Source organism: Amblyomma maculatum, chromosome 1 (assembly GCF_055883805.1).
Source record: "Amblyomma maculatum isolate TAMU_Amacu chromosome 1, ASM5588380v1, whole genome shotgun sequence".
Lineage (NCBI taxonomy): Eukaryota > Metazoa > Arthropoda > Arachnida > Ixodida > Ixodidae > Amblyomma > Amblyomma maculatum.
Window position 1 is genome coordinate 93,624,540 of NC_139344.1, and position 144,179 is coordinate 93,768,718.

The 144,179-nt window shown below is 46.7% G+C and overlaps 2 protein-coding genes, 1 long non-coding RNA gene and 3 pseudogenes across 4 annotated transcripts; 4 read left to right on the forward strand and 2 right to left on the reverse strand.

The window, feature by feature from the left end:
- Window positions 1-12,374: 12,374 nt before the first annotated feature.
- Window positions 12,375-55,256, forward strand: LOC146203204 (kelch-like protein 10; annotated as a pseudogene). The gene is made up of 14 exons (XR_014706898.1): window positions 12,375-12,477; window positions 12,790-12,865; window positions 26,195-26,338; window positions 28,462-28,684; window positions 31,609-31,758; window positions 33,721-33,917; window positions 37,489-37,567; window positions 38,521-38,718; window positions 39,618-39,786; window positions 41,955-42,076; window positions 43,046-43,221; window positions 44,242-44,361; window positions 46,499-46,624; window positions 54,635-55,256. The product of XR_014706898.1 is annotated as a kelch-like protein 10 (transcript).
- A 13,690-nt stretch (window positions 55,257-68,946) lies between these two features.
- LOC146203205 (protein brain tumor pseudogene) lies at window positions 68,947-71,427 on the forward strand (annotated as a pseudogene).
- A 14,120-nt stretch (window positions 71,428-85,547) lies between these two features.
- On the reverse strand, window positions 85,548-91,657 carry LOC146203206 (uncharacterized). Its single transcript, XR_014703825.1, has 3 exons — window positions 91,163-91,657; window positions 90,460-90,554; window positions 85,548-87,980 (listed from the first exon to the last, which is right to left on the reverse strand). It is a non-coding gene; the product is annotated as an uncharacterized LOC146203206 (long non-coding RNA).
- Window positions 91,658-95,530: 3,873 nt separating this feature from the next.
- Window positions 95,531-96,039, forward strand: LOC146203207 (protein brain tumor-like). The gene is made up of 2 exons (XM_084602961.1): window positions 95,531-95,807; window positions 95,864-96,039. The coding sequence occupies exons 1-2, from the start codon at window positions 95,531-95,533 to the stop codon at window positions 96,037-96,039; spliced, it is 453 nt and encodes a 150-aa protein (XP_084459087.1).
- A 21,206-nt stretch (window positions 96,040-117,245) lies between these two features.
- LOC146203208 (kelch-like protein 7) lies at window positions 117,246-127,297 on the forward strand. Its single transcript, XM_084602972.1, has 4 exons — window positions 117,246-117,430; window positions 119,946-120,123; window positions 125,731-125,880; window positions 127,205-127,297. Exons 1-4 carry the CDS (start codon window positions 117,246-117,248, stop codon window positions 127,295-127,297), a joined length of 606 nt encoding a protein of 201 aa, XP_084459098.1.
- Window positions 127,298-128,067: 770 nt separating this feature from the next.
- LOC146203209 (uncharacterized) lies at window positions 128,068-129,038 on the reverse strand (annotated as a pseudogene).
- Between the last annotated feature and the right edge of the window lie 15,141 nt (window positions 129,039-144,179).

Here is a 144,179-nt window from a genome sequence, read left to right on the forward strand (position 1 = left end):
TGTTCTATACAGAACAACCCACTCGTCAGAATTATCGAAAGTAGCGCAATGTCAAAAGTCAAGCACGCTTTACCTTTTCCTAACTAAGCGTCTCTGCATATGGCAACATTTTGTTCTGTCCGCCTCTTGTGATAAGTCCCACGTCAGAAGTCCATTTGATAAAAGAATGTTATGGTACTACAACTTCCATATATACGTAAGTGGTCGATCTACTTTTTTTTTTGTAACAGAGACGTGAAACTGAAGAAACATTAGATTGCTTGTGATTTTGTCATCCGATTCGATTTCAAATCGCAGGACAATGTCTTCACCTAGAAATTATGACTTGCTTGTCATGAGGAAACACTATTTGACGGTCACAGATATGTGCGACGTTTCACTGCAGACCTTCGGGGGTTCGCATCCAGCAGCGCCAAGGACACATAAGCATTACAGTGGGAATTAGGTCAAAAGTCACCATATCAAATCAAATAAAAATAAAATTTGAAGAGTTGAAACTGACCAATTATATTGCCGTTATTTGGTCAGCCTGCTATGAATCAGTAGCCCGCTGGCAAATGTTCATTTCAATTTTTTTTACTTTACAAGTAAGCCTCGTCATATTCAATGTTGTTTAAAATTTATGTCGTCATTCTGGCGTATCACCGCACAGCACTTTGCCATGACGTTTTATAGTTAGTGTTCTCAAGTGAAAAACCTTTTCTTTTTTTTCTTTTTTTGAGGTCGAGCGACCGACCTCAAACTCACAGTTTGAGTTTGAGGTGAGGTTGAGTGAGGTCGGTGGTGGCATCAGAAAAATTGAGGTGAGGTCACCTGGTCAAACCTCAACCTCAAAACGTGAGGTTGAGGTTGAGTGAGGTCAGGAAATTTTTATTGAGGTTGAGGTGAGGTTGCACTTTTTGAGGTCAAATGCCCACCTCTGCTGCTGGGTAGCCTACCCGCTCTAGAATCTGCCTTCCAGTGTCTGTGCGAAGTGGCGTGCGCATTGCGAGAGGAGGACGGCCTCCTGAATCCTGAATGAGTTGTGCACTCCAAGAGCCTCTAGTTTGGCGTCTGAAGTATAGGTAAGAAGGCCAAGTGCATGTTTGTATGCAGTACGTAAGATGATCGTTTACTTTGGTGAGTTCTTGTCGAATTAATGTTAGATATGGTAGGCCATACGAAATGCGGCGCTTACCACGAGTGCTCGGATGAGGCGTAGTGTGACCTCCCGCATGCCTGTCCAGTTGCTTGCCACTCTGACGCAACTTGCTGCGTTGCGGTGGATAGCAACTTGATGGCATGGGCAGCTTTTCTGTTACTCTGGAGTCATAAGCCGAGGATGCGGGTTTGTCGGACTTCTCGGACGGGGACGCCGTGTAGGAGAACCTGAATATCTCCTGGTGACCTGTAGCTACGTCCTTCTATGCGAATGATCTGACTTTTCAGGTGCACAGCGGAGTCCACACTGAGCGACCACCTCCTCGACGCAGATGGCAGCTGCTGCAGAGCTTTTCTATGGCCGCCAGAGAGCCTTTGGTAGTCCATATAGTTATATCATCGGCATACAGTGTAAGTCCAATGTTTGGAACTGTTTGAAGGCTTCGGGCGACACCAATCATGGCTATATTGAAAAGGAAGGAGATTATCGAGCCCTGAGCTGTACCTTTGTGCGGCATATCCTGGGTGTCCGAGCGTGTCGCCCATACCGATTCTAGCCGTTCTTTTCGATAGGAAATTTTGGACGTAGTTGAAAACACGTTCCCCATAATTAAGGTTGCTTAGTTTTTCTTAGGATGGCATCGTGACACACGTCAAATGCGCCCTTGAGATCCATCACAATGTGCTCCCCTCCGCTGGGAACGTGCGCCAGGACTTCCTCCTCGAGTAGAAGGAAGGCGTCTTGGGTTGATAGCCCGGATCGGAAGCCGATCATGGAAAAAGGGAAGAGGTTGTCTTCAGTATAGTTTTGAAGACTGGTTTGAATCATCCGCTCGTATAGCTTGCCCAGACAGGACGTGAGCGAGATCGGGCGAAGCGCCACGATTGTGGGCAGCTTCCCTGGCTTCAGAATGACGATAATTTGGGAGTGTTTCCACTCTTGAGCGATGACGTTTTTTTCCCAGAGCTCATCGTTAATGTACTTAGTGAGATCCTTAATTTGGTCCTTGCTGAGGTTTCGTATTATGGCGTTCGTGATTTTGTCCGCGCCAGCCGGCATATTACGAACGCAGAATCGCGCCGCAGAGTATATTTTTGCCGTCGTTATGGGGGCGTCCAAAGCTCGATTCGGGGTGCCGTGATAGTTAATCTCGCTGGGATTTGTAGTCGCAGCTCCTTTGTATCTGCCGCGAAGCGCTGTGAGAAGATCTGTATCGTCGCCCGGGAACCGGTGGGAAATTCGCTTGAGAGAGCGTGTCGCCTGATGCAGACTTAGACTTGGTCGGATCTATTAGGTTTCTGAGAATTTCCCAGGTCCGAGACGTGCCCAGAGTGCCTCGCAGGGACTCGCAGAACTGTTGCTAATTCTGGTGAGAAAGTTGTGCGGCGTATGTTTGAGCCTCTTCCGTGAGCTCGGCTTTACGGACTCGGAGTTGTCGATTCAACTTTTGGTTTTTCCAACGGCGAACGAGCTTCGCGCGCTGATCCCATAATTTGAGAAGGTGTCTGTCTATTTCATGTGTCTCGTTTGTGCACTGTACCACTTCGGTTGCGGTGTTGTGTGCCTGGCGAAGGGCCAAACTCCAGTTCTGGATAGATGCTATGTGTCCCGAGGAGAATTCTGAGTTGCGAAAATTTGGCCAGTCCATTGTTCTGACTGGTCCGATGCTTCTCCGGATTTTGGACGAAGTGATAGAGGTGCTTAGGATGCAGTGGTCGCTCCTTAGTGTTTCAGATTGGTTGGTCCACTTCGAGTGGCTTACATTCTTTGCCAGGGTGAGGTCAGGACAGGAGTCTGTTCACACTATTTCCCTCTCATGTCGGAAAAGCAGGGTTGGTGAGGAGCTCCAGTCCGAGCGTGTGTATCGCTTTCACTATCGACTGGCCTCTTGCAGTGTTATCGTGATACCCCCACTCTCAGTGGGGCACGTTAAAATCTCCCACGATCACGAGCTGATTACGCTGCGCTTTGCGAGCAGCAGCCAATAGTAGACCTGCAAAGTCACCTTTCCTAGGCTTGGGTGGCTTGTAGATGTTTACGACAAAGGTGCTTGCTCGGCCGCGCTTGTTGGGCACAGCCTCGACCGTCAGGTGTTCGGCGTCCGTTGCCTGTTCAACGACAGTAATTTCTTTTGCCACTAATATTGCGACCGACGGCATCAGGGGCTGACTAATCGTGTAGTATCCTGCAAGCGTCGGGGCTTTGCCAGCTCCCACTTCCTGCAGGCATAAAAGATCTGGACAGATTGGATCGGTGGAGTGAATTGTTTGAGCTTTGCGCTTGTAACCTCTACAATTCCACTGCCAGATTTCTCTGTGTTCTGCATTTTGGTCGCTTTTAGGGTGCTTGGCCATCTTCCGTGTGTCGGAATGTGGCGCGACCCCCATCACTGCTGACTGAGCTAGTGCGACTACGTGTGTGCGAGGGGCCCTGCCCATGTTCTGCCGGTGAGGCTCGTTTACGGCATTGAGTTAGAAGTGCATGAATGATGGTTGTATATTTGTTTAGTGAAGTCTCGTGTCGCGCGAGTGTCTGGTGAATGGCTTCTATTTTCTCCTATAGTGTTTGGAGAATTGTGGACATTGAGACTTGCAGGCAATGCATAATCCGTTCTTCGGTGTCGCGGAGTATCTGAACGGTTACGCATTCTGTTCATTTTGGGGGGTGGCTCTTTATCTTTAGGTGGGGGCGGAGGCGCCTGCTTCTGTTGAAGGACTTGTTCTAGTTTGGCCATTAGGGCTGTAATTTTCGTGTTTTGTTCGGCTATTTTGGCGCTTTTGAACGCAAGTGTAGCCTGCATCTGTTGGAAACGGGGGTCATGTGAAAGAGCTTGAGGACCCTGTCCTCTCTCTGCCCAGCTCACCTGCTTTTGGCCCTGTGGAGCTTGTTTTCCCCCGTGCTTGGCTGGAGGGCTGGCGGCGGGACGGGTGTCTTCGTCCGGGATGTGGAGCTGGATAGGCTCTGCGTGCGGTTGTTCCTCCGACCCGGATCCTCGTCTCCCGATGAGAACCATCTGTTGTTGTAGATCTTGGGTCCCATGTCTTTCCGCAACTGGTCAGATGTCTTGACGCTGTGGTCAGTGGCGGGTCGTGATGTTTTAGCAGGCTTGAGACGTTTCGGGCACTGCCGGACTCCCGTCTCGTGTGCGTGTGGGGTGGATCCTGGACCCTGCACAGGCGGCCTACTCGAACGTTTGGTGTCGGACAGACGTCCTGACGATGGCCGGTTTGCATACATATCTGGCAGAACTGCCTGGCTGGTCTGTACGTGAAGCACGTATTCGCAGCCGTCATAGTACAGGGATTGGGGTAGTTGGGGTCCTTCGAGTGTGAGGAAGTGCTGTTGTCCAAGAGGCGAGAATTCTGGCGTCTAAGAGCTTGATGCATTGTCTCTGAAGCACACCCCTGCCATGAGGGTGTCGCGTGTCTCATAGGGGTCCACTCCGTGAATGATCCTTCTTAGTGTGGTGGTGGGAAAGGAGACGTACACGCGCACGGGGTCTCTCGTCCATAATGAGCTGGGTAATTCGACAGAGCTCCCCCGCTGTGTCTTCGTGCGGAGTACTAATCACAAGGATGTTGGACCCGGCATGAAGTCGGAGGATGTACTTGTCTTTCACCTTGGTCGGATCTCGGCAGGAACGAACGAACACTGCCGAAATGATCCGAGCCGGGTAGCTCTTGAGGTCCACGTTTTGGTCGGTTAATGACTTTGATATCGTTTTTCGGAAAGGGTTGAAGTTTGGGACGGCTGGTGCCCGCTTGACTGGTTTCTTTCGGTGGCTCTCCTGACGTGTTCGGTGGGCTTCCGCCCACGGAGGCAGAAGAATCGGATGTAGATGAATTTTGATCTTGCCTGGATCGTCTGCGGAGCGTCTGTGCCCGCCGCTTGTTGATTGCGTGCTCCCAGCCTGGACCACCATCAGGAAGTGAGCTCGTATTCTCCACGGATGAAGAAGACGAGTTCCTGGCTTTGCGGCAATTGTCACTGGAATCAATTTCGGAGTCATCGCGTAACGGATTGGACGAGTGTGCATCCGGTGGGGAGTCAAAAAGCGGCGTAGCACCGCCCGATGACAAAGTGGCCATTTTATGGTCCTGTCGAAATTTAATTGTACCGACGGAGATCGAATCTACACGAAGCTCAGAAACGATGGCCGGAAGGCGAGCGAAAGCCACTCATGCCGCGGCGCTCCCAAAGCATCGCTGGGCGGCGCTGCGGCTCCTGATGGGCAGCGCCATCTGTGGCAGAAAAACATACACTGGGGCGCAGCCGGCTCGGCTCGTTGCCTTCGCGGCATGCTCCTCGCGCTTTATCTCGCACGAGCACGCGTCCTGACGCGCCCCCGCAGGCGCATCGTGACATGCCGCCTGCATTCCGGCTTGATTGTACAACCTGCCGCGTATTTCCATGGAGGAAACGTAATTATAGGCGAGAAAATGTTTATTCACGTCTGCACTGTAGAGTAGACGACAGACAGTGATGAGTAAATATTGATTGTGAATGCGTTTCCCACGTTAGCGAAAACGTGGAATTTTATCTCGAGGTACGTCTGCTATGTAATTATATGATCGTATATAATATGTTTAAAAACTGCGAAAGTATTATCAGTACTCTGAAATAAAGCGGCTCGCTCGTTGATCATCGTTCTGGCCTGTAGCATGAGATCTATATACGATTTTGTTTTTATTATTACGACGTTACTAAAGCAAATCTTGCAGTAGAAGAATAAGTTATAGCCCGAAGGAGGTGTTTTTTCAAAGGCACGAACGCTAGCAGTTTCAAAAGCACATGCGTGCTCCGCGCGCTGCACACGACATAACCCGCTCACTGGCTCGGAAGGCAAGTGAAATCAAAGCTTGTATTACAATCGTTTTTTATTTCGGTTCTTATTAAACGGTTGTGCTTCATTTATGTTTGGTTTGCATTCGCGAAAGCTGTTACGCGAATGGGGTGTTCCGTGCGAGTAGTGCCCATCGAGACATAACTAGGGCCCGTATTCCGAGTTTGCGTCGTTATCGAAAGTGTCGCTATGTCCCCGACCTCGAGTCATCTGATTAGTGGAAACGCCGGAAGATGATGCTGCCACCTCTTCCCGTTCCGTAGTGGTCCCGGCTTTTCGACCATTCAGATCACTCGAGGTCACGTGAGATAGCGACACTTCGATAACGACGCAAACTCGGAATACGGGCCTAGGATCGCTTTTGTATTGCAATTCCAACATATTTCTTTATGGATAATAATAACGTTGCTTCATTTATTGGCCAATTTGCGGAAATTTGTAAAAGCGTCTCAGCAAAGCACGTTTTCCAACTCACCTCCCTCCCCCCCCCCCCTTTCTAAAAAAACAAGGCCGCGTTTCTAGATATTTTCTTGGTCGTAGGGCACATTCACACATCATTGTCGATATACGCTGGATATCTGTTGAAGCAGGGAGAGAGCACAGGAAATCGGCAAAGCAAGACACACGGGGAGCGAAGAGCAAGATAATCCTCCACCCCCTTCACTTTGTATGCATGGTGTTAAACCATTGTACTCTTTCGATGCCTCTCCAAGCAGTCTTCGTCAACTGTCGACATTTCTGAGTTTATGGAGAAGGGGGAAATTGGCTCTTTTCGTTTCCACAAAGAACGCGAGACTTCTCAGAACGCTGCCATACGGTTGGAACACAGGTCTTGTGGAAACGCTTCCAAATGAATCTGCAAAGTTTCACATGTGAGCCTCGTCTTTTGGCGCTTCGCCTACTATTGTGGCTACCCATGACACAATGCTACTTAGTACCTCCGTTTCGCATCAGCGGAAGCGTTTTTGTATCGCCAAATAACCGCCAGGCGCAACTCGATCGCCGCACGTGCACAGGAAGCTAGCGGAGCGTCTGCTCCGGCGACGTCCCATCGTTTCACATTTCACCGCCATGCCTGGTATGCGGCTCTGCCATCGCGCGGCGAAACTTGAGCTTGGGAACTGGTCGGTTCGGTAGGGAGGCAGTCGGGGCAGCCGGCTCAATGGCAGGCGATGATGGGAGAACGACTCGCAGCTTTCGGTGTCTGGCAGGAGCCCATCCGCATGCCTCTGCTCCGGTCGGCGGTCGCGGAGCGAGGGATCGGGTACCCCTCGAGGGAAGCGGCAGTGGGGGCAGCGCACAGGGAGTGCTGGGAAGCGGCGCGCCCTTCAAATACGATGCGGCTCGCCGCTGCCTTTAAAGGTCCGTGGATCAGAACCCCGCATCGCCCCCCCCCCCCCCCCCTCCCCTCAGCGTCCGACCCGGCGTCCGCTAGCAGGCGTTCGAATTCTCCGCGCTTGGCCTCTGGACGGGCCGCCAAGACGGTCGCCGCGACCACTGCCTCGTGCCGCCGCTCCGCCGCCTTTGTACGGCTCCTGTGCAGCGCCCCGGCCACGTGGATGCGCGGCACACCAGCATGGTGCCGCAGAGGCCGCACAGGCCCGTTCCATGCCACTGGCGCGTCCTCTGCCGCTCGTGCACCTGGCGTGCGCCCGACAGGATGCTGCCTGGGTGGCATCCTGTGTGGGCAGAGAAAGGGTTAGACGAGAGGCTGGTTTTACCTGGTCCTCAGGTTGTAGCGTCGGTTGCGAACCGTGCCATTACGTGCTCGCCCTGAGCTTCCACCGCTTCGCAGTTGTCGTCCTTGCGAAGGTGGTAAGCTTTCAAGTCTGCGACGTGCACCGGACCGGTGGTTTCACCGCTAGTAAACAACCGCAGCTGGCAGGTGGGTGGCGTAGTCCGTGCCGTAACTTCGAACGGTCCAACCAACTTGTGCGCTAGCGACGCAGCGAAACCACGCGCTGCGTTACTAAGCGGGTGCGTTCTTTTCAGTACCAAGTCTCCCGTGTTGAAAACGACGTGACGACGACCTTTGTTGTGTTGATCCGCCTGCTCCATGTGCGCGACATCGAGGTTTTCACGAGCCGCGCGCTGGGCTGCCTCAAGGCGCTCGCGGAGCTTTGCCGCGTACTGCGTAAGCGGAGGGGGCGCGGGCCCCTCCGCGTCAAGTAGGACATTCTCTAGCGGAAAAGCGATCTCTTTCCCAAAACCCACCGACCTGTTCACGGTTGTTCTAGTGGCGAACGCCAGTTCAGACAGCCGTGCGTCCCAATCTCTGTGCTGCTCGGTCGTCGCGACCAGCATACTCAACATTCCGATGCACTCTCAGTTATGTTGCTCTGAGCGTGGTAGGGATTCGTTTTCCTGTGGCGGATTTGAAGCGCCCGATAGGAATCCACAAGACTTTGCTTGTGAAATACGACGCGATGTATGTGATCAGGTTGAAAGGGAAACCGAAACGAGTGAATGTCTCCACCAGTTTCTCCCAAATTATTTCCGACACAAGCTTCATTAGGGGGAATACGTCAACCCAGTTGAAATAGTGGTCCGCTATTAGCACGATATATTGATTTCCGCGCACGGACCGAGGGAGAGGTCCCATGATATCGCACGCGACCACTTGCTACCGTGTCGTGACGCTGGGACTAAGTCGACCCGGCCTTCACTTGGTAGCGTGCAGAGACTCCGGGTTGATGAAGGATTGAATCTTCGAAGTTGGTAAAATATATACAAGCAGGTTTAATGGCACTTTTAGAAAACTTATTTACATGAAAATAAAAGGGTATATCAGCAAAATGGCAAGCGTTAAGAGTTCATAGCGAGAAGCGTCTGGATGAGCCGTTTACCCAGGGCTCAGAGCGTCATTTCGTGCTCTGCAACGTCCTTAAATTCCCTTATGTTCAGCCCCTCTCTGAAGATGCTGACCAATCAGTTCCAGAGCACACCCCTCAGATATCGGCAGCCAATCGAACACATCACTGCACTGATGGTCTGATGCACTGACTGGTCCAGTAATGTTTCGTCGGGCGTGGTCACTTGTTGGCGGGTAGAGCTTGGGAACGGCGAGGATGTAAATTTCGATTCTTCTGTAAAGATTCGCTATGTTGGTTCCGGCAAGTGGATTTCCTTCTCAGAAACCCAAGTGTTTGTACGTGCGCGCCACGAATACTGCTCCCAGCATTGTCCCTTTCCGGCAATTGCAACTCTTTCCTGCATTCACGGGAAATCCTCTAATGGCCGTAATCCACATGCTCCTTTCTTCTCCTGTACGTCAACGGACGTGTCAATCCGATCGTCTCCTTTGGACAATAGGCATTCCTCACTTGACAATAGCGCCTCTCGACGGGAAGGGTGAACAGTTGAACAAACGCACTTCCGGCTATTTCTCACAGGGCGACGTTTCTTTGTATTTTTCTTGACGTTCCCTTGACAGGGCCAACTTGGCAGTTGCAGGGTCACGACAAAGCAAAGCCTGCTCACACAGAAAGATTCATGTTAACAGGCTCAATTAGAGCCCTTGCACCAACAGCACATATCAATACCATGCCCACAGGCGCACAATAGTGCGCGCTAGCGCGTTCCTGCACGGTCACAACAACGGGTAGTTGCTAACTACCGGCTTCATCATGCCAGCGGGCTTCCCTATTTGAGGCTTGGCTACCGGCAAACAGGACATGTACAGACGTATCCCAGCACATCCCTTCTCACACCTGGCCAAGCCGCGACACGGCATAACTTATCGTAAGTCTTACTGCCGCTGCCATGGCTTGCTAGTGCTCAGTCATGAAAGTACCGGAGGAATCGTTTCCCCAACTTCCTGGGGCCACGACCGGAAAGGGTATGTATTCGCCTCTTCCTCGTCAAGTTGGAGGATGTAGCGGAGCAGTAAACCCTCCGCCCAGCAGATACACGTCGTACTTACCCTCAGCGTTCCCGGAGCAAGCTGCACTGCTCGCAAGCTCTGTCAGCACTCGCTGGCATCGCTCATCTGATTTCTGGGCCTCAATCAGCTCTTCCCTACTGAGTGCTACTCCCCAAGACAGATTTCTCTTTGCCTCGCTCCTTGGGAGGCGAGTAGTCGCCGCCACCAGCTGCTGCGCATTCTCTTTCTCGTAGCACTGAATGGGACCTCTGACCGCCTTGTCGCTCTCTTTAAAGGGCCACTGTCCAGGGAAGGACCTTTCAGGCGAAGGAGCCCAGTGTTTCGATCAGGTACCGGAGATAGTCTGTGCAAAATGCTACAGTGACACGCGCGCCGCAAAGCAACGAAAATGCAAATCAAAGCTCTCTCATGCTCTCCTTCGGGAAGCCAGCTTCCCCGTTTCCTGCGCCGACCCGTCGAGCCCCAGTATGACGTAGTTCTCGCAAACGACGTCCATCGGTCCGTCTCGCTGTCTGAGGGGGAAGGATGGGTGTCTACCGCTCGCTGCGCGCTTTTCCCTCGCCACGGCCCGACTGAATCCAGAGGCGCGCGCTCCCTCGCCCGTTTTCTTTCTTTTTTTTCGTGCAGGTGGAGTGCCACGCCCCACCTCCCGCCAAACGCGAAGGAGGAAGGGGGATTTGTCTTGCGGAAGCTAGACGACCGGGTAGGAGAGTGGAAAACATTTGCGAGGGAACGGAAGGAGAGAAACACGACAGAATCGGGTGATTGGGGAGGCTGTAACTGCGTTATTAGCTACTCTTTTCAAAAAACATTTTGTAGCCTTGCGTTCTGGGGTCGAAGTCTCACAGTCACCGGGGAAGAAAATATTTTCTACCGGAGGGTGGACAGTGGGCCTTTAAGCAGGGCGCGGCACTCGCGTTCGCCCTCTCCTCCTCTCCAATAGCGGCAACACCGCTTACCTTATTTATGATGCCTCGGCGGTACTAAAGGCTTGTATACATGAGCCCGACGCAAGCGGGTCGTGTATGGGGAAGCCGGTTGTCGAGCTGAGCCAGCCTGACCCGTCCCTGTCCGGGTTTGCATGAGCTTGTTTCTGTCAGGCAAAGATCGCTGCTACACCTTGCGTCGAGCAAGTGAAACAGGCGCAGGCGAGAGAGGAGGAGGAATGCTCAGACGAACAGCTCACGGTTCCGTCCCCGACCAGCAAGGAGGCAAGAAAGGAGGCGCCTGCTCGACGCGTCAGCGTATACATGCACCTCGCCCATCGGGTAGCGTCGAGCCAACCCACCCCCTGCAGTCGGGCTGGTGGGACCCGACGGTCGTTTAGCTAGACCCCCTAGCGTATACATGAGCCCGATAACCGGTTTTCAGCCAGACAGGCCTCCCCGACCCGACTTTGTCAGTCTCACGTAAAGCCCATCTCGCGAGTCTACCTGCGGGGTTTTTCAGCCTCTTTAACCACGACAGTGTCTGGCGATCTGTCTGCACGGTGAAAATTAACCGCTCCGCCTAGGTACATGTCGAACTTTGACAATGCGAACATATCGCCAGGCATTCCTTTTCGGTCACGCACGTCTCATTCTTTCAATAACGGAATTCAGGTGAATGAGGTGCGCTTCGAACGACTGTGAGAATATCACGATGTCGTCGAGGTACGCCATCACGTAGTTGAACCTTGCATCGCCCAGCACGATGTCCATCAATCGCATGAATGTTCTCGGGGCATTAGACAAACCAAACGGGAGTCGAGTAAATTCGAAGAGCGCGCGGTGACAGGTGAATGCGGTTTTCTGAAGGTCACCTTCCACCACCTCAATCTGCAAGTACCCTCTGCTTGGATCCAGGACTGTGAAGAACCTTGCATTTCCTAACGCGTACATCACATCCTCGATCGACTGGAAAGGGCACGCAACCGTAGGCGTCAGTCAGTTGAGCTTTCGATAATCAACACACAGCCTGACCGAACCATCTTTCTTTGGCGCTAGAACCACTGGGGGCGCCCAGTGACTTTGCGAGGGTCTCACGGCGCCGGTATCAATCATCTCGTCAAGGGTGCTGTTGAGAAGCTGTCTCTTATACGCCGGGGGAAACGGCGTATAAGAGACAGCGTATAAGAAACGGCATCTGAAACGGCGCGCATCATCCGTTTCAATCTCGTGCTGAAGTACGTCGGATATGTCCGGTTGCTCTGTGAAGCATTCCGAAAACGGGAGCAAAGTTTCCGCAAGCCTTCGGCGCTGCCTACCGGGTCCCGAGAAGGACGCGATAATGGCTTGTAACAGACCACCGTCTTTCAGAGTCGCGGGGGAGTCGTCTGCCACACAAGCGTGGACGCCCGCCCGCTGGGCAATGCATTCCTGCCTGGGTGCGCTAACAAGGGGAATTAGGGAGGTGAAGGGGCTGTAGCGATAGCCATTCTCCTCCATCTCGAGCACAATTCCTTCGCTCGAAAGAAAATCCCTCCCCAGAATGACTTGTATGGCAACGCCTGGCAGGTAGACGAAGCGATGCCTCCGCTTTCTGACGTCACAGCGCACCACGAGACGCACTACTTCCTCCGCGTACCCATCTCCGACGTGTCCTCCAAGGAAACTAGAAGTTTCTATGATCGTGTGCACTTAAGTCAGTATAATTCTGGCTTTGGTCAAGCTGTGTAGCTCCTGCCCTTTCCTATTATTAATCATACATAGAAACTACCTCAGAAATTTCCCCTCTGAACACTCTCCCCTCTATAGGTGGGAAGTATGTTCTAGGCGCAAACGCAAAGAGCCGCATGTCGCAGGCCTGCAAGCTACTCTCGCCTACTTAAATGAGGAATATATGCAGCGCACCCACAACTTCACCGACGGTTCAACTGCTCAAGAAACTTCCTGTGGCCTTTATGTGCCCTCAGCAAGCAACGTCCTTTCTTACCAATTGCAGTGGAAGAGATCGCCCTACGAGAGCTCCACGGCATTGAAGAAGCTGTTTCCTGTATCATGCGCCAAAACCTCGGTCGGTGGGTTATCTTTACCGACTCGAAAACGTTTCTGCAAATCTTTTCCAGCCTGCTGAAGCAAACCAATCATCAGCCCGTTTTCCTTGACATCGGGTATCTACATGATGGCTATTGCCGCATGTCACTGCATAACATTTATGTAGATATCAGCTCACTGTGGCTTTCTGCTCAATGAAAAACCAGATGAAGAGGCCCGTAGAGTCCACCAACATCGCAGATATATTCGGACTTTTTTTTTTTTTTTAATATGAAGCATCCAATCTGGCTAGAAGATTTGTTTCTGAAGAACAGTATAGGCTCTGAAGCTTGCCGACACATAATTACCATTTCCTTCACTCAGACGACCCACACCTAAGATCGCAAATCCCTCCTAGACTTCCTCGCCATCATAGAGCTCTTTTATCGATTTCGCCTGAGCTCTCCATTTACAAACGACTTGTTATACCGTTTCGGTCAGGTGGACTGTCCGCATTGTGACAACTGCGGCGCGTTTGAAACTGTTGAACATATCCTGCTTGAGTAGCCTGCGTATGCTGAAGAGTGTGTGCACTATGAACGTGGAAGGGGAGCTCTCCCCAGTGCCTATAACAATGGACAACAACAATGGTTTAGGTCCCTTAGCCTGCCCTCGGCAACAGAGACATGCAAATATTTTTTTGTGTACGTATTTAAATGACATTGGAAATCTCGACAAGCTCTAATTTCATGTTGCATGCTAACCTCAGGCATTTTTTACGCTATTAACTCTGTCAGCCCTTATATCTGATTGTGCATTTAATTATTTCATGCCATAACTTTACTCAACAATGCACTCAAGTGCGCATTTAATGGCCGCATTTTACCTCCCCCTATTTTGTTCCTTTAATTTTTTACGCAGGTCCCTTCCCGTCTTGCGTCCCCTGATTCCCTTTTCTACGCAGAGTAGCACGACAGTGAATTCTTAACATCGGCTAAATTCTCTGACCTTCATTACAATGTTTCTGCCCATCTCTCTCTCTTTTTCTTCGAAAAGTCAGGAACAGAACCGCTCTCAGGGTGATCTCGGATCTAAATCAGTGGGTTGAGAGAGTCAAAAGTAACTTATGTAAACACACACACACTAGAAAGGCCTCAACCACCGGAAATGATATCGCAGACTGAAGGCTGGCCCACATGTGGGAAACCAACGAGAGCCTCATGGAGGGGCGGAAAAAACAGAGGCACAGTAGAAGGCTAAAGAAGGATATCGACATCTAAACGACAGAAGAGTATGCGAAAGAAGTTCAGAGTCATCACTGGGGACATATTTGCATGAAATGAATGGGAAGTTAGGATGTAAGAGCACGTGGTAACTTCTTCGCCACTTGATAGACCCAGGGCAAACTAAGACGGCAGCACAAGTACAGGTGAAAAGATTGGTTCAGAAATAATAGGACGCATAGAGAAAATGAAGAACAGATACCTTAACACAAAAGGGGCTCATCTACAGAAAATCGAGGGCCAAGGAACGCAGAGTTAGATGAGGATATTTCAATAGCGGAGGTATGGAGAGCAATATGAGTCAGTTAAAAACTACGTCGGCGGCAGGGGCAGGGGGTTAACAATAAAATTCTGAGGAACCTAGAATTAGCATCTGTCACTGCATTCACAGACTTTGTAGATGAGGTATGGAAACGAGATAGAATGCCTTCAGGGTGGAAACATGCTAAAATGATCTTTATTCCCAAACCCGGGAAGAAACTTGAAGTAGGCAACCTCAGGCCGATATCGCTAACGTTGCGACTGGGGATGCTGATGGAGTATCTAATATTGAATAGACTTCAGGAATATGCAGAAGGAATGGAGGTATTTTCCGAAACAATTCTAGGTTTAGGAGCAAGTTGACCTCTCAGGACGTAAGAATTCAACTCAAAGCAGACATCATAGATCCACCCAACGAAGGGGGCACAGAATGTTAGCCAGAAATCACTCTTGATGTCTGCTTGAGCACTGATAAAAACCCCTAATTTTTGTCTAAGGCGGGCAGCAATCTGGCGAGAAGTGTTTTTCTCAAGGTCCCTACCAGGTAGAGCAGCGATTATTTGTGGTAAGTCTCAATTCATCCAAAACAGGTATAGAGGCCATTCCAGATTTCCTATAGTGGTCGCGAGAAAAGTGCATTTTTCGCTCAAGGGCGCCAGGTCTGCTTCGAAGTTGTCTTGAGAAAAGGTAGCCTGAACCCTCCGGATGGAAGCACTCTCGTCACCAGAGAAACTGCATGTCTTTGACGGTCTTTAGGTCAGAAAGGTGGCAGTTCTAGCATTCAAAGGCTTCCATGTTACCCTAGCTACGTGGGATCCTATAGCCCTTTGAGGGTCGAATATTTTTTTACCGTAAAACTACACTACGCGGGTCAGAGCAGAGTTTCAAGTGAGTGTGCGCTGCCCGTTATGCGCATGCGCGAGAGCCGCATGACGTCACTCTGGGTATGTGCCATATTCATAGAAGAAGAAGAAGAGGAGGAGGAGGAGGAGGAAGAAGAAGAAGACCACGTGCCGAATCACCGATCACATCACACGGTGAAGAAGAAGAGGGAGAAGAAGAAGACGCGCCGAATCCCCGATGCGTATTGCCATTCTCTGAAAACTGCAGCAACGGAAGTACCGGGTGGCGTCACTAAAAAATAAAACACAACAAAAAGGAAATCAATAAAGCTATAAGCCTTTTTGAGTATACAATGTAGTGTATCAACTAAAATACATACGCAATAAAATAGTTTGCTGAATTAAATATGCTTGCAGTAATCCTCTGATCATGACAGTTGCGTCTGTCGCGCCATCTATAGTACGCTGAATCAAAACGAATAAGAGCGCATTTAAAGGCTGCACTGCACGTCGCTTTTGTGGCGCAATGGATTAACACCACGCACCTGATTATAAGACACGTGTTCGATTCCTGTAGGTACAATTTATTATTAAAAATTCTCAGCATTCAAATAAGTTACGACCATATTTCCTGGGATATGTTCCCCTTTAGGTTGCATAATGCTATACTTTCTGTTCTTAACAGCAGCAAAAACAGCCGCGAACGCAGCCAGGATGTGACGTTATGACAACGATTACACTCAATTACCTTCACCGCAATCAATTCCTGTCTTAAGTGAGTATATGTTACCTTTAGGTTGCGTTCAGAGACAGCTCTCAGCAACAATATTAACATGCTTTAAACTCTTTTTTACAGATTTAGGCCGTCGCATTTTTCAAGTTAACTGATTCAACGCCGCAAAGATGGCGCCACGGAGGCCATCGATGTATTACGCTCTTTACATTAATTTTATTGCATGAAACTATTTTATTAACATTGCATTTCAGTTTCCATACTGCGTTTCATGCTCGAACAAAACGTGAGGTTGTGTTTTATTTTTTACTGACGCACCCGGCACTTCCGTTGCTGCAGTTTTCGGGGAACGGCAATACGCATCCCCGATCACTCCACACGGTTTGCAGACAACGCATCGGTGACAAGAACGTTCGAATCGGACTTAGTGAACGCTCCTTTTGGTAGCTTTCACTGCGCATTTCCAGGCTTACCTGAGTTGAGCCGTCATGAATATTTTTTAAAAAACTTTCCCAGATGGTCAAATTACTTTATTGCGGATTTTGAAAGTACAAAATAGGTAAAGTCGGGGAAAAATTGTAAAAAAAATATTAGGAACCGTATTTTGGAGTCAACATCGCTGGACACTGCAAACTCGGGAATCTCAGGAAACTCAGTAAACAGGAGAGCGGGAATACCTCGTGAGCGCCGTCGATGATAAACAAGCTAACAGCAGCCCCAATAAAGACGGAAATCAGTTTCCGTGGTCCTTGCACCCGGGTATGGCCATAAAGATAACAATCAAGTTTCGTGCGCCTCCATTGCGATCACGCGGCCAAGGCGAAATCATGCAAGGGTGTGTGCCGCTGGCCGGGCAACAAACTGCAGCTAGGAATCAGTTCTGTTTATCCTCTGCACTCGGAAGTGTCCATAAAAATAGAAATCAAGTTTTGCGCATCTTCGTTGCGATCACGTGGCGAAACCGAAACCACCAAAGGGCTGTGTTGCCGCAGACAGGGCGACACACTGCAGGCGACACCTTCTAACTTTCTGCATTGGCTAGAACGTGTCGACAAACCCGTCAGCCGTCGGCTCGTTTTTTTTTTTTTATATTTTTTTTTTTGTGAATTCCCTCGCTAACGCTTTCTGTGGAGGTTTACTGTAAAACGAATCGATTACAAGCTGACTATCTCCTCGAACTTTTTTTTTTCCAATTTTCTTGCGTAAAGGGCGAAAGCATGTCCAGACCGTGCTGGCTGAAAAGCATTATGAATGTTCGCCATTTAGCTTGTTCACAATATTTACTGCTCAATAGGGACGCGCGCGTGATGCCAAACAACTGATAAGATATAATTTTACCTCCTGTAAACGTCCTGGCTTCAAAAGACTATTACGCTGCTCGAGGGCCGCATCAGGCGTTCAGCGGCGCTCGCTAGCGCTCGGGCAAAAGCGACTGGTAACTGCACCGGAATTAGTATATAACTCCTGTGAAAACGTCAGGGTCGTTCTCGGATTCCCATGGCTACTTCCGGCGCCAAAATGAGTTGGCGCATGAGGTATAGCATTTCTCTACAACTCACAGGCGTTTTCTTATCCCAGAAAGAAAAATGAACTCGTGATACACCTGCGAGAAAAATGGTGACCTATTGGCCATGATGTGCACCTTATGGAGTGGAGGAAGCATCGTCACTTCTTCCGCCAGTACACAACAGGGTCATTGGCTCTACTTCCCGGCAGATTACTTCGAAAAGACAGATGACACCTGCATCAAAGCAGCGGCGTTTAAAAGACGGTCGGCATGCTTACACAAGCTGCATAGCAGTAGTCCGCACTGCGCGCCGATGCGTTCCGAAGGACAGAAATGACGGCCGTCCTAGTAGCGCCACCTGTTAGGAGAGCGGAACTACTCTCTGTAAACGATCTATAAATTTCGAACGCTTCTTGTAAGTCCTAGGAGGCGGCAGCATCTCCTAGTGAACATGTATCGTGGTTAGGGAGCGAAATTGCAAACGGAGGATTGAAACCGTTACCGTACGGCAAAAACCTTGCGGGACGGAAAACCGCCGCCTTATATTTACGGCAAAAACCCTCAAAGGACTAGTGAGGATAGGCACTTCCGACAACTGCTCTTTGAACGCGCATACGCGCAATGCGCTCTCTGAATACACCCTTTCCTGAAGCAATAAATTCATTAACATCCTTGGAATCATTTCTGAGTTCGTGCACAAATACAGTGGAGTTGGGAAGGTGGTATGGATTATCTGCGGGTAGAACGCGTTCAGAAGGAGTGAGTTTTGTCCATATAACTTGCTGCATCCATGTAAAAGACGCAAAACCTTGCTGCGTTCCATGCGGTTCGGGTAGAGATCTTTAAAGGATTGGTTAAAACCACGGGCTACAGTTTCGCTGTTGGTTTTGTCCAATGGCTTAAAGTATAAAAGAAAAGTGTCTTCTAATCGGCATCAAGCTTTATTGCCAGGAATTGTGACCAACAAACCGTCCCTTCACATCTGTTGTTTCTCTAGGGAGGCCCAAAAGCAAAAGTCGCCCGCGCTCGTCTCGTATACGTACCCTTCCAAGCATTTCTTCACACATAGGAGAGGCAATCTTTTCGCAGCGTAGATTTGGATGGCACGCTCTGTTGCAATACTTCTGAAGAGACTGTTTAAATACCAGATTTGGATTTTTTTTTTTTTCACGCAGTTTTTGCAGCCATTAGGTCTCGCATAAGTCAGCGTACAAAACATTACTTCAATCTACCTAAAGGTTTATGTCACGAAGGATTTCCCCTGGCATTAGACATTTGCCATAGTGTTCTGTGGTTCTCTGTGCGTGTGTGTGTTGCGTGTGTGTGTGTGTGCGTTTGTGTGTGCGTATGTGTGCGTGCGTGCGCGCGTGTGTGTGTGTGCTGGTCCAGGTAACACTTGTCTGCGCTAAAAGTAAGCCATAACGATACGTATGCAGTACGCAGGATATAAACATTTAATGTAATAACAGGCTAAAATGTTTCATGGTGTGAAAAGGCGACCACTCTAGATATATCGTAGTGCGAGGGCAAACAAAGAGGATGCTCAAGCTTTTTCGTCAATAGACGCGATGGCGCAATCAACACCGCATGTTCATTGAGTGATTTTCACATTTTTCGTTATTTCTGTTGGTTATTGGGAAATAAGTAAGGCGAAGTATCAGTCTTACTTCCCTGTGGAGGTATATAAACATGTAATTGGTTCGAATCCCTATCGTAAACTAGTCTCCAACTTTAGTAGATGGATGGCTATTTGGGAAGTGAAGGGGTATGACATCATTATGAACGCTGCACAAAATATGGGGCTTCATAATTTATGATAAAAAATCACGTCCATACTTTTTCCGACATGCTTCCAACTAGTCCTTTAAACCCCACAAACCAACCAACCAAACTTTCCTCTCAAACTTGAGCTTGGCGGCGGCTTTTCGGTCGAGCGAGCCCTATACACTACCATTCAATAGGCATTTTTTTTTAATAAACGTGGACAATCTCTTTGAATTAGCGGAACGTTATGAAGTCCTAAGTGATGTCGAAGGGCTGCGCGAAGCGCTTCACAATTTCCGGGTGGCTACAATGATTAAACTAAAACACGTCTATTACGCGTATATATTTCGCATAGTTGGCAGAAGACAGTATCGCCATCTGGAATATTGCATGGTTTACCAGTAGTCTACTGCTGAATGAATGCGCCTTTGGAGGCCTTTCGCTTGGGCATGGCTGGTAAGACCGATTGAGAGCCGTAGTCAAATCAAATATAACGACGTACAGTGCGTTAGCGCCGCTACTGGTTCTGCTAGCGGTGCTTTTACATGGAGGTTACGCATTCTGGCGAAGTGCGACAGAACCACTCCGTTCGAACGACCAAGAAAGTATAGTCCGGGAGTGACAGCGAAAGGGACCCTCTATCGTGGTTGGTGTCCACAGTCATGTTGTCCTGAGTCGTTCTCGGGTTTCTAGGGCACTTTCTTGAACAGTCTCTATTTGTGATTCCGGCTGCCGATGCCCCCCCTCCCTCTCCCCCCTTCCCTTCATTTACTTGAACAGCCTCTATTTGTGATTCCGGCTGCCGATGCCCCCACTCCCTCTCCCCCCTTCCCTTCATTTACTGATGCAGATGCACATTCGAAGACGACACTCACGAAGTCAAGAACAACTTATTGGAACAGGAAAAAGGACAATTGCATGCCAGTCGGATTCAAGCGGCCAGGCTGTGACCACCGCCCCATCGTCATTCGCCTTGTGATGAATGTAGATGAGGACACATTTGCAAAACAGGCGGCCAGACAGTTTTTTCCCCACTATGATTCCACCTCAACTTCTCCACCTTGCTTGCCGGTTACCGAACCCCCCGATGCGATTACTTCTGACCTAACCATGGCAGAGCTGCCGGCCTCCATTGAACGCCTCAAATCTAACTCTGCTCCCGGGCACGACGGCATACCTAACTCCTTATTCCGCAACTTGGAAGGGACGGCTTTGCAGGCCCTGCTTGATGCATTCAATGACGTGTGGCATTCTGATGTCATGCCGGACGAGTGGAAGCATTCTATTGTTGTTCCAATACCGAAGTCAGGTCATCCTCCTGTATCTCTCTCGGCCCTTCGTCCAATTTCCCTGACGCCAACAATCTGCAAGCTTTAGGAAAACATTCTCGCCACTCGCTTATCGTGGGGGTTGGAATCCCATGATTGTTATCCAGAATCCCAATTTGGCTTCCGCCCGCAAATAGAAACGGAGGACGGTCTTGCTACTTTGGCTGCTGACGTGCTTCACCACTCTCCGCACAGTCATCTTGTTAGAACTGTGATCGCTACAGATATAACAAAGGCATATGATAACATCCTTCACTCAGCCATTCTTGCCTCCCTACAAACTCTTGGTCTCCCTCACAGGTTTCTCCTCGCCATTCACGCCTTTCTAACAAATAGAACATTCAGTGTGCGTGTCCATGGAAAGCTCTTTGGTCACTTCCCCTCAAACATAGGAGTGCCCCAGGGCTCCGTTCTCGCCCCCTACATTATTTAATGTGGCCTTCATTCCACTTGTTCGAGCCCTAGAGGCCATCCCTTCAATACGCGTGCTTGCGTATGCCGATGATATAACCTTATGGTGCTGTCACCCAGATACGTCTGTCCATCAGGCGGCCCTCCAGCATGCGCTGGATGTATTGACATTTCGCCTCCCTCCTTTGGGCCTAACTCTTTCGCATACAAAATCCTGTTTCATTCGCATTGGAAATAAAGTTGGCTTACGGAAAGCTCCCACTATAAATTTTATGATAGATAATACCCCAATTCCTCAGGTACAAACCGTTCGCATTCTTGGTCTTCTTCTTCATTCCTCTGGGACTGGCACCCCGTGGCTGACAGCCATCCGTAAGACCGCTCACGCTACTCCAGGTCTCATTCGTCGCATAGCTGTGCGCTCTGGCGTCGCGCGTGTTCACACGGCCCGCCAGCTTGTTCGCTCTGTCCTCCAGCCGCGTATAATCTACCAGGCACAGTTTCAACGTCTCACCCGCAGACAGTGGGACTCCCTTGAGGCCATCAACCGTGAGGCTATGCGTGCAATAACATATCTTCCCCGCCTAACACCCATACCAGTACTTCAGGAGTATGTCCAGCTAAATACGCTCACTCAACTCGTTGATCAGCGGATGGCAAACAGAGCTCGCAAACAGTCTTTACAACTACATCATTTAAAGACACTACCTCCATGGTCGTACTGCCAGCTCACGGACAATCGCCCCACTGCTTCCCCGTCGGTATCATCCGCACATCTGCCTGAAGGGTGCATATTATATACCGATGCATCACATACTGCAGAGCGAGGAGTTACTTCTGTGTATATATTCCCTCTCATCCGCATCTCAACACTCACGTGACATATACCGCGGATACGTGCACCCCTCTGGCACTGGAACTTCAAGCAATTTACATTGTCATACATTCCCTTCCACCAGTTCCTACATTCAATGCAGTTCATCTTTACACACACTCTCTCACTGCCCTTAAACAGCTTAAGGTCGTTCGACGTACATTCCAAATAACACAGTCCATACATATGCTCTCTTCAAAGTACCCATGTCCTGTGCGCATACACTGGATTCGCGGCCATGCTCGCGATCCACATAATATTCAAGCTGATGCTATGACGCATATAAATACATCAGGCGATCCACCACCTTCCCCTCTTCCCTCAGATCCGTTCCTGTCCCACGTTTTCGATTCGCAAGTTCTGCGCCAGCAAACACGCACTCTCATTCCTCCGTGTTCGCACCCTCTCCCCCGTAGTCTTACTCGGTAGGAGGAGGTGACAGTGCGCCGGATCCGGGCAGGGGCGGCTCTGACCCCATCTGTTCGACATCGATGGCGGGAAAAAGATCTACCAATGACTGACAGGTGCCCTCACTGTGACACTCCACCTGAAGTCTGCGATGTGCGTCACTTGTTGTGGACGTGTCCATCAACGACTCACATTAGGCAACGGATAATCATGAAGGTGGGCCTGCGGTGGAATCGCGATAGTGATTATGAGAAATGGACAATGGACAATCGCTACACTGCCAACCTCTGCGAATACATAAGCGCAACTGGACTTCACTCCTTCTTTTAACTTTCTATCTCCTGCATCCCATTCCCCCTTTCTCAACTTATGCCTTGTGACAAACTCTTCGAAAAAAAAAAAAAAAACTCGAAATCCGAATTCAAATCCAAAAGGCGCCAAACAAGAAAGTACTGCATTCATTTCAAATCATGGGAGCTTCCGTTTTGCGCTAGTTATACTGGTTGACTTATAAGTCAACCAGTTTGACTAGCCACGTTTTTTTTTTTTTTTACGTTTCTGCAGAGAAAAGTGACCATCGCGGTAACAATGGGGTGCACTGACTGCAATAGAGAAGGTACGGGAAGTCCTAGCAACATCGACCACAAGCGACGAATAGCCCCAACAGCATCCGCATCAAGGAAGACAGCAACATTATATCTCCTTTTGAACGGTTTCAAACGTTACACTCCTCGAGCCATGAGCCACTCCTTGCGACTACGGATATCGAACATTTAAATTCCATTGGAATATCAGGCATTGAACTCGAGGCAACGTGAGGTCTCCATGACGCTCATGCGTTGTAGAATTCCTTTTCTCAACCTTTATTTATGTCGCTGTGGATTCACGCCGTGGAATCTTTTTGCGTCATGTGATGATGTGGAAACAATTGAACATTATATCCTCTCCTGCCGCAGGTATGCTTCTCAGAGAAGAAATTATTTAGAAATACCTCTTGCTCGCCTAGGACTGCCGTTTAAAGTTCCTGTCCTCCTCTCCTTTAGTGCAACCATCAAAGGGTATGCCCTAAAACTGGTGTGCGAGTTACTTCGCAACTATAATTTGCAACCGGAAGATGTGTGTGTTAGCGCTGATCTGTCTTGATTGTACTCCCTCTTTTTATTATTTTTATTATTTTTAATTTTAACCTTTTTTTCATTGATTTCTATTCCTATCGCCTCAAAGTTTTCCAAATTACTTTAGCAGCACTAATTCGTAATTAATAAATTATCTACCATACAGTATAAATTGACATCATCAATTCTATTCTTACAACAGCAATGAACTCTGGCTAATCCCGCACTGTGGGTATGTGACATATGCCCCGAAGGAGAAGAACGGAGCAAACGGCTAAATTAGTTTAGCAACACTAATTAATAATTAATAAACTATCTATCATGCAGTATAAATCGACACCATGAATTATATTCTTACAACTGCAATTAACTCTGTCCAAACCTCCACTGTGGGTATGTGCCATATGCACCGAAGGAGGAGAAGAACAACACGCTATAAAGTGCTCATGCCATGTCCGCCTAGCGGCTCAACTTGCCGCAGGTACTGGGGTTCACGTCTGGACAGCCGCAAGGAGACGCTGCGGTGGACAGTGATGCGACACAGCGGGATGAGAGGGCTGTGGCTGTGGAGACAACCAAACGACGCTTTGAGAACTGGATAAGGCATACTAGATAAATAGTGTTGGTGGCGTTGCGCCAGGGTGGGACAGACTCCGTCACAGTAGGGAATTGACTTGGCTAGGACCTTTCTGGTCCACCTGGTAAAAAAGGGAAGCCTCAGTACCAATCCAATCCAAAAACAGCGCGCAAATTGACGCTGGCGCATATTTCCAGAAAGAAAACTCAGGCCTGCGTGCCGGGGGGTCCAAAAATCATTTCGGTGGAACTAAAACGTTTTGATGATGATGATGATGATGAAGAAAACTGAACTTGCCATTGAACGGTGCAAAATAGGTCAGTTACCGGACCAGTTTGTCGGCTTTTTCTGTTCTGCCCGGGAACAGCTAGGCTTCTCCCATTTTTATTACACACCAAGCTCAGTTTCTAGATTATCATTGGCCGCAATATAAGCAACCACAATTTGTATTTACTCAGTCCTTGCTGTCCAAAATTGCAGTTGCGCTAATGTCAGTAAAAAGAAGTGTTGGCAATGTTCAAGCTACTTCCGCACTGTGTTTTGACGTCAGTCGTTGCCGTCTAATGCAAAACACTTGACTACCACGGTAATAAAGGGACATCTTGAAGATTATCTATTACAGTATCCACGACACGTAGCTATTTTCACAGATGCCTCACAACGGAATGAAAAAGCAGCAATAGGGATTTACTCCCAAGCACTTGATTGGAGTTTTTCTGTACGTATCCCTGATTACACACCAATATTTACTTCTGAATTGCTTGCAATTGGTTTGGCCCTTCAAAAAGTTCCCGGTAATGTTACTCACGTAATCATACTCTCTGACTGCCTGTCAGTCTTAGCAGCATTAGAAAGCCCGAAAATGCGCCTTTTGAAACAAACCCTGATGTTTTTCCTTCCGATACATTTACAGGAAGTACGTTTTCAGTGGGTTCCGGGACACTGCGGCATCGCTTCTAATACAATGGCTGATTATTTAGCAAATACAGCTCTCAATGGGCCTGTTGCCGATGTTGTACCCAATATTATCTTGCTAAATATATCCCATTTTGAACGGTTTCAAACGTTAAACTCCTTGAACCATGAGCCACTACGGATTTTAACCATTTAAATTTCCATTGGAATGTCCGATGTTGTACCTCAAGGCAATGTGAGGTCTCCATGACGCTCATGCGTTGCAGAATTGTTTCCCTCTATCTTTATTTATGTCGCTCTGGATTCACGCCGTCGAATGTTTGTGCGTCAAGTAATGACGTCGAAACAATTGAACATTACATCCTCTCCTGCCACAGGTATGCTACTCAGAGAAGAAATTATTTAGAAATGCTTCTTGCTCGCCTAGGATTTCCATTTACAGTTCCTGTCCTCCTCTCCTTTGGTGCAACGTCAAAGGGTATGCCCTAAAACCGGTGTGTGACTTACTTCATAATTATAATATTGCTACTGGAAGATTTGTGTGTTAGCGCTGATCTGTCTGAACTGTATTTTTTTCTTTGTATTATTATTTTTATTATTTTAGTTTTATTCCTTTTTTCATTGCTTTCTATACCTATCGCCTCAAAATTTCAAATTATTTCAGCAACACTAACTCCTAATTATTAGGTTATCTATCACACAGTCAAATCGACATTTTTTTTTCTCGAAGAGTTTGCCACAAGGCATAAGTTGAGAAAGGGAGAATGGGATGCAGGAGATAGAAAGTTAAAAGAAGGAGTGAAGTCCAGTTGTGCTTATGTATTCGAGAAGGTTGGCAGTATAGCGATTGTCCATTGTCCATTTCTCATAATCACTATCGCGATTCCACCGCAGGCCCACCTTCATGATTATCCGTTGCCTAATGTGAGTCGTTGATGGACACGTCCACAACAAGTGACGCACATCGCAGACGTCAGGTGGAGTCTCACAGTGAGGGCACCTGTCAGTCACTGGTAGATCTTTTTCCCGCCATCGATGTCGAACAGATGGGGTCAGAGCCGCCCCTGCCGAGTAAGACTACGGGGGAGAGGGTGCGAACACGGAGGAATGAGAGCGCGTGTTCGCTGGCGCAGAACTTAAATCGAAATTTATGTCACCTACAACGAATTCTGGCCAATCGCCCACTGTGGGTATGCGCCATTATAACGAGGGAGAAGAAGAAGAAGAAGCTAGGCACCGCGACTCTGGATGAGCTCCTTTGCCATGGCTAACGACGGCGCTAACGCGCACGCCAACGCGGACAACCTCATCACGATGACTTGAGAGGCAAAGCTGCTGTTAAGTGCCGAAGGAAGGACGCCGGCGTTCGCCCCGAGAGTCGCTTCTCGTGCCATGACCGGCCTGAGAGAGCTGAGGGAGGCTCGGAAGTACTGCGACGTGGTGTTCGAGTCTATAGACTGCGCAGAGATATGGGCGCACCGCTTTGTCATGACACACAAGTGAGCTACCGCACTTTTCTTGCTAGAATTTCATCGTGCAATGAGTTCGTCTTACGACGGTATACTGACACAGGCTATGGCAGGTATTAACACGCCATGAGTTTGTTATTAAAGGGTTCAGAGTTTCGCTGCCTTCGCAATAACGGTCACATTCTTTTATTAGCTCAACATCCTTTAGTGTCCTTGTGCCTGTTACCCATTTATTAGTGGGCATTTCGAGTCCGACAGTAAGCAAATACGGTATGCCTGGTGCATTATATAACGAAAACATTCTGAGTTCACTCATAAATAAAGCAGCACTCAAGTTTACGCAATGTCAGGTAACAGACCTATTTTGTACCCTTTAATGGCAAGTTAAGTTTTCTTTCTGAGCAGAAAATAACGGATGTTGCATGTGAATTATTGATCACTTTTTCTATTTACGAGACGCGTTCAATAAAGCACAATTCAGCGCCGTGTGGTAGGACATTCACTGCCAGATTCGCGTCAAGGGCTAACAGTTTTGTACCTGTTAGTGATCGAATCCGTTAGGACGGCAATAGTTGTCGCAAACTTGTTAGTGTCTGTTGCTGTCATGCTTTGTGCCAATTGGTGGTAAATTGTGCCCATTTCACATTCAGTAAGAGGCGCATTCTATGCCTCTTGCCGACAGATTAATTTTCCGGTATTCAAAAGTCATTCAGGGTAGCTTACATGTTCACTAACGGACACATTGGGTGCCCCTATTTGATCCATTAGCGACTTTTGTTAATACATTACCAGTTACTCATACAGTCAATATGTGACTGACTTAAGGATCACCAGCAGTTCCAATTTTTTGATAACACACAGACGCGAAAGACTGTGACCAGTGTTGCTAGTTAGTAATTTGTTGTCGCCAAGTTGAACGTGAAAAATAGAGCCAACGATTAGTTCGACGCCTCTAGATTTTAAGTGTGATTTTCAGTAGTGAAATTATTTTTTATCATGGTATAGCTTCTTGTCTTCGAGTTTTCACTGTGCAGTTAATGCCACGTTACTAGACTCTATGTTCAGGTCAAACGCTGACTCGCGGGGCGCGGAGTTGAGTGCAGCTTATTTATTTTCTGTCGGATCAGTCAGCCTTCAAACACTCACATCGCCAAATCCTTATAGTCCCTTCATACACACGTCTGCCTCTATGATCGCAAGCATTCGCTTTGCCTCTGCTATTAATTTGTTAAAATGTACGAACGGTACAACATACTCTAATCACTCTTTTGCTCGAGTCTATTTGTATGCTCTATCGAGCTGACGGTAGTGTAACCAATGATTCTGAAGTAGCGCCTGGGTTTAAGCTTCAGTTTGGCATGGCTTCCTTTTGATCCACATGGGTAGGCCTTACAACAAATGTTTTTAAATGTAAGAACGACTGTTCACATGCAGCTGCTGATATTCACGGATTACATAAGGTTCTCACTACGCGAGTGGAATGGAAAGACAATCATGTGCTCTTAAAACTTTCCACCACGACTGCATATCAGTTCTGACGATTTTGATATATTGAGGCACTGAACCTCTGTTCTGTTTATATTTACCAGCCTATTTAAATGCAATATAAGGTCAGTGCATGCTTTCGTAATGTCCAGTTCACGGTGTTTGGATTGGCGTGCTCAGCACGTCTATGGGCTGTTCGCTTCCCAAAGATGAGTGTAAAATCTGCCTATTTTTCTTCATTTCGTAGTACTTGCATGGCCTTTGAGTGTAAGCTGGCGACAATCACATTAAGCCAGACTAGCAGCTTGAGGGAGAAGTCGAGTGATAGAGTGACGTTATAGTTATGGTATCAGTAGGCTACGTTAATACGACAAAGCGTTTAGCTAGTAATAAGTGTTGCTTCGGAGCGTACTTAGACTCGGCACATGTCCGCGTTGAGTGGACAGACGTCTGTAGTAAAATAATGGGCTGCTTTTGAGCGCCCCTAGTTTTAACATATATTCATATTGCGTGTAAGAACCGCAAAATTCTTGAGATGTCCTTGCTATCTCTTGATTTGTTTTTTAGCGAGACTTTTGCGTTCTGCTGAATCAAGCTAGCATGCTTCCTCAGTACACTGCGAGGTGATGACCTTTCCATGCGTCTCTCGCCTCCCCATACAACTACAGGTTCTCGGGCTGCAACATCATGTTCAACGTAACCAAGGGAGATATCACCAATGAGCAGAACCAGGAGCAATTGGAATGGAAGCCACCTATTCGTGTGGTGTTGAGGGACATGGGAATCGACATGCTTCAGCTGCTCATAGACTTTGCCTACGATGCGCCCCTTTTCGCACGCATCGGGCTGCACAACGTCGACCAAGTGCTCGAGATGGCCGAGATGTACAACGTGAATTCGAGACAGTTCAGGCAGAGCCGATCTGTGGGCTCACAATGCACTACCGCCGACATGGGAAAATATGTTGAATAACCGATTTGGTGGATGCCTTGTAGCAGGGTGCTGCAGATAGCTAGATATCAGGGTCGATGAATGCACAACCGGCCCGAACTTCTCCACGCAGTTGCGATTGACCGCTACTGTTTGGGATGAAGAGAGAAGGAAACAGGAGCAGAATGGGGGGTATCACAGTACAAGTAAAACTGTCCCTTGCTATGCTTAAACGCGGCAGATGCGACACACGTAGCAAGAGTGCTGAGGGCGGATACACTATCAAAATAAAGCTGCAGTCGGCCTTGAGAAGCATCGAATGGCACCGGCTTGTTAACGATGCCGCTGCAGTTGACCGCTTTTCTCCAGCCGCGGTTGCTTATAGGCGCACAGTGAAAGGTGCAAAGCGGTTGACGGTGTCACAGCAAAGGTCGATGCATTTGGATTCTGGTACTCCCCCGAGCGTCATTTAATTGTGGTCTTGAGTTGTAGCCAAGTGACGCCATCTTCAAAATCCACACACTAATCACAAGACACAGTTATCGCACGACACACATATCACGCGACGCAATTGTCACATAACAAACTTACCATCGTCGGGATATCAAAAAGTTGACACCAAAGAGGTCAGCGTAGTCATCGCTGTAAATTAGAATGCCACAGAGTCTGAAGGTTTCTTCGATTTGGCTTGCACTGGCTGCACTAGTTCTGAAAAGTGCTGCAGCGGTGCCATTCGGTCACGTGATCGTGCAGTGCCAGTTCCGACACTGGCGGGCAACGACAGCTGCCAAAACGAGTACGCAAGTGTAGGACTCTGCAACCTAGCAGACACGTGCGCGCTGTGTACATGGAATGTATCGCGTGCTATAACATGATCACGCCCAATTTCGAAGCCAGCTGCCGTAGGCCTGCTGCAATCGGAAAGTGACGACTACTATGGCGACAGTGACGTTGTTTACGACCAACTCGTCAACGTACGCGTGGCTGCACAATCGTTATATCGGTCTGAGAAGATGTAATTAATGTGCCTGGGTACGAGAGAATTAACGTTGTAAGCAGCTGTAATGAGTCTTTGTTTAAACAAGGCCGTCTAAATAGACGCTTGACTGATTCAGCGGTATAAATCAAGGTTCCGGTCTTCTGTCCAAAAACGCTACTGCTGAAAAGACGCACGTACCTCACTGCGCGGTGTATACATTGACTCTCAGACGTCTATGTACTTCGTGGGCGACAAGTTTGACGTCGCAAAGTCGCTGTGCCCGCTATCGTGTGGATGGGTCTCTCACACGTACTTGACATGGCAACAATTACTCGATAGATCGCAGCTGATTTCTGTTCTCAGTTGCCCGTCTTCTTAGGTCAACCCCAGTGCCACACAACACGATTAAAAAAAAATGCTACATAAGCCAATGCGCGGAAAGGTGCCGTATCATGGCCACGTAACGCTACATAAATGTGACCACAACTACATATAATACCGCTCCTATGTCCTGGCCAAAAACAAGAAGTTAATCACCAGCATACAGCCCAACTACCTTGTATACGCAACCAATCGTGGATCCGTTAGCAACGAACCGTCCGGCTCTACAAAGCTCTGCAGAACGATGCACAGCGTCGCCTGCTCTTGGCCGAGTGGCGCGTACGCCATGCCGCACATTTTTCTGCACCTCCTCCGCAGCGAGTGCACGATGGGCGAGAACTCGTGCAGAACTAGTCCTGCACCTGGACAAAACGAGAAGAGAAGTGAATACGGCGCGCGCGGCACCGGCAAAACAAGGACGGTGGTGCTGCACTACTTGATCTAGTGCAGCTGGTGCCGCCAAATCGAAGACACCTCGAGTGTAGGAGCTGAGGTGGCATGATAGTGAATGAATGATTAGAATGTTCAGTCGCTGTGATAAAAGTGGATATTAAGGCAGCTCGAGTGACACCACAGTACACAATGATGACACTAGAAGAAAACAGCTGTGACCTAAACGGAGATGGTTGCTCATTGTCTTAAAACATGAGGCTGGAGATCATTATATCAGAGGAAAAACTCTGCAACCGAGCAAGGAGGATACGATGCGTGCTTGATCGTTACCTGAGCGGTTTCATTTAGCTCGGTGCGCCTATTCTCACGTTCAACAAAGCGAAACGCGCAGGGTTTAGCTGCTGAAACATAACTGAGTGAAATATTTCGCAGGCACAGATTGTGAGAAGAGATACTGATTGATTTTGCACGGCCAGTGATAAAACCTAAGAAATGTGCAAAATAGGCGGTACGATACCAAGACGGGTGTCTTTGTGTCGATGAGTGGCAGCTGAAACGTGTTCGGTGTTGTCAATAGCGGCCTCATTGTTAAGGCTTGGCAGTTGTATACACAATGGGCTGATTGAACATGACTCTTGGAGGTCCGATATTCCTTCCCCGATGTCCGAGGTCCATGTCCACCGCCCATAGTACACCGGCAGGTTAGAAAGGTTTACCTTCGGATAAATATGCCTCAAGTAACTGCTTTGTTGTAGCAATAGGTTGCAGCGAAAAGACAATGAGCGCTCTGCGATGTGTCGCGGTTTACCTTCTGGTCTCGAAACAGAGCGAACGAGGATGTGCTGAGGACGTATAAGGGCAAAAACACCACAACCAGTGATGTTGCAGAGTTGGGAAGGGAAGGAGAACCTATCTCACGATACTATGCCGCTACACACCACGCCATTTAAATTACACAAGCTTTTTACTGGAAAATACGTTTTACCAGAATGAGCCAAAAATTCTTCGCACTCCATGTGCAGCCGTCAGCGCTATTTCTCTGAAGGTTATTTTTCAAACTTTTCACTCTGTGCAGCGCGATTGTAAACATATTAGAATTTTTCTTTTTATTTTTATGAATCTAACGGCGCAGATGAGCGAGATCCGCGACCACTGCATCACCATGCTGAAGCAGTACCTGGGGCCAGATTCCTGCGTAAACACTTATCGCTTGGCCCTGAGAAGGGGATACATCAGCCTCGCTGTAGAGGCCTTTCGCTACTTCACAAGGCACTTTATGGAGGTACGATTTTCAGGTACAGGAAAAGACGGGAGTCACTGACTCAGAAAGTTCTTTTAGGATACAGGCGTATGGCAGTTTTACTGATTACTCTCGAGCTTTCAACTTTGATAGAACATTCTACGGGCAAGGTAATTCAGTCAAACACGTGTTGGGCTAGTTGGTGCATTGCATGAAGAAATAATAATCAGCCAAGAAGACACACACAGAAAAAAAACAGACAGCTGTGTTTTCCTGTGTGCGTCTTTTTGGTTGGTTAGTCTTTCTTCATGTTCTACGGGCGAGGGCCTCTTGCCATAAACGCTATCATTTCTAACAAGTAGTCACGTTGCTTGCTATCACCTCGCTATATCTGAAAATTGAATATCTTGATAGGATCATGGTTAACTGAATTCAAGCTGCTTTCATTTCTTGCTGAGATTGCTCGTCAATTTCTTCTTTCTTCTTAAGGGCTGGGGTGCAAAACTTGAGCTCATCCGCTGCCTTTGCGGACAGCCACATGATCGTCATCACAAATCTGCGATTTGCTGATGACATTGCCTTGCTAAGTAACTCGGGGGATGAACTGCAAATAATTACTCATGACCTAGACAGGAAAAGTAGAAAGGAGGCTTGAAAATCAATATGCAGAAGACTAAGGTAATGTTCAACAGCCTTGGGAGGGAACAGCAGTTTACGTAAGGTAGCGAAGCACTGGAAATAGTAGGCGAATATGTCGACGTAGGACAGGTAGTAACCGCAGATCCGGACCATGAAAAGGAAATAACAAGAAGAATAAGACTGAGATGGAGCGCATTTGGGAAGCACTCGCAGATTATGACTAGCAGCTTACCGGTATCGCTCAAGAGGAAAGTATACAACAGTTGCATCTTACCTGTACTCACCTATGGGGCTGAAACGTGGAGGCTAATCAAGAGGGTTCTACTTAAGTTGAGGACATCGCAGAGGGCTATGGAACGAAAAATGGTAGGGGTAACATTAAGAAATAGGAAGCGTGCAGATTGGGTCAGAGAAATAACAAGTTACTGACATTCTAGTGGAAATTAAGAAGAAGAAATGGGCATGGGCAGGACATGTAGTGCGAAGAGAGGATAACCGGTGGTTGCTTAGGGTAACAAACTGGATTCCAAGGGAAGGAAAGCGTAGCAGGGGGCGGTAGAAAGCTAGGTGGGCGGATGAGGTTAAAAAGTTCGCAGGGGTCAAGTGGATGCAGCTAGCACAGAACCGGGTTCATTGGAGAAATATGGGAGAGGCCTTCGCCCTGCAGTGGGTATAGTCAGGCTGATGATGATGTAATCTGGCCCATTGATGATTGACAGTGCCTTCTCGCTATAATGGATGAAGAGGAGGGCAGCGGGCCAACTGGCTTGCCATTTGTTAACTATGAACAGCATACTGGAAACGCAGGGGCGCGAGAGATAGCAGCCAAGCGCTTGTATTTATCTGCCCGTATTTCGCGTTCCTGTTTTTCTGATACGCTGTTCTTTTAGCGTCTATTTAAAACGGTGGTTTTCCGTAGCTGTGGAGAACAGAAAAAAGAAAGTGCGGCGGCCTGATGCTCTTCCACTCTCCCGAAATACGTCAGCGAAATTGCACAAAGGCTGCGTTTAGCTACCGCCGCTGTCTTCTTGGCTCAATGTTCTGACACGAATGAGCAAAAGTGTATGAGCAAATCGAACTTAATTTGAGCATCGGCTCATCTTATTTCTTTGGCTTATCTTTCTTGTCTTGTCTTACCTAGTCTTATTAACGTCTTTATTTCATTTAAAAACCAATGTGCAGATGCAAGCCGATCGCGATGATTACGCGAAGCATCAGAGGAAATCTCATGAGTTTGATTGGAAGGGCCGCACATGGGCCAGTAATGCAGTCATCCATTGGTTCCGAGGAACATTAGGCGCCTTATGTAGCGGACTTTCGGAGTAACTGCGCGGGTGCACTTAAATGAGCCGTGTCTGTCTCCAGCTCTGGAGAGACCAGGTCGAATCTCTCACCCCCGACGAGATGCAAGCCCTTCTCGTGGACGACCAGCTGCAGTCGTCTAGCGAAGTGGACTGCACTTTCCGAGCCATCCTGAAGTGGATAGCGGCTGACGCAGAAGGGAGAAAAGCCTACCTCGCCCACTTCCTGCCCCTAGTGCGATTTGTGGGATGTGATGACACGTGAGTTCTGCGCCGTCGAAGCCGAAGCTGCAGTGAATGACATCGCCTGGACACCACTGGCATTGGCCTATACGTTAGGTCGGGATAATCTGCTTGTAAAAACTAAACATCAAACGTAAACTATAGGGATATGAAATGCAGTGGAGGCAGAGGTGATCTGCGCGCTGCAACCTAAAGAAAAAAAAATGCCAACTTCACCACATTCATAGCGCAGGGAAATGTGTTAATTTCGGTTAAATGAGAAGGAATACAGAATATTGATTTTTGGTATCCCGCTGCAATAAGGCGCAAGACTTAAAAATATATGGGTCGTCACTTGGAATGCACCTTACGCGCGGTAAATCTATATTATTTCAGGTTTTTTTCTTCCATCATACAAATTTTGGTTTCACTGCTTGTGTCTCGGCCATCTCCCTTTAGTGGGTATGGGCCATCTGTATTCGAGGCCAACATACACACGCTAATAGTGGCTGTGATGTAAATGTCTTGATGTCTCTCAGGCGCAGCATGGAAAAATTTTACCAAATGTCTTAAATTCCATCAGCCCTTGCGAGCGGGATTAAAACACATGAAAAACATCTATTTAATTAACATTGGAGTCGCTTACGGGGCCACAACTTTTCTTCTACGTCATAAATATACCGTTCAACGTTTGGGGCATACTGATGCGTATCCTACACTTCACTTTGAAAAAAAAAAAAAAAGTCAAGAAATGAAAATGTGTTTCACTTTTAAACCTTTATTTTACCCAAAATGACATTCATTAAGCCATTTAGGAACACCACGGCGGATCACAAAGAGGCTTTAGTGTTAGGTATACGTTTTTCTTAAGAAGCGCCACCTACGCATTGAAGGAAAAACTGAACTCTAACTATTGCTCCAGTTTTAACAAGTTCTCGTAAAACGAATGGCTGTACGAATATTGGTGCGCTTGCTTGTTTTAGTCTAGGAAGAGAAACAAGTATACGGCTTGAGTTTAATGAAATTGGACCAATAATAACAGATGTCCTCTGTGCAAAGACAATTCTAAATTAAAAGCATCTCACTGTGCTTATGCGCTCGCTTGAATGCTATACTCCGTTTCATACATCAGGTGCAACGCAGCGAAAGGTACGCAAGTAGTCCGCAAGAAAAAAAAACAGGAGGCGTATCACTACGCGCTCGTTCTGTAGGCGAGTGGTTCCTGCTGAAACGGGCTCTATTCCGAGCATACACGTTTGCAATAACATGCTTCGCATGCTTAGATATCTTCACATAGCGGATCTTATAGAAAAAATGCGCACCAAAGAACCATTTTCTCAAAAAGAGATGCGCAGCGCGGAGGGCACAGCCAGCGCCATCTGCTGGCACAGCTGGCAAGGTTGCGGGGCAGCAAAACGCGGCACGAGCAAAAACGACATAAAAAAACATACAAATTAGCCGAATCCGACTTTTTTTCCCTAGAAAAGGTGCTTTTTATAAAGTTGATGGCAAATGTAAAATGTATTAAGCTTGCAGATAAAGCAACTATTATTTTCTCTCGTCAAGAGCAGGCACTATTTTTTATCGCGGATGCGGAGAGCGCAAACAAGAGCTGTAGCTTTGGTAGTGTTGCACTTGATGTATGAAACGGAGTATAGTGCACTCAAGTGAGCACGAGAATAACAAAAACGTTGCAGGTAATAAAGGAAAACGCTGGCCCAACGGCTTCAGATCGCACTTTCTCATTACAGAAACGTTCAATTGTTGATCTTTACCTCAGCTGAAAGTTTGCTGAAACTGTCTTCTTCGCATCCCCAGCTTTCTGGGAGAGTTCCAGCTAGGGCTATCTGTCGGCCATCAGCGGATACCGCCGCGTAAATCAGTATTAATATTTTTGCATAGCCCCATGAGCGGTAGACGTAATGACGGCACTCCCTCCCTCTCTCACACACGCACACGCACACACACACGCACACACACGCACACGCACGCACGCACACACATGCACGCACACGCACGCACACACATGCCCACACATGCACGCACGTACGCACACAAAGAGAGAGAGAGAACAGCGAACTCGCACGGTGCACGAGACAGAGCTCAGAGCCTGAGAATCTGCGTGGCGCAGACACACTTCGTTCACCTTTGTTGGCACCCGTGTGATCCGTTGTAATGTTTTCACGTGCTGCAGTATCTCGTACCGAGCTGTTTTAATTAACTTAGGAAATAATGTGATGTCACAAGCTTTCAGATTTCCCTCGGTAATATTTGGCGTTTAGCGCCATGCAGCACCTGGTGCCAGCCGTGCAAAAAGAAGCGTTTGTCGAAATTTCCTGGGTTTCCTTTTCATGCTGTTGACCTCTGAAGGTGCCAATAAATTTACCAACCTTATTATTATTTTTAAATTCACACCTTACTTTACAGGCCCGCAAAGACATGTAGTTAATCGGTTATATAGGCGCACTACTACAAACCTGAAAAATAAGCAAGTATTAGACGACGACGACGACGACGACGACGAGAGAGAGAGAGAGAGAGAGAGAGAGAGAGAGAGAGAGAGAGAGAGAGAGAGAGAGAGAGAGAGAGAAAAATAACATTTATTGTCACCCGTCAAAGGTTGGCGAGGATCCGAGGCACAGCTCTGTCCCAGCCATGTCCTCCCCCTCAGCCGTCGACCTGGATCTCTCTCTTGGATCTGAGCAGCGGCCATGGCGAGATGGATGACTTCACTTTGCCCTTTATCGTCCTGTTTGAGAAGTATAGTGCCTCCCAGGACTCATCTGTTCGGCCAGGTTCTCCAATCTAGGACACTTCCATATCATGTGGACCATGGCCGCTATGCCATCGCAACGTTTGCACCTGGGGCTAAAAATTTCCAGGTGCCACTTGCTGTAAAGATGGGGGTTAGGGAATACTACAGTTTGTAGTTTACGCCACGTAGCCTCCTTGCTTTGGGTGAGTTGCTTACACGCGTTTGGAAATATTGATCTGCCTAATTTGTAATGATTTAGGATATCTTAGTAGGTATTAAGGTCATCATCTAACTGTAGGGACTCCTCATCGCGCAAGGGGTACGGGGTTGTGCATGTACGCCACTGAGATCCCAGAATGTAGCTAATCCTCGGCCCAGTACGTGCACTTTCTCGTTCCCCTTCAACCCCTGGTGCGCTGGTGTCCAAATGAGCGCGACCTGCTCTGCCGGTGGTGGACCACTGGCCAACACTCTTGCTGCTATGGCCGAAATGCGGCCCGCGTCAAAGTTTCTAATCGCTGATTTGGAGTCTGTAACTATACTTTTGACCTGTTGTTGGGTTAGAGCTAGCGCAATGGTCACCTCTTTTGCCTCCGTTGCGGTCAAGACGACGAAGAACATCACCTCGACAGAACACAAGCATCTGAACTGGCACTGGGTAGGAAATTTTACATTTTCATTGCCCTTGGGGACATCCAAAGTCTCATGTTTTATTTGTTTTTGTTTAGTCCTATAATACGTGCATAATCTGGTAATCCGGAAGAGAAAAGGAACCTGTTAGTAAATGCGCTTGACATATATCCGTCGCTGCAGGAAGGGCTATTGAGCTTTAAAATTTCTGGTTTTCTTGTACAGAGACTTCGACCGGGTTGTAGCCGATCCTCAAGTGTAAGACGACAAAGATAGCCTCATGGTCCTGAGTGCAATTCGCCAGGTTAGTATACTGTTCCGCATCGATATACTATCGTGTTTTGAGAACGTAGGGTGTTTCGGCTGTGCCTCGAACATTTTCCCTTTTATAGTCCTCTTTGGCTAAAACGTAAACGTAAGCGGTGCATTAAGCCTCTACGGTTTAGGAGCACGTGCACTCCCGAGCTCGCATGATTCACGTGACAACCGGTGACACGTAGTTCCAGAAGCAACAAACTGCTGCTAAAAAAAAAACAAAAAAAAAACAAAGAAACAAAATGTTCTCGCTGGTGACTTGTGTGCAGGCTCTGGTAAATAAGGAGAGAAAAATTGAGCATATTTTGCTAGAATGCAGCAGAATATATCCAGTTCCCGAACCGGGCACACTTAGTGTTCTGGTTTCCCTTGGGTTCCGCGATAACGAAGATAATGTGAATGCATCTGCAATAGATGTTAATAAGAATTGCGTGGAGAAATGGTGACTTGAAAGTAGGGAAATGGTCTAAACAAAGAAATTTAAGATTGCAGCGCGTTACAGAGTAAAATAAATTAAGGTAAATAAAAATGCTACAAAATGTGATAAAAAAAAGATGAATGAAGACAACGTAGCGACCCGGCTCTTACCAGTTACTACCCTCCTTTCTGTACTGCGTACCAAAAGAGAGGCTCTTAGAGTTCATCCTTGCTCCCTTCTGCACCCTGACTCACGTACTCCTCGAGACCTTGATCATTCAGGATAACGGTCTCTGTTCGTCGGGGCATTTTCAATATATCATCTCCCGGTGCGTGTCAAATTGACATATGATTGGATACGTGGCGCTCTTTTCGCCCAGAAAAATATGGCCTTAGTTTGGATTGGGAAATATAGCGGATTAAGAGAAATCTGAGAATATGAAAGTACGGAATCTTACAGGCCTCGGAGGAATGTAGTACATGACCGAATGTCTTGATTGTCCGCGACGCCTATTCCTCGCGCAGTCTCTGACTGGCCAGTTGGCGGTGCTTGGTGAGTGTGCTGGCGTGAACCTGTCAGCTAAGTTATGGCTGAAGCCACGCATCCCAAGTGACATCTTGGTCCTGTGGCAGCTGGACATCAGGTGCGACCAATGAAGTACACGCCTTCAACACCCGCACATCTACATGGCGCCTCATGGGCAATCAGTACACATCGCCCCGGTATGCCACCTCTACTTTATTTTTAAATGCATACATACGCATTTGTTCCCTTTGTTTGTTTGATTTTGAGGATGACGTGCAGACTACGAAACGACAAATTTCTGGGTGAGCTCATGGAGAAGAGTGCGGATAATCAGAACTTTCCGAAGCTCCAATCGAGAATGATGTGTCATTGGAGTCTTCGTAGGCTCCATCCTACATTTTGTTCTCTTCGTGCATTTATGCACCCATGCCATGCCATCCCCCTCGCGGAATTTTAATGCGCATGCTCACAACTTCTTAAAAATAATTGATTTCAGTAAAATACAAGTAAAGTGAAAAGGGATTGAAGGGAGACTTTCGTGTAAGAAACCCCTGTACGGGCGCGGAGGATTGACGTCGTTGGTGTAGCGTGGCCTTTCTCTTGTTTGATTACACTTTCTAACCCCACCACCCTTACCACATCACATCCTCCTCCAGCCTACCCGGTGCTTCCTCCTCAGAGCTAATCACTATGGCAGTGCCACTGAAACACCTTATATCTTTCTACTTAACGGAAACGGCCTCCTGCTTTTGCGCGCTACCAGACCACTGTGTATGCAGTCTTAATCCAACTGTTTCGTACTGCAGGAAGCTGCGTCACGGTTAATCTGCTAATACTGATGGAAACACCTGTTTCGGTGCTTTGTCGTCGATATAAGAAGCCGTCTACAGACCTTTATAGCTTTCAGAGCTCCAAGGCGACAGGCGGAGGAGCAACAAACTAGACTGTAGATTAGAGCGTTAGTTTTCTGTACTTCTGGCCGCTGCAAAAACTACGTTACTTAACCAGCTGACTCAAATGACAGATCATTGTATCTTTCGGTATACCTAATCTACCTTATCGATTGTGCGGTCGTGGGCGCTCCCTCCACTCGCAGGGCGTACCACGGGGTGGCGATTCTGAACTCTTGCATTTACATCGTGGGGGGCTTCAACGGCCGCAAGTGCTACCATTCCGTCGTTTGCTTTGACGTCAGCAAGAACCATTGGAGCCACAGGGCCAGCATGAACCAAGCCCGCTGCTCCGTCAGCGTGGCCACCCTGCAGGTAAGCTGCTACGATGCCGGTGGCAACCATGCAGTTACATGTCGCATTTGCTCTCATCCGCTTCTATTTCAACGCGACGCACGTCAACGAAACGCACCACGGACAACAGTTATGCAGATTGTTACACATAGACAATCCATTCACGTGGGATGACCTATACTAACGCCAGCTGTAGGGAGAATGGCACACACGACGATTATGCATTTTAAATCGTCAGCTGTTCGAAGAAGTCGGTTACTGAGCTGAGTAATAAAGGCACAAATGAACGTTCTGCAGGCAGTGTTTCGCAGTGATTCGGCCGCTCGACGTTAACCTTATCGATGCCCATAATTTGTGGATGGGCGCATAGTATGTTTCTCAAAGAAAATCGAATACGCTTAGTTTATTTCCGGTTCAAACACGAATACGAATAGCTCAGCTACAGGCCGAAATAAATGCTACTCGAATTTCCTTATGAATACCTGTTACAATATTCGTGCAAAATGAATACTGATGCGGAGCACTGATGCGATTTCTTTTGACGCGCGAAAATTTCGAACATTTGCTTGCACCTACGAAATTTTTTAATCGAAGATTCTGAGCTCGTTTATATAGCGTAAATTTAAAGCGTATACAATGTTTAATCACGATTATTTCAATGCTAGGGCGAAATCTAACCACGCAGCTTTTTATGCTCTGATATTAGTAGATCCATTCTGTTTAGCACTTGTCGCTTAGCCACATATCCTGGGTGCATAGACTATAATACAGGACTCCGCTTAAGCCTGCTTAAGCGGAAATGGGGAAAACCACTTTACAGGACTGCATCGTAATAGTTATCGCTACTATCATGATCATAAGAATCATTAGCATCATCATCGCCACTATCGTTATTACACTAGGCACTTTAGACTGTTTCCCATGGGACCGGCGCGAAGTATTGGTTTTCGCGCTGGAATGGGGATCGAAGGGGGCGTATTTTTTTATCATAACCACACTTAATCCTCCGGTTCCTTGAAGGTCAATCGTGAGCCGTCGCTGGCCTTCGTCCGCGGTGGCGTAGTGAAGCTTTCTGTTTAAAAAAAATATTTACAATTGCTCAGTGGGCTTTCTTTTTATTCTTCATAACATCACCTTCACAAGTCATTACTTCAGGAAAGATGACAATGAGATACTTATGAACAAGAGTGGTGTATTTTAATATACGGGACTGACTAATCGCTACCGCAGCGTAAGTTGAGCGCAGCTGCTCAAGAAATCACTTAGGAAAAGTTCCATTGCACTTTAGCGGCCTCTTAAGAAAATGATATCTTATCTTTGATACGAGGTTCTTGGCTGACGTCTTGGTGCAGAGCTCCAGCCCGGAGCAGAGACATCCTTTACAGCATATAGAATAGAAACCTTGTCGTTTGTTTTTCTTCCTTGGTTCGTTTTGAGATGGCTGCCTTATTGCAGACAACGCATACATCAACTTGCGCGTGACGAAAATTATTCGCTGAAATTTGGTACAACACTGAAATGCTAACTTGCAGACACTTCAGAAGCTTCACAGCAAGTCAGTGCCAGGGAGCTTTCACACCTTGCAGGCGCAGCCTCCACAATTGAAGACTCGACTTGAACACTACTAAATTCTCGCCTGGAGACGCTTAGTAGCGTAACCACAAGGCTCAAGGTAGGCGCGAAAAATGACCACCACAAAAAACATGGTTTCAAGGTAGACAATCCTGCGTTTTTTGACGTCTCCTATAGCCGCGATTAGTGTGTTGCTTCCTGACTTGATAGAATGAGCATTTGCATTAAACGTAACGGATCGTTTACATAATTTTTCTAATGACAGAAGTCGCTCTAAAGGGCCGCAGCCACTACATCGGAAGGAGTCACGATGTCGGAACAGGAAGAGTCGACAGACATTTGACGTACGATCATCTTAAATGGGCGCACTTTTTACGGAAAAGTCATTGCACGCTTATAAAAACAATCAAATAATCAATAAGCAAATAATCAGCGGCCGAGGGAAATGTACAGGTGTCATGTTACAAGCACAATATTAAATCACTTGCATAGTGCCGCCGTTGTAATGCTCCTGAAGAGTAACCGAAATGTCGGCTAGGATGCTAAACCAGTTCTTTTTATCTGTGAGGGATCTGTGACCGCCACGTTGGCGATTTTTTTTTTTTGTCTGGTCTCAGGGGTACATCTATTCCATGGGTGGCTTTGATGGGCTCCGTTGTACAAACAGCGTCGAACGCTACGACGCCAAGAGGAACCAGTGGTTTACGGTCGCCGCCACTGCCGGAGGTCGAATTTACATGTGAGCTTGGAACATTGGACCTATTTGAATATAACAAAACTCGGCATGCTTGCTGCCGTTCGACAGTTTGGGAAACTACGGCGCGAGCTTGTATACGTGACTTGATTATTAGTTAATGATGCTGAGGCATTCTCAAAGCAAAGGAGAGCGACACCTGATCGCTGTGCAGCAAAGCATCGTTGTTGCGACCGTTATCTCAATGTTTAAAAGTCTGTGGCAGTGTCCAACCTGCGTTACCTTCCAGTAACTTCAATCAACTTCAAATGGCGCTGCAGTTATCGCAGCAATGTTTAATCAGATTTTCCCTCCTAATCGATACACCTAACTGCCTGTCACTGCACAGGGTGCTTCTCTTTTTTCCTTCAAATAATTCCTTTGCCGGGAGAGACCGGCTGGTAGGGGGCTCCACGTTTTTCGATTTCAGTTAGCACACCGTCAACACGCGTTGTTTCTCTATAGTTCACGCTGTTTTCTGCGAGCGTTAATAATAGGCTTTACACAAAAAGGAATGGAGTTCGATTCAGTACGGCTCAGCGTTCTACATGCAGTGTACAACCCTCGCAATCTAATGTGGATAAATAATGGTTCACTGGAGCGCATACCTGTAAGTGGCATAAGTGGACGTCTAGCGTTGGAAAGCGTATACATGTAACAGCGCACTGCAGGAAATCATGTGGAAGAATAAATAGAGAAGTTCGGGGGTGAAGGTGGCAACAGTTGGCTTATAACTGCGCTAATCGGAGATAAAACTGAGATGAATATGTACAGCAGTGAATTACGCTGCACTGCTAGTGGTGATAAGTAGCTGACTATGTATGCCCTTAAAGTACAGCTCACAGCCGAGATAGAGCGGCGTATACATGACCGGTTTCCGGCCTTGGCACATGTATCTTGAGAGCGGATCTGCACGTTCATGATGGCTGGGTGTCTTAAAAAAGGTGCACGTGCATTGCTTTCTTCTCGGCTCAGCGTGGGCGGCTTTACTGGTGAAGAAACGTTGGACACGGTTGAGTCCTATGACCCGAAAACAGACGCGTCGACCAGGGTGCTGAGGGTGTCTACGCCACGCAGCTGCCTCCAGGCCGTCGCTCACTACGACATCTACGTGATGGGCGGCTATAACGGCGCCACGTGTCGGTCCTCAAGTATGATCTCTATGTTTTGAAAGTCTACCTGCTCGAAAAACTTTGAGAGCACTGCAGAGATCTGCATTGGATAATTGACTCAGCAATGTCATGACTCAACACTTTTGAGGGTCATGATTAGACTCTAGTCATGGTGATAACTTTGATTGCCATACACAAGGCATGAACTCCATATTCATGCACATTGGATCTCCGATCTCACTGACTCATGACAAGTGACTATGACTCATGACTCACATGACATTACTGACTAGGCATTACATTACATTTATATACGACTCGTCATTATATACACATTCATGACTGCCAGCCTCATCTTAATGCGACGTCATATCACACGTTACATGCTGCTTCCTCGTTTTGCTTCCACGTTTTGCGAACACGTTTTCGCAAAAATAGGAAAGTAAGGTTTTCGCCTCAATAGATATGACCACATTTTATATGACTCCAAAGCTAGATGCGATGAAAGTTGGCGTCGTATAGTAACAGCAATTTCAGTTGAATGGCTGAGCGGAAGCTAAGAGGGTATTCTGTTAAGCACGAGGCGATTATGTAGCTCAATGAAGCACTGGGTCAAATGGAAATGATATTATAAGAATACGGCTTCTTCAGTCAGAGTGCATGAAAAATAAGTGCGCAATATACGTCACTTGTTTAAAGGAACGCGTTTGTAAATTTTGAAATCAGGGGTTCTGAATAACAATATCGTTGGCTCTCTTCAACACTACATAATTTACTCTTTTCGTGCCCGTCATGCATGGTAGCATATCCATCAGTCCATGTCTAATTATATAAAGTAGGCATCCCACGTGAAAAATCGCGTCGGCAAAGGAAAACCTTGGGCGTCACAAGGGATATAACTGTGTTTGGAATAATTAGGGATCGCGAGACCTCACCGTCTGAATGCGGCCGCATACAACATGTGAAAAGCCTCATTTACTGCTTTCTTCTTTTCCTTCATGATGAAAACGCAAATAAATATATATTTTTTTCTCTCTGCACACATACCTCGTTTGCCAGTGGAGGAGGTCGACATCAGAAGGGCTCTAGTCACCGAGCTTCCATCGATGATTCAGCCACGTAGAAATTTCGCCGCTGCCGTCCTCGAAGGCTTCATCTACGCAATCGGAGGCGTCAGCGGTGAGTATTCCATATTCCACGCCCCTCGCATATGCACCTGAGAGTGCACACAAGGCTGACTGTTGCTCAAAATGTGTATTCAGCGGGTATCCGTAGCATCCACTGAAGCCGGTAGTATGCACATTACAAGGCAACCCTGGTGCTACAGAGATCGGAGGTTGAAATGTAACCGTTGAAGGGAATTCCGTGTTTCCAGGGTTCACGATACTGTGAGGAAATTGGCTTAGTCACTGACAAAACCAATACCTTTAAATGTTGTTTTCGTATTGCTGATCACTGCCTTGAAATTGGTATTAGAGGTATATGCTGGTGTCGTAGTATTGAGGTAACAAGATGCCTTTCACGGTATGAAAGACCACTGAACAAGGGGGGAAGCCTCAGTTCGCAGGTCGAGCCAACGTTTCGACAAGTGGACTTGTCGAAACGTTGGCTCGACCTGTGAACTGAGGCTCCCCCCCCCCCTCCCCCTACCCTTGTTCAGTGCTCTTTCATACCGTCTAGTAGTATTGGTTAGTTTTATTAGAATAAACTGGGGCCGCGGTCCCCGTAACTGCCCAATAGAAAGGTGGGCGTCCGAACATGCGCGGGAATGAAATAAGTATAAAGCGGCGCCATGCAACATGAAGTCACAAGGAACAGTTCCCGACAGGAAATCACCACAAGAAAGAAAACAGGATACGAGACTGTCGTGTTCTTTTTCTTGTGGTGTTTTCCCGTTCGGCTGTAGTTTCACCTTTGTCTTTTAGAACTCTGTTATTATTCTTGTAAGATTCCTAGTTTAGAGTTGTAGAGCCTGTTTACGCACCGTTGTACTCACCTATATATATATGGAAATAACAGACCCGCTTTAAACGCGAGAGAAACTTAGCCTCACGTTATATAGATTCGGGTCAGAAAATTGAGGGCGGCACTCAAGATTATGTGACGTTATATGTCGTTAATGGCTTCCGTGAGCGTTTCCCGTTGCGGATCCTCGCTCGCATACGTGCGCATTTATATTCGACTAACCATTATTTTATTACTCCATTAGCATGCTGTCGTAAGATGCCACATTATATGAAAGACCAATCATAGCAATGTCCTGCTTAGCCAAGCCGTAGGAGTGTGGCTGCGTGGCCCAGGTGTCTGGCTCAGGATACTGGGGTCCTGGTACGCACGACTGCCAATCTCGCCTTTTAATCTCAAGCCCTGTGCACGGGCCGCAGCTCCTTCTCCGTCACATGGTTTTGTGACATCAGAAGACCCGCCTGCTGATCAGTGTCACTTGCCAAACTATCACCTGCCGGTGACATGGCTAGAATTTTTGCCTCTCAACGGCAACATCGCTTAAGCCGCGTTTTCTGAAGAGCCGTTTTCGCTAGAGGGATCAAATTTTCTTGTTAACGAAACGCTGAGGGATGTTCTTGCTTACGATTTCAGGATATGTCTGGAACACTGCTTTCCCTTGAAACATGCAAGCTTCATCCATGATTCCGATTAAGGCTATAACGTTTTACCTGGACTTTCGCTCGCTCCTTTAGGATCAACCCAATGCATGCTTGCGATTGTGGTGTGCCGCCTTTGACAAAAGTAAACGAGGAAAATTTGCTTTTTAGCCGCGCAACTTAGCACTTATGGCATCGGCTTAACTCTAACATTGGAAAGGTAAGGAAAGCCCTCGTCCGCATCTTCTGACACCGCATTTTGGTCATTATATTTACTTCAAGAGTACCGCTACATAACTTCCGTTAAGAAATGCGGCACATCAAACACTTCTGCATTGTTAATAAGCGGTTAGCATCACCATGCGACTTACAAATATCCCTTACGAAAGGAAAGGATTAAGATCTGATACGCTTTGTGTGCGGCAATACACTTAAATGCATTTAAATAGCTCAAAATGATGGAACAGATGAACCAAATTTGCCCAAACAGCAGAAAAGAGCATTCCAATGCTTTATCTTCTCATGACCTGCACAAAGGACATTATTTTGCGCTCATTGCCTATTCTCATTTCTGCGAATCATTAATTCTGTCTGCTTCGAACCGATAAAACACTCGCTATTAAATGCTTCTCAAAATGGATGGTCTAAAAAAAAAGCAGAAATTAATGACTCTCACCTTGATTCACTTAACTCCGCCTTTCCCGCCATACCAGGACTTACTGCCGTGTCCGAGACCGAAAGGTACGACATAAAAGGTCGTCGATGGCATCACGCTGGAGACCTAGGCACGAAGTGCAGCCATGCAACCGCTTTCGTTGCTTACGACGTGCCCAACCCAGGTGAGCTGCCTTATGTCAATATTGTTTACTTGTGACAAAAAAGTTCCCGTGCCAACTGAACTGCATCGATGAAATTTCTAGTACTAATTGTCATTCACTATGGGGCGCAAATACAAATCGTCATAAAAGAAAAAGCGAACTCATGAAAAAATAATTTGATCAATAATATAATACCTTTGGGGTTGTTTGATGAAATTGAGAATTTTATTAGTATGTATGGATATTTTCCACGGCAGGTCCTGGACCTGCTATAATTTTTCGAGCATTCCTTTTCCTCTGGGACTTCAGTATTAATATCGGCCGTTGCTGAACGCTACACAGTAGAATTCCAAGCTCGATACAGAGCCTTCATGGTGTGAACTAGTGCCTTCGCTATCGCCGTTTTACCCCATACTATTTGTAAATATGACTATCATTTTTATTTTACTGATTTCCCAACTCAGATGAGTGGTTTGCCGCCGTATGGCTTTCGGCAAATTACTTGCTTACGATCTGCCGTTCACGGGCTCTAAGCCTACAGCGTATTGAGGAGAAATAGAAGCTAATTTCCCTTATACTGATTAATGAAACACTGATAACGAATAATAGAGAGAAAGCGGAAAATTTTAGAATTGTTTCGAAGCCTATTTTTGTTGCGTCAATTGTTTTCGATAACGAGTTTCTGAAAAAGCCTGCATATGGTGTCAGTTTCGATCTTTGTAATGAGGGAGTAATTCTTAGAATGATTTTCGCTTCAAATTCCGCGCCAGAACAAAATTTACATCAGCTAAGAAGTTAATTTGTGGTCTGTTATCGCAACTTACTATACATTATCCTTCTACTTTCCTTTGTATAGCTGGATAGCGGCGCTTGGGTGGCTAATGTGTAATTGCTCCTCTGCTGCCAATTCAGTCATCCCTGCGGGATTCAGTACACTGGACAATTTTTGTTCTTTATTCCGTTGCTATATACATGCTTCTCAAAGTAGAGATAAAAATGTTCACGTGGTCCATCTAGGTCCCAAATACACGTCTAAAAAGATGCCCCGAAAGAATTGCCGCATTTCTTTTTACGATTTTTTTCTCCTCCGTTCTCATCAGGACAATCAACATATGAGCACAGGCCGTTTCTGTGCTTAATAATGGAGCGCCTATTACAAGATTATGATTAAAATATTTGAAGGGTTGCGGCAAACTACATGCATGGACCCCTCTTCATTGTGATTGTGATGGAGCTTCAGTGTGGGTCCAGTAAAAATAAAGCAGCTAGTGCCAGTGATTTACTCTGGAAAATTATGTAATATTTTAAAGCTGTTCTTCAAATTAAAAGCAAATTGACCTACCTACACTAAGTGGAAGTCTTCAAAGAACGTAAGCGCCGCTTACAGTCCTCTCCTGTCATTGGACACTTTGATGAATGCGCTGAGGCTGAAATTCATACCGGCACGATCAGCGTGGGCTACGGAGCGGTCCTCACTCAGAAAAGACTCGGACAGAATTACTTTTCTTTTGTAGAAACGGATAGGACAGGACGGACAGCTTGCGTACGCGGCCACCTATTCGACGATTGATAATGTCTTGGCCATGTTGAAGTTTCGCTCCTACCTGTACGAATGACCATTCAAGTATGACCGACCACCACGCGCTCAGCTGGCTCGCCAATTTGGAAGATCCTTCCGGCCGCCTTGCTCGATGGAACCTTCGCATTCAAGAATTCGACATCGCAGTGGTCTACTGGTTTAAGCATTCCAACGTAGACTGCTTGTCACGAGCTCCCGTTGACGCGCCGCTGAAAGAAGACGACGTCGACGCCTTCTTGTTACCGGTAACTGTCAGCAGTTTTGCAACGTAACAGAGCTCTGATCCTGAGCTGAAATGCCTTGCCGATCACCTCGAGACAATGACAATGACGTCCTGGTGAAGAACATCGCACCTAACATAACCTCACATTTTCTTGTTGTGCTTGAATACCTTAGAGAGTAAATCCGGCAGGCGTTCCACGATGAACCGACAGCAGGGCATCTTGAGCTTGCGCGTACTTTGGCCGTTGAGTGTCAGCGATACAAGGCTCCCCCGCCATACCGCCTCCGAAAAAGCTAGAGATGGACCTCCTCGGCCTCTTGCCAACTTCGCCAACGGGTAACAAGTGGATCATTATGGTCACCAATTACATGACCCGCTACATCGAAACGAAAGCAGCAGATGTGAATGAAGATATCTTTTTTTTTTTCTATACTGTAACCCCCATGCTTTAACGCCTTTGTGCCCTGTGGGATAATCTGAATAAAGAAAAAAAAAAGATGTCGCCAAGTTTTTCTTAAATAGAATTGTCCGGCGACATGGCGTCGCCGAAGTACTAATCACGGGCGGCGCAGCTCACGCAAGTCACCTTGAACGACAGACAGACGAGCCACGCGAAGACCATCCGCATGCCTACCATCCGCATACCAACAGACTCACAGAGCGCCTGAATAAAACTATCGCTGACATGCTTGCCACGTACGTAGACGCCGAACATGAGAGATGGAATGGCATCCTGCCATACGTGATCTTCGCCTATAACACCGCCGTCCAGGGGACAACGATGTCGGCGAAGTTCCGTCTTGTGTATGACGAGGAGCCCACGACAACAATCGACGCAATGGTGCCCCATATAAAATACGAGGACAATCTCGACGGGGCCGCCTACCTTCCACCTACCTCTTCGCTCCTACCGTGGCGCGCAGAGGCGGCCCGACAGCTCGCCCCGACCGACACCGGAGGCTTCAACTTGCGACGACGCGACGCAGACCACCAGCTGGATTTGGTTTGGACGCCCGCGTCGGAACAGCATCCCAGCGGCGCCGCGCGCGCAAAGAAATCATGCGTGTTGTGCGGCTTAAACCCTATAACGTGCGCTAACTGCCCTTTATACGTAAAGCAACTCCATGCCTAAACCGATAGACTTAAATCCTTACCAAACAATGCTCACTAAAGGCTCCCCTGGCAGATCGATGATGCACACCAAAATAAAACACGACAGTAAGCTTAGATTACATGAAGCGAGACCAACGCCGGTGTTTGAGGACACGAAAGGGCTCACTCGACCACAAGAGATATTTCTCAACAAAGTAATAACAAACGCTGCTTACACACCGCACATACCTGACAAGTGGTTTCTCCGAAGACACGAAACACTCAAACACAACATATGCACGCACTGTCAGGAACAGTGTACAGCAGACCTAGAACATCTTATATGGCAATGTCCATCGTTTTCACGAGGAAGAAACAAAATTACGCATATTCCACACGACGACATGCCCACATTAGCAGGTCAGGTTATATCAAGCACCGAAATACAACACTCCATTGCTACATACGGCAGTGAGAGCGGCCTGCTTCGAGTAGTGTGAGAGAGGTCGACTTACAGCGCGAAGATCGGCCGCATGGCAAGCAACAAGCAACAGCTTGAAGAACCGTTAAGACGAAGTTACTCCCATCCCTCCTAACTCCCCAAGAACCCAAACAGCGGCCGAGAGCCATCCCTTCCTTTCAATAAAGGCTTCATTCATTCATTCATTCATTCATTGTTTACCCTCCTCTGTTTCTTTAGGAAGCACCGAGACGAGGCGCTTTCAAGGGGGAGCAGTGCCGCCGGCATGCTGCCTTATCACTGCGCTTGATCCTTGTTCACGCTTAGTATCGCTGAGACGTGGCCATATCCCTTTCTTTGTAACACATGCAGGATGCGCCGAGATGTAGTACCTTGAATGATTGCAATGGCTTCCACATAGTTCCAGGTTGTTCTAGTTGCCTTTGGCCAGTTTGTCTGATATTTTGTTGCCGAGTTTGAGCGCTGACGAAGGCAGCGAGAATTCGCAGTACGGCGACCAGTGAGAACGTTTGCTGCTATCGCCACCGCCGAGTTGCTTAGTTCTTTTGCCGGCCTGTCTGTTTTGTTTTCACGGCATTGTTACCACCATGTGATATTCTTGGTGCGCAAACTAAACTGTTTGCTGCTCTTTTCTACTGTGTGTAGGGGAGCAAGCTGTCCGATTGATCGGATTTCTCTTAATACCGTCTACATTGTCTAATTTGCAAAAGAACTACCTTCACGATAAACACTGTCTCGTGTTACCAACGACATTTTGTTAACTGTCTGTTCATTGAGCAATGCAGCAAGGCTACCATTCTATTAAGATCATATTCATCTAGGGTGTGAATGGAGTTCTTGCCCTCAGGTTTTCTCACAAGAACATCCAGTTTTTCGGCCACACACATTTATAGCGTTTTTCGTTGCCTTTCTCATGTGCCAGTGATAGCAGCCGCTTATTCATGGGTGTCATATTATCAACTAAGGCATCAGGCTGCAAGAATATCACGGGATGGTGATAATGCTATGTACACAAAAGAAGCATTTAAGGGAACTCTTGGGCTGACAATAAAAAGGTAAACAAAATTTGCGCGCGAAGATACTCCAAATACTCGTGTAGCATCTTTATTTCCAACTCGTCCTGGAAGATGCATATTAACAGAGTTCGTTCTGCATTCGGGGCACAATCAGTTTTGAAGACTGTGCCACTCCTTTCTAATGCAATGGCAGAAAGCCAGCTTAATGAGACATTACGTAATTGTAAGGAACCTGCAAAATACTACGAGGTACTTTTTACGTTTAAAGAATTTTCCCCCGCTCGCAGCGAGTCTTTAGAATTGTCGTAGAAAACCGCCGATGTCAGGTGTGGTAAATAATAACGAGGAAACTTTGCAATATTGTAAGAAAATTATATGAACATATTAGTACACATGGTCTAAACTTCCGATGCGGGCCAAAGGTTTCTTCTGAAGTTTGTACCACGCTCACATGAGGAAACGAGCGCTGTGCGGTTCGATTTGATTTCGTTTGTGGGGTTTAACGTCCTAAAGTGACTCAGGCTATGAAGAGACGCCGTAGTAAAGGACTCCGGAATTTTGACCACTTGGGGCTCTTTAACGTGCACTGCCACCGCACAGCACACGGGCGCCTTGCTTTTCGCCTCCATTGAAAAGCGGCCGCCGAGGCCGGCATTCGATCCCGCATCTTTAGGAATAGTCGAGCGCCGTAACCACTGCGCCACCCCGGCGGGGCCAGCGCTGTGCGGTTTGAAATAAATAGCAACTGCTACAATCTGCTGAGGGAAAATGAGCGGATATATTTACTGTTATGGTGCAATTTGCAGTATGTGAAAAAACTACGTTCAAAAGTATTTCCAGAATTTTTCAAAAATTACTCAGTATGACGCCTGCCAAGGCAAACTTATTGCAGATTCAATTATATTTATGAGACGCACATTTCATACGAGATTTCAACAATAAGTTGATTATTAAGCGGTTTGAAAGCACGATGCCGTGAAGGATCTCTGCTTGAAATCAAAAGAGTCAGTTGATTTCATCGTTCCTCTTATCTTTCGCCTCAAAATACCAATACATCAGAAGCAACTCACCGCCTAATGTGCTCCAGTTTTCACATTTGAATTTCCCCTTTTCCTCCTCATAGGATCGAACTGGACCAGTGCGTTGAAAAGAACTTCTCGGTTACGAATTGTTCTGAACTCACCTAGTTGCTATCGCTGTATTGCTGTTTGTTGCTCATTTGTTAATTATTTTTCATTTATTTTGCAAAGCGCCTCTGTTTTAGCTGAAGGATCCGCAATCCGCCTTTTTCACAAGGCCACTCTGCGCATGGTGGCCTCCGTGATCGCGCAGCCAGAGCCGATCGCTGAAGTCATATACGCAGTTCATCCGACAAATGGCGGCAGCTGTAAAGTGTGCACGTCGTCACCTCGCACGCGGCTGCGTCTCCCAAGGAGGCTTTCAACCCGTACCAGACGAATTTTCAACCACTGCCCATGGGGTGCCACATCTCGAGAAAAAGGCAGATTGGGGTTAAACAACAATAAAGAGCATATATAGCAAAGGTATACTTTGGGAAAGGAATTGAATTACATTAACTACTTTGCTGGAAATCGCAAAAATGCAAATAAATTACATTTCTAATTACTGCATCGAGAAAGTAATAAAATTACATTTAAAGTACATCTGCCGAATAATTCAATTACTTTAAAATTACTTCCTAGTTTTCTTCCATGAAAAAACTAAGTAAAGCTAGAAGACAAAACAATTTCTCACAAGACGCTCGCGACACGCACATCCTTTCGTATTCGCGCCAAAAGCCGTTCCAAACAACCATTCTCTCCCGCTTTCCTACACAACGTGCCGTTACAAAAATAAGACAACGGCAAAAAAAAAAAAAATCAATAAAAACAGAAGCATGGTCGAACGTTTGTAAATTGAGCGGTGAATCTAGCGTCTTGCTGGCCCCGAGCTGTCTCTACCGTTTGGAATCCCTGAAGAAGCCAATAATTGACCTCGACACCTTGTGGTCAGTAATGCTCACTCCATGAACCCTTCTGTTGGTCTCCCCTACCCTCTCTAGCCGGTGGTGATGAGCTCCAGCCATCTTGCCCCACCTGTCCCTTCGGCGGTTCCTTGACGTTTTACATCCTGCTGCTTGGGAATGGTTGCAACTACCCGTAGAATATCCGCACTAAATGGCCCGGCTACACACACAGGAGGTTTCAGACGCAGAGTTCTCAATTCTGTCTCCTTTTGCCGATAAATTACGCTGGCCCAGGCTTGCCGCACGTCGTGCTTTTGCGGCACTCGGCATTGTTGTCTATTGAAGGAGTAGTGAAGCACTTTAGTGAAGTAATTTCGCGAGGAATTAATTACTTTTGCTGCGAAATTACTGCAAAAAGTAATGCATTACGTTACTAAATTACCAGACCGGAAAAGTAATTCAGTATACTGCAAATTACCGGAAAAAGTAATTAAGTTACAGTAATTTCACTACTGTAATTCAGTTACTGCTATGTCTGCTTTTGAGCCACATAATGTCTAAAAGGCGGCCAGTGGGTTTTGATAGAAGAGCTGAGCTGAATTTCCCCCTGCACGGTTCAAAATAAAATACGGCCCGAAGACTTGCAGAATACGGCGCTTTCTGCTCTATTTCCAGTTTTTAAAGAACGCGTGCGCTATCAGCAGCAACGGACATGCGCTGCAGCTTATATAGGGCACTGCCCGCGGTTACACGTTCGAACAACCGCGAGCAGCGACCCCCCCCAAAAAAAAAGAAAGCAAAAAAAAAAAAAAGAAAATTCGTGTGCAGGACACGACTCGTTTTCAGTTTTGAACCCCGTGAAACACGGTAACTCGAACCACCTTTACAAGCTGAAGTGTTCGAAACTATTTTGCCCCAGAAGGAGCGCAGCGGGGTTTTCGGAGTCCCTTGGAGGCAAGAGCGAGGCAACATTCTGTTCCCAAGGATGCGGGATCGAATCTCGGCAGCGGTGGCCGCTTTTCAATCAAGGCGAAAAGCAAGGCGCCCGTGTGCTGTGCGATATCAGTGCACGTGAGTTGTAAGTCAGCGCTTGTCTCTCGTGTGTCTCGTTGTTGTTGCGCTGTTTTTTCGCTAAAAGAACCCCAGGTGGTCGAAATTTCCGGAGACCTCCACTACGGCGTCTTTCATAGCCCAAGTTGCTCTGGGACGTTAAACCCAAGCCTTCGTTATCTTAGTTCGTCAGCAGCGTGGCTCACTCTTGGGGCGCTGCGAGGTCATTGCGCCAACTAGCTGTTGTTTACGGTAGTTGGCGTTACGGTCGGTGCTAGGAAGCTGAAAGGCTCTAGCGCTACCAATGCGTGCACGTTGGAGTGAATCAAGCACTCTATTACCTGCCCAATCGCACACACGTTGGTTACAACATGCCATGCAGCTCAGTCACAAAAAGAATAACAAGATAATAGTTGCTTTTGGAGTAATATATGTGCGTTTCTAAGCTCACTTGTAAAGTTTAGAACGGCTTGTAGCCCGAAGGCCGCGTTATTACGCTCTTTGGCCTTATCCACTAACCAGCCACATGTTTGACGATGACATGATTTTTATTTTCACCTTATGCAGCCTTACATCATCGATCTTATTTAATTTCTGATCTGTTTCATCTTTGTCTGTCTGCAGAGATGTGGCTGTGACCAGGCGACCGCATCGTTTAACGCCACAGAGAGACATCGGGCCATGGGCCCTAATGCGGCAACACTACCAGCCAGGAGCAACAGGGCCAGCCGACTCGCCCAACTCACAGTTCTTCTGAAAGCTTGTGAAGTCTAGGCTGTGAACGCTGTGGACTCGTCGCCGACTTTCATGAAGCAGCAGGGACCGGACCTTCTTCGTCGTTGCGTTTAACACACACGCCAAGCTGCGCCGCTGGACAGTTGAGGCTGTACAGGAGCTCCGTCGGACACGCGATGAGACAATGTTTATTGTTATGTTGCTTTTGAAACATTATTTGCGTTGCTGAAGTCGCGCAGTACCGGGGCATCATCGAGCTAAGGGTCAGATTAAAAGGCTGACAGGCAGCGAAAACGGTAGTGGTTCTAACGCTAACGCTTCCATGTCATGAAAACGGAACATTGTGTAGCTCAGTGCATTGATTTCAGTGTTCTGCCTCCTAGGAACGTTTCGCGCCTGTGAGTGAACGTTCCTACTTAAAAATCGCTTGTTTCTAAAAAAAGAAAAATGTTGTTCGAGGACTGACATACAAAATGGCCTTTACGGCCACTACACAAAACTTGGATTTTAATCGAAGGATCACATTGAAAAAAAGCAAGATTTAAAAACAACTTTTTTTTTTGTTTCACTACATGATTAAGTACACAAGAAAGTACTTCATTATATCGCAATGAAAAATTACAGCAGTGAAATGTACATTATACATTACTGCTTGAAAAAACTCACCGAGTTGGGAAGAAGCCGCCCAGGATAGAAAGTCTGCGAGGTATGATATAAAGTATAGATATCTGTGGACGAGGAGAAGGCAATATCGTCTTTGTAGACGCACATCTGAACGTTGTCTCGCATATATAGGTAATGGTTTGGTTTGGTTTGTAGGGTACAACGTCCCAAAGCCATTCAGGCTAATATTATATAGGTAATATATAGGTAAGGAAGAAAGGAGAGACCGCCTGATAACATGATTACGAATAGAAGGGAGCAACGGAGCTTACTTCTCTTTCAAGGCTACTGCTATAGATAATGCAGCCGAAATAATCAGGATGCTAGCAAAAAAGTGAATGGAGTGTACTAATTGAAGATCTCGCCATTGACAACGGAAGAGAAAGTAAAGAAACTCTTAAAAGCACTGAGCACGAGGAAAGCGTTTCTTGAGAGTCACGCAACTGCGGATCGAAGAACAATATGAAGGTTAGAACAGAAGAAACATGTTACCGTGAATATGAACTGAATCATGACCTCGAACGTGCCAAAATCTTAAAAGAGCGCGAACATTTTTTCAAGATATTAGAAAAAGGTCGTCAAGAAATTCACAAAGTACAGAGCGATCAGTTACTGTTTTCTGCCTGTAATATAATTACTAAAGTAATCGCTATATGATTAGAGCAGCTTCAGGCAATCAGAAGGCCAGGCAGCGTTCAGGAAAGGTCATTTTGTGATTTTGACGACCTTAACGGGCCGCATAAAAAGTATTCCAATATAGCGACGTTAAGGATGGCTCAATCTGGGCAGCCCGCAGAAACAACCGCAATTTTTTGGTGAGCTAGCACTACATGACTCATTAGCGAGAAAGTCTTATGTGTCCTGGTGAAGCCTCATGGAAACAATGTCGTGATGCTCGTGCGCCACGCTCGTGTCTGTGTTGAACTAGAAGTCTCGCTCCGGCCGCTTCATGGTGCCCTTATCATCTTTTCTATAATTAATGGACGGGTGCATCCATACTGGATACTGGATTGTACTCATAGCACAGAGGAAGCTGAGGTATATATCCCCGAACTCGGCCCACAGCCTAGTCAAACCTGTTTTCCTGAGGCTCTTGAAAACATCAGCTCTTTTGGATATGGGCTATAGGGATATTGAAGCGAGGGGTGCGCAAGCCTGTCTCCTAATTCGGCTAGGGATCACCGCAACGTGGCTTTCCAAAGAGATGGCAATTTTACAGAATAGGCCAGTGGATACAGGACCGGTGTTTCTCGGGGCAAATGGTGTTGTTATAGGGGCAGACACCTAGTTTAGATGTTAGAAATTCTAGAAGCTGTATGAAGGCGGCAATGTGTTTTGCTGGACAACAGGTCGGGAAGAGAACATCACTAGGAGACACAACTGGTAGGCCGAGCTCATGGTAGCCACCTTTAACGGTGGCACAATGTTGGCAGAGATTGGGGTACTCACAAAGCGGGTGTTCAAGTGTTTCGCGTGGCACACAACACTGAACACACACTGCCCTGGCCGCAATTCGCTGGCGATAGAGCCTGTCTGCCATCCAGACGCCTCCCATACGGAGGCGGAGCAGGCACACGAAGTCGCTGCATTGAAAAGCGTGAGCGTCGATGGGGCAGGGGCGCTGGGAGGTGGCCACTTGATAGTCGGAGAGGTGGCTACGAACATGTCTCGTGATGACCAGTCTTGCAGAATGATATCGTGATACTGTGGCTGACGGGCATGTGGGTTCATGTGTCTTCGATCCTGGCCAGCTCGTCAGTAGCTTCATTAACGGTTACGCCTACATGTGAGGGGACCATAGGAAGGACACAACACGGCCTCGGAGGTCCAGTTCGTCGAGGTTTACAGAGATAACCAGTATCAGGTTCTGGCCTCTCTTCGCATGCAGTAGGGACTGCAGGGCAGCAGGAGAGTCTACAAGAGTAGAGGTAGAACAAGATTAAGGCATGTCGAGTAGTAGGTCCAGTACGAGGTTGACACCAGGCAACCAGTAATAGTGGATGAGACGGGATTGGGCAGTCTGTATTGTCTTTACATTCATATGCCTGGGCTACACGTGCGGCAGCCGCAGTGTTACCGTCGTTTAGAACTGACCGGTAAGTGTGAACTATGGCACTGAGGGCATGTGTCTTGTGTAGAACAGCTGCCACTACTTACTGAATGACAGTGAGGCATGTGGTGCTTTCCTAACCCCTGGAAACTTGGTGTTGACTTAGGTGGCTTGCATAAATTGGGGCCTCATGTTTGCGCTGCTCTGTGTGCCGGGTCTAGTAGCTGGGTGAGGAAGTTCGTCGCTCTGTCGATACGTGAGAGGCTGCTGGTACGAATGTGAGCCAACAAAGGAGCTCTTTCAGGTGCTCGGCTCATGCACTTCAGGTGGTTCATGCAGGAGCGTTTTGAGAGATCGAGGGGAACGGGGTACAGAAGTGTCTCCGCATGTGTGGCCGCAACAAGGGGCCGCAAAGTTTCCAGGACGCATCAGGAATCGAAGCCAATAGTTATGTTGTTAGCCGGTGTCCTGACAGCAGACTTAACAGTGAAAGTTTGACTGATGCTGTGACATCAGCCAGTGAAACCAAGAGATCGCCAAAGAAGGTGATGCTTGTACATCAGATTTCCTTTTCTCGTGTCCGGGAAACTTCTGCCCAGTAGTATGGGGAAGACCATCGAACAGTCGCAGGGCTGTGCGATGGTCGTGGGTTCGGTTCCCACCATCGGCACGTTGTTTTTTCTTCTACTTTGTGTTTAATTATCTGTCCCCTAAGCAGATTACATTACTAATTTCCGTGATTATCCAAGTAAACATTAAAAAAAAAGACAAAGTACCATCCCCAACGCTTTCCTTGGCCTCGCCGACTGTTGGCTTCTTTCATTCATGTATTATAACGAGCACCCTCATTTCCCCTTAATTGATCTGCTTGTAGCTTACGGGGGTCTCGGTTCTGGCAGTATTGAAGCCATAGGTAGCGTAAGAGGGTTCTAGCACAGCTTTCGCCCTCACTCTTGATCACGTTCTACGTGACGCTGGCGGTAACAAAGGACGTTCCACGTCCGCCGCTATGGTTGAGGGTGACGCTGGTGAACACTCACGGTTCGTATACAGGCAACATAAATACCCAAGAAAGTAGCAGCGGGGACAGCGGCCGATGTAGCTCAGTTGGAAGAGCACCGGACGCGATATTCGGAGGTCGTGGGTTCGGTTCCTACCATCGGCACGTTTTTTCTTCTACTTTGTGTTTAATTATTTTTGCCCTAAACAGATTACATTACTAATTTCTGTGATTATCCACTTAAACATTAAAAAAAGACAAAGTACCATCCCTAACGCTTTTCTTGGCCTTTCCGACTGTTGGCTTCTTTCCTTCTTGAACGGTGCAAGTATCACGAGCGGCAGAGTGTTCAGTGCCTTGGAAGTAGACGTGATATCGTGAACTTTCTGGCACAGATTGGGCGTGCAGCCCTTCACACGTGCCAGTAAGCGTCGAGCTTGGCCAGCCACTCTCTTGGTCTCTTGGAGAAGTGCCTTGACAGCGGGTGACCAAATCAGGAAGAAGTCGATTGTCAGGCCATGGTAGCGGACTTGCTTTCGCCATGGTAGAAGTTGCCCACTAAGCCGAAGACGGCTGACATCACATTGCGCATTGCGGCAACTTCAATCGATGCAGCATGAGCTCCCCAATCATCTCACATGACATAGTCAGACCGACGTTGGAGGGGAACGCCACGACATCACAATCTAATCAAGCGCGCACTGCGCGAGGTGCACTGTGGGGTTTGTGGGGTGGTATTTTGCTGTTGCTGAGGACGCGAATAAGGCCACATAATCGGCATAGACAGCAACGCGCGCAACATTCCGCGGGATTTCGGATGAATGCAGTCCGCGAGGCCGGCAACCACAAGATTAAAACGAAAAGGGCCGAGAACTCTGTATGCCCTGGGGGACACCGCACGTAACTGGACAACAACTTGACCCGGAGCCGGCGCGCACACTCATTTGTACATTCGCGGAGGAAAGAGGCCTCGTAATTGTACAGGTGGTCACTTATACCCATTTCAGCGAAAGCGTCCATGATGTGCCCGCTGGGGGAGTGGGTCAAAATCACTTTTCACGTCTACCAGGACGAGAAAACCGGCGTGGTGCGAAAGTTGTGCTTGCTCAAGTGTCGACATCATGCACGAAGTCGTTAGAGTCTGCTTTGGCGCGGTGTCAACAGAAGCCGCTCTGTTGAAAAGCGATAGCATCATGGTTCCGCGACCCAGTTCTGGCGGAGAAGGGCTATGCTTTCCATTATTTTGCCAACAGCGGAAGTGCGCGACAGAGGCCGACAGGAGGGCAGGTTGCGTTCTCGCTTTGCCCTTCTTCAAAATGGGGACAACGGTGGCCTCGCGCCAGGCCTGCGGGACATTACAACCATGCCACATCTAACAGTAGGCTACAAGAAGCTGTCGTTACGGTTTATCCAAATTACGAAGAGTTTGATATGTTATGCCGTCTGCTACCGGGGCGCTATGGCCTTTACTGCGGTCGAAGACGCGGCGGAGTTGAGGGATGAAACCAGCCGCACACAAAAGCAAGTACTTTACTTGTAGTACGGAAAGAGAGGCAGAATGAATCAAGAGGTCTTACCTGAGATGGTGCAGCATATGCGCGGGGGGGGGGGGGGTGACTGCGTGCATAGGTGAGGAAACTGCGCTGTCAGTTGCTCTACAGGTACTCTTTTTGTGATGCCGAGATTAATAGCTGTGGACAGTACCAGACAGAGAGGCACCCTAAGTTGGAGGAAGGAGGGCATTATGTGCCACACACGATGCTGATGATGGTGTGCATCAGCGATGTGCAAAAGCTGACTTAGCTATGCCAATGGAGGCACTTGGCATGTCGTCGGCATGTAGCGTCGAATCGATTGTAGATATTTCAGTTATTGTTGATGAGCGCGGATAGCGCGGCACTGAGCAACGCGCTGCGGTGTGCGGAAATTGAGAAGTTTTATGTCAGGCTCAGGGACACCGACAGGAACTATGCAATTGGATTTTGCTTCTTTGTCGCGCTGGCTAATATGCAAGAAAAAGCTCGTCCCACTTCGATCACTCACGCAGAGTTCGCAGAAATGTGATCAGCGAATGACACTGCAAGGGTGCACATTAGGGCGAGACACCCGAGGGGACATATTGATGGGGAAGTCGTTTGAACGGTTGGTGTCAGGACAGGACTTGGAGCCAAACATCCCGTGCACATACACGTGTGGAAAAGTTAGATCAATCGCAGTAGTGGCATATATCGCGTTAGCGAGAGTTACCTGGCTGCTGATGCGATCAGGTCCGGATGCAGAGTCTTCTTGGTAGTATGATGTGATCAGGCGGACAAGACATCGTACGGTGAGCAGCAGGGAGAGTTGGCAAAGAAGTTTATATCAACTTTTTTAGATTTTAAGCCAGGAAGAGGAAGTCAGACGAAAAGAGAGCTGTTCGTGGATACAGTTCCGGTCCTAAGATAGAAGATAGCGTTCATCTCCAGTTCTCTAGCTGGGGAATGTAGTTAAGTTGGCCCAGTTCAATAAGAGGAGCATGCGCGGTCAACACAGGCTCGGTTCACTCCCACAGGCGTCACTGGAACCTCCTCGCAGCTCTTCCGATGGTGGCTGTTATAAGTGCGCGTTTGAAGCGCCCTGGTCGCGGTCAGAGATAACTCTTGAAAAGACTGCATATGTGTGTGTATTTTCGCTGGCGTTTGTGTGTGTTTGTAGGCCAACGGAGCGGCTGTGGAAGACGCCTTCTCCCTCTGTACTGTGCCAACTTGTGAGGTGGCCTGCGAGCTGGCGCCGCACGGACGATCAGCAGAAGAAGAGCGTCGCTCCCGAAGACATCCGATCTGCCTGCAACCATCCCCGCCGAGCCAGCGAGTCGGCTTCTGAGAATTCGACGGGCGCTGGCGGTCAACATTTGTAACGGGGGTGGAAGGTGTCTTCACCAGCCACAGCCGCGGCGAAAATTTTTCTTCCTGCATGCGGCGAAACGACGGTTGAAGTAAGGATTCCCCAGGAGCCTGGCGAGGAGGAATTCGATGGAGAGAACGACTTTGAAGATTCCGAGCGACGCGGCAAAACAAGAGACTCGTTTCGGGTGCCGTGACGAGAGGCCGCACCCTCAATAAAGTGAAGTTGTGCTGCAATGTGTATATAGTGTAAATACATTATGTATTCTGCAATTAGAGTGGATTCCGGTCCAGGTTAATCGGGAGAGGAACGAAAATTTAAAGAAAGGAAGAAGAAGAAAGAACCTGATATTTAACTGTGGCGATGTCGATTTTGTGCCTGGTCAACGACAGAATTTCGGTACCCGAGGAAAACAGGTCATCGGCTGAGGTGTCACGCCACGTGCTCTCGTGAAGGTCAAAACTCTCTGCTCTCGTGAAGGGGGGAGGCAAGCAGCGTACATCTCTCCCTTCGCGGAATAGGCCTGGTTCTGCTCCCGGCTGACTCCGTCAAGGAGGTTGGTCGACACTTTTTGTCAAGGAGATCCTGGCTGGCGTCATTGAGCTCGCTTCCCCTTTCTGACCCGGATAGGTAACTGACCGCCGCAGCACGTGGGGTGGAACGCTCGTCGTCGTCACTGTCCTCGCTGGCTGCCGCTCGCCGGCACCTGCTTCGTTCCAGCCGTCATCTGTTGAAGCCACGTGAACCTTGGCAGAAACCGCAATTTTAACATCGCGTTGATGTGGGGAGGACCCGCAGCCAGTGCGAAATTTAATAAGTCTCTACCGCGTCGGGTTTTAGGAGCACATCCTCAGGCTGTGTGGTGGGAGTTGGTCACCACAGATGATGGCCACAGCAGAAAGACAGTTGGAGATGCGCATGATGCTGTTGGCATGCCTAGTAACTGTGGGGACGAACATACTCGCCATTCTGCTGTTGGCGTCGCCAAGGCGCACTGTAACGGTGGCATATTCCACGAACCAATTACTATGTCCGACACAACAACTTAGTGCGAAAGGTTAGCAAAAACGTACACTGCCACTCGCGGCTTGCCGAGAGGATGTGCAGGATTGAAGCATTGTTCTGCGGTGTAGCCAGGCGGTGGCGCATCTTCCGTACGCCCGCCTCTTGTAGGGTCAGTACATTATACGCGTAGAGGGTAAGATGCTCTGCTAGGTCAGCTTGTCGGCGGCGCAGGGAGTTCCAGTTCCACTGCAAAATGCGGGGCCGAAACACAGCTAAGCTAGTGATGGTTGGTGAGAGGGCGCTGGGTGGCTGAGATCACTGCACACAGATGGGGCGCCGGAGATGTGGCAGTCAGCTCGTCCATAAGCGCCTGCACCGCTCCAGACAGAGCCGCAATGACGGTATCTCGAGCATCAGCCGGAGGGCAGGGCACTGCAGAGGCAGTAGGGGAGAGGGTGTCTTGGGAGGAGCGCCTGTTTTGTGACCCTGCTGAAGCGTTGCTGCGGGTAGGAGGAAGGGGGGGGGGGTATTTTTGCTTGCTCGTTTCACATGCGAGCGATAAGCCCGTTGGCTCCCTCGGCTCGACTGGATCATGCAACAGAGGCATGGTTGCCTCGGAGGACTTTGATGGTTTCAAGTCATGTACTGCTCTGAGGAAGCCTTTGGCGAGATGCCACTCGTGTTGCTATTGGGTTCACCGAGATTCAGTGGAAGAATGACTGCCGCTGCAGTTGATACAGCACGGGCTCTCGGCTGCAAATTCGGTGGTTCGGTGGTAGGCTGCGCATCGCCTTTGAGCGGCCGACCAAAGTTACGTGACCTAAGGTTCCACATTAGGTGCATTGGAGGGGACGTGAGCGACGCGGCCGCACTGGTAGACGAAGTTTGAAGAGTGCAACCTCGTTGGCGGATTTCTGCCGGAAAAGCGAATAATAACATCAGCACCACTTCTCCAACGTCCCAAAATAGGGACTGGCACCCTTGGCGTCAGTGACGCCAAGGGTGCCAGTCTCGGTGAGGCTGCAATCGACGTTGAAAGAGTCCAGTGCACGTTCTGTCACCAGTTTGCCTGGCGTGCACCCTGAACCACAGCTATCGGTTGGCAGTCGACGGCACAGGCATTGCGGCGCTGGTTGACTCTAAACGCAACAACAACGGGCTGTTTGGAGAGCAATGCGGCAATGACGTCTCTTGAGGAGCCAAGGATGTTGTCCTTCCTGCTGTGCGAACAGTACAAGATCGTGGCATGGCTTGTGCTTGTGTACGGTGTCGCGGCACTACAGGACGCGATGACTGCGTCTGTAGGTGCTGATCGAAGAGCTTGGGCTTCTTTTAAGGAACAAAAGGTAAGGTGCCGCTTCTTGCGCTTTTCCCTTTCAGTCGCTTTTGCTGGCGGGTTGCTTATGCCTCCCCCACTTTTATTGCGAAAGCAATACTACGCCAGGTTTCGCCTTTTCGCCGTACCGGAGCCTACCCTTCATGGTCGGTGGTCGGTCATGTGAAAACTGACGTTATACCAGAGCGAGAGACAGTGCAGCAAGTCGGCTCTTCAGCGCGCCGTAGCTACGCTGCACGGTCGAGCGATGACGGCGGTCGGTCACGTGACTACTGACGTCATACCAGAGTGAGAGACGGGTAGCAAGTCGGCTCTTCGTCGCGCCGTAGCTACGCTCCATGGTCGAGCGGCGGCGACGAGCCTCCTCTTGGTACGCGATGATTTTCTGAGCTTTTTCGTAAAGACGTTGAAGTGAACGCGTGAAACCGACACTGCCTGTGAATCGATGGCGGCCGGCTAGCCGGTTGCGAGAGTTCGAGGCTCCTTGCCCCATCTTCTCGATGAGACGATCCACTACTCACTAAAGAGGAGCCCGAGCTGCGATCATTGCGGCACTGGTGGGTACTGAACACCTATCGTAAAGCTTACATACGCAAGTACTTTGTGGCGGATGAGAGAGAGAGAAAGAAAAGAGCACATAAGGTCAAGGAAGTCAAGGCACAGCACTCCAGCACTCACTCACACCGACCGCAGTTGAGCCAGTCGATGCCGGCGACGCACAGGATGCGGGAAGAGAGAACCCAAGGAACGGCGCAGGCTCCTGAAGGGACCGCGCTGGCGAGTGATGAAGAGGCACCTCTCGTAGGGAGGGCGGCAGAGAGCGAGGAGGGAACGGGAACCACAAGACACGTCACTCTACACTTAGTGCTCACAACACAGTAGAGACGAGCACTGGGCCAGCGGCAGAGATGGAGACAAGGAAAAAATATCCAATAGCGAAGTGCGGGCAGCAATGGCTTCGTGCCATCTGAAGACGAAGGGAAATGAGAATTGTCGCACCAACTGCAGCCGCTGAGACTTGGCATTACGCCAACAGCAGTCAATATAAGTTGACATCGTGCCAGAAAGAGCCAATGAGAGTTGGCGCTGCGTCAACTGGAGTAATGAGAGTTGGCGTCGCGCCAGCAGCAGCAAGTGGAGAGAGTGCTTGGCGCACCTTCTTTAAAAGCTAGAGCAAAATAAACAAGGCTGAAAGAGGGCAAATGTAGATTGCGCATTTAAGCCGCATTTAACTTAGCGAGTTAAATCGGAAGCCATTCTCAAGAATTTTACGGTGCTTGCATTTATTAACTTAAAGTGGCTACATCGGGGAGCGAGTTTGTCGGCTTTCAAACGTCGAAAGAAGTAAACTGGTGGCAAAAAAAAAAATGTCCTCTCACGACTGAAAACTGATGCAATAGCCGTTGGAGATAATTCCAACTCCGGCGTTTTTCTTGCCTCCCCAGATCATAATAACCGCGTCAAACGAGTGACGGCTTTCAGCTGCCTCCGGCACTTGGTGCAGGGAGGTGTCTCGCTGTTCAAGCAAAGAACATGGATGTATGCACGCTTGTTTCCCTTTGCCCATACCTAGCAGTGGTATGGGTTACGGCAGCCTAAGCGGATGCGGAGGGAGCTAAAGATTTGTCTGCTTCTGTGCGCAGTGCTTTAGAGCACGGTGCTTAATCGGCCACTTTTGTCTCTTATGTGAAGCAACTATAGTGACGGAAAAATTTCCGTCCATAACCTAAGCAATATTTCACAGCTTAATTCCAAACATCAATGTTTACGCACCCTTTAAAAAATGCTTTAAGTCTTTACAGTTATTTCTTTTCCGCCAATACAAAACTGCATGTGTATGAGCGCGCGTGGCGCGTATGCGTGCGCGCGTGTGTGCAAATAAGTTATGCGCATCTAGGTACGCAACCGCAAATGGTCAGTACTCTTACACGTTTTCATTACAATGAGGAAAGCAAACGCGCGATCCCTACGTGCTGCGAAGAAGTACACTTAAGATACCCGAATCGCTTCGCATACCAGCCACGCCGCCAAACCACCTTAATAAAAAGAACGAAAGCAAAAGAATTGCTCTACATTTCTCCCTCCTTCTCCACGCATTTTTATTGCAAAATAGCACCAAGCTCATACTCTAATGCATCTGTGGTCACGACCACTGGTAGAGTTGGATCAAACATGTGAATTGCTTCACAAGTTTAAAGTAGCTGCTTCACTTCATGGGAGCTTTGGGCCGCCTTGGCGTCCCATGTGAAAGCTACACCGTGTGGCAAGAGACTGCGCAGAGGCTCAATATTTTCATAGTGAGGCAGGAATTTGGCATAATAACCTACCAGTCCCAAGAATGAAAGTATCTCAGTACATTTGGTAGGCTGTGGCGCATCTACTATGGCTTCGACTTTTGACCGAAGAGGTGCTAAGCCGTTGCAATTGACATGACCCAGGAATGTCAACTCCTCGACATTTAAGACAAACTTGTGGTTTAGCCGTAGACAAGCAGTTGAGATGTGCTAGTACCCTTCGAAGATTTCCAGTGAGTTTAGAGGCTGACTTCCCATACACATGTAACGAAACACACCATTGCATCCTTCCAGTAATTTGGCCATCATCTCCTGAAAGGTGCTTGGTGTAGATGCAAGGCCGAAACACGCACGAAGAAATCGAAAAAGGCCATCATGGGCAATAAACGTATTAAGGTTATTGCTTTCCGGTGTTAACTCAAGTTGGTGGTATGCCGACGCGAGATCAATCTTTGAAAAGTGTGTAGCAATCACCAGCTGGTGAAGTAGGTCATCCGTATGAGGGAGGGAAATCCATCAACAATACTAATTTTGTTGGATTCACGTAAATCTACGCAAAGGCGAATGCTGCCGTCGCATTAGCGCACTACCACAATTGGCGATACCCACTTAGAGGCACCCACTCCTTCATTAACACCTCCTTGCTCGAGACACCTCAATTCTGTCGAGACTTGCTCACGGAGAGCTAAAGGAAATCGACGCAGTTTTGCAGCAACATGCTTAATGTCTGTCTTGCGGTTCACGTGGTGCGCGAATCCTTTTACAAGCCCTATTTTATTAGTAAACAAACATCCAAATTCTTTGCGAAATTCGACAGGCAGTAAGGTAGTAAGGGGCACATTGACATCTGGATGCATAAGTCAAGTTTGCGAATGGTGTCTAGTCCAAGCTCCGCAGCTCGTTGGCGAACAACAGAACAGGACAGAGGTGGATGGACGCTGGCAGCACACATTTGCGAGGAAGCAGCCCTTCACTGCGATACCCCCCCCCCCCCCCCCCCCCCCCCCGGAGTAATTGAGTAGCGTCGCCGAAGGTAAAGGTAGCGTTGCAGTCGCTTTGAAATGATTAACGTAAGCATGTTCGGTCATGATAGACACAGATGAACCCGTATCTAACAAAACCTGCATGCTCACACCTTCAACTTGAATACCGATGTGAATTCTGGAGCGCGTAGTGTTGGCCCCAACATGTAGAAGCCTCAGCGGTTTATATTCATCTCCTTACATGCATACTTGACGATCTGTTCCGACTTCGCACTACGGCATGCTTTTTGGAAATGGCCAACTTTCTTGCATTTGGAATAAACCCTATTTCTTGCTTTGCGATTAGGGGAATTGGTCAAATGTTCATTAGAGCCGCATCTGTAACAGCAACGTCCTCCTTGATTACACACTAAAGTTGACGGCGGCACATAAGCAGCGTCTCGTGTCCAAATCCGATGCGAGGTGCTCGAACTTGTCTATGTATTTGGTTCACGCCGTCAGAAAAGGTGAATTCGTGCAAACATTTAGGTGCTCCTTCGTAGTTGCACGCGACTGCAATTGCCTTTTCCAGTCAGCCCTGCACCTTCCAACTACAAGCGTCCTCGGAGCCGAGTGCAGAAGTATAGCTTTGCGCCGAGACGCTGCAAGCTCTGAAGCGCCAGATGCTTCTAAGTATGCAGAAAACGTTGCCCTTCACTGGTTCCATGGTATTGGTGACTGGGTCGGGGTTTTCAGGAATGCAGTAGGAGGCGTAAGTCCCGCGAAACTCATTGTAAAAGGTTTACCTCGTCGCCACTTTGTTGTATTGTAGAAGTCAATCACTGACAGAGAGCCGAGATGTTACGCGCCAAGAGCCATGTCGCCGTCTCATTCGTGTACACGTCATACCTTACGTAACATACATGAATCCGGAAGATGAAGGAAGTTGAAGGAACAATTTTTCGGTATCGTGCATGGCGTCGACGACACGACGATGCGAACAATTAGCTACGGCAAATGCTGCCGACGAAGGAAAACACACAAGATAAAGAACCGTGTTTTCAGCAGCAGGGGCGAATAGTAGCAGCCAGAAGGATGATGGTGACGACCTTGCTGATGATACTAGCCAACCGCTTTAACGGAGAGACCGCAACAGCCGCACAGACAAGCCAAAACAAAACAAGCAAAACCTTAGGCGCACGGCTTTAGAAACTAAGCGGGTCACTTGATAGTTGGTGGGTCGAAATGTCCCTTGTAACCAGTGTTGAAGATGGCGCTTCGAGCCCCACGCTTCCGTCTCGAGGCTCTTTAAAGCGAAGCCATGCCAAAAGTGAATTCGTATTGGCGCAAGCTCTAATTCCACAGCAGCCTATCAGCGCATGCTGCAGTGTTTCTTCCTCTTCAACGTAAAGGGAACAATCTTTTTTTTTTGTACGCAAGCTTGCCATAAGCCATAATATAAAAACTCATGTAAATGGTTTTCCGCGAGGAACCGGAGCAGGCTCCCGTTCTTAGCGTTGTCGGTGAGCCATTTAGAAAAGTCCTCTTCCCTTGTTGTGGTTAGTCCCACAATCTGTCGGTGTGTTCGTCGTGAAGCATGCTCGCCAGGTTCTTTTTCGTAGAGCACCACAACGTGCCTCTGCCGGCAGCCTACTTCTTCTTCTGTTACCATAGCAGTCTATCAAAGCAATGGGCTGCTTCCACTAAGCCTACAGCGCCAGACTGCTGTGAACGGTGCACGTTCGCGCTGAAGAAGGGCCCCTTCTCGTAATTTGTCGCCGCGCGCGTATACATGATGTGGCGCCCGCAGAGCTCAAACGGGCAGTCCGCCTAGTTGTCATTCGCTCCTACGAGGATGTGTCGCCGCCACCAAGAGCAGATGATGTCGCGGTCGAGAAGGCGGTGATTGCTGGCGACGGCAGGCCCTCATCGCGACACGCGCAAAACACCGTGCGGGCTTCGTGCCTCCTTTAGGCGCGTTCTGTGAGACCGGGCCGGAGACGCGGACATGTTCTCGGAGGACAACCTCACGGTTCAGCTGTCCCAGGGCAACAGCCAGCCGACAACACTCATTGGCTCTGGTGCGACAGCAGGCTCTCAACCGGGCTCTCCTGCACCACTGCCAGAGGAGCTTACAGCACCCAGTCCTGCCGGGGAATGCACCAGCAAAGGCGGCCCCTCGGATGGCTGCTCTGCCGTCACTGCAGCTCCGCCCCACCTAAGCACTGAGTGCAGCATCTGCCTTGGAACCTTCACGAATCCTAAGGTATTAATCTGCTTCCACACATTTTGTCAACTATGCCTGGAAAAGCAGTGCACTGCAGAAAAGATTCGTTGCCCCCAGTGCAGCCAGGACACACCTTTACCGCCAGGAGGCACGGCTGACCTTCCATCCTATTATGCAGCCTCCAACGGCCCAGAGACTACGGCTCTCGAAGCTGTCAGTCTTGGGTGCGGAGGTTGCAAAGCCAAAGAGGCGAGTGCAGTGGCCAGTTGCTTCAATTGCGTCAACTTTCTGTGCCCCAACTGTGTGATGGCACACCAGTTCATGCATTGCTTCGAAGGCCATCGGGTTTTCATGTTGGGAGAGCGGCAGAGCACGAACGATGAGTTCCGGGTGCCACAGGATAAGCCTGTCGCCTGCCTGCGCCACCGGTCGGAGACACTGAGCTACTTCTGCCTGTCGTGCGACCTGCCAGTCTGCAAGGTGTGCTTTATCGACCACCCCGAGGCAACGCACGTATTAGAGCCACTCGGTGAGGCGGCCGCTCGGCACGAGGGAAGCTTGTCGCACATATTGGAGGATGGAAGGGCGAGGCTGCGTGACCTCCAGGCAGCACTCAAGACTCTTGAGCAGGCATCCAGTCGCCTGCAAGCTCAGCACCAGCGGGCAGAGGGGGAGGTGGCAGACACTTACAACTTCTACCTCGCCATGCTGGAGGAGCGGCGGCAGGAGACGCTGCACAAGCTCCAGAACATCTACAGTGCCAAGATGACGACTCTTGGCTTGGTCAAACAAAAGATTCAAGATACGATCGAAAGGATTCATCAAGTGTGCAACTTTGTGGAAACGTTGACTCGCTTTTCTACGAGCAGCGAGATTTTGGTCTTCAAGCCTTTGCTAGAGAAAAAGTTCAAAGAATGTCTCTCATTTCGCCCTGAGCTCGCGCTACATGGCATGGACCTGGAGTTTCTGTCGGACTATCAGGCCATACAGATTGGAGTGCGCAACACCTTTGGCTACATCAAGCAAGGCGGAGCGTCTGGAGGTACTCCGCGGCAACCACAAATCATTCGTCCCAATGGTGGTGTTCTGAGTCCGGCTGACCGCGGGTCCGCACGTGAGAATGGCCAACATCTACCGCCACTTCCGACGTCCCTTCTTGAGTCGAACCCTCTGTACAAGCGATTCAGCTCAGCAGGCAGTCTACGTTCGTTTGCAACCATTCCCGCAGGTGTCAACCCTGATGAGAAGCGGTCGAGGGAAGGTGGTGACATCTTTCACAATGGCTCAGACTTTGGTGTTCCCCAGGCATTTTCGGCGCCTTCGCTACAGAGAGCTCTGACTGAACTATCGCCAAATAACCTAGCTGGCACTGGCACAGGTCTATACCCACAAACATCACAGATCAAGAGGCAGAAAATGATTTACCACTGCAAGTTTGGTGAGTTTGGTATCATGCAGGGGCAGTTCACTGAGCCTTCTGGCGTGGCAGTGAATGCGAATAATGACATCATCGTGACCGATACGAACAACCACCGCATCCAGGTCTTTGACCAGGAGGGGCGGTTCAAGTTTCAGTTCGGCGAGTGCGGCAAGCATGACGGACAGTTGCTGTACCCCAACCGAGTAGCCGTGGTGCGCCAGTCTGGTGACATTGTAGTGACTGAACGTTCTCCGACGCACCAAGTCCAGGTCTACAGTCAGTACGGGCAGTTCATACGCAAATTCGGGGCTGGGATCCTACAGCATCCTCGCGGTGTGGCGGTGGACCCCAAGGGCAACGTGGTGGTCGTCGAAAGCAAGGTGATGCGGGTAATCATCTTCGACAAGAAAGGCAAAGTATTACAGAAGTTTGACTGCTCCAAACATCTCGAATTCCCAAATGGCGTGGTGGTGAACGACCGAGAGGAGATCTTCATCTCCGACAACCGGGCCCACTGCGTCAAAGTGTTCAACTATGACGGAGTGTTCGTTAGGAAAATCGGTGGCGAGGGTATCACCAACTATCCAATCGGAGTTTGCATCAGCCGAGGTGGCGAGATCCTGGTGGCTGATAACCACAACAACTTCAATCTGACGGAGTTCACCCAGGATGGGCAGCTTGTGCGCGCACTCGAATCCAAGGTGAAGCACACTCAGTGCTTCGACGTCGCACTTATGGATGAGGGCTCTGTTGTTCTGGCCAGCAAGGACTATCGTCTTTATGTCTACCGCTACATGCAAATACCCGCATCTTCAGCTCCCACTGGCCCTGGGGGCCTCTGAAAAGAGAGGGGGGCCGCCCTTGTTGCTGTACCCTGTTTGCCAAGGCCTACGTTCTCCCATGTTTTCTCATCATTACAGTTTTCTCAACATCATGTGACCTCATTTGTACATGGTTTTGTTCTTTATATTAAAAAAAGTTTGGGAGATGTTGCCATGGGCTGTCGTAACAGCGGGTACTGGGCGAAAAGGTGGCAACGGTATTCACGTGTACAACGCATGATCTTCTGCGCGGCCGATCTGCCCCGTGCAGGCAGCAGCAAGCACACCTGGCACGCACGCATAACACTACTACTGTTCCGAAAGGCGCATCGTCCCGAAACACGTTCAGACATTACTGAAACGCTAAAGCGTAAGCAGAGCGCAGAGTAAGAACGCTTGGTCCTATTGCTAACAGGTTTCTGGCGAACCATGGGCACAACTTTAGGGTGACTGGCCCGACGGAAATTTCGCGGTACAATCGGAATCACCTCGTAATTTACATCTATACGGGGAACTATGTACTGTGGAGCAAAGCAGCTTTCAGGAAGAGCTCGCTAAGACCGCGGCGTCAAACTGGAATGCAGCGCCACACTCATGCGTGCAAGATATGCTTGCTGCTTCCTTAAGCAAGGTGCTGCGGAGCGTTGCGAAAGTTGAGAAGAACGTGTGTGTTCAGCTGCTGATTGAACGAGGCCTTGGTGTTAATCTTTCTTAGTTTCGCGCCTCTTATATTTAGCTGCGCTAGAACCTAAGCAACACCAAGGCCCCGTTTAAAAAGCAGTTCAACAGTCAATTTGCAGTTGAGCCTCTCCATAGGTAACCAGGTCGGAGCTGACGTGCAGAAACACGTCGACTAAGGCGGTAATAACATGTTTTCCGCCAACACGCGTGCCGCGGAAACGTGGCTGCTACTGCGTCGGGATGATACTTGATCCGCGAAACATAAAGCGGCTGCCGGCGAGGTCGATTACAGCGCACTCTGTACCCCAGTGAGCGGTCGTCCCTCATTATGAAAATTTACAAAAAGATGAAACTAAAAAAAAAATACAAATATACTACTGAGGCTAACCTAGCTATGCGACTTATCTTCTTTGTCTTTCTTTTTTGCTTTATCTGTGTGATAGCTCAATAAACTATGTCTGAAGCTGCTATCGGTGGCCTGCCCATCGATCGCTTATCGCAGGACACTGGTTGGGCTTTCGTTGTTTAAAGAGAATGCGTTCTCTGACTTCCAAGAGTTATGCTGACTATAAAGTTCCCTTTTAGCACGTTTTGAGGCGTCGAGTAAACACGCTGCATTCATTCACAAAGCTTTTGGAACTCTATAGTGCGCTAGTGAAAGTGTGCAAGCGCGTTTTTAGTATATTTCTTCTTTCCGTGGGCCGTCTAAAGATGCTGGACAAAAGGTCTGCGGAGGGCGTATTCAACATAGTGACGAAGGCGGGCACCAAAAGGGGATAAAGTCGTTCGCAGCAGAGCCACCGACTGGGGAGACAAACAGCCACACAACGAAATTGATAAGCCACTAATTCAAGTGCTTTGCTAAAAAAAAAAAAAATGATCACATTTAAATGACCCCGTTTTAACAATCATTAAAGTGTTTTGCTGAAAGTACTGTGCTGAATGTTGCAATTTTATGGCAGCGATCTTATTGCGCCCTCTGTTCATAACTGCGTTTGCACTGGCAGCGGAGGCAACGAAGTAATTTGTTATCGTTGCTGTTCTGCTTTCTGCACTGATTCTCCTCGGAATGGTAAAAGGTTAACTCGCTTGTTTTAAAATGCGCCGATTGAGAAGTTGTCCTCTTGCACTGTATAGTTGCTTTTCAGTCATTGTTTTCTGGGATGCTTGCAGCTTTCGTTACTGCGTTGTTTTCTCGTTCTGTGTACGACAAGTGCAAAGTGATCTCGCGTCATTGTGACAAGCTTCTCGTTTCTTTCGAAGCACATGACGCCATATAAAACTCGGCTCCCAGCATGTGAAGAAGTTATGCACCGTGGCACATCTTTTGTCCATGCAGTCGACCGTCGCTGTCACTCTACATCGTTAAGGTGACTTCAGTTGTTTTTGGTTAGCCCTGCGGTGTATGTAATATCTGTAATTCGGAAAAGTATAAAGGCAGTCTGTTGGGGTAGAAACAATTGTGAATGCGCCTAATATATGTCGCTCACTGCAGGCAAAAATCCTTCAGTTTCATGTTTTCTTCTCGGACAGGGAGTTCTACCGGGTTGTCAGCGACCCTCAAGTACAGGCTGAAGGAGACAGCCTCAAGGTCCTCAGTGATTGGCTACCGCTCTCTGAGAACGTAGGGGTGTCTCATCTTCGTCTTGAACGTTTCTCCGTTTTCGTCCTCATTATAAAAAGGTGAGTGTAAGTAGCGCGTTCAGCCTTTACATTTTCGCACATTGTAGGAGTTTAAACGGGACGGTCTTCCGCCCCGCTCCTACTCCCCAGGTGCTGCGTCCTCGCTAGCGACCCGCGGAGGGGAACAAAGGGACAAGAACGGGGACGACACAGCATTACTACTCCAATGCTATTTATTGCACTTGCAAATAATACAGAGCATGCCGGCTAGCTATACATCCACAAGGTTTTCCTTTGAAGGGCAAGGCTACGTAAGAAATACTTTTGACTCACCGGCTGGGGAATGGGGGTGCGACTTCGGTGGCGGAAATTTGCACACGCCGTGAATATGGCGGCCGGGATCTCCCGTGCGCGCCGAATTCTTCGAACAAAGCCCTACCACGGCGTTTGCCACGGAAGGCGGCGAGAGCTTGCAGTATTTACTGGTCGCTTCACCGTTGGGAACCAGAAGACGGGCGGTCGTGCACGACGGGTCCTCCCGTGCGCGCAGCGTACTCCGTGCCCGCTATCCCCCGGCATTTGCCGGGAGAGGCGACGGCGGGAGACGACCGCTCTCGTTGCCGGCTAGATCCAGAACCTCCCTGTCGTCTTCTCGCGGGAACCTGCGTAGACGTCTTGGTGGCGCACCCATCGCTTATTCTCCTTCCTCCAAGGGGAGGTATTTACCTCCTCTCCCAGCTGGCGCAGCCACGGGGCGAAGGGGGAGTCGCCCTTAGTGACACTCGTTGCGTTGTCATGAAGGTATGAAGGTCCGCCTCGTTGGCTCAATGCCACGATGGCGCCGCAGGCCATCTCTGCGTCAGATGCCACTCACTTCTCTGGGGCCCTACCCTTGTCCGGGTAGGGCCCTCACCTCGAACTAAAAAGCTCTCCCAGACCCCACTTGGCCCTGGATTGACCTTGCCGGAGGTGTTGAATGGATGATGATGGGCTGATGAGTAATGTGTGACTCTGGGGCACGGCACTTCCGGGTGTCAATCCCCCTCCCCATCTGAAAACGGGAAGGGGGAGACAACTGGTTTTCCACAACATGCACTGCCGGAAGCGACCGACTGCTAAAGGAAGAAAACCTCTGACATTGGGACTTATGTGACGCGACTCAATAGGCAGAAACGTTTGAGCATTTTCCTGGAGTGTAGCAGTATTAACCCAATTGGTGAATCGGAAACAGCATTCTGGAGATCTTAGGCTTCCGGGATAACCAAGATTACAGGAAGGCATTTGTGGTAGACGTAAGAACAAGGTGGAGAACTGGTGACTCAAAATACAGGGGCTTAGACATTGAAGTTAGGACTGAAACGCTCTACAAAGTAAATCAGGATAAATTTAGGCTAGCAGTTTTTAAGGCGCAACTTGGAGAAAGCTGCACGCAGATAAATTAGCGACACTACTGGTACGAATTAACCCCCCTTTTTCCTTATTAAATATCATTGCGGAGGTTCTCAGTATTCATCTACCCACCGGAGGCAGCTTCAAGGTCGTCAGTGCGATTCACTAGGTTGGTCACGTTTCTGAATAGAGACACTACCGCTGTGTAAAGAGAAGGCTCACGTAAACTTTGAAGCCGTGGTCATTCCGGATAACAGTCTCTTCGCGTGGGAGCGTTTTCGATATTTCGTCTATCGACGCGTGAAATATTGGTAGATGAGAAGACCACGTTTTCGTCTTTTCACCCACAAAAAAAAACAGTCAGGACTCGAAGAGTAGGTCACCAATTGTCCCACTTGGTAAAAGAGCAGATTGAAGTAATGAAATCTGGGGAAATGAAGGTGTGGAATTCTCCACGATAGGCTGCCGTACCTGCAGCAATACGCAAAGCTCGGAGGTCTTGCCTTTGCCCCATTACAGAACTTACCTGGGTATTGGTGGTTGTGATGTTGAGAATGATATATTGACGACATATTTACTTGCGCAATACTCTGTACTTTACCTAAGGCCTTATGGTATCTCGCTGGTCATTTATAGTTGATGAATATGAAAGTAGTTCCGGTTCGCAAAACTTATATCTTGATTTTCCTCGATGCCATATTCCATGCGCAGTCGGTGACTGGCCAGTCGACGGCGCTTGGCAAGTGTGCTGGCGGGGACCTGCCAGCGAAGCGTCCATTCCAAACGACATCTTGCTCCTATTTGGTGACTGGACTTTGGCTGAGACCAACAAATCGCACGCTTCTACATGGCGCCTCATCGGCAACCAGTCAACATTTTCCCGGTATGTGCACCGCTTTTGTGTACAAAATTTGAAATGACAGATTCCTAGGCGATCTGAAGGAGAATAGCGCAGCGTATCAAAGAATACAAGTTCTTAAATTAACAGTCGCGACTAATGTAGCAGACAAATCCTCGCAGGCTTCCTTTCTACCTCTTGCTCCTTTTGCGAGTCTATACATTCATAAAATGTCACATCCTCGCGGCATGCTTCTGCGCATGCTCACAACTTAAAGGAAAGCTTTCTTCAGTAAAACGCAACGGAGAAAGAAAAGGGGTTAAAGGGTAACCGCTGTCCGCTCGTCAAGCTTTCGACAAGAAGACTTGCCTTCTTCTGGACCAGTTTGTGTTTGCAGAAGTTTGTGTTAGGTGGTATTTTTTTTAATCAAGCCATAAAGCGTAATATAATACCCAATGTAAAGCATTTTCTGAAAGGAACCGGAGAAGGCTCCTGCTCTTATCATTGTCGGTGAGCCATTTGGAGAAGTCCTCTTCCTTTTTTGCGGTTAGTCCCACTTCCTGTAGAATCTGTGTCGTTGATGCCCTTGTCCCTGCACAAGCCCACAGCAGGTGACAAACATCCACTTTTGCAGCTGGTGTGGAACACTTCGGGCATGTGGTGGGTCCGATGTCTTCTTAAGATTCCCATTAGCATGTTCCATTCCCATTAGCATCCCCCAGAGGAGGCGAAAAAAAAAGAGAGAGGGAAACCTGTGAGCAGCGTTTCGGAATAGTATGCGCTTGCTGGCAAGGGCAAGTTTGTTTTCTAGCGGATCCTACTGTCGGGCGTAAGTCTGGTGAGGCGAGGGTTGGTGTTATCGTTATTTTACTTTTGTTCTTTTTTGTAGAGTCTTGCTCTTCAGTGGGTGCGCAGTAGGCGGTAAGTTGGCTGCTACTTGCTATATCTAGAGTATGTTCGAATTTTGTTTGTGATGACTGTCGCTGGTCTCACCTTCTGGCGCACGTGCTCCGTGCATGGTGTGCAGTGCGTGCTGGACGTGGTTGGCGCAATGGCTGGACTGCGTGACCGAGAACGATTCCATCAGATATCGTAGCCCCGACGAACGTTTCCTGAAGCTTGACGCTGGTCATCTTTCATGAGCTTCTGGTCATGCGAGAGTCCGACACTGTCAAAGCTTGACTTCGGCTTTGCATGTAGAATTGGAATGTTTAGTTCTCGTTTTCGATCAATGGGGTTCTATTTTGAATAATTTTCTAATGTCATCAACATGTTCGTAGCGTTGTACGGCCTGAGGTGCTGGTTACGTAGCACCAAGTCGAAATAAGTGCCAAGAGTCTGATTGAGAACGGGTAATAGGCAAGGCGGCAAGGCTCATTGCTGCATCCAATGCAGCGAGTGCAGCGAGTGTTGCCCTAACTTTATTAACCTCGCTGTGCTTTCTAACTCGCAGAGAATTTAAAAACTGGAACATGCGGGCATTGCCCACTTGATTGAGAGCGTTAGTGCGTAGAGAATTTTGAATGTGTGCCCTGAGTATGCTCCACCCCGAACCTGCGCCGCGTGAGTAACAAGCACTTACATCTGCGAGGCGCTCATCATCAGCATCAAGCCGGTGTATTCTCAATATAATAGTATCTTGTTCTTGACCAGTGAGGTTCATGCAGTCAGGAAGTGGCTGATGGCCGTGCTACTTTCCTAGCACAAAACGGAAAAAAATAATTGCGAAAAAAAAAGGGAAAAGCAAACTTTTCTAGTGTGATGTGGTGAGTAATGGTCGGGCCGCACAGAAAAGGCAAACTGTGGATTGCCGACCTACCTTTGGCATCCAAGTGGATGTCGGCTCTCCACGTGGATTTGTTGGTGCGGCGCCCAGAGACCTCTTCAGCGGAAAGCTTTGTTTCATTTTTTTTTTTCATTATTACTCACAGCCAACCCTGCGTGACTCGCTTAAGCGGTGGTCCCAGCGCGTCATTTCTAAAGGTTGTCTTTCCTGACAATTACCACAATGGAAAACTACGCTATTTTCAAGCGTACGCAACGTAAGCTGAAAACAAATGCCTTCATAATACAGCTCGTCAGAGTGCTTTTAGTACTTACTGAGCTCTACCGATCTATATCATCTAGAAAGGGTCACCAATGACGCATCGCGGAGAAATGGACGCTCAGTTGAAATGGATGCAAATATGCTGCGCTGACTGCGTAATCCAAGAAGTTCGGCATACTGTTTAAATTCAAATTTTTTGGAAAAAGCTTCCGAATTTAAATGCCCCGAAATGTATATTAGAGAGGTAATTTCATAGAGAAGTCATATAAAATATGCATATAGCAAAGCATACATGGCATTGAATATCTTAGTGCAAATTTCACACAGCCTCAGATGTAAAATATCTGTTGTACCTCACACATGTTACATCGATTCTTGAATATGTCAGCGCCGTGTAGGATTCACCTATGGCTACACTATCAGATATCTTAGAACGCGTAAACCTTGTTACCCGCTTCGTTCTACAATTTTCAGCAAAGCGTTTCAGGAGTTTGGCTGGGAGTTTCTTAGTAGTGCTAGTAGCAGCCTACACAGCTTTTTCAATCCCAGTTTTTTAAAAACAGAGCAGAGATGCCTACTAATAGCAGTACTGTAAAATTCCCAGCCAAAAGATTCCATCACTGCTGAAATGTGTTGAAAATTGTAACCATTAAAGGCCGCTGTACGGTTGCTTTTTTGACCCGCTCCGCACGCATGCGGCCGCACCGAGACGACCGGTTCGGCGGGGCATACAATAGCGCACACCCGCATCCGTCGTCCGCAGAAAAGTTGACTCAATCTCAACTTTTTGCCCGCACGTGCTGATCAGCAAGGCGACCGGATTGCAGCTATTGGTTGCGCTGTAGGCGACGTCTCTACGTCTCTAGCTCCTCCTCCCCGATCTTGCCAGGCAATATGGCCGCCAGCGGTGATAGCGAAGCGACGAGCGTAGCGTAGATGGTAGTTGTTGCTCTGCCGCAAAAACCAATATACTTTGCGCGCATTGCTTACTAGTGTTCCTATCGACTGTGTTTTCCCCTCAAGTCGGATCATATACGCCACTGTTATCTGCGCTGAGCTGAAGACAGTGATCTTCCAACCGGCGAAGTGTACTAGGTCGCACCGGTGTCACGACGTGTTTGTGATTATCGCTAGCCGTGAGGATCTTCACGGCCGACAGCCAGCAACAGTTTCACGGTGATTTTCATGCGCACGAATCGGCTCCTCAGCGCATCGAAAAGTGCCCGTGCATGTGTTGCGAAAGTGTTTACGACTTGAGCGACTGCCACCTAGAAGAGGACTGTCCATGTTTGCAAAGTTCGTCACACACTGTGTTTTCCTAATACTGAAATTAACTTGGTGACAACTAGTCTGGCACCTGTTCCACTGGTCGCAGTGACCGCAACAGAAACGAGCACACGACTTTGTTTCCGCGATGTGTCGATCGCCTGTGTTGATCGCGGTCCGTGTATGTGCTGTGCTTGCCGAGCCCTTCCCGTGCGAGCGCCGAGCCCTTCGACGACGTTAGCTGCACGGCTTTCGGGCTACTAATATGCCACTATTCCGCGGTTTGCGCTTTGTGCTGATGTGGGTGCTCGACGGCACTGTGCAAACTGTGAAAATATCGTGTACTTTCACGGCAGCTGTCACTTTGAGAGTACCTTCCTGTTTATTTTTATTTCCTGCTAGCTATGGTGCACCTATGTCTGCAATAAGTATCTGTGCGATGAATCGGTCGACTGAACACTGCTTTATGTGATGGGCTAAACACTTTATTACCACATCAGGTCTTTAAAAAAAAAAAAAAAACATTTAGACGCGATGCCAAAAAAAAAAAAAGTACAGTATGGCGGGAGGTTGTACTTATGAAAAAAAAGCACACCATATGCAACTGTGCCTCATGATATGGACACTTTGGTGTACCTAAGGCATGTTGAGCATGAAAACATATTTGGTTAAAAAGAAAGAAAACAATTGAAGAAATTATTGTGGTTACAATCTGCTTTCTTCCTGCATAACTTGGATGAGTTAAGTTCATTGGACAACTGCTTAGACAAATGATGTATGTAGGCTTTATACTGACATGATGCTGTTATGGAGTTGCACACATTACATCCCATACTTGTTGCTTTGACAGCTCTACTCTCACCAGACTGCATGCCAACTCAGTTTCAATGGTATTGAGTAGCTGTTCAGCTGCATTTCTTTGCTAAGGGGTACCAATTGAGATATTTTCGATGCTATCAAAATCAGATGTCGATGCTCATGTCCGTGCCTATTTGCTGCTTCCATTTTGCTGTGACGCCCATGATTACTTGCCTACTGAGTGATATCGATGATGTACGTGTGCAAATCTTACAACAATGTAGAATGCAATACTGATTTTTTTAGTCTTTGTTGCATTTGCTGCTCGCCTAAATTTTTTGCACCTTGCAAAGTGATCAACTGGGTTTTCTCACATATCAGTTTACATTTGCTGTATGGCCACCACTGTGCATGGTCTCATACCACATTTGCAAAGATTCATTACCTTATCTTTTCATCGTGTGTTGAGCATTATCACATAGGTATTGGTTCTATAATGGTGATGTTGATCCACTATGAAAGCTGTGAGGCATGGATGTAACACCCGACTTGTTGACACTAAGGTCACATGTAACTTAATCTGAATTCATTCCTTTTCTGCTTAGATTGGATTTGCTGTTTGCATTCACAGATTCACTACTCTGCTTTGCACCTATGCAGAGTGTTTTACCTTAGCTTTGCAGGATAAGGTTATAACAGAATGGTTACAATCTAAGCGGGCAGCCTAATTCATTTTGTGCAATGACTAGCAAATGAGCTGCCAAGCCTTGCAGCGGTGACTTTACTGCTAACTATTTTAACATAAGAAAAAGTGATTTGAGAAGCGGAGTGTGTGAGCTGAAGGTCTCAGTGTGCCTCACAATTCATGAATTCACAAAAACATTGTACACAGTGCAATGAACGGTATTAGGATGGCAGTTTTTCAGAGTAACAGCCACACAATTCAGTCTGTTTTACTTTCCTACGCAAATACAAAGAGCCTTAAAAGCCCTCACACACTATAATAGAAACCTTGGTACCACAGTGGTAGTTTTGTTTGCAAGTATTGCTGTGCTTATTAATGAAAATTACATGGGTCACATAAATACATTTTAACGAGCTGTATATGTGAACTTATTTCTTTTCTAGTTATGGTAATGACACTAACAGCCAGGCTGTGGGACTCAAGAAGGACATTTCTCTTTGGAGAGTGTGCAAGATAATTACAACACTGTGTTTCATGGAACAAAAATTTGTTGAGTGGAAAATATGTCGGCTTAACTTGTTTCTAAACTTTTACACAACGCATTAATATGGGTCTTGTGGAGCTGGCAAAAACACTGCTAAAGGACAAGGACAGTAGGAAAGAATAAATGCAATTGTACTATGTAGCAATTCTTGTTCTCCTTGTTTCTTCATGCAGTTTCCTCTTTTCTTTTCCCACGAGCTATCCCCACAGTGCACTGGGATCAAGCCCTTTAGAATTTACTTAGTCACGACAGGAGAAAGTACAGGAAGCAGTGTGTATGTGTACTTGTAATGCACATTATAGTTAGCCATCTCATCTCATTGGCAAAGTCCCCGCTGGGGTGGCGCGCTCGACTGCTGTTCCCAAGGATATGGGATCAAATCCCGGCCCTGGCGGTCACTTTTGGATGGAGGCGAAAAACAAGGCACCCGTGTGCTGTGCGATATCAGTGCACGTTAAAGAACCCCAGGTGGTCGAAATTTCCGGAGTCCTCCTTTACGGTGTCTCTCATAGCCCGAGTTGCTTTGGGATGTTAAACCCCACAAACCAAACCAAACCATTGACCTCAAAATGCTGCTTATTCTCATCATGATCCCAGAAGCATGCACCCCCTTCCAATACAAAGCATCTGATAAGAGACTACAGGACAGCTTCCACCATATCAGTCAAGACCACAGCTGCGTCATCACCGTTTCACTTGAAGCTGACCCCAAGAGATGCCAGCAAACCATGCATACCAAGTATCCCGGCTAAATTTAATCAAACCTTAAATTAGGTAGACTGGTCTAGGCTAGTGAAACCAACCGAGAACTATTCAGAGTTGATTGCCCTAGTCTCCAGTGGCTTTCCATTTGCCATGGTTTTTCTGCAGGTAGTAAAAACTAATTAGTGACTTATTTATTGGCCCCAGGAGCAAAGCATCAGCTCTAAAGTTGCAGATAGTGCTGAAAAGCAGCTGCCCGCAATGTTTGCTTCATGGCATGATTTCCATAGCTGGCTTCCAAATAGAGCTTTCATATGACTAGCTGCTCACACATATCTCTCACCCACATCATGCAAAGCCACACCATGGAGAGCACTTCTGACAAAAGCCAATTTTGTTGTCTGAGCTACGTTTAGGGACATTGAAGAGGAATTGCTGTCATGCAGACACTTTATTTATTGGGTTTGTTGCCGTTCAAGACAGAGAAAAAAAAAGTTATGCAAAATAGAAGGCACCTTAGTGCAAACATTTCTGTCAGCTGTTTTGGAAAACAGTTTTCTACTTGCTTATTGATACTAATTGTTCTTGAAACCAATAATTTAAATGTTAACTATATAGCCTTAATCATTTTAAGGTTAAATAATGAAACACCAGCCTAGGCCAGGCAACTTTCAACAGCCCACAGCTGGATTATTTCACTGAGCTAGGGCACATAGATTTTCTGAAAGCTAGGACACCTGGTATATAACACACTGCATAGTCTTTTGTTTTTGTTTTTTTCTCTTTTAGTTGTTTTAATGTCACAGCCACCTTCTGTTTTAAGTACATCACACAATATGCTAAGTATTGATTTCAGGAACTCTAGGATTAAAATAATGTGTTTTATTGCACAAACATTTCTCAGATTAAAATAAACTGCATTTAACCAACATCAATGCTTTCATAAAGCAGCAGCACAAAGAGAGCCCTGTGCAACAAACATGTAGTAACAACATGGCAAACTGCAGCTAATGTAAATACTTTTGCAGTCATGGGAACTAATTACCCTGGCTCTATTCCCACATAGAAATTGCCAATAGCTATACATGTTTCATGCCGAAATCCCCATGCTTTAGTTTGCATGTTATAGCACTGAACTGCATCCAAGAAATCAATCAGTTGTGAGTGAGCGGTTTTTCTCTTCAGGTAACACCTTGAGTCTCCATTTCCTTTTCACACATCTGTCACATATTTCATTTTAATTTTCCTTTAGGGGAATGTAGTGGAAGGCTAAAGAGAGCTTGCATTGGTTTGAGGCTAATCATTGGTAGATCTTCCATAATTGTTATCTTTCCCGGGTTGCGCTGGTTCAGGCTCCACTAGATTTTTTTTTTTGTAGCTCTTTTCTGTATTGTATACATGCCCAAACCGTCATATCATTCCTTTTTGAATGTTTCTTTCAGCATTCATGATTTTAACGCCTGGTGATTGTCGCCAATGCAGATTCTTGTCTTTTATCCTCACTGCACTCATACACCTTGCCATCAATGGGACCGGTGCATGCTACTTTTGCAACTAATAGCTCTTTATTGGGCTGACTTGCACCCACAAAACAGTAAAGCAAGACGGTTTCGTCTATAGTAGCAATCGTGCTCATCGGTCGTCGAACTATGAATGCGCGTTCATTTGACAGTGCTCAACTTAAATTCGGCGTAGAAACATCTAGATAAATCAGCGAAGGCATACTAGAAAAGTCAGAAAAGTGGACAATGTGGTGGCAGCTACGAACCGTGCGAGCAAAGGCCAATTCAAATTTACGGTGGTGGCCATGTAAGCACTCAAGAACTCTACTTAAGCACTACTAATTTGTAGCTGACGAGACCCCATGAGCACAACAAAAACACACCATGGTGATCCCAAGGCAAGCGAACTGTGCCTAGGTGAGAAGTGATTTGGGAGCAGGCAGTAGTGATCGGAAGGATTCAATGTGCCTCACAGTTCATGGGTTCACAAAATATTGTCCACAGTGGAACGGTATGATGAGTTTCACAGAGTAACAGCCGATGTGATTCATTCTGTTTTACTTTCCTACTGAAACGAAAGAGCCTTGAAAGACCTCACACTCTACAATATAAACCTTGCTACCACAGTGCCAATTTTGTTTGCAAGCATTGCCGTGCATATTAATGAAGAATACATGGGTCACAAGGCTCCAATAGGCTCTTGTTTATTGTCCAAGTACCAAACTTCCATGTCAATGAAGTGTAAATGCATTGAAAATTTCATCTGCAGGAAAACTGCTCGTATTAAGAGTCGTTCACGTCCATATTAACAGGGTCTGTGTTAACGAGGCATAGCTGTATATGTGAACCTTTTCTTTAGTTATGGAAATGAGACAAACAGTGAAGCTGTGTGTTTTGAAACTGTGGGACTCAAGAAGGGCATTTCTCTGGAAAGTCTGCAAGACGATTACAACACTGCTTTGCATGGAACAGAAATTGTCGATTGCAAAATAAGTCGACTTAACCTGCCGTGAATACTTTTGCACAACACATTAACATATGTCCTGTGGTGCCGGCAAAAAAATACTGCTAAAGGACAAGGTCAGTAGGAAAGAATAAATGCCACTGTACAGGGAAGCAATTCTTGTTATTTTCCTTTCTCCTCACACAGTTTCCTCTTTTGTTTAGCCACCAGGTATCCCTACAGTGCACTTGCATCAAGATCTTTGAAATTTACCCAAGGTGATGACAGGACAAAGTACAGAAAGCAGTTTGTATGTGTACTTGTAATGCACACTGTATAATCACCCACATCATCATACATTGGCCTCAAAGTGTGTCTTGCTAATAGTCCCCCAGTTACTTGGCGAATTGCACACAGACAAGAATGCATACAGAGTTAAATAAAATGAAAAGAGGCAAACTTCAATACACAGCAAAGGATGCCAGTGAAAGATGCAAGCCACAGCTGCCCTTCTTTTTCCTCGATGCTCTTTCGCCCAACTTCAACATGGCCTTTTCCAAGTTTCTGATGCTTGTGTTCTTCGAAAAGCAAACTAAGAACAAAAGAAGCTATATTAGGTTGAAAATGTTACTAGTCAGCAACCAAAATCCCTTCTGAAACTTTTAGTTATAAAAGGTAATGACACCACTTAGTAATTAGCAACGTTATCTACTACCTTGTGGTTTTGAAAAGAGAATCACCATTACATTCACCCTTACTATTTTTACTTGTCAAGAAAAGGCCAGAAATATCACTGTAAAGCCAGAAATATCACTGTTTCATACAGCAGCACAATGAGCCCCGTGGAGCAAATTTGGGTCAGCAGCTAGAACATACTGCAGGAAGCACGCAGTGTGTAGTGAACTGCACATAATTTCCTTATTTGCCAGTAACTATATATACCGCCACATAACAATCGGTATATGTGTGTACATATGCTGTATGAATGCTTATGGTCTAGCTTGCATGCAATATTATATATATATATATAGATATACCTATATCAGTCGTCGATTTGCTTGACAACTTCCTTCATCACCATATATATATATATATATATAGCATTTAAAGGAGCGAACAGTCTCAGAGTGCAAGGCAAACTTTTTTTTTTTTTTTTATTATTCATACTGTTGACATTTACGGGAATGTTGTCGTGTGTTGATTACTGGAATAAAGAGCATTAAATGCAAAGCGGAAGGAAAAACAATGCGCCGATGGTGGGAGTCGAACCCACGACCTCCGAATGTCGTGTTCAGTGCTCTTCCAACTAAGCTACATCGACGGCTGTCCTCCCCTCCGCTTGCTTGGGTATATATGTTCACTAACCGGATATATATATATATATATATCCGGTTAGGATATGCACATGACTGCACTGCAGGCTGCAACGCCCCTGTAAACTTCACAGCTGCCTTTTGGACAAGTCTGAAGTCACCTGAAAAGAAACAGAACAAAAACAGAAAACCACAAGCACAAACAGGCAAAGGAATGAAAGAAAAATAAATGAAGAAGCTGCTATAAATGGCAAAGGCCACACAGTTACACGAGCGCAGCACAGTGAGAGCTCTGAAGCGAAGCCAGTGCATAAAACGTCACTGGCTGGTCTGGGCCTGGATCAAACAGACCGCTATGAGAGGGCCCGCTGAACCAGATGCAGACCAGCACCTGGCAGCGGCAGCAGAACAGCAGCACTGTTAGGCATTCAAGAGATTTTCACCCAGCATACAAATGGTCAACACATGTCGCGTCCTAGCGCTGTGCTGCCACTGCAAGCCAGAAATTGCTTGAATTCCTAAATACAGCACACGGACCAGTTGCAGGAAGCCACTCACAATGCAGTGCGAGCTGTGGTGCCATGCCAGTACATGAAAAGTCACCAGCTGGCCTGGGCCTGGATCAAACGGACCACTATGAGAGGGCCCGCTGAACCAGATGCAGACCAGAACCTGGCAGCGGCAGTAGAACAGCAGCACTGTTAGGCATTCAAGAGATTTTCACCCAGCATGCAAATGGTCAACACATGTTGCGTCCTAGCGCTGGGCTGCCACTGCAAGCCGGGAATTGCTTGAATTCCTAAATGCAGCACACGGACCAGTTGCAGGAAGCCACTCACAATGCAGTGCGAGCTGTGGTGCCATGCCAGTACATGAAAAGTCACCAGCTGGCCTGGATCAAACGGACCGCTATGAGAGGGCCCGCTGAACCAGATGCAGACCAGAACCTGGCAGCAGCAGCAGAACAGCAGCACTGTTAGGCATTCAAGAGATTTTCACCCAGCATAAATGGTCAACACATGTCGCGTCCTAGCGCTGTGCTGCCACTGCAATCCGGAAATTGCTTGAATTCCTAAATGCAGCACATGAACCAGTTTCAGGAAACCGCTCACTGTAGTGCAAGCTGTGGGCCAGGTCTCAATTCTTTTGTCTAGCTTTAACGTGAGCTAACCGAGCAAACCTGAAAATGCCTATTGAATAAAATGTAGGCCGGAATTCGACAATGGCTGCACCATGTTCACGTTCAAGGTAAATGTAACTTGCTATTTTGGAAGTACAATGCCAGCATCAAGTACTTTGTCCTGCCACGACACACGTCCAGCTTGAGAGAGAAGGTACTGCACGAACTTTTCTCGCACTGCCTTTGCCTGAGCTCCATAGTTGTTGCTGCTGCACCTGCGAACAGGTGTAAAGCCAGGACCTGTGCGCTCATCAGCTCTCCATTCACCATCAATTACTCGCCCATCCTCTCCCACCCTGTCAACATCTGCTGGGGAACAATACTGAAAAATGGTGTCCTCTTCGTCATCAAGTGTCCTCAGGTAGTTATGCAAAAGCACAGTGGCCCATGCTATTGCATCCACCGTTTTTGTAGAGGCCCTGATTTCCTGACGAAGGATCCTCCACCGGTTAGCCAAAATACCAAAGGCATTCTCTACGATACGCCTTGCTCGACATAGCCTATAGTTAAAAATCCTCCTTTCTGAGTTCAGGCTTGCTCCTGGGAAGGGTCTCATGAGATTTGAAGATAGTGGGAAGGCCTCATCCCCAACTATGACATAAGGAAGTTCTACAGAGGTGCCTGGGAGCAGCCTTGGTTCTAGTATGGACCAAGAGCCCGCTCTGAATTCCCCAGTTCACAGCTGTTGAAGAGGCCAGCATCCCCACGAGAACCGCATTCCCCAATGTCTACTTTAATGAATTGATATCTGGCATCACACACAGCAAGTAGAACTGTGCTGAAGCCACCCATGTAGTTGTGGAACACTGTTCCAGAGTTAACAGGCGCCTCTATCTTAATGTGCTTCCCATCAGTTGCCCCAATACAATTTGGAAAATTACAAAGGTCTTCAAATTCAAAAGCTATTCGTCCCCAGTCAGCTGTGGTTGGCTCTGGGAGATACAAGGGCTGAAGAACTTGCCACAAGGCAATGCATGTTTGCCTCACAATACGGCCTGCTATAGAGTCGGAGATCCTGTACGACTTTGCTATAATCCTCAACGTGGAACCGTGTGCCAGGTACCTGCAAAAATAGGAAACCCAGTGAGTAGGACCAATGCAAAGTACTATTTGTACATGGAACAAACTTTTAGGCACAGGTGTTATTCAGTGAAGCAGTTTATAATTTGGTTTACGGGTTTAACGTTGCAAAGTGAACCAAGGTTATGAGGGATGCTGCTAGGTTAGGAGGGTCCGAAAATTTTGACTACCTGGGGCTCGTTAAAGTGCGCTAACATTGCAATGTACACAGGCGCCTTGCTTTTTGCCTCAATTGAAAAGTAGGCACCACAGCCTGGATCAAATACAAATCCTTGAGTTCAGGAGTAAGTGTCCATCACCGAGCTGATATGGTGGTGAGATACTAGTTCATATTGTTGAAAAGCATGAAATGCAAGCACAATCTCAAACAGGCAATACATAGGCATGGAACCACTCTTTGATTAAGAATGAAGTACTTAGTACAAGCACGAAGAATTTTGGAATTATTATTCTATTAGTCAACAGATCACTACATCAGCAACCAATCATTAGCTGTAATAAAAGAATCCGCGTAGTCGGCGTCTTACTACACCTGCCCCCTTTGCTTCATATCTCAGAGCTGACCTGATGTCATAAAAGTCCTTGAGGGCAAGGAGCAGTAGTCGAAGAACGAGACTATGCAAGGCTTGGCAGTGGTATTTTTCTTTCGTATAGATTGTGCCTACTTTGAACACAAGTGCAGTGCCACTGGCATTCACACCACTAATGTTTCTATTAACTAAACAAGGGAACATGCAAACAAATCTCGGAACACACTTGCTGCAATACCTGAAGTCAGAGGCACTTTGGCAATGAGTTTCCTCAGTACCGAGCCAGGCCACTGAGCTCTTGTTCACTTGTACTGTTTGGTTTCGGTTTGTAGGGTTTAAACGTCCCAAAACGACTCAGATTATAGAAGTCAAAAGATTATGACATGTATTCTAGCTTTCAGTTTTTCACTGAATGCTTGGTTGATGCAAATACTAACATTATCTCACCCATCCATAAGCTTGAGAATGTGAGCTAGGCCCATGATATGTGATATGCTCTGCTAATATTAATACACGAGAAATGGAATCATGTCTTGTAAAAAGCCAGCAAAATGTATACAGCTTTACACTTGGTAAATATAAAAGTGCAGATTCTCACTATATGGTTGGGCATCTAAATATCTGATCAACGAGGATCCAAAGGAAATTAATGTATGGACATTTGAGTGTGAAACCTTATAAAAGGAAGTAACGTAAATGTGCTGGATGCATGTAAGTCCCCAAAAGAGGACTCAAAATCCATAAATATTAGTTTTCCACCACCTTAAATTGAAATAACAGTATCAAGACCTGTTGCTCCCTTACGACAACGCAAATTTGCAATGCACTGTCATGAGATATTTTATTATCGGACTGTTTTTTAGACTTACACAGTCCCTTTACATGCTATGTAAATATATGGCCTTTTGTTTTCTTCGTATTCAGTATCTACATATTCAATGTTGGACGAGCCATGCATAAAAAATTGCAGTATGTTTGCAAAAAAAGTCATCAATAGACTCTGACATTCAAGGCATGCAATCAAGCTATGGAGATGTAATTTACTTAGGATCATCACACCTAAATCAAAATTCAAGCAAGTCTACATGTTTTCTTTGCAGCTGGGAGCCCTTTGTGTCAATAGGCCATGGTCAACATACTGCTAGAAGTATGCTTAAATATTAGTTCAGCATGATATGGTGGCCTGAAATTTTTATACCTTTTTTTAGCCTAAGATAATAAGATAAATCAGGGGAGCTGACTACTTTTCTGTGTTTGCTGATTACTATAATTGCTGCAGCATTATTCTGCTGTGAAATTTTGTCAGCGTTCAGCATTTCCTCTTAGCAGCTTTGGAACTGCTTGACTACAAAATACTGACAGCAAGCTAAACAGTGAAGCAAATATTCACAATATTCTAACATATTTTCACATTTCTACTTAGCACTGGTCGATGGATGTCTTGCATTGTTTGTAAAATAACGTATGTGCAATCAAGAAACAAACTGGGAGATCTCACGAAAAGCACATGGTGTACTAGACATGGCAATACTTGATAATATAGAATTGACCACAAATGTAAAGGAATGTTTACAGCCACAATAAAAAGTTAGTATAATCCAAAATGACATTATTGCCTTCTTGACTGAGCAGATGTTGAAATGCTGAAAGGATGATTACATGCAGGAGCTAACCATAAGCACTTAAAAAGCTTACTAGTACAGCTGTGACTATGCACACAAGTAGAACAAGAAAACCCATGAGGCGCTGTGCACTGTAAATTACAAGTAAACAATACATTTTTTTTTTCATACATGCGGTACAATAACTAAAGAGCTTAAAATGTGGATGCACCTTAAACAGATGACAGCATTGCATACACCTGCACATGGTATATGCTACTTACACGTCACTGGACTGTAAAAAACAAAAACAAAAAACAAACACGCTTACCTTAATGTGAATGCCAGCTTCTCCCCAGCTGACAAACTGACCAATGAGGCTTTGAGTGGCTCAATCAGAGGTCTAACTCTAGGAGACTGTCAAACCTGCACAATAACAACAGCATAATGAAACACTTGTCTATTGAATAAAATGAGTTAGACAACCCCACGTTTCCTGTACGCAAAAAAGCACGGCAGATGCATGTATGCTGAGTAACAAGGCCGATATGCTACAGCGGCCACGGGTAAAATTAAAATTAGTTCATGCTTTTTACTGACTGAGAAATTCATGAACGTGATGTTGGCCGTACTCCTTCGTATCGGGTGAGCCTAGGTAATTACCGCGAAGCTGAGGCAAAAAAAACACACACACACACAAAAATTAATAATAGAACCAACTAGGCAAGAAATTGATGTCCATACTTTATTTTTTTCATTGACGAGCACTTCCGCGCCTTTGGCTCGCTTCGTTGAAAGGCTTCGTTGAGGTTAATAATGCACAAATGTAACCGCGTTTGCATTCCCAGTCTCTTTCGTAGTTATGAGTAAAACAAACTTAGTAATAAAGTTTTCACACGCTCTATGTTCTGACGGATGAAAACGCACTTCCCATCTCATGCATCCCTGACGCGAGCACACTACCTGCTCCGGCGTACTGCGCTCAAGAAATTCACGAAATACAGGCAAGGATGATATGAACATGTACTACTTACCTTTCCACAGACATGCGGAAATACTGGAAGAAGTCTGTGCCGTCTCCGCTTCTCATGTCCCGCACCAACGTAAAATACTCGCCGAGTCGACGCCGATCTCTCAAAAGACGTTTTGCAGGCTTACGCCTTTTACGTTGCTGCTGGTGGATTACGTCGGCGGCGATAAACTGAGCAACTAAAGACCAACTGACATCGCTACTGGCGGCCATGTAGGTAGTCAGGCGCTCTGCTGAATTGCTACTCATGTGGTAGCTGACGAGAGCCATCGATCACACCAAAAGCCTCGACAAAAACCACGCCATGGCGATTCCGACACAGCCGAGATGCAGCACGCTAGAAAGGAAGACGCGGAAGAGCTCCACGGTGGTCACGCACCAGTTGGAGAATGATGGTATTGGACAGAAGGCGACGCCCGAACGCGCCAATCGGGACGCTGGAACCGTCCGGCTGACCGGCAGTCAGCAAAACGATCGTACAACACCCTTTCCGCACCCCGTCCGCTTGAGGCAGAAAACGTGCGGGCCGCATGCGTGCGGAGCGGGTCAAAAAAGCAACCGTACAGCGGCCTTAACAAAAAGTGGCTAGATGGTTCTGTGTGCGTTCTAAGAGTCTGATAACGGTAACTATACGTGGATCCTGCACTGTGCTGACATAATTAAGAATTGATGTAATAAGTGGGAGGTACAGCAGCTCTCTTACATCTCAGGCTGTGTGAAATTTTCGCCGAGAAATTCAATATTCTGTATGCTTTGCTAGTTAAATATTCGACATGAGTTCTTCGTGAAATCTCCTATGTTGGTACGCACGCCTACTAATTTAGATTCTGAAGCTTTTCCCAAAGAATTGGAATTTAAACCATATGCCGAGATTCTTGATATACGCTTCCTAGTCAGTTGAGTATATTCGCATTTATTTCAATTCAGCGTCCATTTCCCCATGACGCGTCAATTGGTGGAAGCTGTCTAGATAGTATATTGTAAGGCGCAAACTTTGTATTTGTTGAGTGTCGGGCTGCACAAGATTCAGTCTTGTGCGTGCAAGCGGATTTTGTGTGAAATATTATGAACAATAGTGTTGCTATGTATTAATAACAATAAATATGCCAGAAGAGACCCCTGAGGTAGACTGTATGTAGCATATTTTAAGACGTAATGAGATTTACTAGACCGGTGCAGCTCACTTAGTAATAGCAGCACTCTGACAGGCTGTATTATGGAGGTATTTGCGTTTAGCTTACGTTGCTTACGCTTGAAAATGGCTGGGTTTTCGTCGTGATAATTGTCAGGAAAACAGCCCTGACAAATTGAAACCACCTTATAGGGAGTCTCGCAGGGCAGGCTGTAAGGAATAATGAACAGAATTGAAGAAAGGTTCCCGCTGAAGAGGTCACTGGGCGCCACACCTAAAAATCCATGTGGACGGCCGACATCCACTTGGCGGCGAAAGATAGGCTGGCAGTCCTCAGTTTGCCTGTCCTGTGTCGTCAGAGCATTACTCGCAGCACTGCACCAAAGCTTTACTTTGTTCTTTTTCACTATTATTTTCCCATTCGGTTCTCGGAAAGCAGCATGGGCATCCGCCAATTTGCGACTGCATGAATCTCGTTGGTCAAGAACGAGATCCCTTCAGATTGGGAATACACCGGCCTGATGGCAATGAAGCATGAGCGCGCAAGCAGGTGTAAGTGCTTTTTACTCACACTGCGAAAGTTGAGGGCGAAGAGCAAGTTCAAGGCACACATTCAGAATTCACCACGCACTTACGCTCTCAATCAGGCGGAATATTATCTCACTCTCCACTTCGTAAATTCTTCGTGTGTTAATAAGCACAGCAACGGTTGTTAAAGACAGCACAGCATTGACTGAACTAGATGCAGCAATGAGCCTTGCCGCCTTGCCTATATTCCCGTTCTCAATGACACCCGCTTCACAGTTACTTCGACCAACATTCATAAAACACTACGCAACCATCGCTTCACGCTGTACAACATGACCAACATAATGATAAACTGACAGAAATTACTCAAAATAGGATCATGTGCAACTAAACATTCCAACTAGTGCATGCAAAGCCGAATTCAAGCTTGTATACTGTCGGACTCGCACAAAACCAGAAGCCTATGTAAGGTGATCAACGTCAAAGCTCAAGAAAAGTCCGTCGGGACTACGATATATATCTGACAGAATCGTTCTCGGCCACGCAGCACAGCCGTTGCACCAACCTCGTCCAGAACGCATTACATACCCCGGAGCACGTGCGCAAACACTGAGGCGAGCAGGCACTGAGACCAGCGACTGTCATAACAAACAATATACGAACAAGATTCTAAATATTGAAAATAGAAGTCAATTCAACGCCCAATGTGAACCCGCTGAAGTGTGACACTCCACTTTACAAAAAAAGGACAAATGTAAAACTACGCAAACACTAACTGTCATCCCACCAGGCTTGCGCCCAAAGTTAGGATCCGCGAGAAAACAAACTAGCACTTGCCAACAAGCGCACATTCCGAAACGCTGCTCGCAGGTTTAAGTCTCACTTTTTTTTTTTATTCCTGTTCGCCCCCTTTGTTGGATGCTTCTCGCGCTCAAGGCCGGAACATCTGCAGACCGATGCGGCAGGGATGAGGCGCTCGCAAACAGAGAAAGGGAAGACGGCGCGCTCGGAAGGAAAATAATTTGTACACCGACCCCAGTAGCTTTCCCTACTTTTCCCTCAATCAAGGGACCCACGGACGGCACTTGGCGACACAGTGCCAAAATTACTTCTAGCACCACGCAGCATTGTGGTTAACTTCAGAAAACTTTGTATTGTAAATTCACAGTTGTCGCAAAGTTCTCGAAAAACTTCGAGAGTGTTTTTCGTCACTGCTGGCCGCTCATTTCACGAACGCTCTGCGTGTACGAAGCGAGAGGCGTCGTCTAACAAAAAAATTGTTTCCTCAGCTTGTACCGGAGTGTCTCACTCCCGTCACAAAATTCGTGAAGAGCGCAACTATCCGTGATGGTTTAGTTCATAACTGATAAGTAAAGTTCCGGACACGAAACTCGTACTAGCACTACGTCGATAAAACAGACGGTTCACTCAGCCGCAGCAAAGACAGGCGAAAGCAATTATAGAATCTTAGCGCAACTTGCAGCTCCCTTGAAGGATTTTTGAGATTGGTCCGTTAGACACCCCCATTCAGTTCAGTTCAGTCGTTCAGTCGTGTCCGACTCTTCACCCCCACACCCCCATTACCTTCACCCAAAGATGCTTCTCCAAACACCCGGTATCCCTGCTTTCAGCATCATTGACTGCGTAAATTTTTTTATACATTTAATTTCGCTTCTGATCACGGGGGTGAATCTGAGTTTACTAAAGTGGCGCTTTGAGCTAATTGGTGTTACACAACGAAAATATACGGGTCAGCGTGGAGAGCCATGACACTCTGTGTGTCACTGCGATCTTCTTTCCCGGGTTGCATCACTTCTTAACCTCCTGGAGACTCCTTTTGCAAATGTTAGAACTACGGACAGCTGCTGTACCCCAACCGAGTGGCTGTGGTGCGCCAGTCTGGTGACATTGTAGTCACTGAGCGTTCACCGATGCACCAATTCCAGGTTTACAATCAGTGCGGTGTTACGTTTCGCCGTCGAGAAGTGGGACAGCTGACGCGGCCACCGCATAGCAACAGGCAGAACCGCGAGCGGATCGGCCATTTCGGCGCCGTTCATCGGCCGCCCAACGCTTCCTCCCGCGTGCAAGTCTTGACGTGATCCTGCCACGCGCCAAATGTGTGTGCGTGCGTGTGTGTGTGCAAACGCCGGCCAAGCCTGGAGCTCGAGGGAGAGTGCGTCGCCCTCGCCCGTCTGCAGGAGGTGGAGGAGATGCGGTCGGACCACCTGCGATTGAGTCATCCCATCTTGACCAGACTTGTCGGGCTCTCCCTTCCCTGTGAGGGCTCCCCCTTTCCCTGTGAACTGGCATGTTTATAAAAAGCAGCGGCAGACTCCACTGCGACAGAGACTAGTTTGACGCGCCGTTGACACGACGCTAGACACCAGCTGCGTGAGAGTGTCTGTATTCTCTCCGGGTCAGCTTCTCTGCCAGTTTCTTCATGATGTAGTAAAGGTCGTTTCGTTAGAAGACGCCTCGCCTTTGCTGGGACCGTTGATACCGTCTGCCGTCCACGGAGCCGCCAGGCCAACGCTACCGAGGGGCCGCGAGCCGCATGTAATAACTGGCATCAGCAGTGCGCTGAGCACGCGAGCCACGAACGTAATAACTGCTGGCAGCGGTACGATACTCAGGCGCACGCAAACCCAATCCTAATAGCGGGGAGTTTGTGCATAAGTTAGGCGTTGGGATTCACAGCACCCTCGCGGCATGACTGTGGACCCCAAGGGCCGTGTGGTGGTCGTCGGAAGCAAAGTGATGCGGGCAATCATCTTCGACAAGAGCGGCAAATTACTAGAGAAGATTGACTGCTCCAAACATCTCGAATTCCCCAGTGGCGTGGTGGTGAACGATCGGGAGGAGATCTTCATCTCCGACAACCGGGCCCACTGCGTCAAGGTGTTCAACTACAATGGGGTGTTCCTGAGAAAACTCGGTGTCGAGGGTATCCCCAACTATCCAATCGGTGTCTGCATGAGCCAGGTAGGTGAGATCCTGGTGGCAGATAACCACAACAAATTCAATTTGACTGTGTTTACCCAGGATGGACAGTGGTGAGCGCACTAGAATCCAAGGTGAAACACACCCAGTGCTTCGACGTGGCCCTCATGGATGACGGTTCTGTGGTGCTGGCCAGCAAGGACAATCGGCTCTTCGTCTACGGCAACGTGCAATTTCCCGCGTCTTCAGCTCTCCATGGCCCTGGTGTTCTCTTATAGGAGAAGGGGGCCATCCTTTACCTCACCCTGTTTTCACAGACCCTCGCTCACCCATCTTCTCTCCACATTTTAATTCTCTAACATCACGCCACCTCATTCTTTACATGTCTTTGTGTTCGTTTTGAATTTTTTAGATATTTTCACGGGTTGTCACGACAGCTGGAACCGGGTAAAGTGGCGTAGAAAAGTGTTCACGTGCACACTACAAAATATACCTTGATTTAATTTATCCAGTGCAGGCAGCAGGAAGTATAACTGCACACTCATGGCACTGCTCTGCGCCCAAAGTGAGCATCGTCCCGATTAGCGTTCAAGCATTGGTAAAACATTAAAGCGTATGCAGAGCGCAGAGTTGAAATATGTGGTGCTGCCGGTCCCAGTAAGGTTTCAAACGAACCTCGCGCAGAACCTGAGGGTGAGGGGCCGACGGGGCTTTCGCGGTACTATCGAAGGCACCTCGTAATTTACATCTCCGTGGGGTGAAGTAGCGTTTCAGCCGCTTCTCGCTAAGACCGTGAGGTCGAATTGGAGTGAACCCTCACATTCATGCGTGCCAATTATGCTTGCTGCTGTCGCAAATCGGGTGCTGCGGAGAGCTGCGATGATTGGTGAAAAAGAAGCTGAACACTTACCTCGACTAGCTCGCCAAAGGCAACCATATCATACCTGACACACACAAACGCGCTCGACTGAGGTAGTAAAGGCACGTGGTCCACCAGTACGGGTGCCGCTTAAATCGTTGGGTTCAACTGCGTCGGGACATTTCAAGGTCGACGAAGTGTGAGATGGCCGCCAGCGAGGTCTATTACAGTGCAAACCGCAACCAAACAAGCGTCGCTGTTAGTTTCGGTGGGCTACACAAAGATGAAAATGCAAAAACTGAGGCTACATTAACTACGCAAGATCTATGCTTTGTGTTGCTAATGTTTGTTTTTTTGTCAGGGAATAAATCATTTAAAATGATTGCACCCCGTAGACAACTTGGGCTTCCGTTTTTCAACAAGAGCATGCAGGGCATTACCCATAAACATTTTATAAGTAGAAACCAATGAACCCCCACTCGTAGACCGAAGAACTGTTCTCACATATTCTCGGGATCCGCTCATTCCGGACACTTCTCTGTTACCCAATAGTCATAAAGGGCGCATCTTGAACACTGTCTACCAACCAACCCCAAGCAATCAGAGCGCTCTTCCTCCGCTTCGAAGAGAAATGCCAAAGTTTTGTTGTCGAATGATATTGCATCACAGTGTAGGAAAAATAGTAATGTGAATCGGAAAACAGCATAATCTACACCGACTCCCTCAGCGCAGTGTCAAAATTCTGTATGTATGTATGTATGTATGTATGTATGTATGTATGTATGTATGTATGTATGTATGTATGTATGTATGTATGTATGTATGTATGTATGTATGTATGTATGTATGTATGTATGTATGTATGTATGTATGTATGTATGTATGTATGTATGTATGTATGTATGTATGTATGTATTGTGGGCGATTCCTCTGCCCGAGGGATGCGCACGACAAATACACAGCGGGCCGTATAACAAAAATTTGGAGGACGCTTAAGCTTCGTCTTCAAGAGTGGAACGCGATAGCGTCAGGGGCAAGTGGCGCGCCACGTGTCGGGGCAGCGCCGCACATTGCGAGGAGGGGTTCTTCTGTGTTTGCCATAGATGGCTCTGCATGTGCGCAGAGCGCAGAAGAAATGTAGCGGAAACGTACTTCGCTACTCGTGTAACTGCGACTTCTGTAACATGCTCATAATTACCGATATACACCGCAGTATAACGTTCTACGGCACGTTTCTAAGGCAACACCGCATTCACTAGAAGCGCTTTTGTACCGCTTTCAAGCATCGAACTCGTGGCTGAGTGGTTTTGGACATTAGCTCTTGAACAATATAACACTTGAAGCACGTACCAAACTTTTGTCACTAAAAACAAATTACAAATCGTGGCCTTCGCAAACACCGACCACTGCCATCCATTCCATTTGTCCACTCTATCTTTCAATTTACCGACTTGGTTTTTCCAGTATGGGTCACTGTCCCGATACGATTCAAGAGGGGCACTAAGGTAGCTGACAGGGTTGGTAACAAATTTCATGTTAGCAAAAATGCCTGGGGTCGCTGGCCAGTCACCGTGCCAGAAGCCCAGGCACTTGCCCCAGTTAACAGCACTGCCGCTTACAGCGCAAAAATCTTTTACAGTTTTCACAACTTCTACGATGCTTTCGTAGTCTACACAAAACATCGCGACATCATCGGCATAAGCCAAAAGCTTCACTTCTGCTTGATGCAGCTTGAAGCCCCGCATTTTCTCATGCTTGATAATGCTTAAACATAAGGGTTCAAGATAGATACAAAAGAGACGAGGTGAAAGGGGGCAACCTTGACGAACTGAGCGTTGGACAGCAATACTGTCACCGACAGATTTGTTCACAATTAGTCTAGTTGTACAAGCACTGTAAGCCATAGCCACTCCTTCTCTGATGACGCATCCGACCTTGACATAGTCTAATATACACAAAAGCAAGTCGTGGGGCACTCTATCAAAAGCCTTTTCAAGATCTATTTGGAGCATTGCTACTCCAAGTCCACCAGCATCGCCACATTCAAGAATGGCCCTCGCGATGTGAATGTTCGTAAAAATGGACCTGTCTTTAATACCGCATGTTTGGTGGTCTCCAACAATATCTTTAATAACTGTTTGCAGTCTTTTAGCTAGTATTTTCATAAAAATTTTATAGTCGACATTGGTTAAACTAATCGGCCGGTAAGAGGTAACACTGCGTAATTGACCTCGGTCCTCCGTTTTGGGAATTAGCACAGTATGAGAAGATGCAAAGGACGGCGGCAGCACATTAAGGTCATATGCATCATTATACACTTTTTCCAGTACCGGTGAGAGAAAATCCTGGAAAGCTTTATAAAATGCGGCGCTAAGTCCATCAGGGCCAGGCGATTTGCCGGGGTTCAAATTCCCAATAGCGCATTTCACTTCGTCCTCCGTGATGGGGGTCTCTAGCACACGTGTCGTCTTTTCGTCGAGTTGTGGCATTAAAGGCAAATAAACTCTCTTGAAACTCTCGATATCAACTGCACATCGTGCGAACTGCTGACGATAATGCTCGAAGAAAGCTTGCTGGATTTCTTTCTTTTCATTGGTAATGGTCCCTTGGTATTCAATTTCATCTATCTGATTCCTTCGAGCGTGCCACTTTTCTGTGCCTAACGCCCTTTTTGTCGGACCTTCCCCCCTTATCAGCCGTTCGGCTCTAGCTCTGACAAGGGCACCGCGATATCGGTCAGCGTCGAGTAGTTCAAGCTTGCCCTTAAGGGCTCGTATGTCGTCTATGAACAAACCGGGGTTATTGCTTTCCACATCGATTAGACGCTGTAGATTCACGCGAAGGGACCTTTCTTCGGCCCTTTCTTGTCTGGCTATAGCGCTCGATCTTTCCAATGCTGTCATTTTGACATTCTGTTTAAAAACCTCCCATTTTGCCCCTAACTTTGTTACGCCTTTGTCCTTCATATTTGCTATATGCCTTTCAACGTCGGCTTGGAAACTGTCATCAGATAATAATTTTGAATTTAACTTCCACATTTGCCAGTCAAATCCTTGACATTTAGTTTTGTTCCCAGCGATAGTGACGGTGACCAAGCAGTGATCGCTGAACGATACTGGCTTAACGTGGTATTCGTGGCATACAGGCACCAGATCAAGAGATATGTACATCCTATCGAGTCGAGCGTGGCTAGAAGCCTGGAAATGAGTGAACTGTGCCGCTCGTCCACCCTCCAGACACCCAGCCACATCAACAAGGTTAAACTCATTTACCAATTCTGCGAGAACACAGGTGCTGGCATCACTATGCGGCCTTCTACTCGTTTTATCTGATGCGGAGAGTACACAATTGAAGTCTCCCATTATCACAGTTAGCCTTTCAGAGTTGCAATACTGACGAATACCTTCAAAGAAATCGTGCCTTTCGCCCACGCTGTTCGGTGCATAAACACAAATGATGCGCCATTCGTATGAATACAGCACGAGATCGCAAACAACGAAGCGGCCATACGCACAAGTCGTGACAGCTTGAATTGTGACACCAAGGCACTGACGCACAAACAGCACACAACCAGCCGCTGCTCCAACTGCATGACTTACAACGGCATTGTATCTTGAAGTAAAAAGGCTAACCATTCTCCCGGTTTCTTCTTCACCATCAACTTTAGTTTCCTGAATCGCGATGACGTCTAGCTCCAGCTCGCTAACCAAACGAAACAGTTGATTTTGCTTGCGCCTTGCTGCGAGCCCTCGAACATTAATAGTCGCGAATCTAATGGCTTTGTCTAGACAAATCATTGGTGATGAACGAATACCCGGGAGCATGGTCATACCTTTAGTGATGTCTGTGGCCGAGCACCCCTCCATGGTGTCAGGTGTTAAGTCTGAGGTGGGAGCGATGCAGCCCCCCCTCTTTTCTCTAACAAGTTCGACCTAGTCCGATAGGACGCCCGCCGTACCGCCGTGGAAGTCTTTGTCGGCGGTCCTTCGACGTCTGCATTCTCGTGACCTGGTGTTCGGTCCTCCGTGTCGTCGTGTGTCCGCTTCGCTACCGCTGCCGAGTTCGCTGCCTCAGATTCGACCATGCTGTCTGTCTCATGAATGAATACTGTGCTGTGACTGACCTCCGTGTCCCCAGTTGAGTTGCTGCTGCTGGCCACCTTAGCGTCCGCGACGCCGACGGAACACGCTTGCAAATTCTTGACACCCTGTTCCTTGACCTCGTCCGCGTTTGGGGAGGGGGGAGTGACCGTTGTTTCTGCTGAGCTGGTGCCTGACTCCTTAGCTGCTTCTTCCGCATCCGCCTCGTCCATGAGGTGTTCCGACATGTCGTCGTTCCTCACGGGCCCTGCGACGTTTGCATACGTCTTTACACACTGCGGTTAGTTAGTCAATCGTTTCATGTTTTTGAGGAATGTGAAAAATCCATTTCTTCGTACGGTCTGTCAGTTACGCCTGGGTCAAGCTCTCCCGGGAATTGTCGTTTCTTCTGACCGCATGTCAGGAGGTGTCCACGGGTATCTAAGGGAAGTGGTCTTAGCGTACAGGTTCTTGATGGTGCGGTTTACTTTAGACTATTTGTGGAGTGTAAACCGGAAAAAACTGTATAAAGACTTGTGCGATGTGGTGCTTCCAGAACCGTTGTACAGAGCTGTGTACTCGTCTACCGGGGGCAAAAATGTTCTTAAAAGAGTGAAGAGGATGATGGTGCCGGCAGGGATGAAAACGTTCTTTTTTAAGCTGCACACTGGAACATTGGAGGTAAAGAAATGGAAGGAACAGAAAGGGCTTTTTGTACCCTGGGGTGTCCACTGCATAATATGCAGGAAAGAGGAGACGATTGAACACGTGTTTCTCGAATGCTGGGACGCCGTATTTTTATGGGACGTGCTCCAGAGGACGCTTAAAAAGGAACTACCCATAAGCCCACATGGTATTCGATTCTTGCCAGTAGAAGCGAACAATGATACACCGTTGGATCTTTTGATGCTACTGGCTCTCCACAGCATATGGAAAAGCAGAATGGCTGTAGAGCATGGTGACGTCGATGCACGTTCAGCGAGACAGCTCTTTAGAGAGAGCATACGGGCATATGTGGATGAACAGAAAGCGTTAAAACTAGAGTCAGAATGGTTGGTTAGTTTTGAAGGGTTGTCACATATGAGGGATTTTTAATCCGACAACTTCAGCTAAGGAAGGCCGAAGCTTTAAGTCAATGCTTGATCTTTTATTTTGTCATGTTATTGATGTCACATGTGTCTTTTTTGTGTACGTCCTCGGTCAGGAAATAAAGAAAAAAAAACTCGTGGCTGAGTGGTAGCGTCTCCGTCTCACACTCCGGAGACCCTGGTTCGATTCCCATCCAGCCCCTCTTGGAAGTTGCTTTTTATTTATGAAGTGCATGCCGGGATTTATCGCTCACGGCCAACGCCGCTGAAGACACCGGCTTTTCTGCGACACGAGCTGCTTAACGCTACCGCGTTAAAACATCTTTAATCTCACGTCAGCGCGGGGGTCGCCGAAGGCGGTGCGGGGTCGTCGTCCGGGAGGGCAGGGAGTCGTCTCCGTGGTAGGGTCCCTAGAAATATTGCTAGTCTGTCGTCCGCCGGCCGCGGCGGGGGCTGCCGCTGAATGATCGCCGCGGTGGCGCTGCGGTGAACCGGAATGCGCCACTGCTGACGGAGCAGACGACGTGCGCGCCCGTGCGCTTCGAAATGCATTCGCTGCATGCTCATTGTCAGGTGCCCTGTACATGCGATGCCGCTCTTTAGTCTTTGATTTCAGTTTAGTCGTAATATTGAATTCGCAGCCGAGTTGTTGGCATAACCACGGACGCGACTTTTTTTTTTGTGAGCGATGTTTTGCGCGCATGCCCCTGAGCCGATGTAGAAACGAAGCTGCTTTTTATACCCTATTATCCTGCTGAAGCTACCGCCGTGCCGTATTGTAATGAAGACTTCTGAGGATTTTGTGCAAACAATTGCGCTTGCATGGAGAACTGTACTAGACGCACATTCTAGGCTCCAAGGACCATGCATGTGTGCGAGCAACAGAGCGCTGTCGCCGGCGTTTTCATTCACGCTATAGTCTCATCTTAACTTCTTCGGACGTTTAGCTAAGTTATAACACGTATATAGAACTAGAAACTTTCGGATGCATGCACAATTAAAGCACGCAAGATGGGAACCCGAGCCCTTCAAATCGCACCGCGCTTCAGGCAAACTGCTAATAGGCATTATTTGGTACTTAGGAAGCCTAGTAGCCACTCATCAGAATATGCCATCACTTTTGTTGACTTCCGTTTTGCAACCTCTAAAACATATTTTAACAGCCAGCTGTTAGTTGAGAGGAAGGGCACTAACACTTCTTTCAAACTCTGTCCTTGAAGGTGTTCATTTTCATTTTTCATTTCACCGAGAGCTTTTACCAGCTTTGCCACCTTGTCCTTCGTACGACAAACTGCTCGAGACATAGAAGTCTGTTTCTTAATTTTTTCTTCTTCTTGACAGGGTGTTCTGAGTTAACTTTCGCAAGTATTTGCAGGCTATATGCATGTTGCATCGGAAATATAGGTACAGTTCGTCGCAAATTAAGCAACGCCCATTGTAGGTGGGAAAGGTCTTGGTAATAGGCTTCAATCCGCTGCCAGGACACAAGCTGAGTTTCGCGATGTTCTGAATAAGATTAATTACCTCTTCTGTCGACTTTACAGCTATCTCCTTGACTTTGTTTCCTCGAATGCACACAGCAGCATTCATGGCAGCTTCACCACTGCGATGGAACAGAACTCGCCGATGGCAATTGCCTCCGGAGATTCGTCCTCGCTTGAGTGGCACTTTGCGAATGTTCATTGTTCAACATCAGAAAGATCGACATTTGTCCCCAGTGGCGGTGGCATGCAGCTTTCTGCATTCCTGGAGCAGGCTCACGTCACACGATCCACCACCGCTGTATTCTTCAACTGGCTCCACTGATGCTTCAGGATCAGTGCACTTTTTTTCTTTCTCTGCAGGTCTCCCTGCTGACTGTTTTTGCTCGTACAAGTTGCGCTCCTTTCTCTTGAGAGGCAGGGGTTTCAACAAGTATTTTGGAGTGTCAGGAAACAGCGTTGAGATGGCATCCTTCGTGAGTTGCGGAACATATCCCGTGGAATCTCAATTACCTTTACCTGTCTTAAAACTTCGCTCAATAAAGCAGGGTTTGAAGTGCCGCTCACAAACGTCGACACTAGCTTATTCGTGTTACAGTAATGTGAGGGCAACCCCGATCCGGATCATCCGATATTTATATATACCGATATTTATATCAACGTCCAGGATTTCCTGTCTGCAACTGACAAAATAATGAGGAAGATATTCACCACTTGTGGGTTTGCCCGCCACTAAAGCCGACAATATCGGCACCTGACGGCAGTGGGCCTTTCACCGAGCAACCCATCTTCGTACATTGCTTGCATGCAAGAGCCTTATCATCGTTCTCTCTTGAATTTTATTAGAACACAGCCAGTCTATTTTCTTTCATTTATTACGCCTTTTAATTTTCGTTTTGCATATTCCTTTATGTTCTAGCTGAGACAATATACGATGTTATTGCCTTTGCAGCCGCGCTTGATGTTGCGCTCCCACTCTTGCCTCTTTCCTGCGTCTTTCGGTGTCCTGAAGAGAGAACATTTCACCTTGTTCGAGCGCTACCCGGTCTTGCACCCGGGCAAGAAACACGTGCTATCACGCTTACCCCGTTTTCTGGACATGACGCGATCACATATCCATAAAAAAGGCACACTTGCACACATGCTAGCTAATTTGCGCGCATTCCGGCTCGCGAGCGAAAAAAAGTGCACGTGGTGCACGAGCTTGTCACGGCACCAACGGATCAGCGCGGCGCAGATTCGCAGTACGGCACAACCGCCACAGCACCACGTACACATCGCGACCACGCTCCGAATGCGTACAGCGCCCCCTGCGCTTTCATCCGGGAAGCGGCCAACCGGTTCCATAGGGAACCCCGCTCGGACGGCAGACTAGCAAATACTTCTAGGGACTCTATCCGTGGAGAAGCGCCAGGAGCGAAGAAGCAGGAACGAAGAGCAGGAGCGAAGAGAGAGCGAGACGGCGGCGCGTGCCTTGCTTTATAGCCCCCTCGCGCGGGACCGGTTATCCCCGAACGAGCGGGGAGAGGGAAACAGACAGCACGCAGGGAGCATTGGGAAGTGGCGCTGCCTTCGAATGCGCGGCGCGCCACGGGCCCTACAGATATGTGGCGCAGGGCACCACAGTATGTATGTATGTATGTATGTATGTATGTATGTATGTATGTATGTATGTATGTATGTATGTATGTATGTATGTATGTATGTATGTATGTATGTATGTATGTATGTATGTATGTATGTATGTATGTATGTATGTATGTATGTATGTATGTATGTATGTATGTATGTATGTATGTATGTATGTATGTATGTATGTATGTATGTATGTATGTATGTATGTATGTATGTATGTATGTATGTATGTATGTATGTATGTATGTATGTATGTATGTATGTATGCATGCATGTATGTATGTACGTACGTACGTACGTACGTACGTACGTACGTACGTACGTATGTATGTATGTATGTATGTATGTATGTATGTATGTATGTATGTATGTATGTATGTATGTATGTATGTATGTATGTATGTATGTATGTATGTATGTATGTATGTATGTATTTGAAATACCCTAAAGGCGCAGTAGAAGATCAGAAAATGGGCGGGGAGAGATACTGATCCAAAGCAGCGTAAAACACAAACGATATGAGATATGATGTTATGAGGTTTTTGGAAGGGTAATAAACGGCTTGACAAGTAATCCTTATACAAAACTAGAAGAAATAGGCGGGCAAATATAGCACTCCAACTTAATAAACAGAGCCGTGAAAACAAAAACATGTGAAGCGATTTCAGCAAACAACATTTTAAAAGCACATACATTGTGCATGGCAGACACAACAAAAACGAATCATGAGGGCAGGAGACTAAAAAACGGATAAGGTTAAAAAAAGTAACTTTGCTAACTTACCGCCTTAGACGCAGAAAAGACGTCGAAAGAAGCAAGAAACAAAAGTCTATATAGGTAAGGACAAAACCGCAGAATTCGCACAATTCAACTACAATGCCTCTGTAAAAGCTAGCAATGCTGCTTGAAACGCTGATAAATCTGCCAGAACAGCGATATTAGGCGGCATATCATTCATTCATTTATTACCAACGTTAGTGGTGAATTTTGGTATTTTCTGTTCGCGCAAAATTTGGCTAGATTTTGATTGCTTGATCAAAGCAAGATGAGGCGTGAGGAGCAGGAAGATGGGAGCAAGCAAGTTTTGAATTGCTGTAATATAATGCATCGAAAAATGATATTCGCGCAAATTTCATTCGGGAAGCGAGCGATGGTAGGTTGAGAATTTCTTGGATTGAGGATACGCACCGAATTCTTGAGTATGATGATCTGATGAGCTTTGCGGCCTCGTTCTGGACGGATTCAAGAAGGTTAGAAATGGAGCCCTGGTGAGGATGGCATATAACAGAAGTATATATTAAGGTAGGCCTTATCAGTGTAGCGTAAGCTTAATATCTTGTGTCAGAATTTGCGAGGTGTAAACGACGCCTTAGCATAACCAAGTTTTCTAAAAGCTTTGCTGGTGATATGGTTTATGTGAGCATTCTAAAAGAGATTCGAATGCAAATGAACACCAAGATATTTAATACAGGAAACAGATCCAACACCTCTATCGTTTTTTGTGTAAATGCAACGTAATGGTCCTGGAACCGGCGAAAATCTAGTGTGTTGTTATTTTCTGCTATTATGTTCATTTTTCAAGTACGGCACCATTCAATTAAAGCGCTTAAATCGGACTGGAGCGTGTGTGCATTGTTCGCGTTAGATATTTTCTTTTTTTATAAATCATGAAGTCGTCTGAAAAAAAAAAAAAAGATGTGGTCTGATGAGCTTATGTTACATGCGATGTGATTCATGTAAATTAGGAAGACCAAAGGGGCCCGGGAACTGTTCCTTGTGGGACACCTGACTTCGCACGTGTAGGATTAGAGATGCAATCATCGATCTTAACTGACTGAGACCGATTAGTCAATAATTCATTGACCGATCTGGGCGTTTTATCGTCAAGCTACAAATTTTAACTTTCAGCAGTAAACATTCGCGAGGAACACGATCAAAGGCTTCGGAAAAGTGGACAATACTACGTCTGTGTCGAGGGATATACATTTAGCGCGTAGTGCAGGTTGGTAACTAATTCAAATATCTGGGTTCGGCATGATCTTTTATACCGAAAACCGAGCTGGTTTTCAAGAAGTAGATTATTTAAGCTTGAATAAGTGGCGTCGCGAGGGCGGTGCGGGGGATGCCGTCCGCACCGGGTTCAGCGCCCAAGGGGTTGAAGCTGTTCAAAATGGATTATTGTTTAAAGACGCGAAAAGGATGCCGCACAAGTGTGATCTTCTCGTAGAACGAATTATTCTTTTGTGAGGAGTGCTTAACGTACCTTACGGATGATTTTAACATTGGTCCAGGCCTGTGTGCAAACCCCTGCGCGAGATTGTGTTAGACCACACTCGTCGGCGGTCGCGCTGCCCCATCGCTTCTTTTTGGTATATGCAGTTCACTCTACTTTCGCAAGCCATAACCGCTGGCAGTATCTCTCCGGCTGACCTTTGTCTTGCTGATTTATCTCCTGTGCCTTTCTCGCTCCCCGGCCCAGTCATACATCCGCCTGCCACTTTCAAAACGCAGAAAGGCGCGGAATGCATGTTGTTCAGTGGAATGGCAAGGCTGATCACAATACGCTGGCTAGAAGAATAACAATGAGAAGAAAAGTCGGGCACCGTTAGCAAGACCAGGTGCTTCAGAGGGGGAATTGTGAGTGAATACACCCCCCAACGGGGCTCACCTAGTGCATTATGTGGTTTTCGTCCTATTTCCTTAGAAAGAGGCAGTGATTGTGTGTGAGAAAGAGAGACAGAGATTGATGTGAGTGACCGTAGCGACGCTTCCTAAAATGCAAACGCACCAGTTCGCCCAATTCAGCATTCTTGTGCAGTTCCTAGCGACACCAGTGGCTTAAATGGTTCATAATGTGAGAAAACAGGATGTGTTAAAATAGTTTCGAGCATATTGATGTCAGGGAAACGGGTCTGTAGTTATAGTAGAGTCAGAAAGAGCGCCTGCCTTATATATAAGAATGATGTGAGCAACTTTCCAGTCATCCGGGACGCATCCTGAGTTAAGGAAAGGAATGATGATTGATGACACGATAGTTTCAGAACTTTGGAGGTGATGAAATCGGGGCTAGAATTGGTGGAAAGTGGAAGTCTGTCAATCGCCTTCGCTACGCCATTTGCAGAGCTTACAATATGGGGGAGGTTAATCTGTGTACACGAAGGAGGAAGTACATGGGAATTGGTAAGTGGCAGCTCGTCTGTAAAAACTTTACAAAGAGTTCACTTAACGCCCCAACGGCGTGTGGAGAAGAAAAGGCACAGCCATGTTCGTCCGGTAGAATAGGCGCAATATGGTCACATTTGGGATTAACTGTGCGCCAGAATTTTTAGGGTAGGTTTTAGGCATATTGGGGGGGGGGGGGGGGGGGTACAGTCCGGCTAAAATAGTTTTGCACGGCTTTCGGAATCGCAGATCGGAAAAGTTATTATATCTCTCCTAGTCAAACGCTGAATTGTTTTGAGTGGCTTTTCTGTATAACCCCTCTTTTGTCTGTTCGGGCTTCTCCTCACGCGCGCTGGGAACCAGGAGTTATTCGATCTTGCGCTGATTCTTAATTGTAGGGCACAAGTAGCTTCAATGTTTTTTGGCCTATCGCGCAATAGGCCCCAATTTTCTTTAGCGGATCGAATTTCAAGGGTGTGTCCACACCAGCAGGAAAAACTAGAATGTATATAATTTATATTCGGCAAATCGGCATGAGCATACTCGCGCATTGTTTAAATTCCTTTATTTATTTATTTATTTATTTATTTATTTATTTATTTATTTATTTATTTATTTATTTATTTATTTATTTATTTATTTGCTTATTTATTTATTTATTTATTTATTTATTTATTTATTTATTTATTTATTTATTTATTTATTTATTTATTTTCCGGGACAAAATTAAGGAACAGTCCACTAGCCTATGGTTGTTAATCTCCTCCAGGACGCGCGTAGTAGCATCAAGAATATTTGGTGACAGCAAGTCTAAGATGTGACTGCCGCGTGTGGCTTCCTGTACCAGCTGTGAAAAGGGAAGCAGCTGAAGGAAGTGGAAAAACGTGAACACATTGCAAGGGGACAGATTATTCTGGGATAGAATAGAAAAATACAACCAATCGACAGTAGGATAATTGAAATCGCCGCAATGATACACTTTCGAAACTTCATGTTACCTGTTGGAGAGCGTCATTCAGGAGCTCAGGGTAATCCGTTATCAGATGACGATAGCCAGCCCTAAAAATGCATTTGATATGCTGAAAGCAAGAAGACCCCCAAATAAGCTCAAGAAGTGTGTCAATATGCACAAGAGAAGGTTGATATTCGTTTCAACTGCGATCATAGCGCTGCCGCTTCGGTCGTTATCTCCGTCTTTGCGGAAGAGCACCAAAAAACTTGTAAGCGCCAACTTGCTGCTGGAAATTTGGTGAGATAGCCATGCTTCTGTGCCGCCAATTATCTCAGCGGAGCATGTGTGCAGAAAGGATATTAAAACATCATCCTTTGTAAGAATGCTGCCGAAATTATCTAGAAGAATTGAAAGGTCTGATACAATCGAAAAATGCAGCAGAGCCCAAGGTACGAAACATAATTCATTGCGTATAAGAACAGCCAAAACACAAGGGCACCAAACTAAATTCAGCTGGATGCTTGGTCTTGTTATAATCGAAGACAACAACACAGCTGATGTATCAGCTAGCTGCACCTACCCGCGCTGCTAAAAAAAAAAAAAAAAAAAAAAAATTAAGCGTACCGCATTAAATTTGTACAAAACACTGAGAACAAAATTTTCAACCTCTGAGGAATGGAAGTAGTAGTCATCAAAAACGCTTCATCGATCGTGCTATGTCGCATTCGCATTGTACAGACACATCTAACACACAATTTTAATCCCAAGAAAGAAGATAGATTAGCATTTGAAAGCTGTGAACATGAGCTCACGCTAAACCAAATTTTATTCTCGTGTAGAAATCTTGAAAAACGGAGAGAATATTTTTGAAAGTTTTATATTGAGCATAACCATTCCACCCCACATGCTCCTATAAGATAGAACTCACTCGTCGAAATGTCGTGTGTTTTTATTTATTCGTAGAAAGAATGCTCCCAAGAATACTGCAATATCCTAACAATGTTTTGATTCTCCAACTAGAAAACACATTACACATCGGGCTTGGCACATTAGAGCCTGAGTTGCCTATACGCCTTATAACACAACACAAGAGAATCGTTTCGGTGAAAGTGTTGGGAAAGATGCTCAGACGACTTAAAAATATAGCTTTCTCCTGGGATGAAACGATAGTTTTTTTTTTTAATTACATTATAGGTGGTGTTTACAAGAACCCGACAAGTCGGGTCCAGGCGGCCTGTCGAGCTAACCTATACGTTAGGGCGTCCATCTAAACGACCGTTGAGTCGGGCGAGTCAACTCGACTGCAGGGGGTAGGTATATAGGTGGGCTCGACCCGACCCGGTGCGATAGTAGCATGCCTAATTGCTGGTCGGGCAGCAGCAGGAGACAGGACCGCGACCTGTTCGTCTGCGCATTGCTCCTCTTCCTCCTCTCCCGCCTGAAAGGCGCAGCCACGAACATGCCCCGACAGAAACGGGTTCATGTAAACCCGGACGGCTCGCGCTGACTCGGCCGGACATGCGGCTCGCCCTGACTCGACTCGCTTGAGTCGGTCTCATAGACACGAGGCCACGTAGGAAACCTGCCAGTCAAAGCATGGCTATAGAAAAAGGGCCTTTTTGATTGTCTCAGGATCGAACTCTAGGAAACCAGAGAATGTAGAGAACGTGTTCCTGAATTGTATTACTGACTTGCTTAATATGGAACGTGATATCGGAGCGTGTTCCTGACTTGCTCGAGGACGAGCTTCGTCAGCACCGGAGACATTGTTACCTGTCACGCAGCGACAGATTTCAAAGAAGTAGAAGTGGCTGTGTGGGTATAGCGGAAGAGGCTGACGAAGCACGAAAGGCGTTGGCCTGGCTACCTACCCTGCATCTGGTTTATCCCCCATTATCTGTGAATAAAAGCATCTTACCTGTAACAATATAATTTGCTCCTGAGCACACAAAAAAAATGGTTTTCAAGTTATGCATAGGAACCCTGCAAAACATGGCTGGAGGTATGGTTTGGTTTTTGGGGTTCAACGTCCCAAAGCGACTCAGGCTATGAGAGACGCTTTAGCGGAGGACTCCGGAAATCCCGACCACCAGGGGTCCTTTACCATGCACTGACATCGCACAGCACACGAACGCCAGTACGTTTCGCCTCCAGCGAAAAGCAGCCGAAGAGGCCGGGATTCGATCCCGCTGCCTTGGGCGCAGTAGTCGGGCGCCGTAACCGCTGTGGCACCCCGGCGCGGCATTAGACGAAAATGGATTTTCTTGTTCCTTAGGGATCGAAGCGTGTGTTGTGCAGGAAAGGAGAGACAATAGAGCACATGTTGCTGGATTGTTGGTACGTGTTGCTCTACAGGGGTGTTTTGTAACGAACCCCGAAAAATTCTTCGTATGTGTTCTTCGTATGGTATATATATATATATATATATATATATATATATATATATATATATATATATATATATATATATATATATATATATATATATATATATATATATATATATATATATATATATATATGTCTGTTAGTGGCGGTAAGTCGGACGAAAGCCTTCCCTGCTACTTTTTGCATTCATTTGCCGCCTATTCACTCATTTGCTTCTTTTTTCCTTCTTTTTTTATTTTTATGCACTCTTTTTTACTTTTTTGCTTTTTCTCTTCTGTTACTGTTTTTACTCTTTTTCCTCTTTTACTCTTGGCTGACTATTTTCGATGTTGCAATACAATTACGAGGCGTGAAATTAAAGCTTTTGCAACATTTTTGCACAAGTTCGACGTTGAATCGACATTTTTTATCTCTAAATTAACTTATTACTTCACATGAACAATTTTGCACAGAGAAAAAGTTTCGCCCTCTACCTCGTATAGCCATTTTTTCATCCATCAGCGCTCTTACTGAGTATATGCAAGAAATTTGGACTAAAGGGCACCTGCCTCGGCAGTGGAAGTCGGCAAACGTAATTCTAATCCCAAAACCGGGCAAACCCCCGAAACTAGAAAATCTAAGACCTATTTCTCTAACCTCATGCATGGGAAAATTGATGGAGCATGTTGTCCAGACACGACTGATGCGCTTTATGGAGAAACACGACCTGTGGCCGCACGAGATGGTCGGCTTTCGACCGGGTTTGAGCACGCAGGACGTGATGCTCCGACTCAAATACGATATAATCGACTCACGTTCTAGAGACGCCAAAGTGATTCTCGGCCTGGACTTGACAAAGGCTTTTGACAAAGTTAAACACGAAGCGATCCTCCACTATCTCCAAGAAATCGGAGTAGGTGAACGAACATATGAGTACATCAAGGACTTCTTGTCAAACAGAACTGCCTGCATAAAGTTTCAAGACATTCAGTCCCCCACAGTGAAGTTAGGGAGCAGGGGGACGCCGCAGGGCTCGGTTCTCTCCCCGTTCCTTTTCAACGTAGCGATGAGGGGCCTCCCAGAAGCTCTGAGGAGCATAAAGGGGCTAAATTTCAGTATTTATGCGGATGACATCAATCTCTGGGTTAACCAGGGTAGTGATGCGAGCATTGAGGAGCGCCTGCAGGCGGCGGCGGACACTGTCGTAGACTACGCTGCCAGTAGGGGTCTATCATGCTCGCCGCAAAAATCAGAATTATTCGTCTATAACCCAAAGTCACCCCGATGCTAGCGCAGCTGGGAATTTGACATTAAAGTAGAAGGAAAACCAGTTCCAAAGGTATATCAAATCAGAATCTTAGGACTATTCATTCAGGAAAATGGATATAATGATGGAACAATCAGAAAGCTAGAGGTATTCGCCACACAAGCCATTGGAATATTTAGAAGAATCGCGTTGAAAGGACGAGGCCTGAAAGAAGCTTGCTTAAACTCATCCAAGCTTACGTAATAAGTCGCGTAAGCTATGCCACGCCGTTCTTAAATATCAGGTCGGAGGAGAAGAAGAGGTTAGACTCTCTCATTCGACGGTGCATAAAGAGGGCCCTGTGCTTACCAATTACTACATCCACAGAGAAGCTCCTTTCTATGGGAGTGCACAATAGCTGGGACGAAATAGCGGAGGCTGTCAGAGTTTCGCAGCTGGAAAGATTAAGTCTAACGACCACGGGCAGAACTATACTCGAAATGGTAGGCCTGCAGACAGATAGGGGACTACGAGAAAAATCAAGTATCCCACAGGACTGCCGAGAAAACCTAATCATTCCCCCCATCCCTCGTAACATGCATCCCATATTCAACACAGAGAGAAGGGAGAAGAGAGCAGAAGCACTAATCAGACGCTTCGATTCGATGGACAGCAAGTCGGTTGCGTACGTGGATGCGGCAAGTGGCAAAACGGGGGCGACGGTCGCCTCGGTGGTCGACGGCCGAGGTGCCCCGGTATCAGCCGCCACCATTAGAAGCCGCAACACCGAAACGGCTGAAGAAGTTGCAATAGCGCTCGCTTGCATCGGAACGCAAGCCAATTTCATAATCAGCGGTAGCAAAACGGCTATTTTGAATTTTGGAAAGGGTAGGGTCTCGCCGGAAGCGGCAAGGATTCTGGCCAGCAGACGACTAAACAGAAAAATTCGCCTAATTTGGACCCCTGCACACACGTCCGTTCCTGGCAACGAAGCGGTCCACGAGTTAGCCCGAGCTCTCTACTTCCGGGTAACTGTGGAGCCGCCCGGTTGCCGGAACATGGACGAGCGTCTGCAAAATTATACGGAGATTCTTCAAAATTACAGGTTAAGCAGGAGACTGGTGCCACCACCGGATAAAAGTCTAAACAATAGGGAGGCAGTCGCATGGCGGCGCCTGCAAGCTGGGAACTTTGTAAACCCGGTCTGGGCATATTATGTCCAAATGGAAGATAGGAGAAACGATAAATGCAAGCACTGTGGGGAGAGAGGGACCCTCGACCATGTAATCTGGGAATGTACTAGCTCCCCAGGGGCTAAAACAAATATAAATTGTAGAGAAGCCTGGGAAGCCCTGCTGCGGAGCGAGGTCCCTGCTCCACAGCTACAAGCCATCCGCCTGGCGGAAGAAGCCGCGAAGAGCCAAGACCTCTTTGCCTGCTTCTGATCGCGGAGGTCTCTGCTCCCGTCCCTTAGGCCTGCGTGCCGGGGGCGGGAATTGGGGGCCTCCTTATCTGGTGGAAAATAAAGTTATCATCATCATCATCATCTCGTGAAGTTTTATTTTTTTTTCCTCAGAGGCGCGCTGGCTCAGTCAAAAGGCGCGATAGGCGTTAATGTAAGGTGAGCACCGATTTTGTGCATTCCTTTTTTTCCTTTTTTTTTTCTAGTGGTTTGGCGAGGTGGCTGGTATGTAAAGCAACGCAGGGACTCGAAGCCGCGGGTTTGCTTCTTCGCAGCGCACTGCAGTGATTGTGTGTTTACTTTCTTCACTGTAGTGAAAACATAGTGGAGGGTAAAGCGCGAAGACACGAAGCACAAAGAAGGGAAGCACAACAGACAAGAGCTCGTCGGTTGTGCTTCTCTTCTTTGTGCTCCGTGCCTTCGCGCTGTACCACCCTCTATGCAATGTTACCAATTCGCCCAACTGTCCATCCTACTTCAGTTAACACGTGTAAGAGTATACTGACCGTATGCGGGGCTGCAGATATATTGAGTACCTGCGCATGAGTTATCTGCACAAAACCGAGCAGGCATACGCGCTACGCGTGCCCACAAGCATGAAGCTCTGTAGTGGCGGAAAAGAAATAACTGCCACGACAGAGAGCCCCTTCTAAAAAGCAGGCAGGAAATTCTCCTTTACTCTAATTGTTTCACATAAAGGGTTTTATTTTTAGGTTTTATTATTATTTTTTTTTTTCTGGTCTCGTCGTTGATACTTCAGAAACCGTACGCGATAGCCGTCCTCCCCGGCTGCTAAACATTGCGACAGACTCTGGAACTGCACCGCTGTCAGAATAATGCATGCTTCTCGCTCACGCAGCTGACGATGAAGGGGCGAGGTTTTCACATTACCGAGTTCTGCAATCTAGTCACGGTTGCAATGGCAACTGTGACGCGAGCGAGCTAGGAAGGATGTGGAGCGGTGCACGACGGGACATTCTAATTTCGAATGAACTTTGAATAAGGCCTGCCAAAAGGAGGCGAAGTTTCAAATTATTGAAATCAACTATTAGGCAAAAAAAAAAAATACATCTTTCCACGCAAAAAGATTAACGCTCCGATGGAGCTCACGCACTCATATATACTCGCCTCTTCCCGCGGATATTATTTCTAAGTCATGCATATTAATAGGCATACTTGCGGATGCGTCAATGATAAAACGAAAGAGATCGTTACGGCGATATCGAGGATGTCTGGCATCAACCGTGCGGTGCACGGCAAAGAAGAAGAAAAAAAAAGCTCAGCCGACCTATTCATTACGTGCAGGTTTTCAAAAAGAATAACTTGACCGAAGAGGTTTTAGAAGCATATACAACTAAATATTGCAGTGTACGTTGTGTCGACATGCCTTCTTTATTCGGTCTGAAGGAGGAGATAGTCTTCCTACACATAACGGCAGGCCGATGAAGTGAAGAAGATAGCTGCAGGTGGACGAAGTGAAGAGAGAAGAAGGCGCGCTGGGAGTCTACAATAATTCAGTTGAGAGTGCAGCACTCCTTCTTCGTTTGTGTGTTTATTCTGTGTTGTTGTCTGTTCTGCTGCATTTAAATGTGTATCTATTTTGGTTTCGTACACAAAAAGTAGAAAAACTGACCAACACCGCTTAATGCCTGTCCGCTACTTTGATGTCATTGTTTTGCAGGCGCCTAATGGTGCGTATTCAAATTGTGAATGTGCCAAAATCGGGAATCGTTTTTACCATATCAGAGGACGAACTTTCTTCTTTTTCTGGTTTCGCATATTTGAAGACATAGAGTTCCTTACACTAACTAGAGGGAAAGCTGAGGGCGCTGCACTTCAGCCACCATGGGCGCGCTAAGAATCATGGGCCGGTGTGCTACTTGTTGCTTGTTGCGGGACAGTCGGTTTTTCTCGGGTACGTGGAGTGGCGTTACTGCAATGTTTCTTTTTTCGTCATCATCATCATCTGAAGGTGCGTACATAGACCGCGAAAGCCATAGTAGCGAAGGCGCAGAAGCAGACGTCGCCAATAAATAGTTTTTGTTTCCTGAAATGCCACTAAAAACTTCCTTAAGTGATTGCACAACCATAAATATTTTTATAACGTTTTTCTGTTTCAAATTTCGCCTATTAGGTGCGAAATATTGGTATTTGTGCTGCTTAAAACTAAGCCAATAGGAGAAAGAGCGATCGCTTATATTGGATAAATATCACACTGACATGCTGTTTCTCTCTCTCTTTGCAATTTATAGTCACAATATTCAATCTTAGGACATTATTTACGGTAGAACAATGTTTATCTTTGCATTAGTTTCGGCAAAAAGTTGTAGTTCTGCACTCGGTAGCTCTCCGGCCCATGATGCTTTGAGCGCCCATGGTGGCTGAACTGGCCGTCTGGAAACTCCATGTAAACTCCCATAGACGGCAGCCCAGCTTTCCCCCTAGGTAAGGTAAGAAACTCTATGTTTGAAGATGACAGTCGCGAAGTGAGTTAAAACATCATAGAAGAAAAAAGGACACTATGCATGCCAACCTGTTTAAACGGTCAGGCCTGGTGATCCTTGCAAACAGGATAGTTCTGCACTCATTTATAGTCAACTGAAGTTTTTCTAGCGTTAATACGAAAGTATTATCTTCTTGCCTTATGACTCAACCAAAATTTTAACTAAGTCATTTCTTTGCAATGTTGTTTATTGCCTCAGTGCAGACTATCGAAAAGGGAAACAAGGGGGCTTTTAAATAAAAAAAAAGTTGGCCAATCTAATAAAATTTCGTTCCGCACCAGGAACAATGCTGAATTAGGAAACACACAAGGAAATCCTATTAACATGGAAGAGAGACGAGGAATGACCTCAGCAGCATGAGTATCAAGGAAGACATCACAATTGTCAACGCCGCCGATGGCAAGCGCGCCACGCAGCTCGCGCCCTAATTTCAGTTGCCATGCTTGGTGTCAAAGCTGGGGCTTCAAATCGGCCTGACGCCTCTGGTGGCGGACGCTCTCTCGGTCGCTCACTGCCCTGCTGCCTCCCCCCCCCCCCCCCCCCCCCCCCCTTCCCTCGCAAGCGCTGGGCACCACTACCCAGGATGAGTTCCCCTGCCATGGCTACAGACGGCGCCAACGCTGCCACCGACGCAGAAAGCGTTATCACAATGACGTTTGAATCGAAGTTGCTCTTCAGTAACAAAGGCTGGCTGACGGAGTTACCGCCAGAAGCCGCTTCCCGTCTCATGCCCTCCACGAGAGAGCAGAGGAAGACCGGCAAGGACTGCGACCTCGTTTTTGTGGCTGCGGATGGGGAAGAGGTTCGGGCGCACCTCTTTCTCATGGCACACAGGTGAGCTACCACTCTCTTCTTGCTAAAATTTCTTCTCGCAATGCGTCCGTAACACGTTATTTACCCGACACAGGTTGTTGCAGTTATTACGCTATAACGTCCGTTATTCACGCGTGTAGAGTAGCGCCTGGTGTTCAACAGCGGTCACATTATTTCCTCATTATTTGCTCAGCATCCGTTAGGTCTGTTACCCATGTATTAATGGTTATTTTGAGCCCCGTGAGGAAGCACACATGCTATACCGTACGCATCACATAATGCAAACATTGAGTCCATCATTTACAACGGCAGCGGAAGTCAAGTTGGCTCAGAGTCCGGTAACTTATTTTGCGAAGTTTAATCGCAAATTCACTTTTCTTTCCGCATTGGTATGGCAAACACGTAGCGCCTTTTGGAACCGCGCGCTTTTGTTGAGCCGGAAATAGCAGATGCATCATTTGACAAACCGATGACTGTTTTTGTGTTGGTTAAGCGTTCAATAACAAAAAAAAAAATATATAGCTCCCTGTGAAGGAACATGCGCACTGGCCCCTTCACGTTAGGGAGGAAAACATTTTGTGCCTTTTAGTGATCCGTTAAGCAGTCAATAATTGTCGCATACATGCTAGTGTCCGCTATTCAAATAATTTGCTTCCAATAATGAAATCATGTGCCCAATTAGTATTCGGGGACAGACGCGTTCTCAAACTTTTTTTCGACAAGTTTAATGTCCGTTATTCACAATTCATTCAGTGTAGGTTATGCGTTCAGTAACTAACAGATTAGGTGCCAACTATGGGACAAGATAGAGTTGTTTCCTAATGGACTTAGTGTATTTAACATTCACTTTCACCTTCTGTTATGGACACCATCATTCACCGTTAATCACGCAGTCTATATTGAGGTGGCTTAGGGATCGGCTGCAGTTCAGACATTCACTCCTCATATAGACTCTGTAAGGGAAATCTTCACTGTCGGTGACACTTTCACGTAAAAGGCCGAAATCAATGTTGCTACTTTGTGTTTTATTACCTTTATGTCGCAGCTAGGTTTAAATTCACGATGGAGCGAAACGTGAGCAGAGCGCCTCTCGTTTTCCAGATTTTTTTTTTTTATTTTTTGACGTGAAATGATTTTTTTTTATGCACCCTTGCGTTAGCAAGGAAAAAAATCAGAGTACTTTTCCCTACGCGGTTAACACGACAGCACCAGAAGACTCCATGTTTTACAAGAACATGCGAATTGACAGCTTACGAGCACTGCTTGCTTGCTCCAAATACATTGCAGTTTATTTATTTTCTATCTCTCGTCAGTCAACCGAGTGCTGTTGGCAGCTTCAAGCGCTTCACATCGCCAAGTCGCTATCACCATCATGTGCGTGCCTCTCTACCTTCGACAGATTTTGCTTTGGTTCTACTACAAATATCATCCGAGCTCAATATATGGTGTGAGGTACTCTATTGACTGGCTTTCCGAGCGTATTTTTGAGCTCTATCAAGACGACGGATGTATTGCATACCCAACGAGATGTACGGACTTTGTTATAAATATTCACGCTCACGGTGAAAAGTGCAAGGCGGCTGACTGCGATGTCCTAAGACGGGTAAATGTCATTGGATATAGGTCCGGCTCCGATCTGAGCGTCATTTAACATTGGTTCTGAGCTGCAGCCGAGTGGTGAAGCCTTTAAACTGCATGCACCACAAGCGACAATGTGTGGGTTCAAATAAGGATAACGGTAATGGCTGTTCTCATGCTGGTGCAGATATTCGATGATTCCATAAGTTCGTCACTTCGTGGCTCGAATGGAAGAGCAACCGTACGATCTTAAAGCATTATATCGTGATTTCACATAAGTTGTGAAGCATGTAATTTTTTTGATGGACTGATCTCTCTACATTAATCAGCCTATTTGAATGTAATATAAGGTTACTACATGCATTATAAGTTGCAATCCGCGGTGTTTGGACACACGTGCCCAGTACGTCCCCGGGCTGTTAATTCGCTTCCCAGAGACAATTGTAATATCTACCTTTTTTTCCTCTCCTTATGTCTGCACCTAGGGCGCCAGCTTCCGACATTCGCTCCCTTCACGGCAGGTTAGCAGACTGAGTGAGAAGTCGAATGATAAAGGAATAGTAGCGACGTTGCTATTATGGCAGACCATCGCTAGGGTACGGCTGCGAAACGTTTAGCTGGTAACAAAATAGTTGCTTTGAAGTGCGTTTAGAATTAAGTATATGTATGCGTTTAATGGGAAGAAGAATGCAGAAAACTAATGTGTTGCTTTGGAGGGCATCTAAAATTTATATCCAATGAATATATCTTCAAATTTTGTGCACGAGCTTACGTACCGAAACATTATTGAGCCTTGACCTGTCCGCGATATCCTTTGATTTTTTTTTATCGAGAATTTCGTGCTCTGCTGAATGCTTCCTGAGTTTCCTGCAAGAACTGCTGAGTTTTCTACGCGTCTCTCGTCGACTCGTACCTTTGCAGTTTCACGGGCTGCAACGACATATTCGTCGTAACCAAGGGTGAAAAAGCGGGACCAGGAGGAGATGGAGTGGAAGCCATCCATCCGCGTGGTGTTGCCGGACCTTAGCAGCGACATGCTTCAGCTCCTCGTAGACGTCGCCTACGACGAGCCGCTCCACGGACGCATCGGGCAGCACAACGTCGACCACGTGCTGGACATGGCCAAAACTTACAACGTGAGTTCCGGACTGTTGAAGCAGAACCCACTTGCGCACTCATCATGCCCTACCGCCGAAACGGGGCCAATTGATGGGCAGCATAATAGGTCGCAGGGTGCTGCAGATAGGTAGCTTCCAAGGCTGATCAATCTACAACCGACACGAATTCGATCATTGATTTGCGATCAACGTCTTGTGTTTGGGACGACGAGAGCAGAGGATAACAGAAAAATGGCAGTGCAGTAAAGCTAACACTGTCCCAAAGCTATGCCTAGACTTGTTAGATGCGACTTACACACTAAGAGAGCTGAGTGCGGATACAACATGAAAACACGCCGCAATATATTTTGAGAAGCATCCAATGTCATCAGCCTGTTCCAATGTCGTTGCGGTTCACAGATTTCCTCCTCCTCTGATTGATTTTAGGGGCACGATAAAAGACGCAATGCCGCTGACTGCGATGTCATAGGAGAGGTCGATGCCATTGGATGAAAGACCAAAACCGGGTGTCATTAAACTTTGGTCTAGCGTTGTAGCCGAGTAGTGCTGTCTTTGACTCCAAAGTACCACAAGCGACCAGGTGTGGTTGGTTTCAAATATTGCATGGGTACACGGCGACGTAAGAATTACTGCAGAAAAAACTAACAGCAGCATTGTCATCGCTGTAACTTACCACGCCGTATTGTCTGAGAGTAGGAGCAGATGCCAAAGCCACATGATCCCAACAAAACTGGTACTCTCCCATCGAAAATTAACGTCTCAATATTATAGCAGATTGAGCAAAAGAACTAGCTGAATATATAGTAACATCATAGCTCACTAGGGTGACACTAGACGAAATAGCTGTGACTAAACCTGAGCTAGCTACTCAATCTCTAAAATTATGTGGCTTAAATTCACTGTTTCATATAAAAACTAACAACTACACGCTGTAATCGAGCAGTGAGGCTGCTAGAGCGGGTTGTGCCTGCGGTCTTAATGTGCTCAAATTTCCTCTGAGAGATCTGTTTGGCTTTTGTTCTGGGCGCCTAATTCCTGTATTAAAGCGAAACACACAGGATTTAACTGCTGAAACTGTACAAAACTGAGTGAAATATTTCACATTACGTACTGAATTTCTACGATAAGGGATAAACCAAGTAAACGGATAAAACAGATCATACGAAGTTTCGCGGCACGAAGGCAGCCAGCATCAGGGATACGAAGACTAGTATCTTGTTGTCGATGAGCAGCTGCTGACACATGTGCGTCGTTGTCACTTGAGGCCTCATCGTTAAGGCTTGGCGATAGCTAAAGATGTATTGTTTACACGTGGCTCTTAGTGTTCGATATTGGTTCATCGATGTCCGGGGCACAGGTCCACTGCACAGGAAATATATGTGCAGACCGGGAAGTGCGAATGGTTGACCTTCAGATATCTTGTGCATCTCAAGAACCTACTCCAGTACAGCAGTGGGTTACAGCGAGGTGAAAACGAGCGCACTGAGTTGATTCACCGTTCATCTTGTGTTTTCGAAACAGCGCGTAAGATGATCTTCTATGTGAGTATGTGGGAGGACACAGGTAAGATCACAGGCTCAACACTCTGGTGTGGTCATCAAGTGAAGCTAGACCACGCAAACTAACGGCACGATTTGGTGTCCCGAGACGTTATCGTGCAGGTAACGATTGCGGTTTAGACTTCAAAGCACGCTTAAGACGTCACCCATGAGAATGCGAGAAAAGCAAGCTGTACAGTCTATGAACAGTTAAAAGAGACCTACGAGGCAGTAGGAATGTCTTAAGAAAGGTGACTTTAATGTTGCTGGTATGCTTGTGTTCTCTCAAAAGAGTTAATCAGCGTCAGCCTATAGAAATCCTTTGAAAGGATGATTTGATTTGTGGGGTTTAACGTCCCAAAGCTACTCAGGCTATGAGAGACGCCGTAGTGGAGGACTCCGGAAATTTCGACCACCTGGGGATCTTTAACGTGCACTGACATCGCACAGCACACGGGCGCCTTGCTTTTCGCCTCCGTCGAAAACTGGCCGCCGAGGCCGGGATTCGATCCCGCGTCCTTGGGAACAGTAGTCGAGCGCCGTAACCACTGCGCCACCCCGGCGGGGTATCCTTTGAAAGGATGATCTTGACAGCATATCCCTGGCTAAATACAGACCTTTATTCCACTCATTCAGGATGAAGATAAAACCAGGCAGAATTTGTCTCCGAGATACTGCGGAATCGACGACATCGCCACCATTGTTATCACTGCGTTTTTCTTAGTTTATATTAGCCGCATACCTGACATCGAACATTGAAGGGAAATACATGAATAATTTCAATTGTGCAGCCACATGACGCATCTATATATTTGTTTGCAAGAGCTTTCAAGAAACCTCTCACTACCCAAACGACGATGTTCAGGCTACTAATGATTTCGCATTGGCCTAATTAATATATTAAACATATTGTTGTATTATTGCGAATAAGGTACATTGTTCTTATTTTTATTCAAGGTAGGGCACGCTTATAGGTGCCCATGGTCACGTCGGCAACAAGAACTACAGACTCATCTTAAAGCAGCGCGAAACACAAGACTAAAAGGAACTGGAAACAACACGAGCGCTTTCTAACAACTGATTTTTTTTTTTTATTCCCATAAAGGTAGTTATATAGGAACTAAACACAACAAATATATCGAAACCAGACTCGTGATAAAACCGCGAAGTCCTTTTAAAAACTGTACGCATGTCCAAAGTGAGGATTAAACACTTGTACAGAACTAACAAAACTTGCTAACTCCCACATGACAAACATCCGCTAACACCTGGTCGCCAAATATTAATCGAGAGTGCGAATCTCTTTTTCTACAAGATTAACGGAAGGTGTAGCTACGCACGTGTCTAACTCTTTACTTATCAGAAACGCCTCGACCAGCTCTTTGCATATCCGATCTGGGTGACTGAACAAGATATTGGTCCTGTCCAAATGGGGGAAACAATCTTTACACTTCCGGCAGTGCGCGGCAAGGTTAGATGAAACAGCTGCTTTTACTTATCCGCGGTGTTCAAACAAGCGCTCATTAATACATCTGCCTGTCTGGGCAATGTATGGTTTACCGTACGAAAGCGGAATGGAATACACCATAGCGGTGTCGCAGTCGACGAGCGATTTTCTGTGCGCTACAGTGCACTTATTCCTCGCGGGCACCTCAGGAATCCAGCTTCCTCCGTACTGCACTGCAGATGATGCCCAGCTTATTTTTAGCTATAAAAACTACTTTTACCCCGTATCTCGCTCCAACCTTTTTCAACCGGTGTGAAATTCCGTGCACGTACGCAATCCCCATTGTTCTTGCCTGCCCTCTATATTTATCAGATTGTTTTGCAAGAATTTTGCCCCTAGTCAGTGTCCTTTCCGATACTGACTGTACAGGTTCTATACAGTTCCTTAATTTGAAGGACATGTGCCATGAGACAGGCATGTGTTGGGAGTATAACCCAAGAACAGCTAAGCAGCTCATACAATTCAGGACATTCAAAGTTGGTAAAGGCAGGCATAGCGACTTCCTGCCTGAAGGCTTCATTGTTGAAATCGTGCTCCCATAGTGTTGACGCCAGCTTCCAGGGACAAGTTGAGAGGCTAAGAGACGATGGGTTTCCAGTTGTTGCTTTGGCACATGTATCGGAAAGGATACTGGCTAGGACCATAAATCTTGCAGAAGAGTCTGATAAAGATAGAGGGCAGACAAGAACAATGGCGATTGCGTACGTACACGGAATTTCACACAGGTTGAAAAAGGTTGGAGCGAGATACGGGGTAAAAGTTGTTTTCACAGCTAAAAATGGGCTGGGCAGCATCTGCAGTGTAGTACGGAGGAAGCTGGATTCCCAAGGTGCCCAGGCGAGGATTAAGTGCACGGTATCGTACAGAAAACAGCTCGTCGACTGCGACACCGCTGTGGTGTATTCCATCCCGCTTTCGTGCGGTAAATCATACATTTCCCATACAGGCAGATGTATTAATGAGCGCTTGTTTGAACACCGCAGATCAGTAAAAGGAGCTGTTTCATCCAACCTTGGCGCGCACTGCCGGAAGTGTAAAGATTGTTTCTCCCATTGGGGTTCAGTTCAGGCGTTCAGTCGTGTCCGACTCTTCGTGACCCTATGGACCATGTCACGCCACGCTTTCCGGTCTCTCACTATCTTCTTAACATCACATAGCTTCATCTGCAATGCCTCGAGAATGCCATCTAACCATCGCGTTCGCTGCCTACCCCTTCTCCGGCGACCCTCAACCTTTCCCAACATCAAATCTTTCTCCAGCGACTCCTCTCTTCTCATCAGATGACCAAAGTAGCTGAGCTTTAACTTTAGAATTTGACCCTCCAATGAGCAGTCAGGGTTTATGGTCGACAACATCGACTGATTTGATCTTCTGGCAGTCCAAGGAACTCTTAAGAGTCTTCGCCAGCACCACAATTCAAACGCGTCAATTCTTCGGCGGTCAGCCTTTTTCACAGTCCAACTCTCGCATCCATACATCACAACTGGAAAGACCATAGCACGGGTTATGGATCACTGCCTTGTCGTGGCGGAGGGGCTTGCGAAACTCGATGAAGTCGTGAGCTCTGCTGTGTAGGGCCACCCAAGATAGACAGGTCACGGCAGAGAGTTCTGACAAAATGTGATTCACTGGAGAAGGTAATGGCAACCCACTCCAGTATTTCCTGCCAAGAAAACCCTAAAACCCCATTGGGGACAGGACCAATATCTTATGCAGTCACCCAGATCGGATATGCAAAGAGCTGGTCGAGGCGTTTCTGATGAGTAAAGGGTTACACACGTGCGTAATTATAGCTACACCTTCCGTTAATCTTGTAGAAAAAGAGATTCGCGCTCTCGGTGAATATTTGGCGATCAGGTGTTAGCGGAAGCTTGCCACGTGGGAGTTTGCTAGTTTTGTTAGTTGTGTTGAAGTGTTTACTTCTTACTTTGCACACGCGTACGGTTTTTATAAGGGCTTCGCGGTTTTATCACGAGTCTGGTTTTGTTTTATTTGTTGTGTTTGGTTCCTATATAACCACAGTTCTAGGAATAAAACAATTCAGCTGTTAAAAAGCGCTCGTGTCAACTCCTGTTCCGTTTCGTCTTGTGTTTGGGCTGCTTTAAGATGAGTCCAATGCAACTGGCCCAGTTTTCTATAGTCACGAACCTCAGACACCCTTCATAATCCGATTTCCAAAGATGATACCTATCTGTTGAAAGTTGAACATTGTAAGCTGTAATAAACGCATTGGTTCTGGGAGTACACGCAGGACTGCAGTTTTCACGGTGCCACTGCGCGTAGGCTGCGAATCTTGCCTTCAATTTGGTTGTGGATAACATTATTCTTGCCCCGCGAGAGGCGCAGTATAGAATAGGAATGCTGGAGAACTTAGTTCGAACCTAGTTCTAAGCCGCTACAATCCACACCATTTCAAGTATATAAAATACAAGGTCTTCATTAAAAATATGATTTAGGGGAATAAACCAAAATCATTCACACTCCAACGGCAGCCCAGAGATTTGAAGATTGTTTTTCAATGGAATGTGCTTGTAAACAGCGTCGAAAGTAACTTTTATTCTTTCCATTTTAACAACACAGGTACGGAAGGTGCGTGACTGCTGCATCTCTATGCTTAAGGAAAACCTGAATCCAAGCTCCTGCATAAGCACCTATCATTTGGCCCTGAGAAGGGGATTGAACGACCTCGCTGCTGCGGCCGTTCTCTACATCGCAGGAAACATTGAAGAGGTGCGATGTTCAGGACGGGAAATGAGAGGCAAATGCAGGCGACACTGATGCCCATTGTTCTTTTAGGGTGCAGTAAGGTGAATTGTATGCATGCAAATAGCAGTATTCTCAGTAAGTCACGCGTACCCCAGTTTCACTGATTGCTCCAGAGAATGCATCCTGCCATAGAACCTTCAGCGAGCGACGGCCTTTTGACATGAACGTTGTCATTTGTATTTCTAGCGAGCAGTCACCATTGCTTGCTACTACTTCGCTAGAAACTAATGCAAATGTCCACCACCGAAACTTTTTGATATGATCCCTTTCGATTTCCTCAGTACTTTCGAATTTTGCGACCATTTATTTTTCTTTTAGTTCTGCAAACAAATTTGGTAATTTCCTCTTTGCGGCCAGTAAGCGCCTTTCTTGGGCCAGGGAAGGCAGATATTGCTCGTCAAGTTCATCTTTATTAGCAACGACTGGGGGGGGCAGAACTTGAGCCCGTCAGATGGAGAGCGGACGACCATATATTATCTTTTACAATAGTTCGCATCACAACAAATGGGCATTTTCTGCTTCTCCGTAATGTGGGTCATTTATAACATATTCTATAGTGTATTATGCTCTCTATAATAAAGTAGGACCGAAAAATGAAAAGGAGTCTGGGCAATGCTGCATCCAAGGGCTACTTGACTTGCCTTTTGTTAGCAAAGAAAAGTGTAGCGGAGCCTGAAAAGGCGCGAAACGCAGGAGTCAATAGCTCGTGTTTCTCTACCTGTATTTCGCGTTCCTGTTTTTTCGATGCGCTGTCCCTTAAATGCCTATTTGAAATATGTGCTTTTTGTAGCTGTGAAGAAGATATAAGAACAACAACAACAACAAATGGAGCACAGGAACCTGATGCTCTCCCGTTCTGCCGAAACACGTCTCTGAACGTTGCACAAAGGGAAGAATTTTGAAAAAATAACGGGAAACGAGTAACAATCCTACCCTGTAGTGTATGAGTGAATCGAATTTGTTTTCATCATGTGCGTAGGGCTTATCTCCTTCACTGGATCGTCTTGTCCATTGGCTTAGCTTTGTCCTCTTAGGTGGTCTCTTTAATAATGTCGTTCTTCTGCAACGAAATGCGAATGTGCAGTTGAAGTCGATCGCGAAGGACGCCCGAAGCATTAAATGAAATCTCTGTAGTTTGCTCGCAAGGGCCCGACATGGGCCGGTAATGTACGACGTGGGCCGGTAATGTAATCAGCGATTGGTTCCTAGCGGCATTAGACGGCCAATATAACTTACTGAGGTATTACCTTTGTCTTAATTCACCTGACTTGCCTGTCTCTCTCTTCAGGTGAAGCAACTGAATGACCACTTCCACTCGTTCTCCCCTGCAGATCTGCTAGTCATTCTCATGCTTGTGCAACCGCCTGCTGGCGCCTATTGAAGTGGACCATACTTTACACGCGATTTTGAAGTGGATATCGAAGAACGCAGCCCAGGGAAATAAATTCGTCTCCCGCTCCTGCTCCTGTTGCAATTCGTTTAGTGCACAGTCTCGTGAATTCCGCACTATAGAAGCCGAAAACGGCACTGTACTCCGAGTCGAGGGGTTTTGCATAGTTCTGAAGTGAACAACATCGCCTGGCGACCCACTGGCATTTTTCTACATTAACGTTTTCGTTAAGTGTTCAGTGAGGACTAATTTTAAAACATGAACAAAAAAATCTCGCAAGGGGATGTAACGGTGATTTTATACTGATAGCTCATTGGTGAGTTTTTATTTTGACTGAAGGAGCAAGGATGCCGAATTTCGAGTACTTTTATTCAGTTTTAATAACACGCAAGAGATTAGAAAATACGGCATTTCACGTGAAATTCGCCTTTGCCCGACTTCTTAAGATTAGTATTGATAGAATATTTAGGGGAATTTAGGCGAACAGGGGTAGGGAACATTTAGGGGAACATTCGATCCCCAGTCTAGGACGAATTTTTATTCAACTACGAAGTTTCTGAGAAAGCTGTATAGCTTTCCTTTGTAGCCGCTTGGCTGCGCTTAGGTGGACGGTAATGAGTAATTACTCCCTTATTTCAAATATACTCACCTTGGGCTATTCCGCTAAACATTCGACCAACACTATTCCCACTTCGAGTTATTAACAAATTCGTTCTCGCCTACCAGCTGACCGCCCTGGTAGCTCAGTTTGTATAGAGCAACTACCTTGGAACGGAGGTTCGATCCCCGGACCAGGAGAGACAGGATTCTACATTTCTATTCCGATCGTTATAGGATGGGCAGGTCCAGACCATGTGTGCTAGATCTGCTATGCTGTTGCAGTGAGTACAGCTAGGATTAAAGAATGCCGGATGCCATTTACTGTAAAATTGAGCGTTTCGAAACATCCCTGTTTGCAATTTCCTCACCGTGATTTCTTCTTTTCTGCTGAGCTGTTTATCCGCTGCTTGATAGATTTTACGACGGAACTTGTAATGAGAAATGATTTCAGTTTATTTTCTTAGTTCGTCACCAGAAGGGAGTGGTTCCTCGCCTGAAGGCGGCGCGTCAACGGCGATCGTCCGGCAAGTGAGCCCTCGGGCGGTCGCGTGCGCCTTCTCGTTCCCCTCAAGGCCCTGATGAGCCGGGTACCAGACCAGTGCGATTTACTTTGCTGGCACTTGCGCTTCTTTCAGAATTTTTGGCGGCTGCAGCGGAGATTCTGCCCATATCGTAATTCCTAATAGCTGCCTTAGAGTCACTATCACTTTTGTGCCCTTTTGCATTATTACTAGAGCAATGCCAAACTCTTCTGCCTGAGTTGAACTCGTGTTTTTAACGGTGCAGCACGAGACCAGGTCTCCACTCCCACGAGCCACTGCCGCTTTGTGTGCTGCCTTGCTATAGTATTCGTCAGCGTCGACGTGTTTAGGGCCACATCCATATCTTTGCGTCTACCTTCGTGAAATATCGGATGCATGTTCTTTGGCAGCGATGGAATTTTGACGATATCCCTAGTTGCTCTGGGTAAGTTCTCTGTCCTCTTTGAACACTCCGAGGGTTCGAACCCAAGGCGCTCCATGATTTTTCTTCCAGTTTTGCTTTTTAAAAGTTTTTGATGCGGCGACACCGTAGCGGCTTCTATGAGCTCATTCAGAGTGTTCGAGACGCCCAGCCTTAGAAGCTTTACCATTAAAGTGTTGGGAGGAAGACCTAGTGCGGTTTTGATTCCTTTTCTGATTATGATTTCAATTTTGTCTTTTTCTGCTTTGGTCAGTTTGAGATAGGGGGCAGCGTATAGCACACGGTTTATGACGAAAGCCTGAACCAATCTCAAAGGGTTTGCCTCCTTCATCCCCGCATGCTTATCAAAGATGCGCTCATGTAGCCGGCACACTGGCTGGTACTCCAAGTCCCATTATAATTTCAGTGTTTTTACCAGCTGCTTGTATGTTCAGCCATGGAACTCTAATACTGTCACGGTAGGACTGACATTGCCAATCACTCGTTAAACAATATCATAACCCTTGCAAGGGGAGTACGTGTTCCTTTTCCTTGTTTGAGATGACAGATAAAGTGCCTCTTGATTTTTCTGCCGAGCATTTTAAAGCAATCGACTCGAGATATTTCTCTATTATATCTATGGCCCTCTGAACTCCGCTCTTGTCAAAACCCCCCGCCTTTACGGTCAACAGAGGCGCGGGATCCCCTTTACGGTTACCCGTCGTCCCTGTATGAGTTTGAGAACACAGTTAAAAATTAGGCCTTTCAACCCGTGAAGTTCGTGTGTCGGTGTGTGATTGAGCAATAAGCCCAAGAAAGTTGCTTTTTTTTTTTTACAAACAACTGGATATTTATTGATAATAGCCCAAATTATACTGCATAATAATAATAAAAAAAAAAAAGAAAACGCCGCGACACAATAGGGATAAAAGACGACGCTGTAAATGACAAGAGGGAAAACTGACAATGAACAAAACACTGCGATAAAAGAAGACTATAAAGATAACAAAGCAAGTATCCCAGATATAGTAAGTAGGGGCAGGAGTTACGCAGAAAACACAGCGTAAAATACTAAGCCCGATCAAACAATGGCGAAAACAATATTCAGTTAACCGACAGTCTGTGGCAAAAAGGAATTCTCACGACTTTATTGTTCGATGAGGTGTCGTAGTCGCAGAGTTGATCGGTAGCGGCGGCTGTATAAGGTGAGAAGAAACGATTAGTTGATCGTGGGCTTGGTGAAAAACAGACACTTTCCCAGAGCGAGTGGCCGCGAGAGAGGCCCGGAAGACTGAAATCTTCCCAGAGCGCACTGCCGCGGGTGTGTTGCGGTCTGCCTTTTTATACTCTCGGCTGGTTGTGCTGCGGCCCATAGTCAAGGACGCGCACTGACAGGTCGCTGCCCCGGAGATTTATGTCGAAGCAAGCTCGGAGGTGCGAGGAGATCCCGTAAGTTCCGCTATATATGTGAGGCAGGAGATCTCGTAACTTCCGCTCTATATGTTAGGCAGCTGGTGACATCTTTCACTTTGTCCATCACTCCCAGTGTTCACTTACAGCGTCAAATCGTCCGCATATATGGTGTGATGCAGGTTTGTGGTTCAATCCAGCTGCCCTGGGAGCCAAATAATTGCTAAATAAACAGGATTGGAGAGAATACGGACCCTTGCGGCGTCCCTCTGTTCCCTAATTCAATGTTTTCGAGTGACTGTCCACCCAGGCTGATGGTTGCATGGAGAGGAAGTCCCTTACGTAATTATATGTCTTGACGCCAATATTTAGCGCACTAAGGTTCTCAAGTATGTCTACACGTTTCATTATCAAAACCTTTGGCGACGTCCAGTCTCATAATGACCGTAGTAGCAACAGTCTTTTTATTGATAACCTACTCCTTAAGCTGTACCATGACATCGCATGCCGACAGGTTTGATCAAGGTAAAGTTTTCCAAGCCCACATAGTCAGGGAGATCCTCAACTCCAGAACAGCTGAGGCATCGACCCCTAACCTCGGCTATCAATTTTTCTGTCAGACTTTCATAATTATGCGCGAGGTTTTGAAGCTGCTGTCGAGCCTCCGACTGTTTTCTGTGGATCTATTAGATATCGGAGTAGCTGCCATGTTCCAGCACAGCTAATTTTCTTATCCAGTTGATCGCAAATGTTACCCCAATTTTGTTTGGTAAGTTTCAGTGCATGCTCCCCAATTTCTTTGTTCAATGTTGCAAGTTGTTTTCGGAGACTCCTGTCACCATTTTTTCTGGCTGATCTTTTGCTCTAACGTTTTTTTTTCTTCCATAATCTCACGAATATCTATCGAAGACTTCTTGATCACCTTCATATTCAATCTCTTCGGTAGCGTCCTGAACAGATTGAATAACCCCTTCGCGCCAATCGTTCATATCGCATATCGGGTCCTGTCCCGACCTGATACTTCTAAAGGCATCCCATTTTGTAGAATCAACTCTCTTCTTATTGATTACTGGTAGGCCATTCTCAACTACGATCTCTAGAAACCTATGATCGCTACCTAGGTCTTCCCCGGTGCTGCACCATTTGACAGTGATGTCATTAGTGACCAGGGTTAGATCTGGTGTCATGTCCTGGGATACGCTATTTCCCTTCCTCGTCGACCTCATCGGGTCCGTAATGAGGATCAGCCCGCGTTGTTAAATTTATCCCATAGATTTCTGTCTTTAAGTTGCGTGAATTCATAACCCCATTCTGAATGGTGCGCATTAAAATCGCTCACTATTAAGCGTGGACAGTTTTTTAAAATAACCTTTGTTTTCGAAAAAAGATCCCCAAAGTCATATTTACGCTGCCTGGGTGAGCTATATGCACGTTCAGGATGAAATGATTCTTGTTTTTGCGATTACGAGGGAGTGAGCTCGATCAAAAGATGATCGATCTGCGCATTCCCCGTCTCGTGCTGCAGCGCTTAAACGTTTCTCTTTACAAATGTACTCACTTGAGTAGCTTTAGCCGATCCTGAAAAAGATTCGCAACCCGCTAATTTAGCATTTGCCCACACTCCCGGTCTGCAATAACCTCCGGTAGATCGCCATTTGTCAGAAAGGACAGTTAAACCGCACGTTTACGCGAGAAATCCCTACAGTTCCACTGCCAAACCATGTTATTACAGTGGTGCACAGCCATCGTGTTTGAGTATTTGAGCCTCGTGGCAGAGCCATTGTAACTGCCTGTCCCTGTTAGAAAATTCAGCCTTCAATTACTCGATAGCTGTTCCTACTTGTTTTAACTGCTCAAGTACCGTTTGAAGTATTCCATGCAACGACTTTGTTTCAACCTAAAGAGCTACAATTCTCACTCCGTGATTATTCTCGACTTCTATCTTAATTCATTCCTTCTTTGAAGGTGGAGGATTAGTTAACCGGAACGTTTCAGGTTCGGACTCAGGATTATTGGCTAGTTGTTTGTTAATCTCATCAAGTTCTTTTCGTAATTCAGAATTTTGCTCTCGTAAAATCCGGTTTTGCTCTTTAGGAGCATTAATAATTTCTGCATTAGCATCCCGGGAGACCTTATTTGCCCAACGCGCCTTTGGTCCAGTAAACTTTGTCGTCACTTGGGTGCCGCCTCTACGGTCCTGGGGTTCCTTGGAAGCAGGTCCTTCCTTTTCCAGCGACTCGAGGAAACGATTCCGAGCCCCCTCTAGACTTGCTGCGATGCTTGGATGCACTCCTCGAACGATCGCTAAACCAGTTTTACTGCCGCGCCGTTGCTTTTCTGCGTCAGCCTTGCGCCGCTCTTATTTCTCTCTCACTTTCTCTTCCAGCTTCTTTTCCCATCGTCTCTTCTTGATTATGTAAGGTGTTCGGAAAAGTGCCTTGCACCTCTTATCTCTGGTTATGTGATCCTTGCCGCACAGTCGGCACCTCGGCAAACACTCATGGTCCTTCGTGGGGCAGGTTGCCCCACCCCCTCTACACTTTGCGTGTGGAATGTCACACACGTCGGATCGATGTCACAGCTCACCACACCTGTAGCCTATCTCATATCTCTTTTTGCGGAGAAAACACTTCATCGGCGCCCCGAAACAGATAATCCATTTCGGCACATAGTCGCCAACAAAAGTGATGATCACCGAGTTGGAGTTGTTCATCTCTGCACACCAAGAATGGGAAGGTTCTCTTGGTGTGAAAAAGCCAATTCCAATTCTTTCTCAGAGATCCTCAGGTCCAGTCCGTGTGCCTCTCCTTTGCCACAGGTTTCGGGCGCCGCCATGTATGTCGACACTGGGTACTCCTTGCCGTCGAGTTTTATGGACTTCAGTCCCAGCATTTTCTTGGCATCGTCCCCGTTGGGCGTGCTGTAGATCAGTGTTCTGTGCTTGTCGTTCACGATGATCTTGTCCTTCTCTTGACCTGTCTGCCACGGAATGGCCGTCGCCATCCGTGTCACTCCGGCAATCACTGGCACCGAGAGCTTAGTATAGGGTCATTCCTTCTGTTGGCCTGTTACTAATTTGCGATCCGCGCTTAGAAGACGCGACAGGTCAGACGCCACCGACCGCTCTTACACGAGCGTCCTCCGCAGACGCAGTACTTGTTGCCATTGTAGCCGACCGGCGTCTCATTGCCGCCATCCCCTCCTCCACCACTGTTGGCCACTTTCTTGGCGGCGCCATCCTGGCGTTCTTGTTGCTGACGCTCCTGAAGCTCCACGACACGTTTGGACAGTTTCGTCACCCAGTCCGTTATTCCTAGTTCAGCCGGATCAACATCCGTACCCCGAATACTCACTTGCATCGTCATGTTTATGCCACAATCTGTACGAGATGAAGCCGGAGGCCCTCGGCCGCCGCTCAGGCCGCCTCAGCAGTACACTCTTAGAAAAAAGGTAGTATTTTTACTAACTTTAGGGTAGCAACTGCTTGTCACATATGTTACTACCTTGTTAGTAAGTGCAGTTAGCAATGGGAAGGTTAGTAACTGTTACTAACCTTCCAGTTGCTAACTTCAGTTACTAATAGGGTAGCAACCCATTGAGTTAGTAAGTGCAGTTAGTAACGGGTAAGTTAGTAAAAATTACTAACCCTTCCGTTACTAACTGCAGTTGCTAAAAGGGCAGGAACTCATTGAGCTAGTAATATGTATACATATAAAACTTTTAAAATTCCTGCTGCTCACGTCAGAACTATACCTCTTGAGCTGAATTACGTGGACAGGGAGGGCAGCTTTTGCTCTGCAAGTAATAAGAATAACGAATATGTTTAACAAATCGGTAAAATCAGTATTACATTTTGAATTCAACGCAGAGTCACATAATTGTAGCCCATTAATATACACAAACAATTCTGCTGATGCCCATTTTGTACCAAGCCATACTTATAATTACAATGTATTCATATTCGGTGCTTTGCACTTGATGAGGAGCAAATATTTTGCTCTATTTCGTTCTGCTGGAGAAATGCAGCATGCTCACGAATCAATTTATGCGCACACTTCTGAGTAGGAGCACCTTAAGCGGTTGTACATATAAATTTTGTTGGCATAAAATATTTCATCATCTCATCGTGGGCTTCTATTTCGCAAGCACAACACGCGTATTAATGTTAAGCGTAAAAAAATCTTTTATGACATTTTTGCTAAATATCTGCATTCCACTCCCATATAGCCGTAGCTGAAATGCCATGGATGTGGTATCTGCAGAAGGTGTTTTCACGTCACGCAAACTGAAAAATGAAAAAAGTTGCCTTTTTCTACACAAGATACTCCAATGAACTCTCATCAAATTAGTGCTCATTGTCATAAGAAGTAGTTTGGTTCCTGGATGTTGATCAGGAACTAAAATTTGCACTGTTTAAAAGCCAGGAAAAAATATACTCAAATAGTGCAGATCGGACTGAACTTTTATTTTTTCTCCAAATCTACATTATGCAGTCTTCTTCAAGCCCTCTTCAATGCATGATATGGTGCACAGCACTAACGGGGTCCTGGTGGATGTTTGAAGGCCACAAATATGTTAGAAAACAGCAAATGTGTTCTTGTTGTGGCTGGTGTACTTAATATCGAAAATCCAATATATTTCTATAACAGCTGCAATACCGTCTATAAGGTCAATGACACCCACATTGAGTGCCTCAAAAGTGGCGACGATTTCTTTGGCTTCATGCAGCTGCGAAGTCTCCAAAGAAAGGGCGAGGTGGGTGTCCTGCGCCAATACCATGAGTCAAAATTAGTCCCAGTTTTAGGAGTAAACTATTGAAGGGAAATTAAAGCAGTACACTTACCGGCCCTTTCAGAAATCTCGGCTGCTCCTTCAGAAGCATCGGCAATATGCGTAAAACACCAACCGCGAAGCAATCGGTCAACCAAAATTCTGTTATAGCACTGAGCAAGATGAACATGGAAAAGTTATACATACACTTTTTGTGCCTCCTTCCAATTTTTCGCGATGTGCTTCTGATGTGCTTCTGCCGTCGACCCTTGGCCAGCTCCAAGCACCGTGCTCCGTAGTGATTTATAAATGCCAACAACTTCGGTACCAAATTTATGCCTGTCATTGCGGTGAACTCCGCATGAAGCTTGAATGAGAAATATTTTCACTTAATTACTAAACTCAATACTTTTATCGATAATATTAAAACAAAAATCGAGACACAAAAGAACACATCTGACACAAGTCTGTCTGGTTGGGAAATTTACCTTAAGGTACAATTGAATAACCCCAACAAAGTTCCTTAACAGAAAAACACGAAGTTTCGAAGCGGACTTGACTTCTTGGTGTGACGCCGGGCGAGGCGCAGCTTGGTTTTTTAAGCCCTTGCATTGACCACCTCCGTGTCAATGGCCGCAAAATATAGATGTATGAAGAGGGAAGGGTCCGCAGAGAGCGATTAACGTTCCCCGTTGTTTGCTGAATATGCCTCGACTCAGGGAAAGCTTCCTGCGCATATTAGTGTGATAGTATTTTATAACCGTTCTATTGAAGTCGATTTTGTGACCCCCATCTGGAGCAGTGTTCGGACACCGCACTGGCTGACTATGCATTTGTCAAACGTCCGCTCTGTGTTGCTTCATGCTTTCCTCGAAGTTTTTCATTTCCTCTACATGAAGCCGGGCAGACCGAGCAGGGGTTTTGTAGACCATGCTTTCAATATTTTCTTTAGGGTGGCGGTCCTTTGGCCGAGAGAGGAGACATTCGATGCTGGTTGCCAGACCCTTCCCTATTCGCACATCCATGGTTTGCGACCATTGGCGCGGAGGTCGTCAACACAACGGCTTAAAAAGCCAAGCTGTGCCTTGATTGGAATCACACCAATGAAGAAGGAGCCCAGTCGGCCTCAAACCAGCGTGTTTTTCTTTTAACTTAGATGGGGTTTTTCACCTGCACCTTGAATGAGGACAATGTGTATTCATGCGAGAAAGAATTCGGAAAAGGAATAAATGTAGCATCCTGCTCACCATTTCCGCATTCGATAGAGCAGGGTACTTTTCGATAACTTCGGCTGTTAATGGCTGCGTGTCTTTCATCCACTGCCTCCTTGATGCACTGGTCTGTTTCATCAAATCGGATAGCTTCGCGTTACGAGGAGAGGGCCGCTTGATCTCTGTTTTCATGAATTCCACGTGTTCATTAACGGTCAGTTCATCATGCAGAATTGCTGTGTCTGGCGGGAGATTTGTGATCTGAAAAGAAACACCAAAATGAAGAGCTGCAGGGCTGAAAAATCTACATCTACACAAAAAGTGCAAGCCTAACATATACTGTTTTTAACGTTTCTTTGAATTACGTTGCATCTTTTCTGCTACTAGACATACGCGACGAAGCTGTTTTTACTGCACTACTGACCCAATCGCATTAGTCAGAACCACAGTGATTGTGCAAAGTAACCCTATGCAAGGTATAAGCCAAGGCAAAAAAAAAAAAAAATCTAAGCTGAGCATTTTCTTCCTGCGTAAGCTATTCACAAAGGAAAAATGCAGTGTTCACGGAAATACATTACGGAAATACGGAAATTTAGAATGCTCTGGGATGAACATAGCCGAATTGCCGCAGAATTGCTTTCGATATTTATCCCTTTAATGACAAGTATTTCTGAATGCTTGAAAATGCTCATGTAAGTCTTTATGTCTTACTTTCTACTGCAAAACATGTCAGAAACTCATTTTTTCATCAGCCATTCTGATCGGGACTAGATCAGGCAGGACATCAACGGATGCGCGTATCAAACATCGCCGATCGCTGCCTGTCACTCTGATAAAGGTGCCCTATTCAGGCGGCAGTCCACATTGCACACTTTAGGTTCGGAAATCACTTACCTCCATCCGTGCTCTCACCAAGGCATGGCCAAAATCCGTGTTCTTCAAAGCATCCGCAACATCGGCCTGCATTTGTCCTTTAACACTGATTATCTTTTTGCACTCTTTAAACAATGGTATTCGAATGAACGGAGTTCCGTAGCCATTCTAACGCGTGGATAATGTTCTCATCAAACGCCTACAACATGCTTTACAAACACGCACGCACACGAAACGGGCAACAAGCGGCTTCCCGCGCGTCTGTGCCGCGACGTAACGTAACACAATCGTGCACCCGCCAGGAGCCTCAACCGACGGCGCTGTCAGCGCCACCACCGCCGTCCACCGGCCAGTTTGGTGTCTGCAGGGGGAAGCGTAGCAGGCATCGCAACAGGAGCCGGCGCGGCGCTGCTGATAGCTGCCTGATTTCAGCCTGCCTTGGGGTTGACAAATATTTTTCGGGGCTCAAACATAGTTAAATGCATCAAATATTTTGAGTCTGGACATGTGCACCATGTGAAAGTCTTTTGAACAGAAAACGGAAGCGAAGTGTCTGGCCTATGCATCGCACAGACTTCTGCCTCAGCGTCCTCGAAATGCATCAAACTGACAATAATATTTCATTCGCTGTAAGCAAGGTTTAAATTTTCCTTTTTCTACTCAGTTGTCAACCGATCAGGCATATCGGAGAAGCCAGCTGCAGCTGCAAGGCAGGCATTGCAGGAAAATGAAAACATGTTGCTGCAGTGACAGTGTTTTTAACAAGTTGCCGAAAACTAGTCATCCGCAAGCATCTGGAATACCAAGTTCCAGAAACGTACCCGAAGTTTTCGACGGTTACCAATTGAAACTAGAAGGAATCAAAAATTATTCTCTCGCGAACGATACGCTTTTATTAAAAAAAAAAAAAAAAAAAACGTATACATGCTACTACGTAGGACAGTCATTTTCCTCATGCCACCTCACTCTGGCCACTTTCGGCAAGCTGCTGTTCGTGACGTTTCTGCTCAACGATCACGAGGAGGGATGGAAGCCGAGTCGATGGTGAAGGTCATTGCACAGCATATCGTGGGAACGCACCGTCGGCGGGTTTCATTGAGGTGAAGACGAGACGCCTCGTCCGAAACGAGAGCAGCCGGCGCCGATCGCTCGCTTCAAACAACCACTGCCGTTACCGCCAAGAACAAAGAGCCCCTCCCTCGCGGTGTTGCCTTACGCGCGCTGCGGCGTCGCCTCCTCTGTTTCCGAGGTCTATGCAATGGCCCTGTGGCCGCGTGAAAGTAAACACATCTGAGTTTTATAGGTCCTCCTTTTCGACTTGATCGTTTTGCTCGCTTGACATATTTAATCTGCCTTATTTGCTGAGCTTGTTGGCATTTATATTGTAGATTATTAATAAATGCAACACCTAGCCCTACTTTTCACTTATTTTCCTTGTTCCGTTTTCAGAAAAAGGTGAATAGGGGATCGGAGTTCGTGAATTTTACGCAAAAAGTGTTTACTGCTTCATCAACAAAGCTCTCATCAAGTTCCTCTGTGGTGCGATATACAGGGTGTTTTTTTTTTTTATGTTTACAGATCATTAGTTTGAAATCTGACAGAGTAGCATCGGTGCGGCCTAGTCATGTGCACAGCTAGATGAACACGTGCGTGATAGAACTTAGTGATTGGACAATTACACAGCAAACTACATATAAATGGATGCATGGTAATATGGCACAATTGAAGGCTTTCACCATAGACGCTGAGTCGAGTTCTAAGTTTTCCTTGATTGCCAATGCAGTTAGAAAAATATGGATAACATGTACGCATTTCAGAGCTCGTTAAGCTCATGTCCCGCATTCCACATGTTTAAAATGGTGTCAAAAGCACATGGATGCAGAAAATACGGAATACGCTTGCCTATATTTCATGACACAGAAGCAATTAACGTGACTTCAGCGACAATACTTCAGCGTCCGTGCAGCGACGTCCTCTTATAAATCTGCAAGGCGGGAGTCCAACTAACGAGTTCAACTTATATGTTTACGGCCTTCAGCTTCACGATATATTTCCCTCTCAAAATGCAACTAAAAAGGTTGCCTAGCTAATTTTACTTAGTATTCAAGCTCTGTCCGCCTTGCTGTACTATCCATCTGCACAGGCCGCACGAAAGTTTCGCTCTTAGAGTTTAAAAATGGCACCTATAAACGCTTAAAAAGTTACATGCATAAAGGGATGTTTCAGTTACTAACTTAGGCACACGAGGTAGTAACAGAGACGTAGTAGTAAAAAGTTAGTAACGGTCGAAGAACTTACTAAGAAGTTAGCAACGGGAATCAAGAGGTTAGCAATCGCTGCAGTTACTAACTTTTCGCTCGACTAGAACGTTAGTAACGGTCCTAGAAGTTAGCAATTGCAATCAAAACGTTAGTAACTCCAGCCGTTACTAACTTTTTGCTTGCAGTTACTAACTTTTTACTAACTTTTTTTTAAGAGTGTAGGCCTAACATTTCGCTGAGTGCGGAGTTCGGCCTGGTTGAACATACAATACGCGATAAAATCCTCCTAAATTCACTTACAGTCTTTATAATGGTGTCCAGAGGATTCTTTTTACATCCGTAACACATACTCAGCAGTTTATCAGCAGTCCATGTCGCTTTCCGCCAGAAAAAAAAAAGTTCGTTCTATGGAGCCGACGTCAAACGCGTCCGCTCTCCTTGACGGCGCCTAGTCATTTAAATATGAAGTTTCTTAAAAAGCTTTATGGCTTTTCTTAGCCGTATGGCTGCGTTTGGGTGGACGTTAATGAGTAATTACTACCCTATTATTTGTTAACATTAGGTCAAGCTCTGTTATTCCGCCATGCAATTTTTAGTCGGCAAGCTAGGGGCGTTCTTCGGCAGTTAATCACTTGTATTTTATCCATTTCTCCTCAGTGGGTGTGTGTCATGTATATTCTACGCCAACAGCACTAACCGAACAGCGGATGTGATATAAATGACGTCTCTCATGAGGCATGCAAGAATTCCACCATATTGTCTGCTTCGTTGTCTTAGAGCACATCAACTCTAAGACAACGAAGTAGCAAATATAGTGTTTCTTGCAAAAAAATGAAAACAAAAGAACAAACATCTGTTAAATTAATATTTTAATCGCTTACGGGACCGAAATGTCTCTTCTACATTTTAGACCCATAGTTCTTTCTGCATGGTGAAGTGTATCTTCCGCAAAAGTAGAAATAAAAAAATAATCGAAGAAACATGTGTTAGGTCCTGACCCCTTATTTTATCCGAAAAGACTTTCGTTAAAGCATTTGAGGGCATCGCGGCGGACCGAGAAGAGGTAGATAGAGATAGTGTCTTGAGAAGCTTCTCACAGGGCGAAAAACTGAGCTGTGATTCCTGCACCATGACGTTTAAGAATGTTCTGGTAAAACGAATGGCTGTACGACTATTCCTGCGCTCCTTTTTAATCCAGAGATAGGAACAAATACATGGATCCAAATTAATGGAATTCTGAGCAGGATTAATAGATGTCGTCTTGGTGGCGGATATATCCTGAGCCAGAAAAGAGAATTCTACACGTCGCTCTTATTATCCGTTTTAATTTTTCCATCTGTGAGAAGAGAGTAGTGCGCTGGTGGTTTACTCTTAGTGCATGCCGCAGAATCTTGCTCAAAACGTACTTTATGTGCTTATACTTAGCAGTTTTGACTTTCCAAGGAAATAGATGTCCCACGCTTTCAAATTTCTCCCCGTAATATTTGACGTCCAGCGCCATCCAGCGCGCAGTGGAGACCGTGCAAACTAAAAGCGTTTGTCCAGATGAATGAGCCTTAAAGTTGCTAGCCTTATAATTATTTCTAAAATTTACACCAGTACCTTACAGGTCCGAAGTGACATGTAATTAGTTAGTTATAGATTTATATACAAACAAAGAATGCTATAGTATTGGAGAACGACAAGATTACCTCGACATAAAGCGTCGGCGGATATTGCAAGTCTGTTTTTCTTGCCACCCGACCTCCTTTTTTGTATGTCCATTGTCCTAAATTTCACACCCAGCAGGTAGTTATGGTTCAAAGTTTTCTAGATCCTTTAAATGTTACCCTTCCTGGCATTCTTCCCATGCAAACTAGCGGGTCTTCTGTTGAAATTGTCTTTGACGACATTTTCCTGAATGCTTCATATTTATCATCACTTATTCTAAGTGAATTATTACAAGACCATTTAAAAAAATTTTCTACTAGTTTAACAATAGCAGTCGACGCATCTGAGTAATGAAAAGGCAGATCTGGGCATATAGTGTTCGCATCTAGACTGGTCTTTTTTTGTAAGTCTTCCGGACTTGCCCGCAATTTTTCAGGAGGAGTTTGTGGTGATGGTACGTGCTCTAAGAAAACTAGACTCTCGTTTTCTGCAGTGGCTTTCATTACCGACTCTCTATCCTTGCGCACGTCCCTCTCTTCGTCAGTGGATTCTGCAATCGTATAAAACTTCCTCTCCCTGATCCATCAAATTTGAGATTTGTCAAGTCACACTATATGACTTTAAATGAATTTGCTGATGGCTTGACAAAAGCGTCCCTCAATGGCCCTGTGCTACCTATCCTTCCGGCGACAGCGTACTTCACCGCAGAGAGGTTTTGGAGAAGCACTTTAATCAACATGTGAACTGGAAATCTTTTAAGATCTGATGATTACCTGCACCTCAAATATTCTTGGAGTAGGAAATTATGCCATTCACGGCAACTTGACATTTCTCTAAAAAATCTGCGCTACCGTATCTTACTTCTAAATTTCTATCTTCACAGGTCTGGTTTGGCACTTTCTTCAGCCTGCACATTTTGCGGTGAACGGGAATCATTAGATCACTTTTTATTATTTTGCCGCTGCTTGACTACATTCAGAAGACGGTTTATCGGTTTATGGAGCCATTACAACAGCTTGGACTCAGTTTAAGTAGCCCGATATTACTATCACTTGGCGCCTCCATTCTTAACCACAGTCAGGGGTCTATTTTTACCACCATGCAATTTTTTTGCTGGAATCAAATCGTCTGCTTTGCTAAACTTTTTCTAACATCACTTGTTCCACAAATCCCAGAGTCAATCTCCTATGTTTCTTTTCCTTGACCCTCCAATCATTTTCTTTTTAGAATTGTAAGTATACATCAAAAACTTTATCTGCTGAGGGTGAACAGCGCAAAAAAGACGAGGACGAACGAAGTACACAAACGAGCGCTGACTTTCAACTCGCTTTATTGCTTGTCCCGCGAAAATATATACATGGAACAAACAACAAAAGAAACCTGAAGACACTGATAACCAAGGATACATAATATCTTCAGCTGCGGATGACAACAGCGGCGTCATTGCCTTGCATTCAGAAACCTCATTTCCTTCGCTGTTAGAGCCACCGAAGCACTACTAACACAATCATCATCTATCTTCGCGATTTCAAAGGCTTCCAGAATTTCACGGGTTAGCTGATTGCGGTGTTTCTTTATCACTCTCGTTTGTTCAAATTGTGGCGTGCAATTATCACAATCCCTGCAGTGAATGACAAGGTGCCCTTTCACTGCTTCGTGCACATTGTAATGATGTTCTTTGAGGCGTTCATTGAGGCAACGTCCCGTCTGCCCGATATATTGTTTACCGCAAGAAAGCGGAATAGTATAAACAATACTTTCCTGACAGGGCACAAATTGTTTTTTGTGTCTAACTGAGCACCGTTGTGCAACGAACGCGGCGTTGTTAACCTTCTTGCAAATCATCCCCAACTTGTTGGGTGCCGAAAGGGCGACTCTGATATTAAATCGGCTACCTATTTTCTTCAACTTGTGTGAAAACCGGTGAATATATGGAACCACTGTAACTTTTTCTTTTTTTCTGAACGGTCGCAGGTGGAACCTCGTCCTCGTTCCTTTCCCTCGACCTTAGGCCTGAAAGAATTGATTCTGCTGTTGTGACAAGCAGCTGCTTGTTCGTCCTCGTCTTCTTTTGCGCTGTTTATCCTCAATGGATTACCAACTTGCCCAAGCGTCTGTTTTATCTGCTGCCCAATTCTCGGCCGATCCGCCTGTGTATGTATGTGCTATATGTTATTTGGTAAACAACAACAACAACATGATCGGATTGGCTAAGTATTGGCTGGCTGCACCTTTCTTCTTTTTCCCCTGATCCTTTGGGCCTTTTGCCTTGTGTATATATACAATGCAAGCGCTGAGATCGTAACTCCGAGATGATGTCAACGCAGTCTCCCGGTCAGGGGAATTCCCCCTAGTAGGCTTCCCTACACTGCCTCGCGATCTGCCTCCGGAAGCTTTTCAACACACCGGCGTGCGCAGCATTTCGGTGGAGCTGGTGCATAAAAATGGTGGTGTCATCAGAATAAACAATCCGGAGGCAGTTTAAGTTGATCTACAGGGAGCCGCTTCCCTGTATGAGGCAATTGCTAAGTTAAGACAGTTTGGACGCGGTGGGACTTTGTGCCATTCACGAGACTTCGTTCGCGTTATGAATCTGCTTATCTGTTCTTCCTTTGGATCACTTCTGGAGAGAACCTTCTTCCCTTCACATACTGCCTGCACAAAAAGATTAATCCATGTGGTAAACTCTTGCTTAACTCCAGCTGAGAGAAGCTCCGCGGCAGGTGGTGCTACTCCTGGAGCACGGAAAACCTGGCGGTTTGGTTTCCGTAGAAAGGAGACGTAGGTAAAAGTGCGAACAAATATTTCCCAGCCACAGGAACGTACAGCTTCTGGGTGAGAAAAAAAAAAACCAATTTCGCCTGGTGAACACTGATTGCTGCCACGAAAACTGATTTTTGTGAAGGTTAACTAATGGTACATCGCTGTAGCCGATAAAAAAACAATGTACGACTACCAACGGAGTTGGTAGTTACCACTTTTGCTGTAACTTCATGCCCGAAAGAGTAAAAGCATGGCCTTTGATTTTTCGTGTTGGTCCTCTACCATGTAAGCCACTGAAGTGCAGGAACTGCTAGCGATATGGCCATATAGTGCTGGCGGTTGTAGGTCTCGTTAGCGATGTTGCTTGCGCCAATGTTCATCAATCGACAACAT

Excerpts from the sequence above, each read along its gene's own strand:
- LOC146203207 (XM_084602961.1), top strand. The coding sequence starts at position 95,531 with ATGACTGTGGACCCCAAGGGCCGTGTGGTGGTCGTCGGAAGCAAAGTG. Across the intron at positions 95,808-95,863 it reads TGTCTGCATGAGCCAGGTAG|GATGGACAGTGGTGAGCGCA; the intron begins GTGAGATCCTGG and ends GTGTTTACCCAG.
- LOC146203208 (XM_084602972.1), top strand. The coding sequence starts at position 117,246 with ATGACGTTTGAATCGAAGTTGCTCTTCAGTAACAAAGGCTGGCTGACG. Across the intron at positions 120,124-125,730 it reads ACATGGCCAAAACTTACAAC|GTACGGAAGGTGCGTGACTG; the intron begins GTGAGTTCCGGA and ends TTAACAACACAG. Across the intron at positions 125,881-127,204 it reads TCGCAGGAAACATTGAAGAG|GTGAAGCAACTGAATGACCA; the intron begins GTGCGATGTTCA and ends CTCTCTCTTCAG.